General features: G+C 38.1%; 1 protein-coding gene across 1 annotated transcript; it reads right to left on the bottom strand.

The window, feature by feature from the left end:
- Nucleotides 1-73,548: 73,548 nt before the first annotated feature.
- LOC150090864 (proclotting enzyme-like) lies at nt 73,549-142,334 on the bottom strand. Its single transcript, XM_090373282.1, has 8 exons — nt 142,096-142,334; nt 128,525-128,618; nt 111,555-111,827; nt 103,504-103,580; nt 97,176-97,291; nt 91,553-91,830; nt 89,826-89,971; nt 73,549-74,264 (listed from the first exon to the last, which is right to left on the bottom strand). Exons 2-8 carry the CDS (start codon nt 128,604-128,606, stop codon nt 74,097-74,099), a joined length of 1,140 nt encoding a protein of 379 aa, XP_090229408.1. The 5' UTR covers nt 128,607-128,618; nt 142,096-142,334; the 3' UTR covers nt 73,549-74,096.
- Nucleotides 142,335-144,179: the final 1,845 nt, after the last annotated feature.

Below are 144,179 nucleotides of genomic sequence, written 5' to 3'. Positions count from 1 at the left end.
AATGCAGTGCTGATTGGACTACAGCTGTTTCTGGCAGAGCCTTGAAATGTGACTTGAATGGTGACAGCTCGGCAAAAAGCAAAACCCCCGAGAATTATATTATGACAAGGAGTGGTAGGTGGATTCATCGTGATGACAGAGATAGCTCTGTGGGCACTCCCACTTCGGTTAAGAGTAAACTCCTAATTTGAGAAGGAAAGAAAGACGGAGCAAAAAACACAAGAAAAATCTGACTAATGTATTAAATGAAATAGAGGCATTTAAGGATAATGATGAAGAAATGAGACAAGTCAACAAGTATATCAAAATGAACTTGAAACATTGAGAGTAAATAAACAAATCCAGTTGAGGATACTGACAATTTTAATAATTCTATCAACATTGGCAACAACAAACGTCAGTATGCCTCACATGCTTCTGGATATCCATCACAAGATTTAGTAGAAAATTAACTGGATTATGAACCAGATTTAATAGATTCACAGTTGTTTGACTGGAGATGGACTGAATAACCAAAATAAGCAGAAACAAGTGCCTAACTATTTCCATAACATACCAATCAATGCTGTCATTACATGTATGAAAAGAAAGTTAGAGGAATTTATTTGCTAAAGAACATGGAATCAATAATGATGCTATCTCTCAAATATTGGCTAGATGGGGATATCTGGAAAATTTGGCCTTGAAATTGGGAATAGATAATGGATGCTTAAAAGAGAGAAATAGATGTTTAGAGGAGTGACTAACTGAATACATAGCAATAAGTACAGGTCTGAGTTGTACTGGCAAGCTGTACAGTGTTGTTATGTTGTTATTTGATTTTTAGGAACATTAAGTGGCTCGAAGCCCAATCTAATCAAGACTGGGATTCGAGCTACGTGTGCTACACACTGCTGCTCCTGCCCACCTGGCTAAGGTGGCGTCACAGCTATACAGCGAGGTTGTTAAAAAGGAAAATTGCAAGGACAACAAAGCTAATTATGATAGCAGAATAATGCAGAATAATGGGCTTAGAAACAATGTTTGTTCTATTAATCTAGCAATAGTAGAAGTAATAGAGGCATTTGCAAGAAAGAAAGCTTATGTAGCATCAGCCAAAAAAAAAAAACATTTCACACATCCATTCCCCCTAAACCTTTGCCTTTAGCCAGCAGGTAGTTGGTTGGAGGAACAGACTTCCATCCCTTGTTGTGGAAGTTGATAGCCTAAATAAATTTAAGACTCAGCTGGACAGGTATTTCGAACGAACAGAGGGGTGAAGTGGAAGTTTTTTTTTTTTTTGGCTGATGCTGCATAAGCTTTCTTTCTTCCATCATATGCCTCTGCTAATGCTAAACATTTGTTCAGTTCCTCCTTGAATTTATTTAAGCTATCAACTTCCACGACAGATGGAAGTTTGTTCCAGCAATCAAGTACCTGCTGGTTAAAGGCAAATTTCCGCATATCTATTCTATAACTGTCTTTCCTCAATTTGAATTTATGCCCCCTCAGGTTCGTAATCTGAGCAAGAGGAAGAATCACATCAGAATTCAGTCTGCTCAATGCATTCAAGGCCTTACACACCTCAAACAGAACACCTCATAGGTGCCTAGTCTCTAGACTGCGATTTGCAGAAGTTAAGCCTTTCTTCGTAAGACAACCCTTTTGTTCCATTCAAAAATCTTATTGCCCTTCTCTGTACTTGCTCTGGCAACTCTACATCTTTCCTAAAATGAGGCCTCCAGACCTGTACACAGTACTTAAGGTTTGGCCTGACCATTGCCTTATACAAAGGAATAATCACTTCCTTTTCCCTACTAGCAAAATTCCTGTATATCATTGAATATACCCCACGACCTGCTCTGGCAGCCTGGCTGCACTCACTGCATAGAAAATTTCATAACTGACTGCACAATAACTCCCGGGTCTTTTTCATTTTCTATCACCCTAAGTGTAGTACCACACAGTTAGTACATTTCTCTGGAGTCTACTCATATGCAGTAACCCCAGAGAGTAGCGCACTGCCATTACTGTCATTAACAAACCTGCCAACTTTTGTATCATCTGCAAACGTTGACATTAAGCCTGATATACCTTCATTAATATCATTGATAAATATAAAAAAAAAAACACCTGACCAGACACCAAAACCAGGGGAACTCCACTAATAACATTAGTCCACGAACAGCAGCATCCATTGATTACCATCTGTTTTCTCCGACTCAACCATCCTTTTATCCATTATAGTAACTTACCCTTAATAACATACTGCTCCAATTTGTGCAGTAGTCTTCCAGGGCAAGTGTTAAAAGCTTTCCTGAAATATGATATCAAAATTGTTTTTTTGCATCTAGTTCCTTTGTAACCACATAGTATTCAATCAGATTTGTCAATATTAGCATTAGCAGGGGCACATGATGCAAGAATGCAAGCTTATATAGCATCAGACAAAGGGTAAAAAAAAAAATACCCCTTCTCATTTTACCCATTCACTCTCTCCAAATGTTTGTCAAGTTCTGCCTTGAATCTATTTAAGCTATCAACTTCTACAACGATAAATGGAAGTTTCTTCCAGCAATCAACCACCTGTGGCAAAAGGCAAACTTCTGCACATCTATCCAACAACTGTCTTTCCTCAATTTGAATTTATGCCCTGTGAGGCAATTATTCTGAGCAAGAGGAAGAATCTCATCAGCATTGAGAATGCTTAAACCATTCAAGGCTTTATACACCTCAATCAGATCATCTTGCAGGTGCCTCGTCTCCAGACACTACAAAGCTCTACATTCTTCTTAAAATGAGACCTGTATACAGTACTCAAGGTGAGACCTGACCATTGCCTTATACAAGGGGATAATCACCTCCTTATCCCTGCTAGAAAAATTCCTGTATATCATTGACAAGATACCATGAGCTACTCTTGCAGACCATCTGCACCCTGCTCATAAAACTTAATATCTGCCTGCACAATTACCCCCCCTGGTCCTTTTCGCTCTCTATCACTGTCAGTGTAGTACCACACAATTGATACGTTACTCTGGGGTTACTGCTACCTATATGCAGTATTTTACATTTGTCAATGTTAAACTTCAGTTGCCACCTCTCAGCCCATCTGCTCAACTTTTCTAGATTCTGTTGCAGCAGCATACTGTCATTAGTGTCATTAACAACCCTGCCAACCTTCGTATCATCTGTAAACTTGGACATTAAGCCTGATATACCATCATCAATATCATTAATCAATACAGAAAACAACAATGGACCTAACACTGAACCCTGAGGAGACTCCACTGCCAACCGGGCTAGCCAGGTGGGTAAAGTGCCTGCCTGGCAACCCAAAGATCGTGGGTTCGATTCTTGCCTCGGGCTTGGATCAAAGTACTACAAAAACCTTGGGAGGTGCATTATGGCCACAGAAGCCTATGCGCCAACTACCAAAAAAAAAAAAAAAAAAAAAAAAAGCAGTAACAAATAATTTTTTTTCTCCGGGGGCTCACATCTGGTGAGTATGGGCTTGGCAAACCCAGGGTCCTGAGCTGGATATCATCATTCTTCTCTTTCTTGGTGATGCCTTTCTACCTTTCTACTTCTCTCTCTCTCACACACACAGGGGGTAACTCGGGAATTTTTTTTTTTTTTTTTGGCTGGTGCAGCATAAGCTTCAGGCTTCCTTGTACCATATGGCTAATAATAATAATAACATTAGTCCACTATGTTGCTGTTGTTTGGTTTTTAGGAGTATTAGCAACTAAGGCCATATTGCTCAGGGGATATGCAGTGGTCATTCCCTGACCTTTCCACATCCTCCATATTTGATGGTCACAGGCTCAAACTCCGATCTAATCAAGAAGAGTGTGCTACGCACTGCTGCTCCTGCCCACCTGGCTATGGAGACGCCATTAGTCCACGAAGAGCAGTGTCTACTGATTACCACTCGACCAACCCTTTATTCATAGCAGCAATTTGCCTCCAATACCACACTGCTCCAATTTGTGCAGCAGTCTTCCATGTGCAACAGTATCAAAAGCCTTTCTAAGATCCAAATATATGATATCAACCCCGGGGGCTCACATCTGGTGAGTATGGGCTTGGCACACCCAGGGTCCTGAGCTGGATATCATCATTCTTCTCTTTCTTGGTGATTCCCTTCTAATTTTGACACTCTCACTCTCTCTCTCTCTCTCTCTCTCTCTCTCTCTCTCTCTCTCTCTCAGGGTTACTCAGGAACTGTTTTTTTTTTTTTTTTCCTGGTGCAGCATAAGCCTCAGGCTTCCTTGCATCATATGGATAATAATAATAATAATAATAATAATATCAAAATTATTCTTTGCATGCAGTTCCTATGTGACTGCATCATAGCATCCAATCAAACTGGTTGGACAAGACTTCCCCTTAACAAACCCATGATGTGTCTAAATTATTATTGCAGTCTTGTCTAGATGATCCTGCAATGCATCTTTAACTAGTGATGACATTATTTTCCCCAGAACAGAAGTTAAACTAACAGGTCTGTAATTACCCGTGTCACCCTTTGATTCCCTTTGTGAATTGAGGATACCTTTTCACATCTCCAGTCCGTGGGGACTTTCTCTGAGTCCAAGGATGCTTTCATAATTATGGCTAATGGTTTTCTTACCTTCCTTCCCGCCTCCTTTAATATAACTGGATAGATCCCATCCACACCAGATGCCTTTCTTATGTTTAACTTCAACAATTTCTCCTCCACTTTGCTCTCAATTATTACAAAATCATTAAGCACACTGTTACAGTTTGATAAATTTCTGGTATTTCCCTCCCTTAATAACTCTTCATGCGAGAATGTAGAAGCAAAATACTCATTCAGTTTGTTTGTTATTTGGTTTTTAGGAGCATTAGCAACTAAGGCCATATTGCTCCGGGAATATGCGGTGGTCATTCCTTGACCTTTCCGCATCCTCCGTATTTGGTGGTGACGGGCTCGAACCCCGGTCTAATCAAGAAGCGTGTGCTATGCACTGCTGCTCCTTCCCACCTGGCTACGGAGGTGCCCATATACTCATTCAGATTATCAACTATCTGAGCATGATCATCAACAGTTGAACCATCAATATCAAGTGGACTAATCTAATTTATCTCCTTCCTTCTAGAGTTTATATAACTAAATAAGTCCTTGGTGTTTTTTGTAGCATCCTTTGCCAAAGGGTTCACGCAATCTGCCCTTGCTTGCCTAACTTCCTTTGTGACTTGATTACAGACCAGCTTATAACTATCATAGGCTTGTGTGTCACCTGGTAATTTACATGCATCCCATGCATTTTTCTTCTCTGCCACAAGTCTCATTAGTTCATCTGACATCTGTTTAGGCCTAAACCTTGAACAGTATTCTTAATCGGTATGAAAAGCTTAGTAGCTTCCACGATTACTTATTAGAATGCTTCCCATTTAGAATTTGCTGCCAGTAACATCATCAGTTGGTCCCACTGCGCAGAACTTAAAAACTGTTACTTGTTACAAGCTGCAGCTCTGTTGAACAAGAAGTTTTTTTTTAACCATATTTAGCCGATTTATTAACCTATTATTACATCAAATTATTTTCTGTAAGTAGCTAGTCAGGATCCTTAGTTTATTCTGAATTGAGACAGCGAGAATTGGAAATTAATCGATACTTCAGTGTCCGTAGATTTACCGTTCGTAAATTGCCGCCATTGTTACGCGATACAAAATATCTCGATCTAGATAGCATAAGCTTAGTATACTATAGTACATAACATAATATTGTCAATTAATCAATAAATCTATTAATCTTGTTGAACTTCATTGTCGATTAAATTGTACTTTTAACTATATACATATAACAACTTAGATTACGTAACATAAATAATTAGCAAAAATAAATAATTAATACTTAACTTGATACGGAAGTTATATAAAGAGATTTCGTAGATAACACTCGATACTGAAACATAAATAGCGTTATAACTCTGTTGGGATACAAGTTTAGGGTTATAATTTTGTACTGAAATTGAAATTTTATTGAAATTAAATCGAAATCATGACTTAAACCAGAGCAGCAAAGCAAAAGGCTCACGCTAATGGAAGTGCTGTGGCTCAGGGGAGAACTGAAAAGGGCAGTAGTGAAGGGCCCATCAAGCTATCAGCTGCCCACACCAACGCCAGAGCTTGCACTTGGACATCGCACAACACAGCGGCAGCCCCCAAGGCAGAATGCGCTGGTCCCAAAGGAACTAGTAGATGTTGGTGACTCTATTGTCAGGAAAACGGGAAACATGCTTTGTGAAAAGGATAGGTGGAACAGAACCAGGGTATGTCTGCCAGGGGCAAAGGTTGATGACATTGTAGAGTGTATATCATCTTTTAAGAGCACAAAGGGTGATATTGTTGAACACACGGCACTAATGATATTAAGAGAAGGAGACCAGCAGAATTACTAAACAAGGACAAGACAATGCTGAAAAAAAGCCATTAGGACTGAATTTGAAAGTGTCTGCAATTCTGCCCAGAGGCGATAGGAGAGAGTATATGATGAGAGCCTTGTCGATCAATTCTGCCCTGGAGATACTGTGCAAGGCTCAAGGGGTGGAATTTTTCTCAGCCTGGTCTGTGCTTGTTAACAGTGGAGAGACTGCTTCTACAGGGATAGGATACACTTAAATAGAAAGGGTGCAAGAATATTTGCTGATGCTATCGAGGCAGAGTTAGGTGGGTCGGAAAACTGCTAACTTGGGGGGATACATGGACTAATAGATTAACAGTAGCTGCTGGCAGAGGTAAAAGTGATTCTTGCACTACTTCTATTGAAATGCAATTGAGCAGCAGTCTGGAAAGCAAGGCAATGGGAATTTCCAGGACTGCTGGGGGTCATAGAGGAACAAGTAAATACATGGGCTGTGTTAGCGTTACTAAGAGCAGAAACAGCTGCATGTATACTTGCATGTACACCAATGCTAGGAGTATAGTTAATAAATTCGATGAGCTTGAAGTGCTAGTCAAGACATCAAAGGCAGATATTGTTGGGATATCAGAGACATGGTGTCACACGGACATAAGCAGTACAGATCTGGAATTTGGGAAGTACAATGTGTACAGAAAAGATAGACAGAACAGAGAGGGAGCAGAGGTTATGCTGTTAGTTAAGAAACACATAAAATCTAAGGAAGTGCATCCAATTGATGTGGGTAAACAATGCAATGTTGAGTCTGTTTGATGTGACATAAGCACTGGGAAAGGAAAAATGAGAGTAGGCGTGTGTTATAGGCCTAATGAATCTGATGAGTATAATGAGCAATTATACAGAGAAATAGGGTGGGCCAGTAAATTAGAGTGTCTTATAATGGGGGATTTTAATTTCCCAGATATTGACTGGAATTTGTAGGTTGGTCATTTACACACTAGCAAGGCTTTTGTGGATTTATTGGATGATTGTTTTCTACAGCAGCATGATTGGGAGGCAACTAGATGGAGTAATACTCTTGATCTGATTATCAGTAGTGATTCTTCATTCATTAAGAACCTGCAGATAAAGTAACCACTAGGTGGCAGTGATCAGTGTGCTGAAGTGGGATTTACTCAAAGAGGTAACTACCATCAGGGGTAAATGAAAGAGTTTTTGTTTTCGTAAAGGCGAATACAGAGGTCTGAAACTGTATTTAAATTCTATACGATGGGACCAACTGATGATGTTACCAACAGCAAATTCAAAATGGGAAGCATTCAGAGAATTAATCTTGGAAGGTACTAGACGTTTCATACCAACTAAGAAATATCATTCAAGGTTTAGGCCTAAATGGATGTCAGATGAACCAATTAGACATGGAACAGAGAAGAAAATGCATGGGATACATATAAATTAACATGTGGCACAAAAGCCTATGATAGATATAAGCTGTTCTGTAACCAAGTTACAAAGGAGGTTAGGCAGGCAAAGGCAGATTATGAGAAATCTTTGGTAAAGGGTGCAAATAAAAACATCAAAGAGTTCTTTACTTATGTAAACTCTAGCAGGAAGAGTATGAATCAGATTGGTCCACTTGATATCGATGGTTCAACTGTTGATGATCCTGCTCAGGTAGCTAACAAACTAAATGAATATTTTGCATCGACATTCACATGTGAGGAGTTATTCAGGGAGGGGAATGCCAGAGGTGCATTAAACTCTGGCAATAAGCTAGATAATCTTGTAATAACTGAGATTAAAGTGGAAGAGAAATTGTTGAAGATAAACACAAGAAAGACCCCTGGGGTGGATGGAATCTATCCAGTTATATTAATGGAGGTGGCAAAGGAAGTGAGCAAATCCTTAGCCATAATTATGAGAGCTTCCCTGAACTCGGGAGAGGTACCCCATGGGCTGGAGATGTGCACAATGTGACCCCAATTCCGCAAAGGAGGATCAAAGGAGAGACACAGGTAATTACAGACCTGTTAGTTTTAAACTGCTGTTCCAGGGAAATTAATGGAGGGCACTGGTTAAAGAAGCATTGCAGGATCATCTAGACAAGACTTCTTCAGTTACAGCTCGGACACCACGGGCACGGGTTTGTTAAGGGGATGTCTTGTCTGACTAATTTGATTGGATTTTGATTGATGTTTGTCACAAAGGAACTGGAAGCAAAGAATAACTTTGATATCATATATTTGGAAAATCTATATATTATCATATAAAATCATATAAAATTTAATATCATATTAGATAGAAAAGCCTTTGATACTGTTGCACACAAATTGCAGCAGTCTGTCATTGGAGACAAATTGCTGCTATGAATAAAGGGATGGTTGAGTGGGAGAGAAGACAAAGAGAGTGGTAATCAACGGACACTGCGCTTCGTGGACTAATGTTATTAGTGGTGTTCCTCAGGGTTCAAGTGTTGGGTTCATTGTTGTTTTCTTTATTTTATAAATGATAGTGATGATGGTATATCAGGCTTAATGTCCAAGTTTGCAGACGATACGAAGGTTGGCAGGGATGTTAATGACACTAATGACAATACACTGCTGCAAGAAGATCTAGAAAAGTTGAGCAGATGGGTTGAGAAGTGGCAAATGAAGTTTTAACATTGACAAATGTAAAGTACTACATATGGGAAGGCAGTAATTCCAGAGTAACGTATCAACTCTGGTACCACACTGACAGTGGTAGAGAATGAAAAGGACCTGGGGGTAATTGTGCAGGCAGATATGAAGTTTTCTAAGCAGTGCAGACGGTCTGCAAGAGTAGCTCATGGTGTCCTGTCAAAGATATACAGGAATTTTTCTAGCAGGGATAGGGATGTGATTATTCCCTTGTATAAGGCATTGGTCAGGCCACACCTTGAATACTGTATACAGGTCTGGAGGCCTAATTTCAAGAAGGATGTAGAGCTGTTGGAACGAGTACAGAGAAGGGCAACAAGATTAGTGAATGGAACAAAGGGTTGCTCTTACAAAGAAAGGCTTAAGTTTGGAAATTACAGTGTCTGGAGACTAGGCACCTGCGAGGTGATCTGATTGAGGTATATAAAGCCTTGAATGGTTTGACCATGCTCAATGTGGATGGGATTCTCTCCTCTTGCTCAGAATAATCGCCTGAGAGGGTATAAATTCAAATTGAGGAAAAAACATTTGTAGGATAGATGCGTGGAAGTTTGCCTTTAGCCAGCGGGTGGTTGATTGGTGGAACAAACTTCTATCTCTCGTTGTAGAAGATAGAATAGAGGCACGGCAGAATTTGACAAACATTTGGAGTGAGTGGATGGGTGAAATAAGGGTTTTTTTTTTTTTTTTGGCTAATGCTATATAAGCTTGCTTTCTTGCATCATGTGCCTTTGCTAATGCTAAATGCTAATGCTAAAAGAAACCTGGTTTAAAAATAATTTTGTATGATGTAATCAAGGACATAAATAAAGATCTACTTAATGAATTATATGAAAGAAACCTAATACCTATAGGTCTATGCAGAGATGATGTCAGTGATGAGATGAAAATATGTTTTTCTAATGAAAACAAAAATGGAGTTAACCAGATCTTTGTAATATCCTGTAGAGTTAAAAAGTTTCTTGATAAACAAACAGGAATCTTTATTGAATTGATGTCCTACAGGTTTAGGAATTTCATTTGGTTAATATTTGTTATAATTGTCAGAGGTACGGGCAGACTTCTTAAACATGTAGAAATGATAGACTGGTTTGCAGTCATTGTGGTGTGATGGGTCATAATTTTAAATTCTGTAAAAATAAAAACAAACCTTAGTGTTGTTCCAATTATAGTGTGAAAAATAGGTCTGCTGCTACTCATCCGGTTAGAGATAAGAAGTGTTCCGAACATATATTTGCACTGAAAGTTACTAAGGAAAGAACATATTCTGCACTTTACGGTAATCAGCAATAGCACTGTTACCCATAGAAATAATATGTATTGTAAACTAAAGGTTCCTCAAATTAATGCGCAGCTTGCTAGATCTGTAGCAGATGAATTAAGATTAATTTGTGAATGTGAAAAGATTGGCATTGTTTGTGTTCAGGAACCCTGTGTTTATAGAGGTCAGCTAACTGGATATCCCAACTCTATTAGAATTGTCTCAAAGAACTGTGACAAACTAAGGGCTGCTATACTAATTTTCAGCTCTGATCTGGTTGTAATCATAACTGATTCTTTATGTACATCGCATGCAGTCTGTATTGGTATTGAACCTAGTTGGGGACAATTTTTCATTATATCTCTGTACTGTCAGCCTGATGAGGACTTTCTTTGCTCTCTTAGCTATTTGGAATAGGCATCATTCAGATTGAAAGGCAGCAAAGTGATTATTTGTCTGGATTCAAATGCTAAAAATGTTTTATGGCATTCTAGATCTACGGATGTGAGAGGCAGATTATTGGAAAAGCTAATATCCTCATCTAAACATGAGATCTTTAATAAGCCTGGTAAATGAACCGCCATTTTGGACTATTAATGGTGAGTCTAACATAGATGTAACGTTAGCCAACAGTACGACCTTCAATTTCATATCTAATTGGCAAGTTAAACCAAACTGGATTAACAAGAATTACAGAACAATTACTTGCAACTTAGGCTAGGCTAGAAGTAGATTTATTGAGCCTCATTCATTATGATTTCGAAGATTTGCAATTAAGCATGCTGACTGCGGTAAGTTTGACAGATTTATTAGGACAATTTTTGGTGAAATGTCATTAGCTGAGTTGGATAGGATTGGTGCATTTGATTTGGTTCAGTTATTACAACAGAAGTTATTAGATGCCTCGAGGAAGTCAATGAAATAAAATCAAAATAAATGGGTTCCGGCGCAATGGTGGTCCTCTGATCATATTGATCTCCAGAGGGAAGTCAGTCAACAGGGTGCATAAGATGTTTCAAAGTTAGCTGGAGACTAAGCACCTGCGAGGTGACCTGATCGAGGTGTATAAGGCCTTGAATGGGTTGAGAATGCTGAATTCTGATGGGATCCTTCTGCTTGCTCAGATTACAACCCTGAGGGGGCATAAACTCAAATTGAGGAAAGAGAGTTGTAGAAAGATGTGTGGAAATTTGCCAGTAGCCAGCGGGTGGTTAATGTTCCGGGGAAAATAATGGAATCACTGGTTAAAGAAGCATTTCAGGATCATCTAGACAAGACTGTAGTAATAGTTAAGACAGAGAATGGGTTTGTTAAAAAGAGGTCTTGTCTGACCAATTTGATTGGATACTATGATGTGGTCACAAAGGAACTGAATGCCAAAAATGATTTTGATATCATATACTTGGATTTCAGGAGAGCTTTTGATACTGTTGCACATGGAAGACGGCTGTACAAATTGGAGAGGTATGGCATTAAGGGTGAGCTGCTACAATGGATAAAGGGATGGTTGAGCAGGAGACGACAGAGTAGTAATCAATGGACACTGCTCTTCGTGGACAAATGTTATTAGTGGAGTTCCCCAGAGTTTGGTGTTGGGCCCATTGTTGTTTTGTATATTTATCAATGATATTGATGAAGGTATATCAGGTTTAATGTCCAAGTTTGTAGATGATACAAAGGTTGGCAGCGTTGGTTCATCCCACAGCGCCAGTTCTGCTTACCAAAAGTGGCCCACTGGGCACTCGCATCCTTTCGTCCGGGCTTCGAGTCAAGCAAGCCGGACAGAGGTACAAAGGTTCATCCCACAGCGCCAGTTCTGCTTACCAAAAGTGGCCCACTGGGCACTCACATCCTTTCGTCCGGGCTTCGAGTCAAGCAAGCCGGACTTCTCACCCATTTAAAGTTTGAGAATAGGTTGAGGTCGTTTCGGCCCCAAGGCCTCTAATCATTCGCTTTACCGGATGAGTTAACGACAGTAAAGACAGTATGCTACTCCAACTGGATCTAGATAATTGGGCAAATGGGCTGAGAAGTGGCAACTGAAGTTTAACATTGACAAATGCAAAGTACTGCATTGGGTAGCAATAACAGAAGAGAAAGGTAGCAACTGTGTGATACTACACTCGGGGAAGTGGAAAGTGAAAAAGACCTGGTGGTAATTGTGCAGTCAAATATGAAGCTTGCTGAGCAGTGCAGATGAGCTACCAGGGAAGGTCATGGAGTCATGTCAATAATATATAGGAATTTTGCTAGCAGGGACAGGGAGGTGATTATCCTGTTATACAAGGCAATGGTCAGGCCACACCTACAGTACTGTGTACAGGTCTGGAGGCCTCATTTTAGGAAGGATGTAGAATTGCCAGAACAAATACAAAGAAGGGCAACAAGATTGGTGAGGGGAACAAAGGGGGGTTGTTCTTCCCAAAAAAGGCTTAAGTTCTGCAAATTGCAGTGCCTGGAGAGTAGGCACCTGGAGGTGATCTAATTGAGGTATATATGGCCTTGAATGGGGTGAGCAAGCTGAATGCTGATGGGATTCTTCCTCTTTCTCAGACTAAGAACCTGAGGGAGCACAGTTTGAAATTGAGGAAAGATAGTTGTAGAATAGAGGTGCAGAAATTTGCCTTTAGCCAACCAGGTAATTGATTGGTGGAACAGGCTTCCATCTTTTGTTGTGGAAGCTAATAGCCTAAATAAATTTAAGCTAGACAGGAATTTGGAACGAATGGAGGGGTGAAATGGGAGGGTTTTTTCCCCCTGGCTGATGCTGCATAAGCTTGCTTCCTTGCATCATATGCCTCTACTAATGCTAATGCTAATTGTGGGATAATAAAGAATCTACTGCTAGGTTGAAAACAGTATCATTTGATCACAATAAAATACACCCGTTTAATAGCTAAAAGGAAATTTGATGCATGGAAAAACTTAGTACAAACAGTTGGTAATGAGGATCCATGGGGTATTGTTTATAAGTTATGTTTGCACAAATTACGGCCATCTGGGGATATAAACTGTAGATTGAAACTGTAGATTGGCTCGGCAGTATTAATGTTATACTTGATCACCTAGTCAATAGATCTCATCATCATATGGATGAGGTGGAGCATTCTGATAGTACTGATCAGTTAGATTGTGGTTGTGTTAGCAATACTCAAGAGGAACTTTTTTCAATGGAAGATCTTAATTTAGCATCATTAGGGATTGCTTATTAGCAATCCCTTATAACGGGTTTCAGGCACTCCTCCAAGATAGCAGGGTAGGTTCCTGCATTCACGTTCTGTTAATAAACTTAATTCGCCCCATCCTTTGCTTGTTATGCATTCCCAGACCATCTGGCCAGCGGGGAACTTTACAATCTTTGTTATGCAGTGAGGATGGTATGCCTCCGATTTTCGTCTTCTGACATATTGCTTCCCATCCGAGCAATGCAATTTGAATTTCGAGTTGTCAGAAAAGATGACGGTGTTCCATTGCTCTTTTGTCCATGAAACATGTGTTTTAGCCCAAGCAAGCCACTTCTTCCTCATTTGTTGGGTCAACAAAGGCTTTTTCTTGGGCTGATAGGCATGCAGACCGCATTCCGAAAGCTGTCTTTGGATAGTTTGTGCAGTTGTCTCCACACCAGAGGCCATCTCAAGGTCCAGTTTTATATCAGGAGCACTACCATGGTGATTACAAAGGCATAGCCATTTCAAATATCGATCTTGGGAAGGTGTAGTCACTCTCTTACGGCCTGATCCAGGTCCTCTCTTCACATCACCGGTTTCACACTTTAATTTCAGCACCCGGGATACTGTTGACTGGTGGCAGCTTATTTTATCGGTAATAGCATACGTAGTAAGCCCTTCCTGGGATAGAGCAACAGCTACACTTTTTTCTTGGTGTCAACTGGACATATGGGCCACACTTACACCTCTGCAAAACAGGATACTAATGAGCGTGTATACCCTTCCAATGCCATATTTATAGAAATGGCTGATGCAATACCTTTCAATTATTGTCTGATACAATACCTTTGCTTTGCAACAAACAAAATGACTGTAATCAAACAATATCTTATACATTTCACTACAAATGTTACTTTTTTTAAGGTGATGCAGTTTTTTTTTGTCTGCCACTGTACGTATATAGCGGATTTTCCAATTTCTGTCTGGGGGCTGCTTGTTAATAAAAATAAAAAAAACAAAAATGCACCTTGAGTGCTGTATACAGGTATGTATCAACATTTCACTTTAGGAAGGATGTAGATCTGTTGGAATGGGGGTAGAGAAGGGCAACGAGATTGGTGAAGAGAACAAAAGGTTGCTCTTACCTATTTTAGTAAGAAAGGCTTCAATTCTGCAAATTGCAGTGCTTTTTGACCAGGCACAGAGATCTGATCAAGGTGTTTAAAGCTGTGACTGGATTGGTTAAGCTGAATGTTAATCATATTCTTCCACTTGTTGAGACTACACATGAGAGAGCATAAATTCAAGTTGAGGAAGGATGGTTGTAGGACAGATGTGCAGAAATTTGTTAGGTACGGATGGGTGAACTGTTTTTTTTTTATTCATTTTTTTTTTGGCTGATGTTATAGAAACTTGCTTTCTTGCACCATTTGTCATTAGTACTACTAATAGTTAGTTAAATATTATTATTACTATTATTATTATTAGCCATATGGTGTAAGGAATGAGGTGGTGCAGCATAAGCCTGAGGCTTATGCTGCACCAGTCAAAAAAAATTTCTGAGTTAACCCTGAGAGGGAGAGAGGGGGAGAGAGAGAGAGAGAGAGAAATCACCAAGAAAGAGAAGGATGATATCCAGCTGAGGACCCTGGGTGTGTCAAGCCCCATACTCACCAGATGTGAGCCGCTGGGGTTATGATTAAAGAGCAGAGGAGGTGAATTTGAGAATTTTCCTGGACACTCGGAATTTGAGTAATAAAAACAAGGGTACTCAGTGGGACTATTGGAGAGTACACTATTATTCAATAATAGAAAAAGTGATTTAGAAGTATTAAGCTGTGTTGTTGTTATTTGGTTTTTAGGAGCATTAGCAACTAAGGCCATATTGCTCCAGGATATGCGGTGGTCATTCCCTGACCTTTCTGCATCTGGTGGTCACGGGCTCGAACCTCGGTCTAATCAAGAAGCATGTGCTACGCACTGCCGCTCCTGCCCACCTGGCTACAGAAGCACCTATTAAGCTGTATTAAGGTGAAACTCATAGTACTTATCTTCAATGAACTTTAAGGTAGCCAGGTCTGACTCCTCATTTTCTTTAAGTTTCTGCTAAGGAAATTATGAACTCTAGGTGTAAGTGTATTTTTTCTTGTAAACTATGCATATTTTAACTGCAGTTTGCTTACTGAGTTTCCAAAAGGAAAAAAATCATGGAATCCTGTCCAAAATCAACTAACTCGGCCACAGTATGGAAAAAAAAAATCAATAAAACTTCACGGTCTAGATGTAACTTGAACCCAGGCATTACCTCACATGATATGGTTATTATGATATCCAAAAATCTGAGAGTTCCATTTAACATTTCTATATGTAATCCTTTAAAAATATGTGCAAAAAACACAGTTTATATAAAAAAAATTACTGCAATGCATATAGGATTACATTAGGCCCTCGTGAGTAGCACAGTGAATATAATCACCATCCTTCTCACACCAAGTGAAAAGGCCTGTATTTGAATGCTGTCAATGATGTGAGGAATTTTTATAGGCTTCTTTTCTGAAAGTGCATGAGTTAGTCAGTCTTGGGAGAGAGTAGCCAGGTTTTTCTCCCAGAAACTTGGGTTTTTCGTCCAGCAAATAGCTAAGTCTACCATAGAATACCCACAATTTACAGACATTACACTGACCCCCTCATAGCCCTTACTTGCTTTTGTACTTAACACATATGCATTTGCAATACATTAAAAACACAAAATAATTACATGCGATAAGTGTGTTCTAATCTGTATAAATAATTGACTATACAACCTGGCAGAGGGAGCATGCGATGATGCAGTGTACCACACTGTCTTCAAAATAACTGGGAACGCTATATGCTGCTGCACTCGTTTGCACATGCCCTCACAGGTAGCACAGTGAATATAATCGCCATTCTCCTCATCCCGAATGGGAAAGACCAGAGTTCGAAGCCCATGAATAATGCAAGGAATTTTTATCGACTTTTTTCACAAAGTTGCTGAGTTAGTTGGTCTTGGATAAGGATTGAAAGGTTTCCCTTCTGGAAAGTAGGAGTTTTTGTCCAGGAAACAGACCACTGAATATGCTCAGTTTGCAGATGAAATATTCTGATACCTGATAACTTAGTTGATTTTTCACTTAACAAGTGCACATGCCTACACACACACAATATAATTTACAAGAATTATATTTGAGTACTTGTTGCTGTTATTGTTACTGTTGTTAATATTATTACTATTATTATGTTGTTATTATTATCAAATGGACTTCAAGAGAAACACTATTGTTGGAGCTTGTTTCCCTAAACTGTTCGAATGTGCCTGGATCCAGTACTGAGTGTACCACAGTATGGTGATCATAACTAACATGCTAATGTGAGAGCTGTTTCCTAGTTTTGCCTTATGCGATACATTAGTTTTATATAGCTCTGGCACATCACTGAATAAACTATATTAGCCAAACCAAACTAATTTTCCTATTTTTATCTTCCCTTTTCAAAGAGTAGTGATACAAATGGTTTAAAAGATAATTACCCTAATTAATTTGAAGACTTAAAGTTTTCAAAAAATTAGGAAAAATATGAAGAAATGTTTTGTCATTATCTTAATAGCTCAACTATTCATGGAAGATCTTAAACCTGGGTGTCTTCTTCACCACTTGGCTTTCTGTCAGGGGCAATGTCTGCCAGGGGCAAACGTTGATGACGTTGTAGAGCGGATATCATCTTTTAAGGGCACAAAAGGTGATATAGTTGTACACGTTGGCACCAATGATATTAAGAGTAGGAGACCGGCGGAATTACTTGACAAGTACAGGTCACTGATGAAAAAAAGCCGTGAATTAGGGTTGAAATTGAAAGTGTCTGCAATTCTGCCCAGACACGATAGGAGGGAGTATATGATGAGAGCCCTGTCAATCAATTCGGCCCTGGAAAGATTGTGCAGGGCTCAAGGGGTAGAATTTTTTTCAGCCTGGTCTGTACTTGTTAACAGGAGAGACTGCTTCTACAGGGATGGGATACACTTAAATAGAAAGGTTGCAAGAATGTTTGCTGATGCTATCGAGGCAGTGTTAGGTGGGTCGGAAAACTGCTAGATTGGGGGGATACAAGGACTAATAGATTAACAGTAGCCACTGGCAGAGGTGAAAGTGATTCTTGCACTGCTTCTATTGGAATGAGCCGCAGCCTGGAAAATAAGATGCAGGATATTTCAGAGACTGCTGGGAATCATTGGGGTACAAGTAAACACATGGGTTGTGTTAGGGTAGCTAAGAAAAAGAACAGGTGCATGTATACTTGTGTGTACACCAATGCTAGGAGTTTAGTAAATAAATTTGATGAATTTGAGGTATTGCTCAAAACATCAAAGGCAGATATTGTGGGGATTTCAGAGACGTGGTGTCACACAGATATAAGGAATGCAGAACTGGAATTTGGGGAGTACAATGTCTACAGAAAGGATAGACAGGATAGGAAGGGAGGAGGGGTTATGTTATTAGTTAAAAAACACATAAAATCCAAGGAAGTGAAGCCAGTCGAAATCGCTGGACAGTGCAGTGTCAAGTCAGTTTGGTGTGACATAAGCATTGGGAGATCAAAATTGAGAGTAGGAGTGTGCTATAGGCCTAATGACTCTGATGAGTATAATAAGAAACTGTTCGGAGAAATAGAGTGGGGCAGTAAATCAGAGAGTCTTATAATGGGGGATTTTAATTTCCAGGATATTGACTGGAATTTGGGGGCTAGTCACTCACACAGTAGCAAGGCTTTTGTGGATTTATTGGATGATTGTTTTCAACATCAGCATGTTCGGGAGGCAACTAGAGGGAGTAATACTCTTGATTTGATTATCAGTAGTGATTCTTCATGCATTAAGAATCTGCAGATAAATGAACCACTTGGTGGCAGTGACCACAGTGTGCTGAAGTGGGAGTTACTCAAAGAGGTAACTACCATTAGGGGTAAAGGGAAGGGGTATTGCTTTCGTAAAGGCGACTACAATGGACTGAGACAGTATTTAAATTCTATACAGTGGGATCAACTGATGATATTGCCAACAGCAAATTCAAAATGGGAAGCATTCAAAGAACTTATCTTGGAAGCTACTAGGCTTTACATACCAACTAAGAAATATTGTTCAAGGTTTCGGCCTAAATGGATGACAGATGAACTGATGAGGCATATGGCAGAAAAGAAAAATGCATGGGATACATACAAATTAACACGTGACACAGACGCCTATGATAGATACAAGTTGATCTGTAACCAAGTTACAAAGGAGGTTAGGCAGGCGAAGGCAGATTACGAGAGATCCTTGGCAAGGGATGCGAAGAAAAACAGCAAAGAGTTCTTTACTTATGTAAACTCTAGAAGGAAGGGGATGAATCAGATTGGTCCACTTGACATCGATGGGTCAACTGTTGATGATCCTGCTCAGGTAGCTAACAAACTAAATGAATATTTTGCATCAACATTCACACATGAGGAGTTATTCAGCGAGGGGAATGCCAGAGGTGTATTCAACTCTAGCAGTAAGCTAGAGAATCTTGTAATAACTGAGAGCAAAGTGGAAGAGAAATTGTTGAAGATAAACACAAGAAAGGCACCTGGGGTGGATGGGATCTATCCAGTTATATTAAAGGAGACAGCAAAGGAAGTAAGCAAACCCTTAGCCATAATTATGAGAGCTTCCTTGGACTCAGGGGAGGTACCCATGGACTGGAGATGTGCAAATGTGACCCCAATTCACAAAGGGGGATCAAAGGCTGACACAAGTAATTATAGACCTGTGAGTTTAACTTCTGTTCCTGGAAAATTAATGGAGGCACTGGTTAAAGAAGCACTGCAGGATCATCTAGACAAGACTTCAGTTATAGCTAGGACACAGCATGGTTTTGTTAAGGGTAAGTCTTGCCTGACCAATTTGATTGGATACTATGATGCAGTCACAAAAGAACTGGATGCAGGGAATAACTTTGATATTATATACTTGGATCTTAGAAAGGCTTTTGATACTGTTGCACATGGAAGACTGCTACACAAATTGGAGCAGTGTGGCATTGGAGGCAAATTGCTGCTATGGATAAAGGGGTGGTTGAGGGGGAGAAGACAGAGAGTGGTAATCAATGGACACTGCTCATCGGGGACTAATGTTATTAGTGGAGTCCCTCAGGGTTCAGTATTGGGTCCTTTATTGTTTTCTGTATTTATAAATGATATTGATGATGGTATATCAGGCTTAATGTCCAAGTTTGCAGACGATACGAAGGTTGGCAGGGTTGTCAAGGACACTACTGACACTATCCTGCTGCAACAGGATTTGGAAAGGTTGAGCAGATGGGCTTCGAGGTGGCAAATGAAGTTTAACATTGACAAATGTAAAGTACTACATATGGGAAACAGCAACCCCAGAGCAACGTATCAACTCTGTGGTACTACACTGACAGTGGTTTTTTTTTTTTTTTTTTTTTTTTGATTTGGTAGTTGTTGGCGCATCGGCTTCTGTGGCCATATTGCACCTCCAAAGGTTTTTGCAGTACAGTGATCCAAGCCCGAGGCGGGAATCGAACCCGCGACCTTTGGGTTGCCGGGCAGGTACTTTACCCACTCGGCTAGCCCGGTCGGCACTGACAGTGGTAGAGAATGAAAGGGACCTGGGGGTGGTTGTGCAGGCAGATATGAAGTTCTCTGAGCAGTGCAGACGGGCTGCAAGAGTAGCTCATGGTGTATTGTCAATGATATATAGGAATTTTTCTAGGAGGGATAAGGAGGTGATTATACCCTTGTATAAGTAGTAGTAGTGGCACTTGATGCAAGAAAGCAAGTGTAGGAGCTTATGCAGCATCAGCCAAAAAAAAAAAAAAAAAATCACACCATGCCCTCCAAATGCCTGTCCAGTTCCTCCTTAAATTTATTTAACCTATCAACTTCCACAACGACAGATGGAAGTTTGTTCCAGCAATTAACCACCCGCTGGCTAAAGGCAAATTTCCGCACATCTATTCTACATCTATCCTTTCTTAATTTGAACTTATGTCCCCGTAGGTTCGTATTCTGAACAAGTGGGAGGATCCCATCAGAATTCAGCGTGCTCAACCCATTCAAGGCCTTATAGACCTCAATCAGATCACCGCGCAGGTGCCTAGTCTCCAGCCACTGCAATTTGCAGAACTTAAGCCTCTCTTGGTAAGAGGATCCCTTCATTCCCCTCACCAATCGTGTTGCTCTTCTCTGTACACGCTCAAGCAAATCTACATCCTTCCTAAAATGAAGCCTCCAGACCTGTACGCAGTACTCAAGGCGTGGCCTGACCATTGCCTTATACAGAGGGACAATCACCTCCTTTTCCCTGCTAGCAAAATTCCTATATATCATTGACAAAACCCCATGACCTGCCCTAGCAGCCTGTCTGCATTGCTCAGAAAACTTCATATCTGACTGCACAATTATTCCCAGGTCTTTTTCATTTTCTACCACCTTAAGTGTAGTACCACACTGTTGGTACGTTTCTCTGGGGTTACTTCTACCCATATGCAGTACTTTGCATTTGTCAAGGTTAAACTTCAGTTGCCACTTCTTAGCCCATCTGCCCAAATTATCTAGATCCTGTTGCAGTAGCACACTGCCATGACTGTCATTAACAACCCTGCCAACCTTCGTGTCATCTGCAAACTTCGACATTAAGTCTGATATACCTTCATCAATATCATTGATAAATATACAAAACAGTGGACCCAACACCGAACCCTGTGGGACTCCACTAATAACATTAGTCCACGAAGAGCAGCACCCATTGATTACCACCCTCTGTCTTCTCCCACTTAACCATCCTTTTATCCATTGTAGCAACTTACCCTTAATACCATTCTGCTCCAATTTGTACAGTAGTCTTCCATGCGCAACAGTGTCAAAAGCTTTCCTGAAATCCAAGTATATGATATCAAAATTATTTTTTGCATCCAGTTCCTTTGTGACCACATCATAATAACCAATCAAATTTGTCAGACAAGACTTTCCCTTAACAAACCCATGCTGTGTCTGAATTATTGCTGCAGTCTTGTCTAGATGATCCTGCAATGCATCTTTAACCAGTGACTCCATTATTTTACCCGGAACAGAAGTTAAACTAACTGGTCTGTAACTACTCGTGTCACCCTTCGAACCTCCTTTGTGAATTGGGGATACATTTGCACATCTCCAGTCCGTGGGAACCTCCCCTGAATCCAAGGATGCTCTCATAATTATGGCTAAGGGTTTGCTTAGTTGCTTTGCCGCCTCCTTTAATATAACTGGATAGATCCCATCCACCCCAGGTGCCTTTCTTATGTTTAACTTCAACAATTTCTCCTCCACTTTGCTCTCAGTTATTACAAAATCATTAAGCACACTGCTACATTTGATAACCTTCTTCCATTTTCAAACTGTAATAATTCCTCACGTGTGAATGTAGATGCAAAATACTCATTCAGTTTGTTTGCTATCTGAGCAGGATCATCAACAGTCGAACCATCGATGTCAAGTGGACCAATCATATTCATCCCCTTCCTTTTAGAGTTTATATAAGTAAAGAAATCCTTGCTGTTTTTCTTAGCATCTTTTGCCAAAGATTTCTCGTAATCCGCCTTTGCCTGCCGAACCTCCTTTGTGACCTGATTACAGACTAGCTTATATCTGCCACAGGCTTCTGCGTCGCCTGATAATTTATATGCATCCCATGCATTTTTCTTCTCTGTCACGAGTCTCATTAGTTCATTTGATAACCATTTAGGCCTAAACCTTGAACAATATTTCTTCATCGGTATGAAAAGTCTAGTAGCTTCCATGATTAATTCCTTGAATGCTTCCCACTTAGAATTTACTGTTTGTAACATCGTCAGTTGATCCCACTGTACAGAATTTAAAAACTGTCTGAGACCACTGTACTCCCCTTTACGGAAGCAAAACCCTTTCCTTTACCCCTGACGGTAGTTACCTCTTTGAGTAAATCCCACTGCAGCACACTGTGATCACTGCCACCTAGTGGTTCCTTTATCTGCAAATTCTTAATACACGAATGATCACTGCTGATAACCAGATCAAGAGTATTACTTTCTCTGGTTGCCTCTCGAACATGCTGCTGCAGAAAACAATCATCCAATAAATCCACAAAAGTCTGACTAGTGTGTGAGTGACCAACCCACAAGTTCCAGTCAATATCTGGGAAGTTAAAATCCCCCATTATAAGACATTCTGATTTACTGGCCCACTCTATTTCTCTGTACAATTGTTCATTGTACTCATTCGAGTCATTAGGCCTATAACACACTCCTACTCTTATTTTTGCTTTTGCAGTGCTTATGTCACACCAAACTGACTCAACAGTGCACTGTCCATCTATATCAACTGGATGCACTTCTTTTGATTTTATGTTTTTCTTAATTAACAGCATAACACCTCCTCCCTTTCTGTCCTGTCTATCCTTTCTGTACACACTGTACTCCCCAAATTCCAGTTCTGCATTCCTTATACCTTTGTGACACCACGTCTCTGCTATCCCAACAATATCCGCCTTTGATGTCTTGACCAACACTTCAAATTCATCAAATTTATTTACTATACTTCTAGCATTGGTATACATGCAAGCATACATGCTCCTATGCCTATTCCTTGTTACCCTAACACATCCCATATACCCAACTATTCCAGGATGACTGCCATCCGTCCCTGAAACCCCCAACACCCCTCGCTCCAGGTCGCTTCTTATTCTAATAGAAGTTGTGCAAGAATCACCTTCACCTCTGCCTGCGGTTACTGTTAAACTATTAGTCTTTGTATCCCCCCAAGAAGGCAATGGTCAGGCCACACCTAGAGTACTGTATACAGGCCTGGAGGACTCATTTCAAGAAGGATGTAGAGCTGCTGGAACGAGTACAGAGAAGGGCAACTAGATTGGTGAATGGGACAAAGGGGTGCTCTTACGAAGAAAGGCTTAAGTTTTGCGAATTACAGTGTCTGGAAACTAGGCACCAGCGAGGTGATCTGATAGAGGTGTACAAAGCCTTGAATGGTTTGAGCATGCTCAATGCTGATGGGATTCTTCCTCTTGCTCAGAATAATCACCTGAGAGGGCATAAATTCAAATTGAGGAAAGACAGATGTAGGATAGATGTGCGGAAATTTGCCTTTAGCCAGCGGGTGGTTGGTAGGTGGAACAGACTTCCATCCCTTGTCGTGGAAGTTGATAGCCTAAATAAGTTTAAGGCTCAGCTGGACAGGTATTTTGAACGAACAGAGGGGTGAAGTGGAAGTGGTTATTTTTATTTATTTATGTTACTTTTTTTTTTTGGCTGATGCTGCATAAGCTTGCTTTCTTGCATCAAATGCCTCTACTAATGCTAATGCTTTCAAATTTTGAAAAATATTAATTAATCCTAACCTCTTCTTTAGTTTTTATTCTCCTTTTGTACCAATAAAGATAAATTTTCATTTGGAACGAAATGAATCTGAAAGTTGTAATGTGCAACTACATTATTAGAACCCCTCATTAGGACTAGTACCCAACCTTATCATGCTTTATGACTATATGTGCCCTCTTGAGTAGCACAATTGGTATAATCACCATTCTCCCCACACCATGCAGAAAAATCTGAGTTCAAATCCTGTCAATGATCAAGGGATTTTTAATAGTATTTTTCACAACATAGCTGAATTGGTTGGTCTCAGGCACAGTAACACAGTTTTTAATCCAGGAAGCTCATCTTTCATCAGGCAAACCAACCCCAGAACACAACGAATTGATAGACATACTATATACTGCACAATAGGCCTAAGTTGCTGATGATGTAACAGTTTGTCTGGTTCTGCCCTGAATTTATCTATATATATGTATGAAGTAGCTGTATATGCAATATATTTTTATAATGCACATTAAAAGTATATCAGAGGTATTTAATGCAACCTATAACTATAAGATAATAAAAGTTGTAATGATATTTTACCTGTAAAGAAAAAATCCAGAAAAAACACCTAAGTTCACTCATTATAAAAAAATGTTCTGCTACTGAGCAAGCTGCTATCACTGGAGATCAATTCATTGCACTTCCTGCAAATATATAAAACTCAGTTCACAAAAGAAGAAAATGTAAGGGGTATAAAAGAATATATCAATAAGTAAACTGCAATTAATGATGGTCAGTCACTTGTAACTCATATATAATGTGATTTTTCAGCAAGTTAATCACCTAGCAGGTGCATTCCTAAAAGTCATAGTCCCTTGTGCAACTGAGACCTGCATGATAACATGGAAATATTTGAAATAAAAGCAGTGGATATGACTGGTATACAAAATTGTTCTTCTTTTTTCCTAGCACTAGTTTTCGTAATAAGTTTTTCATAATAAAAAAAATGTCAATAAGACAGTTTCGTTACAAAACCCATGAGATTCTACAATTACATTTTTAACACTTTTATAGTTTAAACCTAATACACTTTATATGAATAGCTAAAATAATACAGTACACTATTGTAAAAAAGATATGTAAAATTTTAAAAAGTTGTGCAGATAATTTGCTTCAGTACACTTTGGACTTAACTTCATGAGGAGCCGATGAAGAGTTACCATTCAGGTAATTCTTCTTCAACTTTATTCAGGTAATTCTTCGGCATCCAGCAAATATGTTGGCAAACGTATGTTTGCCAACATACGTTTGTTCCAGAAATTTTTAGTGGTTCTTCACTAACTTAATGTTTCAATGGAGCCACATGCATGTGTATGGGGGGGGGCGATTCCATTGAAACCAATTCCTTATCATGAGGGATTTGTCTGATCGCTCAATCCAGGTTTGGATAAACAATCTTGTGCTTATTCTTTGCTGAGAATCAACTCACATTACAAAAGAATCACCTTCATGATCTTTTGGTGCCAGCCATATAATGGGAAAGAAATCGAATTGCAAGTGCAAGAAATGAAGTTTCAGTAACATAAGACATCTCATTTCTTTATGTGCATTGAGCAGTTTCCAAATTCCATCCTCATATGCAGGAAACCTGTGGTTACCCAAAAATCTCTACAAAGTCATTTGAAAGCCTGCTACGCTTTTAGTTCTAATATTAAAGCATTTTTTGATGCTTTTATCCTGTGGAAGCTCTCTGATTTGAAGCCCTACAAAGATTCCCTCTTTCACTTTCACAGCACTAATCTTTGGAATTTTCTCATTTAAGTAATGAAATTCTGTTGAATTCATTTTGCCATTACTTTCACAAAACCCTTCATTCAGATAAGTTTAATGTAGAGAGGTGCAGGGCCTATAATAGGGGGGAAATACTTTGGTTCGCTGCCCCCTTTTCAACAGGGGTTCAAAAGGGGGCCCAGGAGCCAAAGTATTCTCTGTAACCTATATTACATGTTATTGCAACAGTTCACAGCTTATCTATAGAATTTTTGTGGGCTAATGATGATAACTATGATCGCCAGCTTGGCTAAGCATATTCAAAAGATCAAGCATCACATATTGTACGTTCTGATAAGCCAGTGATTTTATGCCACAAAGAAATTAAGTAGGTATGCAATTTGTACGTGAATCATGAAAAAGTAAAGTGTATATTAATATACAATATTAAAATTGGAATCGCTTTTATCATTGGGTGGTAGATGTTGACATTGCTTGAACTTAGCTATAGTAACATGTTCTCTTAAATGAACATGTACATCACATAATTACTGCAGTACTAGTAATACTAATTTACTACCACTACTTCTACTACTAAATTATTAGTATATAATATTTCTGTCTTATTGTCTTTTTTTTTTCCTTTTTTCAGATATAAAAGTATAAATTATAAATCATCTCTCCAAAATGTATTCTCACAAATCAGGAGCCCAGAAAAGAAAAGACCAGAAAGAACGAAAGGAATATGAAAAGAGGTTAACAAACCCTCTTTCAATTTGGATTAAATGTGGCTTCAAACCATTTTTCATTGAACTCACCTATAGAATGGGAGAAAGAAGCAATCGTTGGAAACCTCATCCCCAAAACAAGGAGCAGTTGATTTGGGTAATCATGCACAAGATTTTGATAAAGGGGCAGATGCAGAAAATGAAAAACAGAAAGAAACAGACATACAGGCACATGTGGAAGTGAATTTGAAAAAGGAGAGGAGTAATCATAATGTAGGCCTTGACACTGGATGTATCACAACTGAGTTTCCACCTCAAAAGGAAATAGAAAAGTATGTTATGAATGGTCACATCCCTCTGCCTAAAACATTACCAAAACATACGCGCAATAAAGTTTTCCCAGAAAGCATACTGAAACTTCAAAGCACCACTGGAGAACTACATGTAAGAGACTGGCTTGTCTGGAGTCAACAGAAACAAGCTTTATATTGCTTTCCATGTCGATTATTTTGGCACAAGACAGTCAATAGTCTCAAGACTAGCACTTCTGCATCTAAATCTGAACTGGTATCTGCTGAAGGCTGGGATTCTAATGGGAAGTGGCAGAAACTTTCCTACAGGATCCTAAAATATTAAAAAGGCAATAGTCACAGAGAATGTTACCTGGCTTGGCGAGAACTAGAAAGGCGCCTGCTGTCTGGGACAGGAGTTGACACCTTCCTAGAAGCATCAATCAAAACTGAAGCTGTGAAATGGTACAATCTTTTAAAGCACATCATCGATGTTGTGCTCTTCTTGGGAGAATGTGGTCTGGCATTTGCTGGTTCATCCCCAGAGCAACGTATCAACTCTGTGGTACTACACTGACAGTGGTAGAGAATGAAAAGGACCTGCGGGTAATTGTGCAGGCAGATATGAAGTTCTCTGAGCAGTGCAGACGGGCTGCAAGAGTGGCTCATGGTATTTTGTCAATGATATACAGGAATTTTTCTAGCAGGGATAAGGAGGTGATTATTCCCTTGTATAAGGCAATGGTCAGGCCGCACCTTGAGTACTGTATACAGATCTGGAGGCCTCATTTCAAGAAGGATGTAGAGTTGCTGGAACGAGTACAGAGAATGGCAACAAGATTAGTGAATGGAACAAAGGGTTGCTCTTACGAAGAAAGGCTTAAGTTTTGCAAATTACAGTGTCTGGAGACTAGGCACCGGTGAGGTGATCTGACAGAGGCGTATAAAGCCTTGAATGGTTTGAGCATGCTCAATGCTGATGGGATTCTTCCTTTTGCTCAGAATAATCACCTGAGAGGACATAAATTCAAATTGAGGAAAGACAGATGTAAGATAGATGTGCAGAAGTTTGCCTTTAGTCAGCGGGTAGTTGGTTGGTGGAACAGACTTCCATCCCTTGTTGTGGAAGTTGATAGCCTAAATAAATTTAAGGCTCAGATGGACAGGTATTTCGAATGAACGGAGGGGTGAAGTGGAAGTTTTTTTTTTTTTTTTGGCTGATGCTGCATAAGCTTGCTTTCTTGCATTATATGCCTCTACTAATGCTAATGTTAAATCCCATCGAATCAGTGATTCAAACAATAGACACTCTTTAGGACTCACTGAACTGCTCTCCATGTTGGACCCCATCCTTCAGGAACATGTGCTAAGTAGAGGAGTCACAGAAAAGGAGTGAGCAGCTTCAAGTTCATTGTCTGCCCCCTGACTCACAAAATGAATTTGTTGCAGAATGCTTGAATCTTGTGAAACAACACATTTTGCTGGAGAGGAAATCTGCAAAGTACTTTGCAGTAATAGTAGATGCCACACCAGATAAATCCCATATTGAACAAACATTTCTTTTGAGATACGTACTTTTAAAATAAATGCAGTGTGTGATTCAATTTGCATTTCTGCAAATTGCAGTGGCTTGAGACTAGGCACCTGCGAGGTGATCTGATTGAGATGTATAAGGCCTTGAATGGGTTGAGCACGCTGAATTCTGATGGGATTCTTCCACTTGCTCAGATTACGAACCTAACGGGTCATAAATTCAAATTGAGAAAAGACAATTGTAGAACCGATATGCGGAAATTTGCCTTTAGCCAGCGGGTGGTTAATTGCTGGAACAAACTCCCATCTGTCGTTGTGGAGGTTGGTAGCTTAAATAAATTCAAGGAGGAACTGGACAAATATTTAGAGGGAATAGTTGTGTGAATTTTTATTTATTTTCTTTTGGCTGATCCTACATAAGCTCATATGCTTGCTTGCTTTCTTGCATCACATGCCTCTATACTATTACATCTCAGAATTCTGTTCAATGAATGTTTCAACTGGATTTAAAAATACTCCCATGGATGGGCACCAGCAGGATATTTTGCAAGCTGGTGCATAGGGGAATAAATTTTTTGTTTTGTTTACCAAATTTTCAAATACATGCAATATCTTAATTAAGTCAAAGTTTGACTGATTTACATGTACAGCCGAGCCAACATTTTGTGATCAGCAGGAGAAAGTACTGTGCATTCGGGCAGAGTGAGAAAGAAAAAAGCATGAAATTTCTTCATTGGCAATGAAGATTTTATAACCTAACTATATCAAAATTCATAGAGAAGCCAAGAAGATTGCAATTTTTATTTAAAGATAATGACGAAAATTAACTGGGTCTAATTTTGTTTTGCAAGAGTTATTTTGTTTTTGTTTTGATAAATTATTTGAATTAATATTTTTTGCAGTATTTGTATTGTTTTAATGTTTCAATAAATTAATGAAAATATTAAAAATTGTGTATTACTTCGAAATCCAAAAGTACTTGCACCATGCTCCCATACAAGATTACAGTGGCTCCTTAAATCTTCCAAAAATGATATGCCTCTAATTCAATTGCCATACGGATAAAAGGGAGAAATGCAGCATTACACAATGCCTAATCGTCATATGAAGCTAATTTCCATTTGTATGGATCCGTGAACAAGCAGAAAGTAAAGCAACTCCACCCCAAGCTTCATTCGAAAGGCAGCCACAGAGGGAAAGTGATCAGGTGAATAGCCCAGTAAAGTCATGGTTCAATTGGAGGACTTTTCTTCAACAAAAGTGTTAAATGACAGCAGTAACTGCATGTGGTTGAGTTGACATTTTACCACAGCTCATGGCAACTCAGCTTCCTGTGGATGGCAAGCAGTTTAGAAAAAAACAGCATTACACCACAGACAGATAATGCTGTGTTGGATTTTTTGCACTCTATTTTTAGTCACAACTGTGGATATTTTTGTCTACCACTGAGTCCAGACTTGAACCTATTAGCCTTATACTTTTAGGATTTCTTGAAATAGAAGTTGCTTCATATGAAACTTCTTAAACTTGTAGACCTGAGAGTTATGATGTCAAAGATGACCTTACTAGCAAATGAAATGTCACCTGAAAGTCAAATTCCATCTTTAACTCAAGGTAAAGATTTCATCCTCACACTGAAAAGCTACTAACAAAATTCTGCCCTTATATATGATGTTTCATTGAGCAGTCCTTTCCAAGAATTGGATTTAAATTAATATGCCAGTTTATTTTGCTACCTGAGAATAGTGAATATTACTGCTGGTTTTGGCATTTCCACTCTCGCAATGTACAATATTTAATTAAGTCAAGTTTGACTTAATTAAATATTACTGATTTACATGTACAGCTGAGCCGACGTTTTGTGATCAATGTGAAAGTACTACACATTTGGGCAGAATTGCAAGAGTGGACCAATGTGACCATCGTGGTTCATACATAAAAACCATGATGTAATGTATATGGTAATCATGCAGGCAGTCTCACCTGTGTACTCTTAAATGATTCTACTGCAGCTGCAGTGGCAACTTTGCTTGGTGATTGGCTGTTCTACCTGATGGGTGATAATTGTCACACACACACATCTAGTGAAGGAAACTAGCAATTTTGAGACTTTTTTTGGTAATCATCTTATTTCTAAAAATTTGTGATTCCCGAGATCCCCAGAATTAACATCAACGGATTATTATTTGTAGAGCTTGCCAAAAGGCAAAGTGTATAAAAATAATCCTCACATGCTGGAGGAACTGCAAGTTTACATACAGAATAAAATTATGAAAACTGTAATCAGATATTATAAGAGTCCAGGCATGCATTCAAGAAAAGGTGGACACTTTCAACATTTATTATAAATTTTTATAATTATTGATTGCATAATTGGATCATAAAAGAATTTATAAATTTTAATTACTGATATTTGAGTTGCAAGAATTTTGAATCACCTTGTAATGGCAGACATAGTATAGCTTTTATAATAATTGCTCTTTGAGCAATTATTATAAAAGATATACTGATGTTCATTTCTATAAGTGTACAAATTTTTAAAAAAACATTTATAAGTGCAAAAAAAAAATCATCTAAATAAGTCTGCATTTGAAAAAGTTATTTATGCATGGGTCGTAGTAGTAGTAGTGGCATATAATGGAAGATAGCATGCGTATGAGCTTATGCAGCATCAGCCAAAAAAAAAAAAAAAATTTACAAAACAATTCTCTCTAAATGTTTGTCCAGTTCCTCCTTAAATTTATTTAACCTATCAACTTCCACAATGACAGATGGAAGTTCATTCCAGCAATTAACCACCCGCTGGCTAAAGGCAAATTTCCGCACATCTATTCTACATGTCTTTCCTCAATTTGAATTTATGTCCCCTTAGGTTTGTAATCTGAACAAGTGGAAGAATCCCATCAGAATTCAGCATGCTCAACCCATTCAAGGCCTTATACAACTCAATCAGATCACCTCGCAGTAGCCTAGTCTACAGCTGCTGCAATTTGCAGAACTTAAGCCTCTCTTGGCAAGAGGATCCCTTCATTCCTCTCACCAATCTTGTTGCCCTTCTCCATACACGTTCAAGCAAATCTATATCCTTGCTAAAATGAGACCTCCAGACCTGTACATAGTACTCAAGGCATGGCCTGATCATTGCCTTATACAGAGAGACAATCACCTCCTTTTCCCTGCTAGCAAAATTCCTGTATATCATTGAAAAAACCCCATGACCTGATCAGGCAGCCGGTCTGCATTGCCCAGAAAACTTCATATCTGACTGCACAATTACTCCCAGGTCTTTTTCATTTTCTACCATATTAAGTGTAGTACTATACAGTTAGTAAGTTTCTCTGGGGTTACTTCTACCCATATGCAGTACTTTGCATTTGTCAATGTTAAACTTCAGTTGCCACTTCTCAGCCCATCTGCTCAAATTTTCTAGATCCTGTTGCGGTAGCACACTGTCATTAACAAACCTGCCAACCTTTGTATCATCTGCAAATGTCGAATGTAAGCCTGATATACCTTCATCAATATCATTGATAAATATACAAAACAGTGGACCCAACACTGAACCTTGTGGGGCTCCACTAAATTTGCCCCCAGGAGCTCACATCTGGTGAGTATGAGCTTGGCACTCCCAGAGTCCTGAGCTGGATATCATCATTCTTTCTTTCTCTCTCTCTCTCTCTCTCAGGGTAACTCATGGAATTTTCTAAAATTTTTTGGCTGGTGCAGCATAAGCCTCAGGGTTCCTTGCACCATGTAGCTAATAATATTAATAAATAATAATAATAACATTAGTCCACGAAGAGCAGCACCCATTGATTACCACCCTCTGTGTTCTCCCACTCAACCATCCTTTTATCCATTGTAGCAACTTACCCTTAATACCATTGTGCTCCAATTTGTTCAGTAGTCTTCCATGCACAACAGTGTCAAAAACTTTCCTAAAATCCAAGTATATGATATCAAAATTATTTCTTTTCATCCAGTTCCTTTGTGACCACATTATAGAACCAATCAAATTTGTCAGACAAGACTTACTCTTAACAAATCCATGCTGTTTCTGAATTACTGCTGCAGCTTTGTCTAGATGATCCTGCAATGCATCTTTAACCAGTGATTCCATTATTCTACCTGGAACAGAAGTTAAACTAACTGGTCTGTAATTACTCGTGTCACCCTTCGATCCCCCTTTGGGAATTGAGGATACATTTGCACATATCCAGTCTCCGTGGGGATTTCGCCTGAGTCCAAGGATGCACTTCCATCATTTCTAACATCCAGGTAAAATTGCTTGCATCATTTAATTATATCTCATATTAGCATTAGTAGAGGCATACGATGCAAGAAAGCAAGTTTATGCAGCATCTACCAAAAAAAACAAAGAAACCTCCTATTTCACCCCTCCATTTGTTCCAAATGCCTGTCCAGCTCAGCTTTAAATTTATTTAGGCTATTAGTTTCCACAACAAAAGATGGAGGCCTTTCCACCAATCAACTACCTGCAAGCTAAAGGCAAATTTCTGCACATCTATTCTACAACTATCTTTCCTCAATTTGAAACCGGGCTCCCTCAGCTTCTTAGTCTGAGCAAGAGGAAGAATCCCATCAGCATTCAGCTTGCTCAACCCATTCAAGGACTTATACACCTCAATCAGATCACCTTGCAGGTGCCTACTCTCCAGCCACTGCAATTTTCAGAGCTTAAGCTTTTCTTGGTAAGGGCACCCCTTTGTTCCCCTCACCAATATTGTTGCCCTTCTTCGTACTCGTTCTAGCAACTCTACATCCTTCCTAAAATGAGGCCTCCAGACCTGTACACAGTACTCTAGGCGTGTCCTGACCACTGCCTTGTATAACAGGATAATCGTCTCCCTGTCCCAGCTAGCAAAATTCCTATATATTATTGAAACGACTCCATGACCTGCTCTGGCACCCCATCTCCACTGCTCAGCAAACTTCACATTTCACTGCACAATTACCCCCAGGTCTTTTTCACTTTTCACTTCCTTGACTGTAGTACCACACAGTTGATACGTTTCTCCTCAGCTATTACTACCCATGTGTAGTACTTTGCATTTGTCGTTGTTGTTATTTGGTTTTTAGCAGCATTAGCAACTAAGGCCATATTGCTCCGGGATTATGCGGTGGTCATTCCCTGACCTTTCCGCATCCTCTGTATTTGGTGGTGACGGGCTCGAACCCCGGTCTAATCAAGAAGCGTGTGCTACGCACTGCTGCTCCTTCCCACCTGGCTACGGAGGCGCCTTTTGCATTTCTCAATGTTAAACTTCAGTTGCCACTTCTCAGCCCATTTACCCAACTTATCTAGATCCAGTTGGAGTAGCATACTGTCTTTACTGTTGTTAACAACCCTGCCAACCTTTGTATCATCTGCAAACTTGGACATTAAACCTAATATATCTTCATCAATATCATTGATAAATATACAAAACAACAATGGGCCCAACATCAAACCCTGGGGAACTCCACTAATAACATTTGTCCATGAAGAGCAGTGTCCATTGAATACCACTCTCTGTCGTCTCCCACTCAACCATCCCTTTATCCATTGTAGCAACTTACCCTTAATGCCATACCTCTTCAATTTGTAAAGCAGTCTTCCATGTGCAACAGTATCAAAAGCTTTCCTGAAATCCAAGTATATGATATAAAAATTATTTTTGGCATTCAGTTCCTTTGTGACCACATCATAGTATCCAATCAAACTGGTCAGACAAGACCTTCCTTTAACAAACCCATGCTGCATCTTAACTGTTACTGCAGTCTTGTCTAGATGATCCTGCAATGCTTCTTTAACCAGTGATTTCATTATTTTCCCTGGAACACAAGTTAAACTAACAGGTCTCTAGTTACTTGTGTCACCTTTTGAATCCCCTTTGTGAATTGGTGATACATTTGCACACCTCCAGTCTATGGGGACCTCCCCTGAGTCCAAGGAAGCTCTCATAATTATGGCTAAGGGTTTGCTTACTTCCTTTGCTGCCTCCTTTAATATAACTGGATAGATCCCATCCACCCCGGGTGCCTTTCTTGTGTTTATCTTCAACAGTTTCTCCTCCACTTTACTCCCAGTTATTTCAAGATTCTGTAGCTTACTGCTAGAGTTGAATACACCTCTGGCATTCCCCTTGCTGAATAACTCCTCATGTGTGAATGTCGATGCAAAATATTCATTTAGTTTGTTAGCTACCTGAGCAGGATCATCAACAGTTGACCCATCAATATCAAGTGGACCAATCTGATTCATCCCTTCCTTCTAGAGTTAACATAAGTAAAGAACTCTTTGCTGTTTTTCTTTGCATCCCTTGCCAAGGATTTCTCGTAATCTGCCTTTGCCTGCCTAACCTCCTTTGTAACTTGGTTGCATATCAACTTGTATCTATCATAGGCTTCTGTGTTAATTTGTAAGTATCCCATGCATTTTTCTTCTCTGCCATATGCCTCATTAGTTCATCTGACATCCATTTTGGCCTAAACCTTGAACAATATTTCTTAGTTGGTATGTAAAGCCTAGTAGCTTCCAAGATAAGTTCTTTGAATGCTTCCCATTTTGAATTTGCTGTTGGTAACATCATCAGTTGGTCCCACTGTATAGAATTTAAATACTGTCTCAGTCCATCGTAGTCGCCTTTACGGAAGCAATAACCCTTCCCTTTACCCCTAATGGTAGTTACCTCTTTGAGTAAATCCCACTTCAGCACACTGTGATCACTGCCACCTAGTGGTTCGTTTATGTGCAGATTCTTAATGCATGAAGAATCACTACTGATAATCAAATCAAGAGTATTACTCCCTCTAGTTGCCTCCCGAACATGCTGATGTAGAAAACAATCATCCAATAAATCCACAAAAGCCCTGCTAGTGTGTGAGTAACCAGCCCCCAAATTCCAGTCAATATCTGGGAAATTAAAATCTCCCATTATAAGACTCTCTGATTTACTGGCCCACTCTATTTCCCTGTACAGTTCCTTATTATACTCATCAGAGTCATTAGGCCTATAGCACACTCCTACTCTCAATTTTGATCTCCCAATGCTTATGTCACACCAAACTGACTCAACACTGCACTGTCCAGCGATGTCGACTGGCTTCACTTCCTTGGTTTTTATGTGTTTCTTAACTAATAGCATAACCCCTCCCCCTTCCTATCCTGTCTGTAGACGTTGTACTTCCCAAATTGCAGTTCTGCATCCCTTATATCTGTGTGACACCACGTCTCTGATATCCCAACAATATCTGCCTTTGATGTTTTGAGCAATACCTCAAATTCATCAAATTTATTTACTAAACTCCTAGCATTGGTGTACACGCAAGTATACCTGCACCTGTTTCTATTCTTAGCTACCCTAACACAACCCATGTGTTTACTTGTACCGCAATGGCTCCCAGCAGTCTCTGAAATACCATGCATCTTGTTTTCCAGGCTTCTGCTCATTCTAATAGAAGCAGTGCAAGAATCTCCTTCACCTCTGCTAGCGGCCACTGTCAATCTATCGGTCTTTGTCCCCCCCAAGCCAGCAGTTTTCCGACCCATCCAACACTGCCTCGACAGCATCAGCAAACACTCCTGCACCCCTTCTACCCAAGTGCATCCCATCCCTGTAGAAGCAATCTCTCCTGCTAACAAGCACAGTCCAGGCTGAAAAAAATTCTACCCCTTGAGCCTTGCACAATCCTTCCAGGGCCGAACCGATCGACAAGGCTCCCACCACACACTCCCTCCCATTGTGTCTGGGCAGAACCGCAGACACTCTCAAATTCAACCCCAATTCCCGGCCTCTGTTCAACAGCGACCTGCACTTGTCAAGCAATTCCGCCGGTCTCCCACTCTTAATATTACCAGTGCCAACGTGTACAACTATATCACCTTCTGAGCCCTTAAAAGATGATATTCGCTCTACAACGTCATCAACCTTTGCCCCTGGCAGACACACCCTGGTCCTGCTCCACCTATCCTTTTCACAAAGCATGTTCCCCATTTCCCCGACAACAGAGTCACCAACAACTACCAGCTCCTTTGGGACCAGCGCATTCTGCCTTGGGGGTTGTCTCTGTGTCACGTGATGCCCAAGTGCAAGCTCTGGCGTTGATGTGGGCAGCTGAGAGCTTGATGGGCCCCTCAATTTAGTTTCTTCGAGGGCATCCACCCTGTCCTTCAAGCTCTCATATAGGCCCACAAGAACGCCGAGTTGTTGCTTGATATCGATACACTCCTTGCATCGCGCACACACAAAGACATCCCCCTTGGCAGTATCATCTCCCATACCCGACCGCGCCGCAAACATCAAGCAAACAGTGCACTTTACAAGGCTGTGAGTCAGAGGAAACTGCCCCCCCTCAGCTCTGCTCTGAGCCACAGCACCTCCACCAGCTTGAGCCTTTTGCTTTGCCGCTCTGGTCTGAGTCATGATTCTATTAATTTATTAATTAATTATAATTATGTTATGTTATTAATTATGTTAAATATAATTAATAATATTATGTTTGCAATCTAAGTCGTTATATGTATTTATTTAAACGCACAATTTAACTGCTAACGAAGTTCAACTAACGCTATCTAGTACGGTATATAACTATCGTATCACAAAGGCGGGGAAATTACGAACAGTACCGGAGTTGAAACACGTGGAAACCTTTACCGATACTTTTATGCAATTACAACGCCGAGTAAAGAATAAATACACCAAATTAATCAGAAAATCACAAAATAATGTTATACTACTAAATTTAAATCAAAAGTTTTAGAAAAACAATAATTTCAAATCAATAAATAAGAAAAATCCACTTAGCGGCTTTGAACACGACCGTCTCTAGTTGCCTCGTCAGCAGACATCTTTAAGTGAATCCCAAATCAATACACTGTGAGCCCAAACACCTAGTGGTTATTTTATTTGCTGATTCTTAATACATAAATAATCACTGCTGATAATCAGACCAAGAGTATTATTCCCTCTTGTTTCTTCACTAACATGCTGCTATAGAATACAGTCATCCAATAAATCTACAAAAGTCCTCCTAGTCTGTGAGTGACCAACCCACAAGTTCCAGTCAATACTTGGAAAGTTAAAATACCCATTATAGGACATTCTGATTTATGCTCCACTCTTTATTTCTCAGTACAACTGTTCACTGGACTCATCCAAGTCATTAGGCCTACTCTCATTTTTGCTTTCTCAGTGCTTGTGACACACCAAACTGATTATATTGCACTGGCCACCCACGTCAACTGGATGGAATGCCTTAGATTTTATATGCTTCTTAACTAAGAGCATAACTTTCCCCCACCTACCCTGTCTGTGCTTTCTGTATATATCGTATTCCTCATATCCAAATTCTGCATCCCTTATATTTGAGTGACACCACATCTCTGAAATACCAACAATGTCTGCATTTGATGTCTTGACCAGCACTTCAAATTCATCAAATTTATTAACTGTACTCCTAGCATTAGTGTACAGGTAAGTATAAATGCAACTGTTCTTTCTCTTAGTTACTCTAACACTTGTTTGATGATGACTCTCAGTAGTCCTTGGAACCTCTAGCACCTTGCTTTTTAAGGCTGCTGCTCGTTCCAATAGAAGCAGTGCAAGAATCACTTTCACCTCTGCCTATGGCTATTGTTAATCTATTAGTCTGTGTATCTCCCCAAGCTAGCAGTTTTCTGACGCATCTAATGGTGCCTTGATAGTATCAACAAATATTCTTGCATTCTTTCTGTTTAAGTGTATCTCATCCTTGTAGGAGCAGTCTCTCCTGTTAACAAGCACAGAGTATGCTGAGAAAAATATTACTCCATGAGCCTTGCATTATCTCTCTGGTGCTGAATTGATTGGCAAGGTTTTCATCATATACTCTCTTCTATTGTGTCTGGGCAGAATTGCAGACACTTTCAAATTTTACCCTACCTCACAACATTTTTTCAACATTGCCCTGTATTTGTTAAGTAAGTCTGTAAATCTACTCTTAATATCATTATTGCTAACAAGGTACAACAATATCACCTTTCATGCCCTTAAAAGATGATATATACTCTAAGATGTTATAAAATTTTGCCCCTGGGAGAAATACCATGGCTCTATTCCATCTATCCTTTTTGCACAATATATTTCCCATTTCCCTGACAAAACATAACATTTAATGGATTTCTGTTGCACTTAGGGAAAGAATTTGTTTCCCAAATTTGAAACAAATTCTTTGCAAATTCACTTCTCAGTAAAATCACTTATTTTAAAATGTAACAAAATTCCTAAAATGTTTTATATTCAATGTGCATCAATTCAGTCTGGCTGCAGATAAATGGGCAATTTGTGTGCCACTATGTATTGTAAAATGCCCACATTTTTCTTATTAATTTACAGATATTTCTCATGCATTTCCCCCTTTGCTGTGCCCCTTCTTGCTAAAGAGTTATTTTGGCTGTTTCAGCAGAAAATATAAATACTAGTCTAGCATGACTAACCGCTATCAGTTTCCTGACAAATATAGGATGGTTAAATTCGCTAGTGAGACTCTTATCCGACCCAGTTGCTTCGACAGTTACAAATTCCCCTTGCCATTATTCTTCTTAACTCAAGATAACGGTCGCTACACGGTAAATTCACAAGTCCAGGAAAATACGAACTTTCGCTCTCTGACAAACACTGTTCAGCTTGTCCGATGTCAACCGCGTGAGTAAAGTGTCCCACCCTTGACCAAGCTCCGAGGAGGAGGAGGTGAAAGTTCACGCGATAAGGAGGATATACCCGGTGGACGACAGAGCGGAGAAAAAGACGAGAGTGGTTTTGTGGTGGTTTTGGTAGAAGCAGTCGGTTAGTTAGTCTGTATGAGAGAGAGTGAGAAAATACAGTAAGTTTTTTGGAAACGGGAATTACGTTACAGAATGACTGTACAGAGAGAAGCTTGAAGAACAGCGCAAGAAGATACAGAATGAGCGAGCGAAGATAGCAGAACCCGAAGGAAGACTGCGAAAGCACGGAATCCCCTCGCCGAGTTCCGCCCCCCGTAGAATGAGTCATCCTTATTTAGGTAAGTTATCCCAACAGCTATACATAAACCTTACTCCTCAGTAATATAATTAATTATGTCAGCATTGAGATGACAGGCATTCCATCTCTTCCAATTCTTTGTGTCTTAATCTAATGGATTTTAATTACACTCCTATCGTGTCTGCAATTCTGCCCAGACATGATAGGAGGGAGTATATGATGGGAGCCTTGTCGATCAATTCGGCCCTGGAAAGATTGTGCAAGGCTCAAGGGGTAGATAAATTGTAGAATACCCTAATTGCTGCTATCTTAAATAGCTTACTACATAGTATTTCAGTCTATCATAATTTACTATTGGTAACATGATGTATCACAGGGTAAAACCTATCTTATGTGTGCTATCCTAAATAGCGCGACATTTTAGTAATAACTCCCATTACTTCTTTTGACACTGAATGTAACCAGTATGATTTATTATGTTGGTATTGTTAAGTATAGAATATCCTAATGCTGCTATCTTAAATAGCACATCATTTAGATTGTCGTCTATCACAATTAACGATAGATAAAATAGTGTACAATAAGTTAAAACACATCTTATGCGCGATAGTTTAGTATTGACACCCATCACGTTTGTATAACTATTATGTCACATGCCAGTTCTTGCCTGAGATGAAGTGTCCACACGAAGAACACCTATGTGAAGAGCCCATTAATTTCCAAAACATCAATAATGCTAAGAACTCTTAAATACTCCCATAAAATCAGCTTGTATTTTTGTAACCAAATGATTTAGGATTTGCTTGTCACTGCCACTAGGGTGGTAGGTTTTATACATGTATCAATTCTATAGTGGAGTATATTAAACTATGTTTTGTTTTAAACATATGCCTCAGGCCTATCCTCCATTCACACGAATGAGTAAGTAAAGAATTATATATAGAACTTTTTATTGCGGTGCTCAAAATTCCTGACTAAAACTGGAAAGGGTTTGAGTATTAACACAGCGCCCTGGTCGAAGCTGCAGTTCCTATTCCCTTCAGCTGGGGAGGGTTACCGAGGGCCGAGACCATTGTCCTAATATAAAAAACCACTAGACAGTCACATGAGTATACTGGGGTTATGACAGAACAAATGATCAAGGAAGGAAAACGTCCCGTTATACAGATGTGTTGTCCAGAGAAGTCCGAACGATAATAGTAAAGTAAGAAAGATAAACACCTCAGTATAACAGTATAGATGAGTAATTGAACATGTTGCAACAGGTCACAACTTGTTATGATGCCACAATTTCAAGGTACTAATGTCCCCAAACCTTTTCATTGCACCTCATGTATGAATAAACATAAACAGACATATGAAGAGGCGCCTCTGTGGGCAGGAGCAGCAGAGCATAGCACGTGCTTCTTGATTAGACCGGGGTTTGAGCCTGTGACCACCAAATACGGAGAATGTGGAAAGGTCAGGGAATGACCACTGCATATCCCCGGAACAATATGGCCTTAGTTGCTAATGCTCCTAAAAACCAAAACAACAACATATGAAAAAAGATCTTTAAATAAATAAACATACACCTATTTCTCTATACGTAATTGTATGTGTCTAGTTATATATATATGTATATAATGCAAGTAAATATAATCGTAGAAAAAAATTAAAATTTCCCTTCCCTTTGGAGTTAAACTTGATATTATTGTACATTATTATACACCTTTTTAGAATGCATGTAACTTGCAAAATTATTTAATTCTTTTATTATGTACCAGAGTGTTTTAAACTATGGTGTTGATCAAGTTGTAAACTAGAAGTTAGAATTCTATGTAAGTAAACAGTTATTACAAAAAAAAATTATAGTGTTTATACATGAATAGCATTTAACAAATTAATTTTATAACTAAAGTAATCTAAAAAATGTGTATATTACACACAAAAAATTCAGGATTGCTTTTACTGTCCAAATCCAAATCATTTGGGTCAGACACATTAAAAATCTTATGTAGCATTTTTATCCTTTCCAAAAAAAAAAAAAGATTTCTGAAGGTCCTGAAAGCATTCATTTACAGCATATATATATATTATATAATACTACTTATTGGCCTCGTGGTCCTCTGTCAATATGGGGCATAATGGTCAGTCTATTATTTTGATTTTGTTATCTTTTTAGTAGTTCCACTAACCCTTTTTGGTGATATTTCACGTCTTTCGGAACTGGTACCTTTCTGGGGGGGGTACCGCTAAATTATTATGTAATTGCCATTATTTTTAAATTATAACGGTTTTATATAAGGGTTTTTTGGCTACTGATTGTGTCTTACCTTTACTTTCCCGTTCGTTCATTTTATTTTGGGTTATTTTTATGTTAATTTTCACTCTACAGTTTTTGCCATACTACTGGCTTATGTTTTGTTATTTTATTTTATTTTATTTTAAAATATTGGATATATCTTGGCTTCATATGGAGGATGTGCATTGTTGCTGCCTCTAATGAAAGCTCAATATTTATTTATTTTGTTATATTTTAACTTTTGTCATTATTTAAATATATATATATATATATATATATATATATATATATATATATACTACTACAGTCAGTCCTCGTATAGCACGATAGTTGTGTTCCTAGAAACTCTCGTGCAATGCAAAATTGTGCAATATAAACAACAGGCCCAAGGGAAAAATGGGGTTAGGCGCCGACCACCCAAGATTGAATACACATTTGTAACCAAAACATTACCAAACACAATAAATAATCGTAATAAAATACTTACGCATTTTATTATGACTATTACATAATAAAATATTGCTAATGCTTTTACTTCTATCGTAAGCAAACTTGTTTTTTGTTTGATTTTCTATCCAAACAGACGACAGGCATTCCATCTCTTCCAATTCTTTGTGTCTTAATCTAATGGATTTTAATTACACTCCTATCGTGTCTGCAATTCTGCCCAGACATGATAGGAGGGAGTATGATGGAGCCTTGTCGATCAATTCGGCTCTGGAAAGATTGTGCAAGGCTCAAGGGGTAGAATTTTTTTCAGCCTGGACTGTACTTGTTAACAGGAGAGCTTGCTTCTACAGGGATGGGATACACTTAAATAGAAAGGGCGCAAGAATATTTGCTGATGCTATCGAGGCAGTGTTAGGTGGGTCGGAAAACTGCTAGCTTGGGGGGAGACAAAGACTAATAGATTAACAGTAGCCACTGGCAGAGGTGAAAGAGATTCTTGCACTGCCTCTATTGGAATGAGCAGAAGCCTGAAAAACAAGATGCAGGATATTTCAGAGACTGCTGGGAGTCACTGCGGTACAAGTAAACACATGGGTTGTGTTAGGGTAGCTAAGAATAGAAACAGGTGCATGTATACTTGCGTGTACACCAATGCTAGGAGTTTAGTAAATCAATTTGATGAATTTGAGGTATTGCTCAAAACATCAAAGGCAGATATTGTTGGGATATCAGAGACGTGGTGTCACACAGGTATAAGGAATGCAGAACTGGAATTTGGGGAGTACAACGTCTACAGAAAAGATGGATAGGAAGGGAGGAGGGGTTATGCTATTAGTTAAGAAACACATAAAATCCAAGGAAGTGAAGCCAGTCGACATCGATGGACAGGGCAGTGTCGAGTCAGTTTGGTGTGACATAAGCATAGGTAAATCAAAATTGAGAGTAGGAGTGTGCTATAGGCCTAATGACTCTGATGAGTATAATAAGATACTGTACAGGGAAATAGAATGGGCCAGTAAATCAGAGAGTCTTATAATGGGGGATTTTAATTTCCCAGATATTGACTGGAATTTGTGGGTTGGTCACTCACGCACTAGCAAGACTTTTGCGGATTTATTGGATGATTGTTTTCTACACCAGCATGTTTGGGAGGCAACTAGAGGGAGTAATACTCTTAATCTGATTATCAGTAGTGATTCTTCATGCATTAAGAATTTGCAGATAAAGGAACCACGAGGTGACAGTCATCACAGTGTGCTGAAGTGGGATTTACTCAAGGAGGTAACTACCATCAGAGGTAAAGGGAAGGGTTTTTGCTTTCGTAAAGGCGACTATGATGGTCTGAGACAGTCTTTAAATTCTATACAGTGGGACCAACTGATGATGTTACCAACAGCAAATTCAAAATGGGAAGCATTCAAGGAACTAATCTTGGAAGCTACCAGGCATTACATACCAACCAAGAAATATTGTTCAAGGTTCAGGCCTAAATGGTTGTCAGATGAACTAATGAGACATATGGCAGAGAAGAAAAGTGCATGGGATACATACAAATTAATGAGTGACAAGGAAGCCTATGATAGATATAAGTTGGTCTGTAACCAAGTCACAAAAGCGATTAGGCAGGCAAAGGCAGATTATGAGAAATCCTTGGCAAAGGATGCAAAGAAAAACAGAAAAGAGTTCTTTAGCTATTTAAACTCAAGAAGGAAAGGGATGAATCAGATTGGTCCACTGGATATTGATGGTTCAACAGTTGAGGATCCTGCTCAGGTGGCTACCAATCTAAACAAGTATTTTGCATCTACATTCACACATGAGGAGTTATTCAGGAAGGGGAATGTCGTAGGTGAAGTAAACATTGGCAGTGAGCTAGATGATTTTGTAATAACTGAGAGGAAAGTGGAGGAGAAATTGTTGAGGATAAACATAAAAAAGGCACCCGGGGTGGATGGGATCTATCCAGTTATATTAAAGGAGGCAGCAAAGGAAGTAAGCAAACCCCTAGCCATAATTATGAGAGCTTCTTTGGACTCAGGGGAGTTACCCATAGACTGGAGATGTGCAAATGTAACCCCAATTCACAAAGGAGGATCAAAGGCTGACTCAAGTAATTATAGACCTGTTAGTTTAACTTCGGTTCCAGGAAAATTAATGGAGGCACTAGTTAAAGAAGCACTACAAGATCATCTAGACAAGAATTCAGTTACAGCTCAGACACAGCATGGTTTTGTCAAGGGCAAGTCTTGTCTGACCAATTTGATTGGATACTATGATGTAGTCACAAAAGAACTGGATGCAGGAAATAACTTTGATATTATATATTTGGATCTTAGAAAGGCTTTTGATACTGTTGCACATGGAAGACTGCTGCACAAATTGGAGCAGTGTGGCATTGGAGGCAAATTGCTGCTATGGATAAAGGGATGGTTGAGTGGCAGAAGACAGAGAGTGGTAATCAATGGACACTGCTCAACGTGGACTAATGTTATTAGTGGAGTTCCTCAGGGTTCAGTGTTGGGTCCTCCATTGTTATTTTCTGTATTTATAAATGATATTGATGATATTATATCAAGCTTAATATCAAATTTGCAGGCGATACAAAGGTTGGCAGGGTTGTTAAGGACACTACTGATGCTATGCTGCTGCAACAGGATCTGGAAAGGTTGAGCAGATGGGTTGAGAGGTGGCAAATGAAGTTTAACATTGAGAAATGTAAAGTACTACATATGGGAAACAGTAACTCCAGATCAACGTGTCAACTCTGTGGTACTACGCTGACAGTGGTAGAGAATGAAAAGTACCTGGGGGTAATTGTGCAGGCAGATATGAAGTTCTCTGAGCAGTGCAGACGGGCTGCAAGAGTAGCTCATGGTGTCTTGTCAATGATATACAGGAATTTTTCTAGTAGGGATAGGGATGTGATTATTCCCTTATATAAGGCATTGGTCAGGCCACACCTTGAATACTGTATACAGGTCTGGAGGCCGGCCTCATTTCAAGAAGGATGTAGAGCTGCTGGAACGAGTACAGAGAAGGGCAACAAGATTAGTGAATGGAACAAAGGGTTGCTCTTACGAAGAAAGGCTTAAGTTTTGCAAATTACAGAGTCTGGAGATTAGGCATCGGCGAGGTGATCTGATAGAGGTATATAAGGCTTTGAATGGCTTGAGCATGCTCAATGCCGATGGGATTCTTCCTCTTGCTCAGAATAATCACCTGAGAGGGCATAAATTCAAATTGAGGAAGGACGGATGTCAGATAGATGTGCGGAAATTTGCCTTTAGTCAGCGGGCAGTTGGTTTGTGGAATAGACTTCCATCACTTGTTGTTGAAGTTGATAGCCTAAACAAATTTAAGGCTCAGCTGGACAGGTATTTCAAACGAACGGAGGGGTGAAATGGGAGTAGTGGTTGTGTGTTTTTTTTTTTTTTTTTTTTTTGGCTGATGCTGAATAAGCTTGCTTTCTTGCATCATATGCCTATACTAATGCTACACTTTGAGTTGTTCCTGCTATGAAAGTTTTTTATTTTCTCTGCATTCTTTCTAATTCTTGGTGTTGCCTCATTTAGGTCTGTAGCACGTGCAATATCACATGGTCTTTCATTTCGCTCAAAGCGTTTCACAATTTCATATTTTTTCTTTATCGACACAGGCAGACTGGCCATAAGCCTTACAGGGGAAACCCTGGTGTGATTTTGGCCATAAACCATAGTATGAAGCCACTATAAATTTTCCCGGGTAACAATTTGTGATCCAGTCCACCTCTGTTTATTGATATTGCTTTTCTTTTTCTCTCTGAATCTTCAGTGTCTTGTGTCTTCACCAGGACGCTTCCTTTTTACACCTTTTAAGTATGTTACTCATTTTTAGGGAACAAAGCACAATTACAAAATGAGGAGGCACGCTTGATACACATAAACAAAACTGAGCGCGTGTAGCAACTGAATAAACAACACCGTAAAGGCTCAGATACACTATTTTAACACCTCACATTTTATTAAAGCACATTTCTAGGGGTTACTACCATAAAACAATTTCCAGTTGCGTTCCTGCTAGTGGAATGTTATAAACTGGTAGTAAACTCGATCTAATTGCATTTGCGATTATACCGATAGCTGGTATTGTGTTGGTTTTTATGTTATTATGGTGAAATTGTTTCCCCTTCACTGATATAAAAAACATAAAGACATTTTCAGAATCTTCTCTTCATTCTCATCGTGTTGCGTTCGGTTGGGGGTGATTCTGCGTTCGACTGCCATTTCTTGTAAACACAAAGGAGAATCGTGCATAAGCGAATTCGGTTCGTGTTATATAAGATATCGTTCTCCTATTTATAAATCGTGTATGATCGAATTCGTGTAGTGTAAACACGTGTTATACGAGGACTGACTGTACTATATATATATAGTAGTAGTAATATATGATGCAAGAAAGCAAGCTTATAGCATCAGCCAAAAAAAATAAAAATAACCTCCAACATCTGTCCATCCTCTCCAATAATTTATCTAGTTCTCCTTTGAATTTATTCAAATTGTCCACTTATTCAAACTGTCCACAACAGTTAGAAGTTTGTTCCAACAATTAACCACTCACTGACTGAAGGCAAACCTCTACACATCTATCCTGCAACCATCCTTCCTCAATTTGAATTTATGCCCTCTCATGTGCAGTCTGAGCAAGGGGAAGAATGCCATCAGCACTTAGCTCACTGAATCCATTCAAAGCCTCAAACACCTTGATCAGATCAATTTGCACTGAGAATTATGAAGGTGCATAATCCCCATATTTTTTTTTGTTCTTGTTGCAGTGGCATACCCTGATTACTGTCATTACCCACCTCGCCAACCTTTTCATCAATATCATTACTAATATTGAAAACAACAATGGGCCCAGCACTGAACTCCAGGAGACTCACAAATAACATTAGTCCAAGAAGAGTAGTGGCTGGAGGCTTCAGAAGTCACTGAAGTTCAGAAATCATTGAATACAATATTTTTCAATTTCCAAAAGGTTACAGGATATAGGAAAGCAAAGTATTTGTTTGAAATAGTTTCATGAGAAACTATTTCAAGTTTTTAATGAAAAAACAAAAAAAAAAATAAATAATATATATATATGCCATTGATTCCCAAAACAAAAGAATTCAGCAAGAAACCAGTCTGGTTATACACATCTCATTATCTAATATAATGATTGTATCTAACATTACTCTCCACATGGAATGGCAAATGCTTGCTGTGTATGTATGAAAAAGAAAACCAAATTACTACAAAATACAACAATCTCATATTGTTAAACATGTCACCACAAGTTCCTTCTGTATGGCACCTGCAGAAGTGCATGTCAAATAAAAATCATTAATCTGTAAGAAGTAGTGGTTTTTATTTCAAGTGCAGGTGCCACACAAAAGCAACTTGTAAGGTATAATTATCTGGGGTATTATCTTGGTGCTTAAACTACCTATACTATATTACACTGGTAAGGAGAAGCATGCTGATTTTATTTCAATTGCATGTCATTACCCAGAAAACAATTTTGGTACTTCAAGGATCCCCAGGGGCTCACATTTGGTGAGTATGGGCTTGGCAAACCCAGGGTCCTGACCTGGATATTGTCATTCTTCTCTTTCTTGCTTCATGGTGATTTCCTTTTACTTCTCTTTCTCTCTCTCAGGGTAACACAGGAATTTTTTTTTTTTTTTTGGCTGGTGCAGCATAAGCTGGTGCACCATATGGCTAATAATAATAATAATAATAAAAATAATAGTAACCAGTGCACACACACCATTGAAAAACCAAACCATCATGGATAATGTATCAGTTCTTTGGGAAAATATCTTTTCACCAGTATACTCAAATTTTATTTGCCTGTCATCTATAATTAATTTCTCTACAAGAGTGGTGTCCGACCTACAGCCCGCAGACCGGATACAGCCTGTGAATAATTTTTATATGGCCTGCTCGGCCATGAAAACGGCTTTTCTTTGGCTCAACGAACGTTTGCAAGGCAAATTTTTTCACACATGAAATCAAATAAATATTTAAAAAAGAAACAGAATAACAGATGAGCACCTTCATTCCGTATTGAGGATTGGTGTCACAAATTTTCAACCAAATTTTGAACAACTGTCTAAAAACATCCACCCTCAATCATCTCATTAAATGTTAAATTTAGTTCAGTAAATGTTATTATGTATTGTACCAAATAAAAGTTTCGAATATTTTCAATTTTATGTGTATAATTATATTTATTTATTCACCTTAATATTGAAAAGCAGCAATCCTTTGCAGGTTGTAAATTTTCTAAAGTGACCATTTAAAAGCAAAAGTAAATTATATTTTTAAAAAACAAAAGTAAGTCATATTTTTACAATTTTAATAAAATCTAAAAAATAAATCACTGACATAGATTTGTTGCACATAAGTGTTGGGAATCTGCATTTTTTATATATAGCCTGAAAATAAAAAACATTAACATGAAAATAGAAACTTCCTTTTACGTGTAACAAGATACGGAAAATGTAACACACTGTGCAGCCCACGAAACAAATCTAACTTTGAATATAGCCCATGTACGAGGAAAGGTTGGACACCACTGCTCTACACAAATGGTATTTACAAGTTTTTGTGATGAAGGAGGGCTGACAGACTGGTTAAACTTGAATGGCCCTTCCTTCAATTCACAAACCCATTTATGAAACATGCCATCAAAAAAAGTACAACATCATCAAACATTGTGATGAGTATGCAATGGAATTCACAGGCTCTTTAATTTTTTGATAACAAACTTAATCTTGAGTTTTTAATATGGAGTCGATGAGACTCCGGAAAATATTTAGCTATATGTGCTCTTCATCTACTCAGCCCACACAGCTGAATGCTTCAAAGAACTTTTTATTGATAGAATATTTAATAATGTGTCAGCCCACCTTTGGCCTTAATTACACACTGTATCCTTGTCAGTAGACTACAAACCAATTTTATACTAACACTAATACTACGGTAATATATTGGTCCTTCCTTCAACACAGCAGTCAATTCAGTGTTAGCTTGTACCAAAACTGATATTCCGGTACATCTTAAAGTTTGACAGTTTTTCAAGAAGGATTTACAAGATTTGACGTAATACTCTTCTGAGGTACCACCAATGTCTTTCCATCAATTTCTACAGTTTACTATATAATTTTTATTTACTAATTATGTCAGCCACTGTTGATCTAGGGAGTTGCAGTTTTGCTGCAATGAGACAAACAGATCGACTACTAATATACTGCTTAGTATCCTCTGATAACTCCTTATTGGAAGCTTCTATACTGAATGCCTCAGTCCAATTCCTATATTTTGTTGATCTGCTCACTTCTAGCATGAATGCAGGTGCTTTTTTTACATATTCTCTACATGTGGATGGTCATATGATAAATTTTTCCCAAATCCTAGGGGTATCCAGATACTTTTGAAAATATAGCATATTTATAAATAGATTTATATGCAACAAATGAAAATAGCAATATTTACAATAAATGAAATGCAGTCAAATGCTATAAAAGTTTTCAACTTACAATAATTATGTGTTAGTCCCTTGGTCCTTACAGCCTCGGAGCAACTGTGTCCCAGTAAATCCAGCTTTCAAAAGCAGAAGTTTAAAAGCTTACTTGAATACAATTAATGCCTCAAAATGATGATGGATGGCAAGAGTCTCTTTATCTAAGAAACAAGGCACCTGAAGAAGAAGAAGAAAGAAAAAAGAAAAGAAAATGGCAGTTATTTCTGGACTTCACCTCATTCAAAGAATGATGCTGATAAAGACAACATAACAGTCATCAAAAGCTTCATGTACAGTGCTTTTATGTTTTTATGAAACTTCTGTATACAGTCCTTTTTAGTGATTATAATTGTGCCATACATCTATATATTTAATGTAAATAATCTTTAATTTATTCGGTGATTTATTCTTTTTATAATGCATTTTATTTAGTCATGTATTAAAAGTTTTTAAAAAATCAAAATGTCTCATTTTCATTCTCATTATTTTATGATAGCTTGGTCTGTGTGATAAAGAAAAGTTCAAAAAAATAATGTTTTAAATAATAAAATTAAATATGACATTTTCCACATGAAAAATTTTAGTTTATTTCAGCAATAAAGCAAGAAATATTTTTATAGATTTCTAATTTCCTGTATAGTACCCCAAAAAACTATCAAGTTCTCTCTTTGGACCAAAAAGGAGATACCAACATAAATTTTAACTGAAGACTAAAATTACTATGCGTACTAAGTTGTCTTTGCAGGCAACACAGTGGTTATAATCACCAACTTACCCATATCAGGTAAAAAGGCCTAGGTTTGAATCCCATCAATGACACAAAATTTATATAAAGAATAGTGTCTCATCCAAAAGAGCAGAAACTGAAACGTTTAATAAATTAGGATACAAAAATATACAAATAGGAGCTTTCGGGGTGATGGGTCCCCTCATCAGCTAGACGTTATATATACAAATACGTTACATATGGATTATCAAATAATGGCAGGCGTGGTCACCTGTTAGACAAGTGAAATGTGCGCAAAAGGTTGGTGAATCGAAGGAACATCAAATGGGTTCAAGGACACAAATGGGCACATGGAATGTTTATGGGTGTTTTTCACTCTTCAGGCTAAGTTAGCTGAGCTTAGGCAAAGAAAAGATATAGTTTCATCCCCTCCTCCCAAAAAAAAACTCAGGTTTTCATACAGCAAAAGAGCCAAGATGACATTTATGGGTACACAATAAACACAAGAGGTAAGATATTTCTTTGGTATTTCTTTAGGTATTTGTTTTTTAGGTATTTCTCTAATTTTTTAGAGAAATACCTAAAAAATTATTATTTTTTTTTACACAGTAGTTCTCAAAACACAGTTATAGTCTTTGTAAAACATTCTTTTGAAATCCTAGTTTAGGATTAATTAACTAATTACTGTAATACAGTAATTAAATGCAATACTCACTAATTAATTAAATACAGTATCTTAATAATACAACACAAATTACAACACTCCTTTAATTTTATGTGTCATGTGATGCCCAAAGTGGCTATATGTACCAATTTGATCAGGGTTACCGATTTGTGTGAGCATGGTGTTCAGACCAGTAGCATAGCCAGGATTTTTTTTGTCAGCAGGTACATTCACAAAAAAAAAGGTGCCACTGCATAATGCTAAAAAGTGCCACAATACCAGATTTTGGGGTTGGGGGGAAAACAATGAACCTGCTAACCATACCCTGGCTATGCCGCTGGTTCAAATGCATATGTAAAAACATCAGATCTGTAATAACCCTGCCTCATGATGACACAAGAGCTCAAATCAATTCTTCAGTGGCTAAGTAGCAGAGGTGGACTGGGTCAAAAATTCTTACCAGGGAAAACTTGTACCGGCCTCATACTAGTGTTTATATGGCCAAAACCACACCGGTGTCCAGAACCACTGGGGTTTCCCCAGTAAGGACAGTCCACCTCTGCTAAGTAGTCAAGCACGAAGGTACAAAAGTACATGCACTAACTGTGCTTCAAGCCCACGAGACTACAAAATATGATGTGATGTTCTTGTATTCTTTCTACCTTGTTAATTCCTCTGACCTAAGGTGACCATTTTTTTCTTGGAGTTTCCTGCGATGCAGGACCTTTTTTTTTTTTTTTAAAGGCCCCATCCCCTACTCCTGGTAGAGGATGAGTCCTTTGGTGGGCTATATAAAAGCCCTCGGCAGGATCTCAGCCCATTATGCCATGGACCGGCACTGACTGCCATAGAAGGGTGACTCCTCCAACTACTGACCATGCTGGATGGTGCTTAACCCCAGCAATCAGAGAGGTGCACTCTAACATAAGCAGCCATCTTTTAATGTTTCAAAATAAGATTCCATTGTCATTTTGCCATCATCCACTAAATCTATTAATTGTTTCTTCAACATGTATGGAATAAAATTTCCATCTTGTTGTGTCTCCAGTTTTGACCATAGATTTTTTACAACTAATGCCGATTCCATAGCGCACTTATCATTGCCTTCAAGCATCTTGAGTGTATCATGAAAAAGAGAAGCTTGGGAATGAGCAAAGCTAATCCACAATTCTGTGTCACTTCTATCAAAAAGTTGCTTCAGCACTTTTGGACATTGGTTTTCTGACATAAAAAAGGACTTCGATGCCAGATAAAGTTTAAGTATCCTTTCTAAGGCTGGAAGTAATGACAACCACCTCACATTAGCATAACCCAATATTTGTTTGTATTCCTGTCTAACAAAATCACAAAAATCTTTTAACTGTTTTACGCGAACCATGTGTATATATATGGAAATACCGAAATATTTTCGTAACAAGTACTTCAATATCAATGGGCATTGAATCAAAAGCTGCCTTAGCACAATTATATACAATATTTGCATTACAGCCAAGACCAATTATGTGGTGCCTCCGTAGCCAGGTGGGCAGAAGCAGCAGTGCGTAGCACACGTTTCTTAATTAGACCAGTGTTCGAGCCCGTGACCACCAAATACGGAGGATGCGGAAGGGTCAGGAAATGACCACCGCATATCCCCGGAGCAATATGGCCTTAGTTGCTAATGCTCCTAAAAAACCAAATAACAAACACACCAATTATGTTTCTGTTTAATTGGATTTTAAATTTAGTTATAACATTTTCTTTGCCTCTTCTTAGTAAACCTCCAAAGTTTGTGTTCGTGTTATCGGCCAAAAGTCCGATTTCCTTGTTATCCAACTCATAAGAACAATTGTTTTCATGATTTCTGAAGAAATAACGTCCGCTGTTTCACCTGATAGCTCAACAAAAGTTAAGGCTTTATTATTGATCGGAGCATGCCTGTTGTATCCATCAAAATAATAGTAATTGGTAGTATCTTTAAGAGCTCTCTATGGTGTATCTACACCAATATTTAAGTATCTGTGATTTGAAGTAACGCAAGAAAAAGTGACAAAATCAGCATTTTTAAATTCATTTCTTCTGGCAACCAAGGGTAAAATACTTTTTTACAATTGCATCACACTATTCTTGAGGATGAAAACTTTTTGCCTGAAAATTTCTTTTGTAAACTCATTGTGCAGTCCATTCTTTGAAAACATTGATTGTGTCGAATGGTATGATAGGCATATGGTATGGAAGTACCTTCATGAATAGCTAAATCTTATTCGGATTTTGATGGCTCAAGTTTGCGATAATAGTTACTAATATTTCCAGACTGAGATTTTGCTTCCAGCGCAGTTTTCTTTTGTGTTTTCATGTGGTCTATTATGGAAGATTTTCCACCATTGGCTACAGAAAATGTCAAATTGCAAACAGTGCACTGTACTGAAGTGCTTTCATTGTTAACTGCATGAATAAATGAAAATTGGGCTTGTAATGATTCGCTGAAGTGAGCCTTTCACTTTTTTGAACTCATATTTCTAAAATAACAAGTAAGTAATTAATTTAAAATTTAAACATACAAAGCACAGGGGCTCACATCCGGTGAGTATGGGCTTGGCACACCCAGGGTCCTGAGCTGGATATCATCATTCTTCTCTTTCTTGGTGATTCCCTTCTTCTTTTGACTAGCTCTCTCTCAGGGTTACTCGGGAACTTTTTTTTTTTTACTGGTGCAGCATAAGCCTCAGGCTTCCTTGCATCATATGGATAATAATAATAATAATAATAATAATAAGCAACTTACAGTTTTAATCCTGTATAACTTTTTTATTTAATAACACACGTAGTAAATAGAAAGGCAAGTGTTCAACGATACGAAAATACTCCTACAAGAAACCTGTCATCAAACCACTTTGACGTCTCGTTCATCACTGAACACAACCCAGGGCCGAATGTTCGAGTTGAGACCAGTACGGTTACACTGTTGCCAGATTAGCAGAATTTTAATAGCAAAATCGTGGCTCCAGTCTCATATTCATTATTTTATAACTTTAAGGAAGAACTACAGAATCGAGAACAAAAATAAGCCGAGACACAAATCTTGTTTCGGGGACTGCCTCGAAAATCGGGGACGAATGGCCACCTTACTCTGACCATATGTGGTCATCCCAGAGTATAAACAGAAACTTTGGTTTCTGTTAATACTCCGCAGGACCACAGGTTGGCCGAGTTCAACAGGGCCAACTTGTGGAACTCGGCATCGGTACATAGTATAGTATTTGTACTTTTGTACTGTTTATTTGGATTTATAAAATCGTTACTACCTTATAATCACAGCTTTTTTGAAACCGGAAGGCCCATAATCGCGTTGTGGAAATTAAAAAGAATTAAAAATAAAAAAATCACATATTTAAAACAATAAAAATATTTATTTAAAAATAAAATTTATTTATTATTACTAATGTCGTTGACATATTGGAGAGTTAAGATAAAAGCTTTTCCATGCACGGCTTGACTTTGTAATCTTCATAAAAATATAAATATTTATATAAATAATACCTATTAAATTAATTTTGATCAACTTACAATACTTTTGTAATTTGAAATATCGAATTAGAGCTTATGAAGCCATAAATTAAAAGCACCACTGGGAAATGAGTACACATACTGTTTATTGTATTTGCTATGATATTATAGAAGTATCAACTAAAGGAAAAAATTGACGTTAAAAAGATGGAGTACAAAGCGAGCTGAAAAACTAACAAGCGGCCAAAATGATAAAATAATATTTTTCTTCAGATCTCGGGGGGGGGGGGGGGAATTCAAAGCTTACTATTTAACACTTTGTAAAAACAGCCTAAAATCGAAAATTTGGCGCTTTGATTTTCTAAAATATTTTTCCGGGGAGGTTCCCCCAGACCCTCTTTTTCCTAGGAGGACTTCTTCACCGTTGCGGAAGTTTATTTTACAAAAAAAAAAAAAAAAAAAAAAGCCCTGTCTACAAGTACAGTATAAAATAAAATAATATTTTACAATGAATAATTTAAACTGAAAGAAAGTAAACCTAAACAACGAATTTTATCTGCTACCTGATATCATGGAGTGCCTTCCCCCAATTTCTCATGCTCATAAAACTAAACTACAGTGGGGATTCAGTACGACTTGAGTGAGTCCTCATGGGTAGCCCAGTTGGTATAACCACCGTCTTCCCCAATATAACCACAGTCATTTAATATTTGGGAAAATAGGGACTAATGCCAAAGGCGTTAAGTCCCTGTTTTCGTTACCCATGAATATATGGTTACAACGTTGAGAGAGGAAGCCCCTTTCTGTTCCATACTTAAGAAGTGAGCAACAGAATTTAAACGAGAGAAGAAGAGCCTGGATGATGCGCGTTGGGGAAGACCTGCAATGTCCATCACTCCATAAACTGTTGGAAATGCACATGATCTGGTGATGACGATCGAGAAGTGGCAGATCGATAAATGTTACCCTATTCTACATTTGCCGCCGTAGACTAGTGGTCAGGCGGGCGGGTGCATAAGTACACGTGTCTTGAGTGACCGGGGTTCAAGCCCGTGACTGCTGAATACGGTGCTGTTTCTTGTATTCTGTCTATCTTGTGAACTCCTCTGACCGTTTGGTCGTCCCGGAGTATAAACAGATAGTTTATTTTATTTATTTTATATGAACATATGTAGCACATAATAACAGCGGTTTTTCGCTATGAAAAAGGTGTTAGCATGATGTTAGCAAGGGTTAAAAAGTTTTTAGCAGTTAAAAAAGAGCACAAGAGTTGTTAAATTCAGTAAATATTTGCGTAGTTTTCAAGCAGATCCAGCAAATTTCTTTCCAAGGTTTGTGACCATGAATGAAATGTGGGTCCATCACTTTTAGCCAGAGACAAAGGAGCAGTCAAAACAGTGGAAAGACAGCATTTCGTCCCTCCAAAGAAAGCCAAGTTAATGCCATCTGTTAACAAGGTGATGACAGTGGTTTGTTTTTTAGAGATGCTGATGGAGTGCTGCTAGTCGATTACCTTCAAAAAGGCTAGACGATCACAGTGGCATATTATGGATACCTTGTATGGCGTTTGTGTGAAGACATCAACGACAAATGCCGAGGAAAAAAAAAAAAAAAAAAAAGAGTCTTTTTTTCACCAGTACAAAGCGCCTGGTCATAAGTTTGCCATTTCCATCGCTACACTACATGAGTGTGGCTTTGAAACCTTGGACCATCTCTCATCCCATATTCAGCAGATCTACATAATCGGACTTTCACCTAGTTCCTAATTTGAAAAAAAAAAAAAAAAAGTCTGGCTGGCTGGCATCCTACTGATAGTGATGCCCTTCTGCAGTGGATGCAAATTCCTGGAGGCTCAAGAGAAAACTTCCTTCGCAGCTGGAACCAACTCATTGCAACTTCGGTGGCAACAGTGTATTGACTCCAAAAAGGATTGTGCTGGGAAGTAACATGTAATCAGACTCCTCATATAAACCCTTCATACTCCGGCCACGAACTTTTCAAATGCACCTCGTAGATCCCATAGAAAAGCATTCTGGATCAGCTCTTTCTAGACAGCTGGCTATGTTTCTTAACTTAGAGTGAGTGAGGTTATAATAAATTAAAGCGCCTTAAATTATGATAGTTTAAAGCTCCCAAAAAACAGTATCTACTTTATATTTATTGGATAGCCCCACATAATAGTGAGTTAGTCCACCTTTAGCCCTCAACAGGTTGAATTCGTTATGTCATGAATTCAATGAGATGTCCAAAACGTTCTACAGCAATGCTACCCTTTGTTAACTCAATTGCTACCCACAGTTGTAAATTGGATATTTGTGGGTCTATACTTTAAAAAGCATGTTCCACCTCATCGCACAGGTGTTCTGTTGGATTAAGATCTGCTGACTGGAAAGGCCACCAGAGTAGGCAGAATTGACCTTCATGTTCCTAAAACCAGTTCTCTACAATATTGGCCTTTTGACATGGCACATTATCCTTTTAGAAGAACCCGTTTACAATTCAAGGGATATGCTTGGACAGAAACAATTTCTGGATAACCCCTGGAATCCAAATGTTTCTTCACTGGTATCAAGGGGCCCAATGTGCTCCACGAAAATATTTCCCACACTATTACTTTACCACATCCAGCCTACACTCCTGGCACTTGAGTGGCACCCAGCACCAGGGTCCAAGGACTAATACTGTTTTCGCCATATTCTGGTCCTCTCATCAGCGTGAAATAGACAGGACCATGATTAGTCAGACTAGGCAACATTTTTCTACCTTTCACTGTCTGGCGTTGGCATTCTTGAGTCCACTGTGATCGTATCTTTTTGTTTTTTGCTTCCAGGAGTCTCATACTATTTAAGGTTTCATATTGACAGGGTATGACAGATTGTGCGTTATAAAATGCCTTTTTGATTACCACCAGTGGCGTAGCTACCGTGTAGGCAGGCAAGGCAATTGCTTCCAGGCCCGGCCCTTTAGGTGCCGGCGTCTTTCGCTGTCTCCTGTTTTTGCAATTTTCACTAATTAAATAGGGGCCCGAACATGTTCTTTGCCTCCGGGTCCAAAAAAGGGTAGCTACGCTACTGATTACCACTTTGTACTGGGTTGTGTTTTGACTGACTGTAGCCTTTTCAGTTACCTTGCACAAGTCTTATCCTCCGTTTACCTCTCACATCAATGAGTTGTTTCCGATCACAGGATCGCCTTCGGCTGGATGTTATTTCGTTCCATATTGGACCAATTTCAGACCAATCTCGATACATCCAAGACACAGTCGTACGTGAAAACCTCAGCAGAGGTGCAGTTTCCGAGATTCTCATACCGTCGCGTTCGGAAGGAGGACGCGCTGGTATGAGGGCATGTAGATCACTCGTGTACGGCATCCCTACTTCCTCCTGATTTATAGTGTATGATAAGCCCATGTGATTCTGTTACTGCAGGAGCATTTCATAATACCTGAGTGGTTACACTCAGTGTAAAGTAATATAAATATAATATAATCATTTAAATTAATTTATAATTTATTAATTTAAAATTTGTAAATTAATGTTTTGTTAATTATTTGTAGATTTATTTTTAATTATATTAATTTATCTATTCATATTCTTAACCTTACAGCACGGGGTTACGAAATGTGTAAAAGGTGTCACTGTTGTTAGACTGAATATGAAGTATGTTATGATTATAATTTGTAGTTTTGAGAATTGTATTTCTGTTTGGCTATTTAAAGTTCAATATTAAATGTTTTTAGTGTGGATTTATTTATATTTAGATGGTCTGCATTTTAAGAAGTTTCAAATAATATAAAAAAAATAAAAAAAAATGTTTTCCTTTAGCCCTAATTCTGTCTCGGATTTGTGTTCTCAATTCCTTCCAAAATAGAGGTACAGTTCTCTGTGAATGTAAACATTGTTAGTTTGACTGCTGGAGTGCACCAAAATATGAAGGCTTGTACTGAATTCGATACTCGGATAAAATAGACTTTTTCAACCTGGAACAGGTGAGTTGTTGATTGTTTAGTTTTATTTAATATTTAACATAAATTCCATTCTGAGAAGCGGTCATGGCCACATAAATAAGCAATTGTCTAACGATGTGATGATTAAACTTTTATAATGAAGGGCAGGGGTGTGTGCTGCCAATTTGTTAAATTAACAAGACTGGCTCAAGAAGAATTTAAGCTAAGGGCCATCCCCCGGTTAAAACACTCTGTGAAATTTCACAAATTTTATTTTATCAAATAGTGTTTTTTTTTTAATAAGGGGTTCGGGTAATTCTGAAGCTCGCGCGAGCCATCCCTCCCCCCTCAACTCCCCGAGTTCCCTACTGAATGGGCAACGTTCTTATTTTGCACTTCATTTTCGGGCTGCAAAACGCTTGCTCTCGAATGCTGCGTAATAGCAGAATTTTTATATCTGAAATTGATATAATGTTGTTTTACCTGAGCGTATAAATTAAATAAAACAAACACGAACTTCTCGTGTATGCTAATTGCTAACTCATGATTGAAATCAAATAAAGATTTTTATTAGTAAGTGTACTCAGATGTACTGATTTGTTAACCTTCATAATTGACTGATGCCTGTTCCTAGATGTACATACTTCCGAACAGACTCTCACATATTGCTGCCTTCTGGCACACATAGAAGTGGCAGGCACTTTTTAAATTTAGAACGCACTTATAAAAATTTAGCCAATTTCCGTTTGAATTTTGCTTTTAATTCATCAGTAGCTCAACAAATCCAGTTGAGGTATTTCTGCACACGTTACAGCTATTTGAGTACGTAGTTCACTCTTCCCTAGCCAACTATAGCATATGAATTGGTAGTACAGTATTAAATTCCTTAACTTTTGTCTCCTCCGGATTTTCTGTGTACGCGCGCATTTTATTTATTTATTTTATTTATTTATTTTTTTTTTTTTTTTTGTGGCTGGGGGGAAGTGGAACAGGATGGAGCTTACACCTATAAAAAATTACTCATTTTAATTTTTGCTTTGTGATCGAGTCTTTTGGGAGGATGATTGAATTCTGACATTACCCTTCTCCTGGGTATGTTTCTGCGTCCCTTTCGCCTGAGGCAAATACCTTGGTGCTCGATTACTCTGTTCATAAATTGGCTTTGATAGAACAGTTTTTCACTCATATATATATATATATATATATATATATATATATATTGTGTTCTTATTGAAGATTATGATAATCATATCTGGTCAAGTTTACAGTATTAGGAATTTGTCAGTTGTGCAACGTTAATGCTATTGTACATAGGGCAATTAGACATTATACGTGCATGAAATTATATTGGTCGATTTTATTTAATTAAATGTTATTAATCTGTAGGGAATTAGGTGTATATGGATCAGGCTATCAAGTTAGCTTTAGCCTGGGAGACCTATAAACGTAATATAAATGAGATGGTATTAAAAATAATATGATGCTAAATAATGAAAATAACAATAAAAATGCCAATAAACAACGTAAATTGCAAACAACATTCCCTCACTTGGCCATCAATCTGCTACTTCATCGGGGGCTTTGAACAAAACGATAGCCAGACTAAAGGAATGTCTCATACCTACCCGTTTCTGCTGCCCCATACCAGTTTTGCCAGTTATTAATTTTTAAGTGATAGTATTAAACTTAAATATATAGAAAAACAATGAAATTGGATGATATGTTTAGTTTAATTTACATAAATTTTTAAATTTTTTTAAAATTTAAAATTTGAAATTTTTGCCAACGTAGTGCTGTAACAGCAAACTGGGATAGGTGATATAAAGCCCAACGGGTATGTATCAGAATAAATGAGAAAAGTTCTCACCTCCTTCTTGTTCTGTGGTTGTCAGACTGAAAAGGGGGTCAATTCCCGCCTTCTGGTTGTTTTGTGTGTTGATAAGATTATACTGCGCAGTCGCGCCTTTTGTATATTATGGTGTGATGGTGAAATTGCTGTACAGCAATTTGTACAGCAATTTCACCATCACAGTTTAATACTATCATTTAAAAATTTATAACTCGCAAAGCTGGTATGGGGACAACAGAAACGGTTAGATATGAGACATTCCTTTAGTCTGGCTATCGTTCTATTCAAAGCCCCTGATGAAGTAGCATTGATGGCCAAGTGAGGGAATGTTGTTTGCAATTTAATACCATTTCATTTATATTACGTTTATAGGCCTCCCAGGCTAAAGCTAGTTTACATTTGCTAACTTGGTAGCCTGGTCCATATACACCTAATTCCCTACAGATTAATAACATTTAATTAAATAAAATCGGTCAATATATATATATATATATATATATATATATATATAACAATGGAAAGGAATGAAAAGAAGGGAAGGTAAGAAAAGTGTACCAGATCAGATTAATGCCATCGAATTAATGATTTAACGTTACATCAGTCTGTAAAATAATTACTACAAGAGCGTGTAAGTACTATAGAAGTATACAAAGTTAGCCTTATGGCCAAAAGAACAATAAGGCAAAGATAGCCTGAGTTGGTTTACTGCGTTATACTCTATAAATAAGCAAATAAGTAGTAATAAAATAATAAGATAGAAATTAAAATACAATAATAAAAATAAAATAATGACTGTGTGGCTTATTATTGATAATAGGATACATTGAATGGTACGTTGACGAGGGCGAGCACCATTCAAATATATCCAATCAATAATTAGCGAGGCTATCTGTTTCTGTTTGTTATCTGCCAGTTTAGGTCCAAATGATCAAAATTATGTATATATACGTGTGTGTGTGTGTGTATATATATATATATATATATGAATTAAAATGGTCTTGGGCAGGACACATAGCTCGAAGACATGACAGATGGACTAAGAAAATAACAGAATGGTACCCAAGAGGAGCTAGAAGAAAACCTGGAAGACGAAGGCGGAGATGGATAGATGAAATTCATGAGTTTGTGGATAGTAAATGGATGGCCAGTGCTCAAAACAGAAGTAACTGGAAAGTTGCTGGAGCGGCCTTCATCCCGCAGTGGATTGAAAATGGCTGATGATGATATATATATACACAGTAAGACACTCGTATTCGCGGGGGATACGTTCCAAGACCTTCCATGGATGGCTGAAACCGCGGATATAAGCGAACACCTGCTGACCCCATATATAACGTGATTTTCTTGTACATACATACGTGTATTACCTAATTACCTAAATCCATAAGAAATTATGCTTTGTGCATTTCATCTTCTGATACATACGTATAATAAAGTTTAATTGATAAATGAAACACACAGTAAGACATTACCAACATTAAATACGGTAATAAAGTACAGCAGACTCTCGATTTACCGTAATTGGATTAACTGGGACACTTCAAGAAAAAAAAAAAAAAAAAAAAAAAAGACCAACTGTTTAGTTTGATTTAGTGCGTTGCGTGGATTGTATTCCGTCGCACCGCAAAAGAAAAAATTGTTTCTTTATTTATGTCAGGGATGTTGGAGTTTTTTTTATAGTAACTTTTTTGTTTTTTTTATAAATCGCGAAAATGATAGGCAAATGCAAGAGTTGTGCTTTCAAATTAAACAAAAACTTGAAATTATTCAAAAGTTTTAAAACGGTGCATCCGTTAACTCTTTAAAGAACCATTATAATGTTGGTCACCAAACCATACGCAACATTGTAAAAAATAAAGGAAAGCCTCGTATCGGACACGCGAGTATACGTGTTAAGTGTTTTCGTTTTTTTTTTTTTTTTTTCCCATGGTGCTCGATTAACTGAATCGGCGGATACGGGGGTTCAACTGTATATATACACATTTGGCCCTTTTTGGTGCATCTTTCATATTAAATGTAAAATGAAATCAGCTTCAGTTGATGGATAATAAATAAGCAGGGTATGAGAGATACACCAAAAAGGGCCAAATGTGTATACACACAGTTGTATCCCCGTATCCGCCGATTCAGTTACCCGTGGTTAACAACGGGAAAAAAAAAAAAAAAAAAAAAAAACACGCCAATAACTTACGTTATTTGCATAATCGTAAGTTATTGCCACAGCGCCACTACTCAGCTGTACTGTACTGTATAAAAGTAAAGCAGGTCTCTTCAAAATCATACAGTAGATGGTTGCCTGCACTACACCAGCATTTCCAACAACGTTGCAGGAAAAGGCACGACTGTATTAGTGAAGCTGTACTATAGAACAGCAACAATGCACCTGCGGCTATCAGAGAATTCTGGTGTCCGAAGCGCATAAAGCGTGGACTTATGACTATTTATGCTGTCCGCAAAATGATTGTGAAATTTGAACAAATTTGAATAAATTTGTTCAAATTTATTCAAATTTTGAATAAATTTGAATTCAAAATTTGAATAAATCAGCACCTCTTTGTTTAGGTTAGGTTATGCTCATTCTCTACCTTTCCCCTCTCTCAATGCACACCAAAGCAACCCCTTCCACTCTGGCATGCTCATGTTCCAGCATGTGACTTGTCCCTTAGAAATTGGGGAAAGTCGGACACTCCACCATCTGTCTACCTGCAGCTTTATTCAGCACACCGAGCTGAACATTCTGACTTCGCGCCAGTTTACACAGACGGCTCGAAGTCGGAATCATGTGGGATCTGCTGCTGTCTTTACAAACCACTACATCGGAGCAGATTTTCTCTGAATGCAGCATATTTACTGCAGAGCTGCACGCTATAGAGTTAGCCTTGGATCACATTAGTAAATGCCAATACCAACGGTTCATTTTATTTTCCGACTCTCTCAGCGTGTTACAGGCTCTGTTATTATTATTATTATTTTAGGGTTGCCCGTATTTAAATACATTAACCCGTATTTGTGTCTGCAAATTGCGTATGTTCTATGGTCGATTTGCCTGTTTTGCTGGACGAAAAAACCCCAGTTACTTGGGAGAAAAACCTTGCTATCTACGCCTGAGACCGACTAACTCAGCCACGGAGTGAAAAAAGCACATTAAAATTCCTCGCATCATCGACGGGATTCGAACCTAGGCCTTTTCCACCCGGTGTGGGGAGGACGGTGACGATACTACTGTGCTACACGCGCAGATAGGCTCTAAGAACTGTGAGATCTAATCCTCATCCGGTTCTGTCTTGCATTCAGCAGAAGATTCACTTTCTCCATGAACGTGAATATGATATCCGCTTCTGCTGGATTCCCAACCACATTGGGATTAGGAGAAATGATTTGGCTGACACTGCAGCCAAATCAGCAATTCCCAGTAATAATCGCTGCCTGTCAGTCTCCTATACAGACTACAGGCAAATAATACACCAAAAGATACATTCCCAATGGCAGGATTCGTGGAATAGACAGACTACGAATATTATATCGTATAAAGCCTGTAATTGAACCGTGGCAATCTAGTCTGTGCAGGAATCGTAAGTAGAAAGTTGTTTTTGCCCGGACCCGCATAGGACATAGTCATTTGACACATTTTTATTTGCCGAGGGCTGATGATCCTCCTATGTGTGAGTCCTGTGGCACAATTTTATCAATCACACACATTTTAATTGACTGGCCAGTTTTCAGCAATATACGTCTTACCGCTTTTAACCATCTGACTGAGCCGTATACAGTCAGTCAGATTTTATCCGACAATGACCATGTGTCTGCTATTTTTAGCTTTTTGAAATCAGTAAACCTTTTTATTGATATTTAAAAAATTGTTACTTGTTTATTGATATTTAAAAAATTGTTACTTGTTTATTGATATTTGTCTTTTACAGTTTATACTTGTTTTTATATCTTGACTTAGTGACCTAATTCATTAGGACACTGAAAGTTTTACTTTTTTTATGACCAAGTTTTGGCGCATTGTAGCCTTAGTTGCTAATGCGCCAATAAAACACAACCAACCAACCATCTCTGAATGCTCTGAGACGAGCAGGCATACCAAATTGGAGCAGAATGGTATTAAGGGTAAGTTGCTACAATGGATAAAAGGATGGTTGAGTGGGAGAAGACAGGGGTGGTAATTAATGGGTGCTAATCTTCGTGGCCTAATGTTATTAGTGGAGTCCCACAGGGTTCGGTTTTGGTTCCACTGTTGTTTTGTATATTTATCAATGATATTGATGATATATATCAGGCTTAGTGTCGAAGTTTGCAGATGATGCAAAGGTTGGCAGGGTTGTTAATGGCAGTGTGTTACTGCAACAGGATCTAGATAATTTGAGCAGATGGGCTAAGTAACGAGAGGTTATCTGACGTCCACTTTTTGGGCCACCGCAAACATCCGGTTCGACAGATGGACGTGAGTCCGTCTTTGAACTGCTTATTCGCACACACTGGTATGGCTTAACATTTCGTCACCATAAACATTTTTTTTAAACATTTCATACGTTTCTGTTTCAGTTTTTCCTTTTAAAGCAAAACTTGATATGCGTTCGTTGTTCTATTGCAAAATCGTGACACTGAATGTTAAAGCTACTAATGTAACTGTTGTTACTTGCAATTCGTCAGTCTACTGGACAGTCTCTCTCTCTACCACCATCTGTTGGAGGAAGTTTGAACTGCAACATACCACTTCCATTTATTTTAAAACTCATCGAATGGCGCCAGTAACACCAGTCCGGGAATTTTATTGTCACACCTCGTATATTTTCATCAATGTCATTTAAGAAAATTAGACACAGAAACTGCCCAATCACTGACCTTTTAGGGGCCCCACTTCTAACCCTTCCCCTTTTTGAATAGTAACCGTGATCACAGCCCCTTGTATTCTATCATGTCGCCATCCTTTAATTCGGGTAAGGATTGTTAAAAACGAAAATTATAGTTCCTCAGAGCGAACGGTTTAATATACTTAGAACATACATACAAAGAACGGTTTAATTTTGTATATTAAACCGTTCTTTGTATGTATGTTCTAAGTATATTAAACCGTTCTTTGTATGTATGTTCTAAGTATATTAAACCGTTCGCTCTGAGGAACTATAATTTTCGTTTTTAACAATATGAATCCGGAACGCATAGGCCTCTTTCGCCATATCGGGTAAGGATCTTTCATACGTTCAGCATGTCTTAAGTTTATATATCAATTTGCCATGTTGGTCCAAGTACCTGGTAAAATGTTTTAAGTCCAAATAAACAATGTCAGTGTTATTTCTTGCACCAAACTCATGAGTGACAATTTAATAATAATTTTATTTATTTTAAATTTTTAATAAATATTACAATAAATAGCGTAAAATATATTTTTTGTTTGATTTTTCTTTTGTAATGACTAGGACCGCTCTGATCAATGTCCATGGTGGTAGTATCTTAAAAACGTTCACAGTATGCGTCACTAAAGTGTTAACGGTTATTTGGGAAAAAGTCTAAATAGTAGTAGTAGTAGCAGTAGTAGTAGTGGCACTTGATGCAAGAAAGCAAGTGTAGGAGCTTATGCAGCATCAGCCAAAAAAAAAAAAAAAAAAAAATCACACCATACCCTCCAAATGCCTGTCCAGTTCCTCCTTAAATTTATTTAACCTATCAACTTCCACAACGACAGATGGAAGTTTGTTCCAGCAATTAACCACCCGCTGGCTAAAGGCAAATTTCCGCACATCTATTCTACATCTATCCTTTCTTAATTTGAACTTATGTCCCCGTAGGTTCGTATTCTGAACAACTGGGAGGATCTCATCAGAATTCAGCGTGCTCAACCCATTCAAGGCCTTATAGACCTCAATCAGATCACCGCGCAGGTGCCTAGTCTCCAGCCACTGCAATTTGCAGAACTTAAGCCTCTCTTGGTAAGAGGATCCCTTCATTCCCCTCACCAATCGTGTTGCTCTTCTCTGTACACGCTCAAGCAAATCTACATCCTTCCTAAAATGAGGCCTCCAGACCTGTACGCAGTACTCAAGGCGTGGCCTGACCATTGCCTTATACAGAGGGACAATCACCTCCTTTTCCCTGCTAGCAAAATTCCTATATATCATTGACAAAACCCCATGATCTGCCCTAGCAGCCTGTCTGCATTGCTCAGAAAACTTCATATCTGCCTGCACAATTACTCCCAGGTCTTTTTCATTTTCTACCACCTTAAGTGTAGTACCACACAGTTGGTACGTTTCTCTGGGGTTACGTCTACCCATATGCAGTACTTTGCATTTGTCAAGGTTAAACTTCAGTTGCCACTTCTTAGCCCATCTGCCCAAATTATCTAGATCCTGTTGCAGTAGTACACTGCCATTACTGTCATTAACAACCCTGCCAACCTTCGTGTCATCTGCAAACTTCGACATTAAGCCCGATATACCTTCATCAATATCATTGATAAATATACAAAACAACAGTGGACCCAACACCGAACCCTGTGGGACTCCACTAATAACATTAGTCCACGAAGAGAAGCACCCATTGATTACCACCCTCTGGCTTCTCCCACTTAACCATCCTTTTATCCGTTGTAGCAACTTACCCTTAATACCATTCTGCTCCAATTTGTACAGTAGTCTTCCATGCGCAACAGTGTCAAAAGCTTTCCTAAAATCCAAGTATATGATATCAAAATTATTTTTTGCATCCAGTTCCTTTGTGACCACATCATAATAACCAATCAAATTTGTCAGACAAGATTTTCCCTTAACAAACCCATGCTGTGTCTGAATTATTGCTGCAGTCTTGTCTAGATGATCCTGCAATGCATCTTTAACCAGTGACTCCATTATTTTACCCGGAACAGAAGTTAAACTAACTGGTCTGTAATTACTTGTGTCACCCTTCGAACCTCATTTGTGAATTGGGGATACATTCGCACATCTCCAGTCCGTGGGGACCTCCCCTGAGTCCAAGGATGCTCTCATAATTATGGCTAAGGGTTTGCTTAGTTGCTTTGCCGCCTCCTTTAATATAACTGGATAGATCCCATCCACCCCAGGTGCCTTTCTTATGTTTAACTTCAACAATTTCTCCCCCACTTTGCTCTCAGTTATTACAAAATCATTAAGCACACTGCTACAATTTGATAACCTACTTCCATTTTCAAACTGTAATAATTCCTCACGTGTGAATGTAGATGCAAAATACTCATTCAGTTTGTTTGCTATCTGAGCAGGATCATCAACAGTCGAACCATCGATGTCAAGTGGACCAATCGTATTCATCCCCTTCCTTTTAGAGTTTATATAAGTAAAGAAATCCTTGCTGTTTTTCTTAGCATCTTTTGCCAAAGATTTCTCGTAATCCGCCTTTGCCTGCCGAACCTCCTTTGTGACCTGATTACAGACTAGCTTATATCTGCTACAGGCTTCTGCGTCGCCTGATAATTTATATGCATCCCATGCATTTTTCTTCTCTGTCACGAGTCTCATTAGTTCATTTGATAACCATTTAGGCCTAAACCTTGAACAATATTTCTTCATCGGTATGAAAAGTCTAGTAGCTTCCACGATTAATTCCTTGAATGCTTCCCACTTAGAATTTACTGTTTGTAACATCGTCAGTTGATCCCACTGTACAGAATTTAAAAACTGTCTGAGACCACTGTACTCCCCTTTACGGAAGCAAAAACCCTTTCCTTTACCCCTGACGGTAGTTACCTCTTTGAGTAAATCCCACTTCAGCACACTGTGATCACTGCCACCTAGTGGTTCCTTTATCTGCAAATTCTTAATACACGAATGATCACTGCTGATAACCAGATCAAGAGTATTACTTTCTCTGGTTGCCTCTCGAACATGCTGCTGCAGAAAACAATCATCCAATAAATCCACAAAAGTCTGACTAGTGTGTGAGTGACCAACCCACAAGTTCCAGTCAATATCTGGGAAGTTAAAATCCCCCATTATAAGACATTCTGATTTACTGGCCCACTCTATTTCTCTGTACAATTGTTCATTGTACTCATTCGAGTCATTAGGCCTATAACACACTCCTACTCTTATTTTCGCTTTTGCAGTGCTTATGTCACACCAAACTGACTCAACAGTGCACTGTCCATCTATATCAACTGGATGCACTTCTTTTGGTTTTATGTTTTTCTTAATTAACAGCATAACACCTCCTCCCTTTCTGTCCTGTCTATCCTTTCTGTACACATTGTACTCCCCAAACTCCAGTTCTACATTCCTTATATCTTTGTGACACCACGTCTCTGCTATCCCAACAATATCCGCCTTTGATGTCTTGATCAACACTTCAAATTCATCAAATTTATTTACTATACTTCTAGCATTGGTATACATGCAAGCATACATGTTCCTATGCCTATTCCTTGTTACCCTAACACATCCCATATACCCAACTATTCCAGGATGACTGCCATCCGTCCCTGAAACCCCCAACACCCCTCGCTCCAGGTCGCTTCTTATTCTAATAGAAGTTGTGCAAGAATCACCTTCACCTCTGCCTGCGGTTACTGTTAAACTATTAGTCTTTGTATCCCCCCAAGCTAGCAGTTTTCCGACCCACCTAACACTGCCTCAACAGCATCAGCAAATATTCTTGCACCCTTTCTATTTAAGTGTATCCCATCCCTGTAGAAGCAATCTCTCCTGTTAACAAGTACAGTCCAGGCTGAAAAAAATTCTACCCCTTGAGCCTTGCACAATCTTTCCAGGGCCGAATTGATCGACAAGGCTCTCATCATATACTCCCTCCTATCGTGTCTGGGCAGAAGTGCAGACACTTTCAAATTCAACCCTAATTCTCGGCTTTTTTTCAACAGTGACCTGTACTTGTTAAGTAATTCTGCCGGTCTCCTACTCTTAATATCATTAGTGCCAACGTGTACAACTATATCACCTTTTGTGCCCTTGAAAGATGATATCCGCTCTACAACGTCATCAACCTTTGCCCCTGGCAGACATACCATGGTCCTGTTCCACCTATCCTTTTTACATAGCATGTTCTCCGTTTCCCTGACAATAGAGTCACCAACAACTAATAGTTCCTGTGGGACCAGCGCATTCTGCCTTGGGGTTTGCCGCTGTGTTGCGCGATGACCAAGTGCAAGCTCTGGCGTTGATGTGGGCAGCTGAGAGCTTGATGGGCCCCTCAATTTATTTCCTTCGAGGGCATCCACCCTGTCCTTCAAACTCTCATATAGGCCCATAACAACGCTGAGTTGTCGCCTGATTTCCTTACACTCCTTACATCGCGCACACACAAAGACATCCCCCATGGCAATATCATGTTCCGTTCCAGAGAGTTCGGCAAACATTTCACAAGTTGTACATTTTTTTAGGCTGTGACGCGTTGGAGAATCGCCCCCCTCAGTTCTCCCCCGAGTCACAACACTCCTGCCACTTTGTGCCCGTTGCTTTGCTGCTCTAGTTCGGGGCATGGTAGTTTAAATTAATAAAATCAATAAATTAAATTTCAGTAGTATTTGAATAGAAACTATGAAATAGAAACAGTGAAGCGTATTACTATATAATTATGCGTTAGAGCTGCCTAGCTACCTCAATTAAAAAATTTGAATTCCCTACAAAAACTTTGAATTCCCTATATACAAAAACAATGGCTACAAAAATCGAACAAAATAACGGTTTTACCTATCGTAAGTAAAATCCACAAAAACTCTTTATCTAAATTAAAATAAAAAATAACCAGCGTAACTATATGACTACGTATTAAGTACGATATAAAACAACAATCATGTAAATAAAAGGCAAACACTTATCGTTTTTGCGGAGCCTGTAACTGACAGCTGTAACTTTTAAATAGAGTCAGCGCCCTCTCAAATGGGTATAGAGGAAGTATATTTTCAGAGACATATTGCAATCGAAATTTCAGTAGGCTTGTAATAAATGCTCTGTTGTTGCCCTAAAAATGTAAATAAAATTTCTTGAAGGATTTGCAAGCTTTCATTTCCAATAAGCTCCTCGTATATACTGTTCAATTAGTGCAGCATATTTGAGGAGCCCGCTTCTTGTCCTAATCACCTAATTTTCAGTCAAAATAAAGTTCATATGCTTTCTTTGATAAAGACGTTATAGAATGACCGTCTTTGAGATTTATTTATGTAATCACCGCACATATAACAATATCTATCTGGGGAATTAAGGCACCGACGTGATATCTTAAAGGCATGCTCAACTGCATTTGACACCCCAAACACTATAAAAAGAGGATGAGTTTACTTATACGTAACGACATTAACTCACTCACTTATAATTCTCGTTGATTGACCGGTCTGAGTAGTATGTCCGTCTGACATGAAGGCAGAAAGTGGGGATAGAATAGCTTAGAAACTGCGGAAACTGACCACTGCAGCAAGATCTAGAAAACTCCTTGTGTTAACTCCTCAGTCGGCAGTCCAACAGACAAACAAAACTCTAAGTACTCTATGTGAAAACTAAAATGTGACATTTCTTGCGAACTAAGGGTGTTAGGAAAAAAACGGGATACACTTTTAAATCAGTGTTAAAATATACACGAAGTTCATATTTCTATTGAAAACAATTCAATGTTCCTCAGCGTAATTTTTACTTTGAGTTTAACAAATTTTTCTTTTTAAAATCAAAACGATGGTGATCACTTTCTCGGATTTCAAGGAAAAATCATTCACAAGAAGTCTATTCTACAGGTGAGACAGTGAATAAGGAGTATTATGGACATGTTTTGTATCGTTCTAACCAAATGATCCAAAACTTGTCCATATGATGCTAACAACGATGGGCTTCATTCTGCGCTGATTTTAAAGGAGTCTTTGGAAAAGCGTGACCCATATTCCCCTGGTATATCCCCTGATCTTCTCCGGACTGTTTACCTCCATAATTAAATCCACGCTGAAAGGACGACGATGTAGTGGACATTGAAGAAGGAATTGATGACAGTCAAATCAAATGCATGTACAGTAAAATGTTTCCAACAGCTCTACATGCGACCTCACAAGTGTGTACCTTCTCAAGGCGACTACTTTTAAAAACTTTTTTTTTAATTCTAACATCTGGTTTTCTTTAAACTGACTCAGTCCTAGAACTTAATTGCCAGTCTTGTGTTTATTGACTTTTCAGTTTAGATGGAAGTGTGTTTAAACTAAATGTGATGAAAACGTGGAAGATTTTTTTTCCCAGAAATTGCCAAAAAGGATACAACAGCTTTTTTTTTTTTAATCATCGATTAATGATTGTCGTGTCTAAATTTTATTGTAAAATAGTTTGTCTTGTCGAACAGTGGTTAAAGTACATGTATTGCTTTATATAATCCATCAGGATACTGAGAGAGCAGTTTTTACAGATTTTTTTTTCAGGACTGAATATTGCTTTCTGTACATGTACAGTATTTCATGCATTCTCATATAATTCTTCCTACCAAGTGCTGATCAACTCGGATATTTACCGTAGTCAAATCTTACCAGAAACTTATTCACAGCTTCTTTATGAAATTTTTTGCTAGGGGCACCAAGGACCACTAATGAACTCTCTAGTTTATTACTAGTGCTTGATTTTATTATTAAGAATACTAATTTATTATTGATATACTGCTGTTCTTAGTAAACATAGTATGCTTCAACAAATTACCGGAAGCTGTTAAATAAATATTGTATAGGCAAGTCAAATTAGAGCACTTTTTTTCCCCCATGATCCTGTAATATCGCTTGGCGTTCAGTCATTTTTTTTGTGAAGAGAACATTGATGAAATGCGTTAAGTATAGTTTGTTACTACATGTACAAATCTATTTTAAATAGATTTCTGGATCTAAATTGATTTCATTTTGTTTTATCTGCACAGAATGCATGCACGTTAAAGTCGTTGGATGTTATGGTATTACTATATGCAGTACCCATTATTTCCCTTTTTTTTTGTGATATTCGCATGATATGTATATTCTTGTCACTTTTCCGAAATACAGGGTGTAAGTGTGTGTTGTTGTCTTACAGCACCAGGGGTTTCCCCCATCTCCGCGTTGCTTTCATTGTGGTGAACCAGTTCACTGGGAAATGCCAGAGATTTAAAAGTGTGTGGGAATTGTTCATGTGTTGTGTTCTGTACCGTTGTTCATCTGGTCATTTAGCCGCTGGACCCCTATTGAGGCCCAACGTTGTCCCACTTACGCCCCCGTGGAGGCAGACCAGGAACCCAGTAGCTGTAGATTCACTCTGGCAGGTCCTGCCGCTTAATTTCCTGGGATTTCGGCGGCTAGGACCTTAAAAAAATAATAATAAAATAAAAGAAAAAGAAAAAAAAAATAAATAAAATAAATGTGCCAGAAACCTATTTACATACAAAACCATTTAAATACTATTTAATACTGTATTTGTACTATTTAAGCAACCCTGAAGTTTAGTGCGCCAATTGAGGCAGAACTGGTATTTTTATTTGGTTGTTAGTGGAGTGCAGTCTGAACAATAAATGACTGCAGAATAAATTATACATGTATATCACAGTGACTCCCATTTGGTCACAGGGTCACTAATTGCAATGATGACATTTTTACCATTGCACAAAAGTGAAGGGGGGGGAATATACTAATAGATTATTTTTTCAGAACAAGCCGACACTTGAGGGACACTGGTTCCAAAAACTTCTATTCGAATTTTACTGTTCCGCGAGTTAAAAAATTTGAGAACCAAAGTGCGACTGTAACATGAGTAATTTCAGTGCATATTATACCTTATTGAATCCTTGAATTTTCGATCTACCATTCATATTCACAGCTCTTACCTCATGCTGTGTTTTTGAGATAAATTTTTAAGAAAAAAAATGTGCGAATTCTGGAAGATAAGTGTAGCAATATTTGTTATTTAAATGTGGTTAATCTTCTCAGAAAACGTCAGCATGAATTAAGATGAAAAGGTTTTATTCAGTTTGGTGTGAAGTTTCCTGAGATCATCATAGTCAGCCCTGGACTTTGCTTGGATAATATTATTTGAACCTGTTGATGAGCCACCGATTAATAAGTAAAATATTGTAAAACTAAATGTATTTGAAATGGAACATTTCATTTCGGAAGACTTGAAGCTGTTCTCCTTCGCACACTTCGAAGTCTGAATTAAAGTTAAAAATATAATTGCATGAAGTGGGTGATTATATTAAAGTAATAAAGAAGCAAGTTTTGATTTCGACACTTTTATTATATCACATCTCTAAAAATATTCGTTATGTTGTTTTAATCGATAAAAAGGTGTAAACTGAAACAAATACAAAACACTACATTTTGTTAACTTAAACATTTTAAACAAATGAGAAATAATGAAATCTAAATGTACATGAGTAGTTTAAATTTACGTTTAAATTTTCGAATGAGTTTAGTTCGAAAAACGATATTTTTAAACTTAGTTTAAGAGGTGATGAAAGAGCACCAATGATTTGTCAGCGCATTTTTTTTTTCAGCGAAATTACTTTTCAAAGCAACCCAAGTTCATGACGATTTGGACTGAATATTTCTTAATATTTCACCACACGATTATATATAGCTGTGGTGAAATACACAAGATTATATTAGCTGTATCGATATTTCCAGAACAACTTCTGGCGCTGAAATTTTACAGCACTATAAATAATATGAATATTCATTTAAATGAATAAAGCTGATGATCTATGATACGGTAATAAATATGACACGAAAAATAGTAAATACTTAAAACACTCGGAGATTCTTAACAGAAGTATTAAAATTTAAAAAAAAAATAATAATAAAGCAGTTATTTTGTTGCATGAAATGAACTGTATAAAATAATGCACACCACTGCGCTCGGAGACACACCATTACAGAACTTCTGTAGTTGATATTGTCAGTTTAAATGTAATCTCATCTGTTTCTCATATCACACAAGTTCTTTAAACCAGGCTGACTTCTTACTCAAATACCTTGAAGTAACTCTTAAGACAAGTTTCGGCCGATCCAGTCTAGAAATTCAGTTACCCTAGTGTACACTCCAGGATATCCAGGCTGACCACACTGTCTTCCAAAAGATGTAATTCCCACTTGATAATATCTATTCGTTCCAGTTCCGTTCCAGATTATTACGAGAGGTCCGCCGGAGTCTCCCTGAAATGAAATGAAATGAAATATATCATTAATTTTCTTCATCGAATTAAAAGCTAGAACAGAGTAATGAATCTTAAAGTTAAAGAACGGATATAAAGTGTAGAACACGCATAAAAGTAGTCAGAAATAACTTAGTGTAATTCGAGAGTTAAGAAGTACGCTGTCCTACCCAAATTCATGGGGATACCCCCCCCCCCGATTGCCGAAAAATCTGTAATTGCGAGTGAAATATGTCTTGCAACGGTGATTAATCGTTTGTCCGAATATCTTTCAAACGCGTACGGCGAATAATAAGTGCACAGAAATAGCTAACAGAAATTCAGAGGGAATGATAATTGGATGTCATGCGAAGGAAATTTCTGTATGCTAAGTGGTAAGCCTACAATTGGCACTTGCCAAAGAGATGGTTCTTGAAAGCATGGTTTGAAGAGAGGGGAGGGAGGTATAGTCGGAAATTAGTGGCTTTTCATAGAGCTCCGACTTCAACCCAACCGAATGTCTTTGGGATGATTTGGAATACAGAATTAAGAAAAGTCTTCTCTTCGTAAGAGAAGTTCGTGACTGCTGTGAAGGAGGAGTGGAGCATAATACCACCAGCTTTTAACCAGAAATTAGTAGGAAGTCTTCTAGGGTGCACTGGAAAAGTCATTACGTTCAAAGATGGCCAACACCTGATTTAATTTGTTTGAATGAATGTGTTTTGTTTATAACTACAAGCATCTCACCATTTTGGTGAGATGCTTACTATTTGGTCAGATTATTACTATTTCAGATAACCCAAGAGAGATAAATGCTTTCCTTAAATATAGAAAGCGAAATGTCATTATTCAGAACTTTTAAAAAATTTTGTGAATTTTTAATTAATTTCGTTTTTCGTCTCTAGTTAATGAATTGGCAAGTGTGGTAATTTAGGTTGCATAAAATATGTGGAACGCACAAAACGATATATTACACGTACAAATTATATTCTGTGTTTGATGTAACGTTAGACTTCATTTTTTATAATAGAGCACAGTTTTATTTTATTTAAGCAGCTAAATTTTATTTAGGTGTCTGTTAGCAAGAGGCCAAAAAATATGGTGTAGTGTTTAAGAAGACTCATACGCTAAGATTTTCCGAGTTTTATAAAATCTGGATAAGGTAACATGTATGCTCTGTGTATTGTATGTAGCTGTTGCACATGGAAGAGTGCTGTACAAATTGGAGCGGTGTGGTATGGCAAGGGCAAGTTACTGCAATGGATAAAGGGATGGTTGAATGGGAGACGGCAGAGAGTGGTAATAAATGGACAATGCTCTACGAGGACCAATGTTATTGGCGGAGTCCCCCAGGGTTCAGTGCTGGACGCATTGTTTTGTGTATTTATCAATGATATCGATGAAGGTATATCAGGCTTAATGTCCAAGTTTGCAGATAATACAAAGGTTGGCAGGATTGTTAATGACAGTATGCTATTGCAACAGAATCTAGAAAAGTTGAGTAGATGGGCTGAGAGGTGGCAACTGAAGTTTAACATTGACAAACGTAAAGTACCGCATATGGGAAGCAGTAACCCCAGAGTAACGTATCAACTGTGTAGTACTACACTGACAGTGGTAGAGAGTGAAAAGGACCTGGGGTAATTGTGCAGTCAGATATGAAGTTCTCTGAGCAGTGCAGACGTGTTGCCAGAGCAGGTCATGGAGTTTTGTCAATGATATATAGGAATTTTGCTAGCAGAGACAAGGAGGTGATTATCCCTTTGTATAAGGCAATGATCAGGCCACACTTTGAGTACTGTATACAGGCCTGGAAGCCTCATTTTAGGGAGGATATAGAGTTGCTAGAACGAGTACAGAGAAGGGCAACAAGATTGGTGAGAGGAACAAAGGGGATGCGCTTATGAAGAAAAGCTTTATTTTTTTAAGTTCTGCAAGTTGCAGCATCTGGAGACTAGGCACCTGCAAAGTGATCTGATCGAGGTGTATAAGGCCTTGAATGGCTTGAGCAGGCTCAATGCTAATGGATACTTCCGCTTGCTCAGATTAAGAACCTGAGGGGGCATAGGTTCAAATTGAGGAAAGACAATTGTAGGTAGATAGATGTGCGGAATTTTGCCTTTAGCCAACGGGTAGTTGGTTGTTGGAACAGACTTCCATCTGTTGTTGTGGAAGTTGATAGCTTAAATAAATTTAAGGCTGAACTAGACAAACGTTTGGAACGAATGGATCAGTGAAATGGGAAGGTGTTTTTTTTTTTTTTGGCTGATGCTGTATAAACTTGCTTTCTTGCATCATATATCTGAACTAATGCTAATGTAATTTTTCCGTTTCAAGTGACTGGAAAAGCAATATAATCAGATATTTTCAAATAGTGGAGTATTGGAACAATGTACTGTATAGTGTAGAAAGAAACGTTGAAATAAGAGTTTCAAAGTATAGATGATTGTGTCCAGAAGTAGACTCCACATGTCTTTCCTGATCACTCTTCATTTTATCTTGTCTTTCATACAGCAATTCGACCCGATACATGTTTTTTTTTTTTTATTCGCCCCTCCCCCTATTTGTGTTAGTCTGTTTCAATACCCCAGATTTGTACTGCCATAAATGAAAGTTGCTTCTTAGAGTATATTTTCCATTACTGTTTATCATTTGGTAGAACAAATAAAGATTTTTTGTTTTATTTTATTTTTTTAATATGCACATGTGCGATGATTCAGCCGAACAAGGAACCAGATTGATCGCAACTTTACAGAAATTTGAAATCATTCTTTCGATGGTACAGGTGTTAACAAAAGACATTAATACAATCACTCATTTTAAAAATTTGCTTATGTATAAATTTTATATTAATAACTCATCTAAATAACGATATTTTATTATTTGAACATTAAATCTCATCCGCTTCCCCACAAAAACTCTGAATTTCATATATACTGAATGCTTATTCGTTGTTAGCGTTATAATGGCTAAATGATGTAGGGAAGTGGACTTCTTCTGCATCTCACAAAAAAGGAAGAAAAAAAAAATTTCTACTACTTATGCTTTCCCCGTCACCAAAATAAAGTGGCTCTCCAGTTCCGCTTTAAACTTTGTCAACTCTCCGCCTCAACTGTGGCGAGCAGTTCATTACGTTGTTACAGCCCGCTGCCCGAAAGTAAACTTTGAGACACAGACTCCTGTTCTCCCCCCCCTCCCAAATTTTGTATTTTTCCCCTGGTTCTTTTTTTTTTTCCCTACCAGTAAAAATATAGCTCCCTTGTTCATTTTACTGATTCTCCTTATACGCCAATGTCAGGTCTTTCCCCCCCACAAAGATGTCTAGTTGCCAAGATTTGAGACTTTCTTTCTTCAAATGTGGCCTTCAGACCTAAACACAATATTCTAAATGTCATCTCACCATCGTCTTATATAAACGTACCGGGACATCGTTTTCCCTACTTGCAATGGTACTTCATATCATAGACCGGAACTCGTGTGCCTTTCTAACCACTTTTTTTTCCATCGCATGGAAAATTTCACGTCTGAATCACAATCCATAAATCATTTGCTTACTGAATCACTTTTAACTCGGCTCCCTCTAGCTTAAGTAATTCCTGTTCTCCAGGTGCAAAAATTTTTAAATTTTAATATAAATAAATTTCTGTTTATACCCCGAGACGACTACATACGGTCATGGGAGTTCATAGGATTGGGAGAATACAAGAACAGCGCCGTATTTGTCATTCATGCGGGTTTGAACCACAGTCACCCAAAATTAGTTCAGATCCGCGTTATTCAGCAATATGTTTCCCAATAGTGAAGTAATAAACAAAAAAAATGGATATGGGAGAACAAAAACAGTAGGCATTTGCTGGTGAAATTGGACAGAAGTAATTGATAGATTCGAAAAATGTGTCATTTTTAGTTGTTACAGGTAGCAGTAATCAAAGTGACTACAAGCTATGTCCTACTGTGGTGACCTTTCCTATAAAAAAAAATTTTAAATCGAAAGCAGCTTGCTCTCAGTATCAGTCTTGGAGGGTGACGCTACAGAGTGCAATACTGTACTCCTGACAGTGCCGGATTAAAGCAGCCCTGGGCTAGGAGACCTTGGGAGGCCCAAAATTAATAGCATCTGATCATGAGAAACAAAACCTTGTTCTATTCGTTATCTACTCAATGAAAGTAAAACATTGCAGAAATTTTAGCATTGATAAAAAGATTGTTTATATAATTATAACCTTTAATAAGTTTACAAAAGTATGGAATTAATGAAGACGTTCACACAGAACATTCATAGGGGAATCATAGCTATGTTATAACATTACACTATATACAAAGTCAGAACAGTTTCTTTCGAGCTTTTTTGGATGCAAACATAATTATCAATTATATCATTAAAATCAGTAAGTCGCAGTTTATCATTTTCTATGCAGAGAATGCTTAGATCAGACAACCGATCTTGGGACATTATTGACCGTAGATCATTCTTTATCCTTTTCAGTCTAGAAAATGATCTTTCGCCAGTACAGTTAGTAACCATTAAACACGGGAACAATCTGAATGTTTCCACATTTGGAAAAGCTGTCGGAATTTTCTCGTGGAATATTATTTGATACATATCTTGGTGGCTGAAATTTTCTTTTTCAGGGTGAGCTTGTTTGACGTACAGGTGGAAGTGCAAGAGTTCATCGACTAGACTAACGTCAACATCATTTGGATACTCTTGCATCAACATCTCGACGCCATTGTGAATCTATTCTTTGGTTGCTTGCAGGTTCACCAAAAATGAAAAATTGCCAGCTACATTCCTATACACCGTTGCACTTCTGTCTAGGTTGGCTTTAAGAGCATCCATGATAAGGATAAATGAATTTACCCTAAACTTGTCTCTTGGAGAAAGTCTGTCTAAGGCCTTGGGTGCTGTCCCATCATTGTTTTGTTTTTTTCGTACTCTCTGTCTTCTTTTGACAGTTTTGTACTCTATATCCGGTAGAGTAAATTTTGCTTCCTGTTCAATTTCATCAAAATTAGCCCGAGCGTTTGATACGAACTGCAATAGTGGGCTGTAAATATTTGCACATGTGCTCAATGAAATTTGCGAACTTTGGAATGCCTTGTTAACTTTATGAAACTGATCTAGCCGAGATGTCCAAAGGTGAAGCATGAAAATGAATTCAAATTCTTCCATTTTCTGCAAAAGATTTTCAGCCTGTCGTCTAGTATCTTCTTTTTTCAGTTTCATCACAGCAAATATGACTTGAGGGCTTCAACAATGTTAGCATCATTTTCTCTAATAACTGCAGTAGCTTTGGCGTGAGCCTCCCATCTTGTGTCTGATAAATGTTTAGGAACTTTTGACTCAGGAAGCAAGAAATTTTTTAGCACTGCCGATCTTTTTGTAGAAGCTGAGAAAAAAACAAAGCCCATTTATTGTGCCAAAAAAATTCACTACATCCAGGCACGAATCAACTGTGGTTCAACCAACTAGATTTAGGGAATGTCCAGTGCATGGAATAAACTTTGAAAACTTGTTCCTTTCCAGAATTTTTTGTTGAACGCCGTTATACTTTCCAGCCATATTGACTGCATTGTAATATGATTGTCCTCTACATTTACTGAAATCTATTTTAAGTTCACTGAAGTAGTTCAGTATCAGCTCAGCCATACTTTCACCGGTGTGATCTTTCAGTTCAAAAAAACTCAGAAAGCGTTCAACTGGTAATCCATCACTAGGAGAAACTAGTGATGGATTACTAGTCATTGCCTAGTAAAAAACCTTCTAACAATGATAGTAAGTTAATCAACATAGGAAACATCAGGGGTTGTATCGACTGATAAACTAAAATAACGTGCTTGTTTGATGTCGCTCGGTATTGATTCTGGAACTTTATTAGGCATCAACTGGATAACCTCTTCACATATGGTTTTGTATAAGTATGATGGCTGACCAGAGCCTTTACCTCCATACTGATTTATGTGAGCACAGGAAGGGATCAAATTTGGCAATTAATTCAAGCAATCCAAGAAAGTTACCATTGTTTGGTGAACCAAATGTTTCATCATCTTGTCACCTTCTCCAAAAGTTTCTGTACTTGTAGTGGTAGTTACTGACAACAGTTCTCCTTGAAGTTCTTGGAAGGCTGTGTTCTGTATATAAACTGGTTGTTCTTCAGACTGCTCATTTTAGTCTACTTGATTTTCTTCTGTTTGTAAACACGAATGTTTTGTATCTGAGCGATTATGTAGGACTGTTTCTGCCTGTTGTACAAAGACATATGACGTGATTGGCTTTAAACGCTTGAGTATTTCCTTCTGTTTTTTTTTTTTTTTTTTTTTTTTTGTCGCTTTCGTTTACTAGCACCACTTTCATATCGCTTACTCATTATTATTTTCACAAAAAGTCAAAATTAAATATTACTGTGATTCACAATGATATAAAAGAATCCTCACTTGTTCTCAAAATGCACGCTATAATGATAGACAGTGATCTGAACACTTGTATTGCTTCATAGCTGACTTTATCATTTGATTCTGAGTAGCTTTAAAGCCTCCACGAACTTTACTAAACAGTAAGTACGCACTTGTGTAACTGTTGTACGCACTTGTACAGTAATAGACTCATACGCCATGTGTTTAATTTTACTAAGCAACTGGGCCAGATAGTAAAATCAAGAATTCAAGGGCGAGTGCATTCGGCACTCCCATCATTGTGTTCCTGAATTTTGGATTTGTGCTTACACATTATTTTGGCCTAGGTACGCCCCTGATTTTTATCGTTACAAATGAAATAAAATTAACGGTTAATTTTTTTTTGGCAGGAGGCAGGGGCCCCCCCTCCCCCTAGATTATGAGGCCCTGGACTGCAACCCGCTCAGCCCATATGTAAATCCCGCGCTGACTCCTGACACAATTTAAAAGTATGTGGAGCTCTTTAGGAAACTGTTTGGCACTTACATTTAAATGATCCTGTTATGGCAGGCCTTAAAACTGGGTGCCAAAGGTATTAAAAGAGAAGATCGGGCACTTGATGGTAATAGGCTGTCCTTGCCATCTCATTAATCCATACCGATGAAGTGAAAAAGATTTTAAAGCAAGTGTATACATGTTGACTGTCTTAGGGTAATTTTTAGTTTGATTGGCAAACAGTGTCAACTTCTTACAAGTCTGTTTAAAGAAAAGGTCAGAAGTGGTATGAAAAGCTATACGAGCACTTTTAATAGTTACCAGATTGAAAAGCACAAGCAATCACTGTGAGTGACACTGAGCATGTCCAAATCCAGTTCATTAACCGTAAAAGGTTTTGAAAAAACCATTTAATGAACTCCTCAAGAAAAAGAACTCCCGAATCACAACCGTCTGGTACAGATGTTCCCAAACTACTGAGATTTACGGACCCCTCCAAAAATCAAAACATGTTTGAGGACCCCCTATATATATATATATATGGGGGTCCATAAATATGACATATGACAACGGGAACAACATATCTTCTGCCCGATCTTCTCTTTTAATACCTTTGGCACCCAGTTTTAAGGCCTGCCATAACAGGATCATTTAAATGTAAGTGCCAAACAGTTTCCTAAAGAGCTCCACATACTTTTAAATTGTGTCAGGAGTCAGCGCGGGATTTACATATGGGCTGAGCGGGTTGCAGTCCAGGGCCTCATAATCTAGGGGGAGGGGGGCCCTGCCTCCTGCCAAAAAAAAATTAACCGTTGTAGGCCGCCGTAGCCTAGTGGTCAGGCGCGCGGGTGCATAAGTACACGTGCCTCGAGTGACCGGGGTTCAAGCCGTGACTGCTGAATACGGTGCTGTTTCTTGTATTCTGTCTAACTTGTGAACTCCTCTGACCGTTTGGTCGTCCCGGAGTATAAACAGAAAATTTATTTATTTATTTATATGTCATATGTTGCAGGAACATGTGACAGTGTTCCTGCATGTTGAGCCTCATTTAACCTTCAAAACAGCCTGAATTCGTCTAGGCATGGATTGAACAAGATGCTGAAAACGTTGTGCAGGAACGGAGTACCATGCAGACATGAGTGTGTCACGCAGTTCCTTGAGATTCGACGGAGGTGTATTGTCGTTTGTTTGTTATATGGTTTTTAAGAGCATTAGCAACTAAGGCCATATTTCTCCGAGAATATGCGGTGGTCATTCCCTGACCTTTCCGCATCCTCCGTATTTGGTGGTGACGGGCTCGAACCCCGGTCTAATCAAGAAGCGTGTGTTACATACTGCTGCTCCTTCCCACCTGGCTGCGGAGGTGTAGGCCTGCAACGAACAGCCTTTTCCAGCTCATCCCAAAGATGTTCAATAGGATTGAGATTCGCGGACTGAGCGGGCCACTGCAGCAAAGAAAAGTCATTGTCATGTTCCTGGAACCATTCCATAGTGAATCTGGCCTTGTGCACTGGCGCATTATCCTGCTGGAAGTAACCATCTGCCTGAGGATAAACTGTCAACATGAACGGATGCACTTGGTCAGCAACGATGTTTATGTACGATGTGGCATTCAGACGTGAATCTAGGGTATCAATGGACCAAACGTGTGCCAAGAAAACATTCCCCACACCATAACATTGCCCCCTGCCACCTTGCACAGCAGTCGTCAGACATGACGGGTCCATGGATTCACGTTGTTTTCGCCAAATTCTGAGCCTTCCACCAACATGATGCACAAGGAACGTCGACTCGTCAGACCAAGCAACTGTTTTCCAATCCTCGATAGTCCAGTGCTGGTGTTGTTGTGCCCACAGGAGGCGTGCTCTCTTGCTCTTCATTGATAATAAAGGTACGCGATGTGGCCGTCGGCTGTTGTAGCCCATTCGCGACATAGTGCGGCTAGTGGTCCGTTGCGATATTTTGTTCTACGCACCAAAGTTGTATTCTGACGTGATGTGCGACATTGTGACTCCTCTGTTTGCTTGCAAAATTCTAGCCATCCTCTTCTGACCTCACTCATCAAAAAGCGATTTTCTTCCACAGGAGTGCCGTTGAGAGGATGTTTTCTGTTCGTTGCACCATTCTCGATATACCCTTGAAACTATTGTGCTTGAAAAGTTCAGGAGAACTGCCGTTTCAGAGATGCTTTGTCCAGCACGTCGTGCACCTACTACCATGCCACGTTCGAAGTCCGTTAGATCACTCCTTTTTCCCATTCTTGCTACGGTTTGTACGCTTATCTGATATTAGAAAAGTTGTTCTGCTGCGTTTATATCCACAAATAAATAAATTTTTCTGTTTATACTCCTGCACGACAACCAAGTCAGTAGAGTTTACAATAAATTGTCGATACAAATATTTATCGTATTTAGTTGTCACGGGCTCTTGAACCCTGGTCCACTCAAGGAACGCGTGCTATGCACTCTCGCTCCTGACCACTCGGCTACATCGTTAGTCATGTGACTTGCAACGCGGGACAAACCATTTGTGTGCACAGCAAGAGTGTATCTAATAAAGTGGCAGCACAGTGTGTGTGTGTGTGTGTGTATATATATATACACACACACACACACACACACACATATACGTGTGAGAGCACTGGGTTTTCTGAAAAGAAAATTCAAAGTTGTGTTGAACAACTCAACTTTATTCTTAATATTATACTGATATATAATAGTAACTTTATTTATCACCAATTTGCTATACATAGAACGAATAATTTGAAATATGTATACAATTATATATACTAATCGTATCGAAAAAGGTAATATTCTATAACGAAATTCGTTGTGATTCTATTAGTATATTTTTTCAGAAAATAAACACGTTACTTAATACCTTCTGAACGTTTCGTGGATGATCTGGAACTCTTCCGCGGACCCCAATTTGGGAAATGCTGTTCTAGTACAAGCAGTCGGAAACAATTCTCGTAAGCTGATAACTCTAGGTAGGTTATCCTCACTGCTGAAAATTTGTTCATCTCTCTCTCTCTCTCTCCCTCCCCTCTGGTTTCAATAAAGCATTTAGCTTGCTCTTTTTAAATTTTACGCCAACGTTTGGCACGTCTAGCATAACTCATCAATAAAACTCTTCACACATCCATATACTGAAGCCATTACTTCTTGATATATTGAAGAATGCATTGTGTTAATTCATTAGCCCAATAGTTAACTCTTCCACTTCGGAAGGTGATCACAGTAGCAGACTAAATTACATAATTCTTACTAGGCAATTCTGCTCCACTGCCTATGTCCTGGAGAGTCTAAAACAAGAGGAGGAGATTTTGTTCTTTTATTCATTGAGTGAGAATTTTAGTGCTGCATGAGACTACAATGGTGCACAAGTTCCATTTAAAAATGTTCTTATAAATGCCATGGTAGCACAAATGGTGTAACAGTAGATGTTTGTAGTGTTGGTTCTGTTGGTTTCATTATTAATACCTATCAGAAACTAATGTGAAAGGAGAAAGAATTGATGTGCAATGGTTCTTGGTTGGGGAATTTGCATGTGCAGAGGGAGAGTTCAAAAATAACAAATTACCTCAAGTCATTCCTGAAATTTTAAAAATTCCTCATTAACATTTCTAAATATGATGAAATATTCGACTAGGTGGAAAAAAAAATCAGTTCAGATCTCTTTCTGGCGAAACTTTGGAATTGCTCTTTCCAGCAGAGCCATTTTTATTTAAAAAAAAAAAAAAAACACTTTGGCTCAGCATTTATTAAAAAGGTAAAGTGTACAACAATAACTTCTTTCAAGAAATCTTAATCAGTTGGTAGTTACTAACAAACAATTCAAACAGAAATCCATAGACAGAATAATCCTGAATGCACTAATGTTTGAAATACTGTACTGAGTAAAAAAAAAAAAAAAAACTGATGTGGCTGCATCTCAATGTAAAATATGTATGCTGTCAGTGAAACTTAAAAGTTCAAAAGGCAGTCTGGGTTTTAAAAAAGTCTTTCCACCTGCTTTGAAAGGTTGCAGTTACGTAACCGCTGCATTTCAAATTTAAAAAAAAAAAATCATATTTAAAACTTTGGTAATCAACGTATTCAAGCCCGTATTTAATTAAGAACGTCTGACAGAATATGCCTTGTAAAACGCAACTGCCCTGTAAAACAAGTCTGCGAAAATTTGATCTTTTGTATTACGAGCTCCAATTGTAGTTCCTACCTAGGGGGCTGGTACTACTTTTGAATGCTGCTAAATAGATTTTTTTTTTTTATTCCGTAAAAATTATTAATTTTTTAACCCTTTTGGTTCAGATTATTAGTGAAGTTATTATTTGTGTTTATGTGATAAAGTAAGTGAAAATATTTATTTGTTTTGGAAATTGTTTAAAAAATGAGTGCGTCAAGTAGTGGGACCAACTGACGATGTTACCAACAGCAAACTCAAAATGGGAAGCATTCAAGGAACTAATCTTGGAGGCTACCAGGCTTTACATACCAACTAAGAAATATTGTTCAAGGTTTAGGCCTAAATGGTTGTCAGATGAACTAATGAGACATGTGGCAGAGAAGAAAGATGCATGGGATACATACAAATTAATGGGTGACATGGAAGCCTATGATAGATATAAGTTGGTCTGTAACCAAGTCACAAAGGAGATTAGGCAGGCAAAGGCAGACTACGAAAAATCCTTGGCAAAGGATGCAAAGAAAAACAGAAAAGAGTTCTTTACATATTTAAACTCAAGAAGGAAAGGGATGAATCAGATTGGTCCACTGGATATTGATGGTTCAACAGTTGAGGATCCTGCTCAGGTGGCTAACAATCTAAACGAGTATTTTGCATCTACATTCACGCATGAGGAGTTATTCAGGAAGGAGAATGATCTAGGTAAAGTAAACATTGGCAGGGAGCTGGATGATTTTGTAATAACTGAGAGGAAAGTGGAGGAGAGATTGTTGAGGATAAACATAAAAAAGGCACCTGGGGTGGATGGGATCTATCCAGTTATATTAAAGGAGGCAGCAAAGGAATTAAGCAAACCCCTAGCCATAATTATGAGAGCTTCTTTGGACTCAGGGGAGGTACCCATAGACTGGAGATGTGCAAATGTAACCCCAATTCACAAAGGAGGATCAAAGGCTGACACAAGTAATTATAGACCTGTTAGTTTAACTTCTGTTCCGGGTAAATTAATGGAGGCACTGGTTAAAGAAGCACTGCAGGATCATCTAGACAAGAATTCAGTTATAGCTCAGACGCAGCATGGTTTTGTTAAGGGCAGGTCTTGCCTGACCAATTTGATTGGATACTATGATGTAGTCACAAAAGAACTGGATGCAGGGAATAACTTTGATATTATATATTTGGATCTTAGAAAGGCTTTTGATACTGTTGCACATGGAAGACTGCTGCACAAATTGGAGCAGTGTGGCATTGGAGGCAAATTGCTGCTATGGATAAGGGGATGGTTGAGTGGCAGAAGACAGAGAGTGGTAATCAATGGACACTGCTCAACGTGGACTAATGTTATTAGTGGAGTCCCTCAGGGTTCAGTGTTGGGTCCGTTGTTGTTTTCGGTGTTTATGAATGATATTGATGATGGGATATCAAGTTTAATGTCCAAGTTTGCAGATGATACAAAGGTTGGCAGGGTTGTTAAGGACACTACTGACGCTATGCTGCTGCAACAGGATCTGGAAAGGTTGAACAGATGGGCTGAGAGGTGGCAAATGAAGTTTAACATTGACAAATGTAAAGTACTACATATGGGAAACAGTAACCCCAGAGCAACGTATCAACTCTGCGGTACTATACTGACAGTGGTGGAGAATGAAAAGGACCTGGGGGTAATTGTGCAGGCAGATATGAAGTTCTCTGAGCAGTGCAGACGAGCTGCAAGAGTAGCTCATGGTGTCTTGTCAATGATATACAGGAATTTTTCTAGCAGGGATAAGGAGGTGATTATTCCCTTGTATAAGGCAATGGTTAGGCCACATCTTGAGTACTGTATACAGGTCTGGAGGCCTCATTTCAAGAAGGATGTAGAGCTGCTGGAACGGGTACAGAGAAGGGCAACAAGATTAGTGAATGGAACAAAGGGTTACTCTTACGAAGAAAGGCTTAAGTTTTGCAAATTACAGAGTCTGGAGACTAGGCACCGGCGAGGTGATCTGATAGAGGTGTATAAGGCTTTGAATGGGTTGAGCATGCTCAATGCCAATGGGATTCTTCATCTTGCTGAGAATAATCACCTCAGAGGGCATAAATTCAAATTGAGGAAGGACGGATGTCGGATAGATGTGCGGAAATTTGCCTTTGGCCAGCGGGTGGTTGGTTGGTGGAACCGACTTCCATCACTTGTTGTTGAAGTTGATAGCCTAAACAAATTTAAAGCTCAACTGGACAGGTATTTCGAACGAACGGAGGGGTGAAATGGGAGTGGTGTGTGTTTTTTTTTTTTTTTTTTTTTTTTTGGCTGATGCTGAATAAGCTTGCTTTCTTGCATCATATGCCTCTACTAATGCTAAATGCTAATGCTAAAGTTAATAGGTAATTCTGCCACCATTGTTCATTGAATTGGTATAAGAATGATATAAATGCTATTTGCTATTCTTTTGCTTAATTCCTAGTAGTATAATTAACATTAGAAGTGTTTTTATTAAGTTTGTAAACTATAAATTTGCAATAATACAAACATGATTTTATAATGTAAATGTATCACATAGTAAATAATGTACAGAGGTTTCAAAATGGCACGGAACAAATGTATAGCTAAAAATAAGAAAGAAAAAAGCTCTTGTAAACATGTTTCATACGGCTCCATTTCTGTGATATTAATCATAAATTATAAAACATAAAAAGAAACCCGTAACCTCAAAAAGGAAAACATCTAATATAAGCAGTTCAAATCGACTTTGTTCAATGCAGTATTCAGCGCGATAAATCCACGATTCGCTGGCATGTCTTATCGTTTCGGGACTATTGTTAATGGTTTCGCCAGCTTCCAGAAGGCGGTTTTTCTTGCGTCTCTGCGCTGGTAGCACAGTGGTTAAAATCTCTGTCATCCCCAGACCGGCTGGTAAAGGCCCGCTTTCGTGGCCTTTACCGAATGGGCTCTTTTCCCACCGCCTGGTTGAGTTGGTCTGTCTCAGGCGTGGGCAACAAGGTTTCCCGGCAGAAACTTTTTTGTCTAGCAGTTGAATAGAGAACACGCGCAATTTGTGGACATACTACACATGAGCAGATGAGAGCGTTCTAGGGTGGCTTTAATTAAAAAAAAAATAATAATAATAAGTTCGTCTTGCTTGGTAATACGCGTAGAATAAGTCATGTGATTCCACACGCTGCACATGCCCTAAAGGTTTGAGGTTGGATAACCCGTTGGCCATTTCGACCAACCACCGTTTATTGTATCCAATATTTAAAAGGACAAAATCATCGCGGGAAACGTGGACTGATGCACCTTCGGGAATAAACTATATCCTCTGCCGATTTTCGAGGTGTCTTCCTAATATCAGTTATCTTCCACAGGAAATGTAAGTATCCCATTTCTGAAAGTCTTCCTGGTAAAAAAATAAAACGATATTCTTAAGAAATTAAGTACTTCAACCTGCGTAGAGTGTAACTGTCTTTAATTTCTTAAATAACTACAGATTATTCTCTACATTTCGTGGTACTGCACTTCCTGTACCACTTCTTTAGTTACTCTAGAAGAAGAACAGGTAAATGTTAGTAAATAAATGCTAGTGAATAAATCTTGTTTACATATAAACTTTCCTACTTAATATATCCATAGGTAATAGACATGAATAGTGCCATAGATTAATAGATAATTTTTATAGCTCTACGAAGGTTGAAGAGCTTCATTTCTCACTATTCTTCAGTTCGAGTTACCTGCGCACCATGCCACTAAAACAACCAATAAGAAAACATGAGAGACCCAATAAGAGTGTCCCCAAGCGTACCACGCGAAAACATTAAAGGAATTAGTCTGTTGACAATGAATGCTGACAATAGTGTGTGAATTTTCTTCGGCTCAGGTATGAGTTTCGAGAAGTAAAAATTCATATTTCTTGTAAAATATGATTCATATGAAACCAGAACATGGGGGAAACTGAGATTCGTGTATAAATTGCAAAATGAACCACTGGTAAAAGTTTCTGCGTGTATTCATATCTTGTAGCAAACAATTCGTGAAATGAATTCGATTGCTGTTCATGTGATATCATCTATATGCTTTCAGATGAAATAGTTACGCGACCTGACAACCTTCTATTCATTTATGGTACTCGAAGTATTTACTCTTCAACATTCGCAGTTCGTCTGAATCTCCCTCTTCAGCGATCTTGGAAATGACTTTTGAGACTTAATGTTCATCGGAATTTCTTTTCTTATTTTTAGCTGTAGAATATGCTCCTACTTTTATCCTGTGTAATTTGAAACATTCTGTATAAGAGAATTAGCATATGCTTTTATCGTTTTATTAGACTTATCTCCGTTTTTAACCTTACGGTTAAAAAAGGAGACAAGCCTAAAAGTAAAAGGAGGCAACTTGATATGGTAGCATATTTATAATAGTTTTTAAGTGCTAAAAATTGGTTAAGCAAATTTCTACTTAAGTTTCTCTTCGTTTTGTTTTACGGAGCATATACTTATCTCTAAGGAAAAATATTGGTAGTGTAAAACTTTCTTATACCTGACAAGAATCTCTGCTTCCGTCATCCACTCCAGCACACATATACACTTCTGTAATTGGCACTACACTTTGGTAAGCTCTTGTGCAATCTTCTTGTTCCCAGATTCTTATCTGTGCTTCCATTAATATCTGGCTAGATGGTCCATCTAAAAAAGAAATATCGGAAATATCGTAAGAGTTCAAACATAGTGATAAATAAGTTGAACGTATTTTGTGTATGCGAGAAAAAGAAAATTAAAATGTGGGAAGATTTGACTATTAAAATTATTTAAGAACTGTAAGGTGTTAGTTAAAAGATTAACTATTTATCATTTTTTGAAGAATTCTCGTGGAAAGAACGATTTGTTATATAAGCAGAGGCAATACAGTCTTGGGAGAATAGTGTGAACATAATCAAAATTTTTATTTGAAATGGGATGGGATTAAATTTATATACTGTAATTCCATTGGATGAAAACGCTATGCTGAGTTACTGCATTACCTACTAAGTGATTATAGCATGTATTGCAGTGAATTGTCTGTAGCTTATTTGTAAGAGCATCTTAATTAATCAATAATCTTTTCTATTAATTGATAATTTGTTTGTTATTTTTCTATTATTGTTCATGAAACATGGCTATAACACCGCAGAAAAGGGCAAATGTTATTGCACTGTATGAGCATACTAGCATGACTCACTGGGAGTTCAGGAGTTGTAAATAAACTGATCAAACTAAAAGAAGCCGCAGATAAACTGAACAGAAAGAGGGTCCTTTCACCCACAAGGAAAGACAAATGTGGTTGGAAACGAAAGACGACCAAAAGAGTTGATTGTAGTTTTGATACCTAAAAGAAAATCAGTCCTAAGAAAAATGTTCTCCAAAAATAAATTTCAGATATAAATATCAATATTGATCCCTAATTAAAACGTCGTAGGCTCTCTGAGACTCGTCTAAAAGTAGTACGGCTACTAAAAAAGCAGCTGTTAACCAGAGAAAGGAAAATAAAGACTAACTTGGACTAAGATATATAGTATAAGGATTAGACTAAGAACGAGAGGGAAAAAGGTGAAATTATTGGTTTGTTTATTGGTGAAAGTCACTTTGAGGTCCTAGGATAAAAAATGCCAATGTGGTCCTAGAAACATCGTCAATGCATTTCCAACGAACAGTAAAATATTCAGAGTAATGTTTTGGAGTTATTTTCGTATTATGGGCGAGACCCGCTTATTCCATTAGAAGGCATGTTGAATAGTGAGAAATAGTGTTATTTTACGATATAAAATATTTCCTGAACTGGAAAATCCCAGTCCAGCCGGCACTAGCATGTTTCAGCAAGAACGTGCCGTACTCTCAAATTAGTAAATAAATTCATGGAAGAAAACAATATTGTCGCTCTTGTGATTAGCCTTGGAATTCTTCTGATATAAACTCATCGAAAATTTGTGACCAGGTTTTAAGGCAATGCTGTGAAAACTAGACTGTACAAGAAGTGACGATGTGTTCCATTATCAGAATATGTTTCACGACAATGAATTCAAAAACATCATTTAAACATTTAATTATTTTAACGTCAAAACACGTTATTGGTATGCAAAAGAGCGGCCACAGTTTGTAATGTTCTGTAAATGAATATTATTATATCCACAGTTCGTGTAATATTCCCAATTTTTGCACACGGCGGTAAATTTAAATATAAATTGATTAGTAAGTAAACTGAATTAAATTTACCCTTAGTTTGTGACTTACTAAATGCTGTTGTTCCCCATCCTGCAATGAACGCTGAAAGACCTGCCAACCCTCCTCCTCTCACGTTTCCGTAGGGCAAACAAACTGGACTGATCGTGCCGGTAAACTGAACTTCTCTGTTTAACCGCAAAATAGCAATATCATTTCTGTAAGTTCTTGATTCAAAATTTTCATGCATGGTTACTAACTCCACACCAATATCGATTGGTTGAGCCCCATCATCATCCCTGTTCAAGTCATGTTCGCCGAGACGAATGGTTAGTGATGTACTTTGCAACCTAAATAAAAAAATAATAATAATAAAAAGTAATATTTTAGTTATGTAACTTAACGTTGCTAGAAATTAGTTTCATTGCACTGGCTGTCCAAGAATAAACATTTTCGCTAGTAAATTAAATCATTAATTATTGACATATACCTAAGATTATTAGGACTCTTACAGAAAAGATAACGATTTCTCGATGAAATATTAGTACAGTATATGGCCTTTAATAAGTAATACATCACTTGATCCTTTCACAGGCAATACAATAGTAGTAATAGTTGAGGCATGTGATGCATGGAAGCAAGCTTATGTAGCATCAGCCAAAAAAAAAAACACAACCTTTTCACACATCCATTTCCTCTAAATGTTTGTCCCAGTTCCTCCTTGAATTTATTTAAGCTATCAACTTCCACAACAGATGGAAGTTTGTTCCATCAATCAACTACCCGCTGGCTAAGGGCAAATTTACACACATCTATTCAATAACTGTCTTTCCTCAATTTGAATTTATGCCCCCTCAGGTTCGTAATCGGAGCAAGAGAAAGAATACTATCAGAATTGAGCCTGCTCAACCCATTCAAGGCCTTATACACCTCAATCTGATTAGGCACCTAGTCTACAGACGCTCCAATTTGCAGAACTGAAGCCTTTCTTGGTAAGACTATTCCTTCGTTTCCATCACCAATCTTGTTGCCCTTCTCTGTACTCGCTCAAGCAACTCTACATCCTTCCTAAAATGAGGCCTTCAGACCTGTACGCAGTACTCAAGGCGTGGCCTGACCGTTCATTGCCTTATACAAAGGAATAATCACCTCCTTTTCCCTACTATTCTGTAGCAAAATTCCTGTATATCATTGACAATATCTCATGACCTGCTCTGGCAGTCTATCTGCACTGCTCTGAAAATTTGATCTCTGACTGCACAACTACTCCCAGGTCTTTTTCATTTTCTACCACCCTACGTGTAGTACCACACAGTTGGTACGTTTCTCTGGGGTTACTTCTACACATATGCAGTACTTTGCATTTGTCAAGGTTAAACTTCAGTTCTCAGCCCATCTGCCCAAATTTTGTAGATCCTGTTGCAGTAGCGCACTGCCATTACTGTCATTAACAACCCTGCCCACCTTTGTATCGTCTGCAAACTTCGACATTAAGCCTGATGATATACCTTCATCAATATCATTGATAAATATACAAAACAACTGTGGGCCCAACACCGAACCCTGGTGGACTACACTAATAACATTAGTCCACGAAGGGCAGCGTCCATTGATTACAACTATGTCTTCTCCCACTTAACCACCCTTTTAGCCATTGTAGCAGCTTTTCTTAATACCATAGTGCCCCAATTTGTACAGTAGTCTTTCAAGTGCAACAGTGTCAAAAACTTTCCTGAAATCCAAGTATATGATATCAAAATTATTTTTTGCATGCAGTTCCTTTGCAACCACATCATAATATCCAATACCAATTTGTCAGACAAGACTTTCGCTTAACAAACCAATGCTGTATCTGAATTATACTGCAGCCTTGTCTAGATGATCCTGCAATGCATCTTTAACCAATGATTACGATCGCTATTTTTCTACACGACGTGTAAAAGTTAGAATCCATTAAGACGGCAATTTTTTATGATCTTTCTTTCAGACTGTGTACGAGTTGGTTTCGGGTTGCTTTTCTCCTTCGAAACTCTGGTTTTTCTTCTACCAAAACAGGCATATCAGCCATTGAATACACGCTGCTTGCAGAAACAGTACACGAACGTGTCACAGAAAGATAGAAAGAAAAAACAGTATCTAGTGTTTGTGGAACATTTATGATACATGTTGGCCTTTATGAATTATTTTCAGGTAATTTCAGTTTATCTCATAGAGTTCTGTTGGACTGTCGTCTGAGCTCTACTTGATAACTCCACGAATGTTACATTATTCTCCCCAAAGTAGGCCTACACTCATCGAGCTTTGTGAAAATGGCATTGTCCCTTTTGAAAAACGTTCCTGCGCCATAAAATCGCCTCAGCGTTGGACGAATGGTGTTATTTATCAGAGACTTAGCGGTATCTTCCTTCTGCGTTGTCGCACACCATTGCATAGCAGAAGCAAGCATCGGCCAACCTGATGTAGTCTTTTTAACGTTTTTCGGGATTACGCTACACGAAGTATTTCCATCTAATGCGAATAGTGTAATCGAGATTCATATCTTCAGAGAACTCTTTTCCACTGCTCCAGATGCCAGATATTCTGAGCATGACACATTTGGGATGGAACCGGCTTGGAGATAAGTTGAATATTTCGTAAAATTGTTTTTCGTACGAGAGCAATCACAGCTAGGTAATATGTGAAAGAGCATAATCGTGTCTGAAAACAGGACAGTTAAGCATGCCAAATTCCTAGATCTCTTTATTGATGATTTTCCATAACAAAATAAGGTAATGGGTACCCCTGTTGCTGCATGTTTATATCGCTTGGCTAGACAAGGCTTCAAAAAAAAAAAAAAAAAAAAAAAAAATCAATGATAAAGGATCAATTATATTTAATTTCCGTCATCCATGGAGATATGCATATTTCCGTACACGAAATCTCAAATTATGGGTATTGAGTTCTCTGACCAGACAGATGTACACTTCGTTTTCCCTAAAAAAATATGCAATAAAACCACATTGTTCCATATTGGCTTTTCGTACATATTATGTACATTTCAGACACCTCTAGCAAGCACTAGTGTGCAACTGATAACATACCTGGGAGTAATTGTGCAGTCAGATATGAAGTTTTCTGAGCAATGTAGACAGGCTGCTAGGGCAGGTCATGGGGTTTTGTCAATGATATATAGGAATTTTGCTAGCAGGGAAAAGGAGGTGATTGTCCCTCTGTATAAGGCAATGGTCAGGCCACGCCTTGAGTACTGCGTACAGGTCTGGAGGCCTCATTTTAGGAAGGATGTAGATTTGCTTGAGCGTGTACAGAGAAGAGCAACACGATTGGTGAGGGGAATGAAGGGATCCTCTTACCAAGAGAGGCTTAAGTTCTGCAAATTGCAGTGGCTGGAGACTAGGCACCTGCGCGGTGATCTGATTGAGGTCTATAAGGCCTTGAATGGGTTGAGCACGCTGAATTCTGATGGGATCCTCCCACTTGTTCAGAATACGAACCTACGGGGACATAAGTTCAAATTAAGAAAGGATAGATGTAGAATAGATGTGCGGAAATTTGCCTTTAGCCAGCGGGTGGTTAATTGCTGGAACAAACTTCCATCTGTCGTTGTGGAAGTTGATAGGTTAAATAAATTTAAGGAGGAACTGGACAGGCAATTGGAGGGTATGGTGTGATTTTTTTTTTTTTTTTTTTTTTTTTGGCTGATGCTGCATAAGCTCCTACACTGCTTTCTTGCATCAAGTGCCACTACTACTACTACTACTATACTCCAATTTACAGATAAGAAAGGGTTGAAATCTCTAATTATAGAGATACACTATAATTAGAGAACAATGAAATCAGGGATTCATGACGCTTGACCAGTATTTCTTCTGCATATTGCCTCACAAATTTATTGACGGCTGTCCATGAACCTTAAAATCATACTGCCGAATAATATTGGACATACATTTTTAAATGAATATATACACTGGTGATCAAAAATTAAGGAATAAACAGCGAATAAATTTTTAAATATAAAGAGAAGTAAAACCAAATATACATAATTTATGAAACACAACATTCTGTGTGATCCTGTAAACAAAATTTGCACTACCCTAAAACTGGGATGTCTGATTCAAAATTATTCGCGGATCATGCTATTGAGCATACGACACACCGATGTAGCGTAATTGAATGAAATATGTTATACAGTTTCACGTATATTTCATTAGTATGCGCCTCCGTAGCCGAGTGGTCATCAGGAGTGGGAGTGCAGTAGTACACCCTCTTTGAGTATCCCGGGGTTCAAGCCCCTGACTGCTGAATACGGTCGATCTGCCAACCCGCACTGCGCCAGCGTAGCAAATTATGGTCCATTTCCCTCAGCATGAATTGTTGAGGAGGCTTCCATCCTGCAGTGGGTTGATAATGGCTGCACCACTTTACCTTTTTTTTTTTTTTCATTAGTATCACCATTTATCATTATAATTCAGCTATTAAACGAAATAAATCGTATTACAAAAAATAGGAACTATATATATATATATATATATATATATATATATATATATATATATATATATATAATAATATTAAGAATAATAGAAAATTATTATTAGAAAAAGTGAATCAATCCAATAATAATACCATCAGGGACCTAAGGAAACGCAAAAAAAAAAAAAATATAAAAAAAATATATTATCGCTTTTTACCGTCAATTTAGATGACTTCAGCTGGGGCCAACCACCCAGACTGAGGGCAAAAAACGATAAGAGGTTCTCTGTTTAATATATGCTAAGTAATTTAAATCTAAACCAAATATAAACCAGTATAGGCCAAATATAAATATAAATCGAATGTAAATAAAAAGTTAAGAAATTTTAGAATTATTAGAATCAAATGTAAGAAATATAAAAGTAAGCATATATTAATCATCGTTGACCCGACAGAGAACGTAATTTAATGATTAAAATAAGATTAAATATATAATACATACCACATATTCACCGTATCTAGGACATAATGCAATAGTCGTCAAAATAATATGTGGTGCACCCTATGTGATGGATACGGTAAAAATAAATATAAATAAATAATTAAATTTAACGCAAAGAGAAACATGCAGATAGTAAGAAGAAAAAGATAGTAAGAAGATAGTAATCATCACAGAAACAGAGAACCTCTTATCGTTTTTTTCCCTCAGTCTGGGTGGTTGGCTCCAGTTGTGAAGTCATCTAAATTGACGGTAAAAAGCGATAATTTTTTTTTTTTTTTTTTTGCGTTTTCTTAGGTCCCTGATGGTATTATTATTGGATTGATTCACTTTTTCTAATAATAATTTTCTATTATCCTTAATATTTTAATATTTTATAGACATTATGGGTGTATTGCATGATTGCTTGCAACTGCATTAACCCATAAATATTAGTTACAGTTAGTCATTTTAACTTTTTTATCACTATTACAAATATATATATATATATATATATATATATTACTGCTTTTTCTTGAATACCTACTCTGTGCATTAATAGTGCTTTTGTAGTAAATAGGAGTTTCTCTTGATATTAGCATATTCTTACACAATTCCCCAAAAGAATAGAATTGAATAACCTCGGAAATTAATTTAATTTAGTTATTTATTCATTCGATCGAATCTAGCCAGAGAGTGAAATCGTAACCGAGATATAAACTTATAATGAAATATCAAGATACTTACAATTGGCCTCTGTCTCCCACTACGCAATGAGCTGCAGTTATAACATGCCGGTTTGTTATTAAAGTTGCCCCACAATCTGGGACATTTCGTCTGCCTCTTCTAACGTAAAGTACAGCCTAGAAACAAAAAGGAAAATACTTGAGAGATAGAGAGACTGTAGTTCTTGATGGTTCACTATAAAATTGGATATGATAGTTCCGAATATGAACTTAATTTTTGTTTAACATCAGTAGTTTTCCAAAAATAAAATAAAAGTAAATATCTAATAATACTGTGAAGTCATCAAGTTTATTTATAATGTATATATCTTGTATACAGAATAGAGCATTAATTGCTACAAGTGAAGAAGCTCAGGTTAATCAAAAAAAAAAAAAAAAATCGCTAAAATGTATATTTGAATGTCCTCGTCTTTTTTTGCTTTATATTCATTCCGAAACAAGAACCAGATATAGTCGCCCATCAATGGCCTCATCCCTCCTTCCTTGACACCTCTTCTCCATTGACTATATATCCTGGTGGAAACTTTCTTTTCAATGAGAGCCCAGATGATCTGGTCTAAAAAATTCCAGGTAAGAGTGCAAGTGATGGAGCTTAATTGACGTTCTGCATCCCATTTTTCGTAATGTTCTGTAAAATTGTCAACTAGTTCTATCAGTCATTGCAGTCGTAATATTACCAGTAAAGCCCTTCAGTATAAGGCGAAACGACTGCCAGGGATTTTTCAGTATCTGTCATTTTGTCTTCCAGTTCTCGTGCAGCCAATGTCTGCTTAACTTGTAGACCTATAAATAGGCCACCTTTCACTTTTTCATCAGATCATTTTGGAAATATTAATTGCATAAGCATGAAGCTGCCACTCTGATCCAGTACTGTAACAAATTGTTTGACCAGTCCATGCTTGGTGTGGAACAATGGAATCAAGACTGTTTTGTATTTTGGAACCAAAGTGTTGTTTACTATATTGTATGCACCAGGCTGCAACTCAATTCTCGTGGACTATTTTCTTCTCCTGTATTACTTATCTTATCTTCTGTCCTCTTCCAGAGGCAGAAAAATCAAAAAACCCAGAAGGAACCATAGCATCTTAAATTTCCCCCCCCCACACACACACCCCTTTTATACTGGTTATGCTTGATCTATAACACATGCTTCACATTTCCGTAGCCCTTCTTAAATATGAACAGGGCGTACAACATCATTCCTTGGGTGCATTCCTATTTTAGTGAATTCCCATTTTGAAGCAACGCAGCCTTCAAATTTTTATTTGAACTGGCTCTGAAAAGACTCCACTTATGTCACTTAATTGTACTGTAAAAACGTACATAAGTGATGTCTTTCAGTTAGGATCCAATAGATTTCATTCTTTTAAACCAGATACCAGGAGTTTTATATTGGATTTAGATAGTCCTAAGTTCCTCACTAAGTCATTTAATTCTGCTGACCAAACATAATAGAACGAGTCTGGCGAAAACACACATACCTTCGTTTGCCAGCTATAGCAAACTGCAGAAAAAAAAATTATTATACGAATACTACAAGCTCGTATACTGAATATCACAGTATTTGTATGCACTTATGTATAAGTATAGTGTCGCAAGGACAAAACCTTCACTTGCTGCCCTGCCAAAATATTTACACTAAAGGAAACGTCAATGACACAAGAAATGGTTCAAGATCGAGTGACTGCTAAATGCGTTGATATTCTTGTATCCTTTCTGTCTTATAAACTCCTGTGATTATGTGGTCGTGCCGGAATATAAACAAATGTATTTATTAATTAAAATATAAACGAACTTTTGTTTTGTTACATATTGGTATCATTCGTTTTGGACTGTCATTTGTAAACAACGCGGATAAGAAATGGATTGTTGTAGCTAAGGTTAAACTGCAAAATATCCTCTGTTGGTGATTAAAAAGAAGATATACACTGTGCTGCCACTTTATTAGGGACACCCCTGCTGTGCACACAAATCGTTTGTCCCAAAACGTTGCAAGTCACATGACCACAGTTGTGGATATAAATGCAGCAGAACAACCTTTCTAGTATCAGTTAAGCGTACAAACCGTAGCAATAATGGGGAAAAGGAGTGATCTAACGGACTTCGAACGTCGCATGGTAGTAGGTACAAAACGTGCTGGACAAAGCATAGGCGCCTCCGTAGCCAGGTGGGAAGGAGCACCAGTGCGTAGCACACGCTTCTTGATTAGACCGGGGTTCGAGCCCGTCACCACCAAATACGGAGCATGCGGAAAGGTCAGGGAATGACCACCGCACCGGAGCAATATGGCCTTAGTTGCTAATGCTCCTAAAAACCAAATAACAACAACAGCTGGACAAAGCATCTCTGAAACGGCAGTTCTCCTGAACTTTTCACGCACCACAGTTTCAAGAGTGTATCGAGAATGGTGCAACGAGCAGAAAACATCCTCTCAACGGCACTACTGTGGAAGAAAACCGCTTGTTGATGAGAGGGAGATCAGAAGAGGATGGCTAGAATTGTGCAAGCGAACAGAAAGGCCACAATGTCACACATCACGTCAGAATACAACCTTGGTGCGCAGCACAAAATATCGCAACGGGGCACTAGTCGCACTTCGTCGCGAATGTGCTACAACAGCCGACGGCCACATCGCGTACCTTTGTTATCACTGAAGAACAAGAGAACACGCCTCCTATGGGCACAGCAACACCAGTACTGGACTATCGAGGATTGGAAAACAGTTGCTTGGTCTGACGAGTCGACGTTCCTTGTGCATCATGTTGATGGAAGGCTCAGAATTTGGCGAAAACAACGTGAATCCATGGACCCGCCATGTCTGACGACTACTGTGCAAGGTGGTGGGGGCAGTGTTATGGTGTGGGGAATGTTTTTTTGGCACACGTTGGGTCCATTGATACCCATAGATTCACGTCTGAATGCTACATCGTACCTAAACATCGTTGCTGACCAAGTGCATCCGTTCATGTTGACAATTTATCCTCAGTCAGATGGTTACTTCCAGCGCTGGTGCACAAAGCCCGAATCACTATGAGATGGTTCCAGTGGCCCGCTCAGTCCACGGATCTCAATCCTGTGGAACATCTTTGGGATGAGCTGGAAAGGGCTGTTCGCTGCAGGCCTACACCTCCGTCGAATCTCAAGGAACTGCGTGACACACACATGTCTGCATGGTACTCCATTCCTGCACAGCGTTTTCAGCATCTTGTTCAATCCATGCCTAGACGAATTCAGGCTCTTTTGAAGGCTAAAGGAGGCTCAACACGCTACTAGGTTAGTGTACCTAATAAAGTGGCAGCACAGTGTATATACAGGGTGTCTCAAAAATATTGGTACAAACGTTTAGGGGAGGTAGGTAACATCTAAAGGAATGTGAATCGCATAGGAACCCATAACCGGAAACGGCACCGTAAGTCGGTACACGGCGCTGTTCATCAGTTCGCGAGAGGGAAAATTTCTGGCTTACTCATTCAAGCAGTAGTCGCCGCACGAAGAGCATGCATCGATATACGAACTGTGAGCTGGCAGACATGCACCTAGTGTATGGATTAGCAGAGGGCAATGGACGAGCCGCTCAACGAATTTATGGAGAACGCTTCCCAGACAGACATGTACTGGACCACCGTTTGTTTGCGCGTGTGCTCAAAATGTGTGCGATTATGGGTCATTTAGAGGTAACAGGAGTAGTGCGGGCAGACCACGTTCGACGCGAACTCCCGCCATGGAAGAAAGTGTGCTGAATAGCCGTCCAGAATAATCCTAATACTTATTTCCAGCACACGTCCCGTTGCCTCTGCCTTAGGAGTTCGTTGCAGTGTACAGCGTGTCTGGCACGACGATTCCTTACACCTCTTTCATCTCCAAAGGGTTCCGTTACTGCTCCCCCCAAGATCATCCCGCACGTGTGGCTTTTGCGCAGTGGTTTCTCAAAGAAAGTGTTCAACAAGACTTGAATTTTTTAGCCTATGTTTTGTTCACGGATGAGGCTTATTCAATCAGCACAATGCTGATGTGTGGGGTCAGACAACCCACACGGTGTGTATCCCCATGCGGCACAACATCGCTTCGCAATATATGTGTGGGCAGGTATGGTCGGTGACTGCTTAGTTGGCCCATACCTGTTACCATCCCGCAGGAACTCCGCTAAATATATGATCTTTCTTGAACAAGTTCTACCAGGGTTACTTGACGATGTTCCAGCAAATGTGAGACGCAACATTTGGTTTCAACATGACGGGGCGCCTGCCCAATATGGAAGGTGTGTTCGTGACCATTTGAACAGGCGTTTTGGGCGTCGATGGATTGGCCGTGGTGGACCCGTTGCCTGGCCCCCACGCTCACCTGATTTATCGAGCCTTGATTTCTTTCTGTGGGGGGGGCCTCAAATCTATCGAGTATGAATCGCCTGTGGAGACGGAAATGGATATCGTGGCGAGACTCGTCTGCGCTGCTGCTACTGTCAAAGAAACTCCAGGTGTGTTCGACCGTGTCCGCCACCAATCCATGCTGCGTCGGTGTCACGCATGCATCGCGTCTCATGGTGGAACCTTCGAGTATCTGTTGTAACATCATGAAATGCATCCATCTCGTACTCCATTGTTAATATTATGTCAAATAAATGTTTGCCACTAATTAACGTCTTGTGTCATTTCTGCTTCGTGTGCCTCTGCTACTACTTTCCCCTGACGTTTCCGGTTATGGGTTCCTATGCGATTCGCATTCCTTTAGATGTTACCTACCTCCCCTAAACGTTTGTACCAATATTTTTGAGACACCCTGTATATATAGCAGCAGCGATACAAGAAAAACCAACTTGGAATTGTTTTTTGTATAAACTTTTGTCGAATTTTATTATCGGAGGGTGGGAGAACTGTTTTTTTTTTCATCAAACCTTTGTTTTTGATAAAAGTATAGTACGAAGAGAGCTTAATTTGAAGAAAAAGACATTGCTTTCTTCCCAACCATATGTAGTTGAACACCTTTTAATAAGCGGAATTAATGATCTGAGAATCAAGCAAATTGCTTATGGTGTTTGCCGTTCTCCTCCAATTTCCCTGTTCCATTTTAACTTAAGACTACTGTGTATTTTTGAATTTACTTTTGTTTTACTTCCATTCGTAGAGAATTTTAGCTCTTGGTTGTCACTCTTTATCTGAAATTATGTCGTATTATAGCTTTCACAGGAAGTTTCTTCTCAATGTATATCCTACCTTTCCAAATTATGTTTCACTTTTCTTCAGGGAAAAATGCTATAACTAATCATCTTCATTATATTCTGTTCCGGCTGTAGTAATATTTCAAGAAGACAGGAGCATGTAACTTCAGGACAAGTGAAGGAGACCCACCGGCAACAACATCGAAAGACGATCGACCAACGGATCAGAAAATTGTCTTTTCCCCAACTGGCATTGGTGCGCTCATCGGTCGCAGGTCATATTGTATCTGGATATACGGTGTCTCGCAAACTTAAGAAAAAAGTTGGCCTGTGTTTTGAAATCTGTGATTTGCGTTCGTGTAACCCAATCCCTCAAACGAGCCTGTCTATCGTGAAATACGGAGTCAAGTTCCTTTCTCGGATAAGTAGAAATACAGCCTGAATAGTGATTTTCGATGGTATTACATCTGAAGAGAACATGGTGCCAATATTAGTTCTCCAACATGGAAAAATGGCAGTTTTTGTGGTGGGATAATGGTGTGGAGCGGTATCTCCATTAATGGTCCAAGGTCCCTCCATGTTTTCGAGTGCTGAACCATGTCTACTCTTCAATATATAGATGAGGTGAGGAACAGCTTGGTCCTCAGTTCCATATTATGGGCGATACGCACTTCTCCATTAGGGTTTAGTTGATTGACGAATTTATGAAAAGGGAAAATGTCAAGAGAATGGAATGGTCTGCCAGATCCCTAGACCCAAACCGTATTGAAATTGGTCAAGATGCTTTGGAGGGGGGTGACTTGTTAGTCGTTACTACACTTTCACAAACGAATCTGCTCTCAGTGAGGAATGGAATTTAACGCCTATTGACTTTTTGAATGCCATGTTAGTATAAGAGATTCGAGTGAGAGTTTAAAATAAGTTTGAGAAAGGGGTAAGGATGGAACTTTATTAATCCTTTACTTATGAAATTTGTATCGTTTCATTATTTGATGATACCATTTCGTGACATGAGTTAATTCATTGGTTTCTGATTAGATGCGGCTTCCGCTTAAACTACATGAATGTTATTGGCACATTCACCTTCCAAAATTCAACACAGTTGTGAAGATTTTTCTTTTCTGAAAATTAATGAAGTGTATTTTTAATATAGAAGATCTTGCCAGTCACTTACCATCCATGGCCAGCCGTTTAAGGGTGCTTCTACCCCTCCTATAATTCGAGTATGAGTAGCATTGGAGAGTCCACAGTCTGGAACAGAATACACTATATTAAATGAAAATATATATTAAGTGAATACGAATATTTTTAAGTAAAAGAAACGCTTCATGTGCAAAGTTTCATATATAATTTGTGTGTCACGAATATAAATACACTATCCTCCAATATGTATTGGGTCACCTCGCCACCGGGAAATAATAGTTAATTCCAGATCTCAAGTGAAAGACAAATGGCAGTGCCAGTTAAAAAAAGGATATTAAAGGGATGCACATTCAGATGAGAGATTGGGAGGAGTAAGTAACCTAGGTTGCTTCACAAGATGGGAAAGCAGACTTTCCCCCTCTCTTCAGATCCTTTTTCATAACCACAGACGAAGAAGAAATATCATACAATCTAAGAAATGAAGCCAACCTGAAGATTCCGCTTTTCAGAAAAGCCATAGGTCAGAAAGGTATAAAATACAGAGGTGCTAAAACCTGGAACAAACTTCCTACAAAAATCAAAAATGTCACTTCGCTAAATCAATTCAAGAAACTATTAATCGAACACATCACCAGGGAATGTATGATTCAAATTACCTTCCACTCAACTCCTGGATTTTAAAAACACCAACATGGAAATAATGTACGAATGTTAAAGGAAGCAGTTAGCAAATAGTTTGTAAATTTCTGTGCATGTACTCATCATTTTTCTTTTCTCTCCTCATTTAATTGTAAAAACGTTCACAATTATATATTATAAGTAGTGATGCTTTTCGAAGTCTTCTGTAAAGAAATGTACAAAACACTCCAATTTATTTATGTCTTTCCTGTTGAACATTACCTGTACAATTTCAATACTGTACATTTTTCAATTGTATATTTATATATTCATCATTTTTTAAGGCAACGCCCCATAAAAAGCCATTGGCTTATGTGTTCTCCCTCCCTTTTTGCTGTTATCTCCCACAAAAGTGTAACATAAAATAGGGATAAATAAATTATTATTATTATTATTATTATTATTATTATTATTAATGAAAGTTAGACGAGCAAGTCTAGAGTCAATATTAATTGAGGAAATTGCAAAGGCATTTTTAATGAGCTCTCTCGAGAGACAGTTGAACAGATAGATTAAGTGTATGACCAGATTCAAATTATTATTTTAGCAGCACCAGGCCTTGTCGTTTGTATACGTTTTCGTGTATTTGTCTGTAGAAATGTTTTCATGGAACGATCTGCATTCTGTGCTGCCGGAATTAGTCACGGGGGAATCCTACTCCGTGCACCTGAAATCAACCCAGATTGATGAGCAGTTCGGAGATTCCTCTAGTCATCAACTGGAATCGAACTACTGTACAGCTTTTCTGGAACGAGGCGATGTATCTTGCCTACTAGTCTGATTGTAAAACTAACAATCAGGAAAAACACTTCATAAATTAGTTTTCATAGTCGTGCAGCTGCTCTTAAGCCGAAGTCGTCTCCAGCAGTGCCTGTCACCGCATATCCCTGTGCAGAAAACGAAAGCATTGGACATTTCGGCAGAACGTCATGTCCAAGCAACGGTTTCACACAGATTGTATTGCACCAACAATGAAGTTCGGTGGTGGTAGGCTTTGGTATGGTTTCGATTTGTTTTCCTGATTGCAATCGATGAAACAGTGAATACAGCTGCTTATGACATTCTGGAAAATTGTGCCTTGCCTGCATTGTGGAAATTCTTTTCAGAAAAGCATTTGTATCAGCATGAGAATCTTTGATGTCGCTTAGCACGGTCAGTACAACAGTGATTTGAGGATAATGTCGTTAACCTGCGATTTCATCTTAGATCTAAATCCAGTTGAACACCTTTTGAGATGTTTTGAAACAATCGGTCCAAATTCAAGAAGAAAACTAGTCGTAGCCTTTCGAGAGGAAAGGGGAAGATTCCAGTCTTAACACACCAAAAAAGTTGTATAATGTGTCCCCCCAGAATATTACTGATGTGATTAAAAATGGAGATTATACTCGATACAGTATTAAAATTTTCTTCTTTCTTTTTTTTTTTTCTAACCAGATTTTTTTTTTTTTTTTCATTACTAGGTTCCCAATACATGTTGTCGGTAGAGTATTTATTATTAATTCAGAATATGTTTCGACAGTGTGAATGTAAAGCCGAATTGAGAATTATGAAATACTTCACGTAGACTTTAAAGTAAAACGCCAGATAAGACAATATGGCGATTAATACCATTCTGTAGGATCATATTGGCAAGGGCACGGTGATAGGAAGTACGAAGTGCTGCTGTGCGCAAATGTATTATTAAAATCAGTTTATTATTAATGACAACCCTGTATATGAGAGCGACGTTGGGGAGGGTGGGAACAAAATTACCTTTTGGATTCAAATTTCTGCCGGAAATAGTGAAGGGGCAGCATTTATCTTTTCCTCTGGCTCTGTGGCACCCACGCAACTCCATTGCACACCAAAAGTGTGGTGTGTGTGTGGGATATTTCGGCGAGTTCCGTCTTAAAAATTTTCAAGAAAAAGTGAATTCTGTTGAGTGGCAGAGAAGCGGCGGCGAACGGAATACCATCACGATACTGCATAATGCAGTTAAGTTGAACGAAAAGTACTTAAAAGCATCTCTTCGGCTTGGGATTGGAAATGTAGTGTTTGATTGATTGATTGATTGATTGGTTGAGTTTTATTGGCGCATCAGCAACTAAGGCTATAATGCGCCAAAACCTTGTCATAAAAAGGTAAAACTTTCAGTGACCTAATGAATTAGGTCACTAAAATGTAGTGTAATTCAGCACTGTTCTCCCTTTTCTTCTGTACATTGGCATGTACCTAATAATCATTTTACGAATGTTGTTTTTTTTAAAACTCTGACATAGCCGAATGGTCAACGTGGGAATGCAGCAGTACACGCATTTGGTTGACCGTAGTTCAGGTCCATATGATATTTTGTCAAAATGATGAGTTGTAAACTACTGTACTGCACGACATCACAGTAGTCGTGCCGAAATATAAACATAATATTTGTTTAACGCTTTTTATGTACAGTAATACTATAATTCTTGTATGCCTGAAGTTTTTGCTCTAAATTTACCTAGTTTTTGTTCTGATTTATTCTTTAAACAATCCCAAGTTCTTTTTTAAAACTACTATGAAAAAATTTTGAGAGCAGCCTACTTAATCTGATATTATAATGAAATATATTCGTAGTAGTTTTCAGCAGTTTTTCGAGGTAGTTTCGGAAATACTTTTAATTTGTGTTCTGTTGTTTTCTTATTGATATTTAGTCTTCCTTGAATGGCTTTCTTTTACTATATTACAGTTATTTCTTACTGTGTTATTTATTTTTGATTAAAAACAATGTTCCATTCATTTTTCCTAACTTACCCAGTTGCCACGACTTAGTTCCCATTGGACAGTATAAATTGGACACTATTCTGCCTTTTCTTCTGTACATTGGCATATACCTTAATCATATTATGAATATTGTTGGTTTTTTTTTTACCAACTCTGACATAGCCGTACAGGCAGCGAATGTACAGAGTGTGCAGTTTCATTATGTGAAATTCACTCTACTACTACGGTAAATAGAATAGCCTATTTTATTCTGTAAGCAATTACAGAACCAATCGGATTTTAAGACCTTTCCGGTCTGTTGAGTACATCATGTAATGGGAAACATCTGATACAAACGGTTTTTTTTTCAGAGCATGGTATTACTCCAATAGCATGGCCAAGAAATCCATATGACCCTTCTGTCCAGTCGAAGATTCCTGGAAGCCTTGAAATGACCGTTTATTCTACAGGGTGTCTATAAACTATTCATCTGATTATGAAGCTCGATTAAAATTTTATTATAATAGGTATTGTAAGTGCCTCCACAGTGGTGGATGTGATGATATTCTTAATATTAAAAATGTTCTTCCAGAAACAATAAAAAGGGTAAATGAAGAGAAGCGGCAAAAATACGCCAACACGTTTTAAAAATATGGGGGATAGATTGTAAACGTAAATAATGGAAGTACAAAGGGTACTAGGAAAGTTTTGCAATATGACGCAACAATGAATCACAGGAAGCTGCTTGTTGCTGCATGTTGAGACATGTTCATACGTGCATAGTAGCCGCCGCGCCAAGTCGATGGGCTCAGTTATTCATTAGTAGTGAGAGTGTAAAGTGCTTGCGATGGCATCGTGGTCATGAAATGAGATAAGGACAGTTTTGCGGTATAATTTCGTGCGTGGTTTAACCATAGACCAGTGCTTAGAAGAAATGACTCTTGCACTAGATGATGATTGTCCACATCGTACAACGATATTCAGGTGGTACAGAGAATTCCAAAGGGGAAATTTCACTCTGGAGGATTCTGAGAGGCCGGGAAGGCCACGAACGTCAGTTACGGAGGAAAACGTTACTGCTGTTGAGGAAAATGCTTGACGAAAACAGGCGAGTGACCTACCAACAGATAGAGGATACTTTGGGCCTAAATGCACCAGCAATTCGTTCGATTCTGCAAGATCATTTGCACGTGAAGAAACTTTGTTCTCTCTGGGTGCCGCATCAACTGACTGAAGAGCAGATGACACAACGTGTGACTTGGTGCCGGGAGATGTTAAAAAGTTTGATAAGGGACAATCTCGGTATGTGAACAGCATCGTGACAGGTGACGAGACTTGGCTGTACTATTACGATCTGCCGACCAAGGCTCAAAACAAAGTTTGGGTCTTTGATGATGACGACACACCCGTAATTGTCAGAAAATCCCGATCTGTAAAGAAGAAAATGATAGCTGTATTTTTCAAATCGAGTGGAATTGTGGAACGTGTCGTTTTGGACACGCAGAAGACAGTCACAGCTAAGTGGTATACTGAACAATGCCTGCCTAAAGTCATTGGATCTATGAAGAACCTGCGGCCAAAGTCAAGAATGGACACCTGGTACCTCCATCACGATAATGCTAAAGCTCACCGCGCCAAAGCCTGCACCGAATATTTGACCACGACAGGACTGAAACTTCTCGAGCACCCTCCCTACATCCAGACCTTGCTCCCTGCGACTTTGCACTGTTCCCGCATGTGAAAATGAAGCTAAAAGGGAGGTGGTTTTCCAGTGATGAGGACCTTCTACGGGCTTGGGACAACGAGTGTGCTTTACTCCCTAGTGAAACTTGGCAGAACTGGTTTAAAGATTGGTTTCGGAGGATGGAGAGGTGTATTGAATGTAGAGGAAATTACTTTGAAAAAATTAAATAAACAAAGCTGTATTGCAAAACTCTCCTAGTACCCTTTGTAGTGTTGTTCTAAATCCATCGACTAAAATTTTTACCTTTGACTCGGCGAGGTTATCTCTGCCGCTTGTTAACCCCTGGCATGATGCCGTGAAGGGTATTGTAGAGTCGTGGTACCTGCGTGTACCGGTGAACCTAACAATAAAGATCTTAATTATTTATGTCTTAATTGTAATTGTCTTTTAAAAATATAGGCTGATAAAATTAAAATTTGTTTACAGTTTTTGTACTTTAACTTGGAAGTCTACATCCTTCCGCATTCGTGAACTCGAACCACGTAATTTTCAAGTGTTCTCACTTTAGTTTATAGCACATTTTCTTTACAGTAAACGGCAGTAATTAATTCTGTCGCATATTGCTTGCTCAATTTTTTTTTCTTTTTATAATTCTCACCTCTTCCCTCTCTTTCTACCTTCCCCGCCTTCTGTGCATTATTTGTATGCCTCTCGGAAAACAACTAAGAGAGCATATTTCTTGCAAATACACTTTACAGCTTACACACACCCCACTGCTTTCCGGGTGGTGTGCTTGCCCTGACATAAACTTTCTGGCAAACGCATGTTTTCCAGAAAGAATACTTTATCCTTTCTTTAGTTGCCAACTATGGCTACTTTAATAATTCTGTTCGTGTGTTGGCTCCGGCGGTTTCGGACTGACTTAAAAAGTCTGCCTTTCGGAGGGCAGGCCTTCTGGCGAACTGTAGCATCCGTTGTCACCTTAAGAGGTGAAATTCTTACTGTAACCAAAATTCCACGGGATGATTCAGCTTATGAGTCTTGGCAACCGCATAATTCCAGTAGCCTGACCTTGTGGTTTGAAGTGTGATCATGCTGCGACATGTAGAATCCATTTCCATATATAATTGCCACATTGTAAGTAATAAACAATTGTTATACTGCCAGTGGGGAGACATTAGCGTGGGTATTTTAATCACTACGTTCACTGTAGATTAACGGCACCACTGCACAACATGATCAGCAGCACCTCAGTGAACATCTCCAGAATTTTGACGCAGTTACTCATGAGCTGAATTTAGGGAATAATTTCGGCGTAGTTTATTTGGAGTTTAGCAAAGAATTTGACTCTGTTCCTCATGAGAGGTTACTGTATAATCTTGAACAGGTTGGGATTACTGGTAAGATTCTAAGATGTAAAGATTGACTCTGCCAAACGTAACTCTGCCAATCATAAAGATTGGCAGAGTCAATGATCAGTGACGAGCAGCGCTCTTTCAGGATGACTTGAACATGTTTCAAAGATGGTCAGAGAAGTGGCAGCTATGTTTTAATGCTGCTAAATGCAAGGTCTTGGGGAATAGCATCCCCCCAAATAAATTATACACTTAGTGTTGGGGTTTAATTAAAAACAGTGGAGGAAGAAAGGGATCTGAGAATGACAATACGGGCAGATGTTTTATAAACAGTGTAAACAGGCAACCAGGAAAACTCACGGTGTCCTATCGATTATTTATGTCCTGTAGAGATAGGGAGGTAGTAATCCCACTGTATAAGGCAATTGTAAGACCACATTTAGAATACTGTGTTCAAGTATGGAGACCTCATCTGAAAAAAGAACATTGAGCCTCTTGAAAGGGTCCAAAGACGGGAACTTGAATGGTGAGATGGCAGAAGGACGACTGTATGAGGAAAGACTCCGATTATGTGGGCTACAGAGCTTGTCAACCAGGCATCTCAGAGGTGACCTGATTGAGGTTTTTAAGGCTCTGAGAGGGATTAGTAAAATTCATTTTTTGAAGGTGGAATTCTCACTGTTCTAAAGAATTCCAGAACTAAGGATCAAAAATTCAAATTACAGGGGTTGAGGTTTAGATTAGATTGTGGGAAGTTTTCTTTTAGCCAGCGAGTCGTTGATAGCTGGAACAAGTTGCCCTCGCAGGTAGTTGAGGCTGATAGTTTGAATAAATTCAAAGGTAAACTGGATACTTACTTGTGTGAGGAGGGAAGCATATAATTGTGTTTTCTTATCTACTTTATTGTTGTTGTTGTTGTTTTCTCTCTTTTTTCCAGTGCAGCAAAAGCCTGTAGCTTCCTTGCACTGTATGGCGAATGCTATTACTATGGGTGTATGGGTATTTTAATCACTATATTCACTGTAGATTAAAGTTACCACTACACAACATGATGAACAGCACCTCATTGAACATTTCCAGAATTCATTGTTAGAGAATAAACTTTATTAAATTGCATCCTGAGAGCATTCTCCAAACCCCGCACTCAATTGACACAACTCGTCCATATAAACCAAAGCTGTGCAACTACTTATAGATGTGAAAACATTTATGGCCACTTCTGTTAATGTCTCTACTTCTTACTTTGCTGTCGACAGACTTCTATCAGAATAACATAAGTATCCTCTTCGGAAATAGTCGACGATTAGTAAATATCCGTAGCCTTCACGATTGGCTTTTAACTGTTATAACATCCGGTATTTCACAACGTCGTCTATATTTGACTTTTGAAAGTTTAAATAGATTGCAGTGGTATCACTCATATCACATCTCAGAATAATCTCTTTAGCAATTCCAGTGCGATTCGCAGGTGAGTTCTGCTGGTCCTATTATTGTCATCCTTTTAATGGATTTTTGATTGGTCGTATTTTGCATGTAACATATGTTGGAGAGTGGTGCTCAATATTTTTGAGAGTATAATGCAAATCAAATCGTTTACAGTCTAAAAAAACAGTAGAGCTATAAGTAAAAATTCATTAATTGTGATTATACCTGCTGGAAGAATATCCGGCCTCTGTCTTGTATCTGGTGTTACTGGAACAGGTTCAGTTGGAGTTGGTGGGCGTGTTGGAGTTGGTGGGCGTGTTGGAGTAACAGGCCGAGGACCTGAACAACAAACTCTGGGAACGTCGTCGTCAAAGCCACAGATGTAATTTCTTAATTCGTTAAAATTCATCTCTTGCAGTACTGTACAGCTGCTGAAAGGAACACACCTTCCACTCTGACCTCGAGGAGTGGTACAGGCGTCATCGTCAGTAAATGTAACTAAAATAAACAAAAAAAAATTAATTAAATAAATTTTTGAAATCAAATTGTACACACTGAGGAAGTTCATAATAAGAAAAGCCAAACAACCAAAATATAACATACAGAATGCCTTAGGTCTGCAGACAGGATTATAAGAAATTTTGGCACTGCTACATTCATTTTTATGCTGTATGCTGAAATTGTTCTCCATTTATTTCTGAACACGTCGAATGACTCTGCTAAGCATTTTGCAGTGTTTCGGTTGAAATACACATAAATTCCAGTGTTATATAAAACTTCAAAATTGATATCGTTAAAATTAATTCAACTCTCACGTTAACACACATCCTGATCCATTTTCATTACCTATCTGGAACAAATAAACAAAGCGGCACAAGTACACATTCTGGGATATTGAGATACGGTACTCCACAATATATATTCAACAACCTCAGGGTAGCATAGTGGATATAATTACGGTTCTCCCTACGCCGGGTGTTTTGGTTCGTGTTCGAATCCCGTCAGCGACGCGAAAAATTTTTGTGGACTTTGTTCACACCATTGCAGAGTTAGTTTGCCCCAGGCAAGGGTTGCATAGTTTTATCTCCGGATTTTCGTCCAGCAAATAGACCATAGAATACACATAGTTTACAGGCATAAAACTGACGCCACATAGTCTTAGTTGGTTTGGCAATTTACACTCACACGTTTAATAACCATGTCTTTAACAGTTATACTAGGGCTTACAATACCGAGATCCCGGTAATTTTTTCTGGTATTGATACAAAAAATACCGGTTTTTCGATACTAATTTTTAAAAAAAATAACTGTTTATAATTTAATCACATAAAGGTTATAAAATCACCTTTATGTGATTATGACGTCGTTATCTCTACTAGCAAATGTTCGATAAATCATCGATAGGGCATCATGCAACAGTGCAACCTGTCCACAATTCTCGAACAACTTCATGTCTGGCCGTATCGTAAATCCAAGTCCCGTTACTCCACTGCTGACTTTAGTTCAACTCAACCAAATGTATAAGTTATTTTGGGGTTGCTGTACCCCAGGAGTAAGACCTTGCGTTTTGCTGAATTAAAGTATAGCTGACACTTTTCTGACCACCCCGTCACTTTGAAGCTCTGCTTGGCGGCGATCATTAATTACTCTACTGATCTTTACATCATCTGCAAGTTTAGACCTCACACCCTCCATCCTTTCATAGATGTCATTTAAGATAATCAAAAACAACAGTGGTCCCAATACTGATCCTTGGGGAACCCCACTTCTTACATTAATCCAATCTGAGGAACAACCATTTATAACAACCCTCTGCCTGGTGCCCTTAAGACATCGTGCTATCCAGCTAAGGATTTTCCCTATGATTCCAGCCTGCTCCAACTTATAAAGTAACCACTCATGTGGAACTGAGTCAAATGCTTTGCTGAAATCCAAATAAACAATGTCGAAATTATTTCCTAAATCCAGCTCACGAGTGGCCTGTCAAAATGCCTAACCAGATTTGTTAAACATGATTTTCCCTTTACAAAACCATGCTATGTATCCTACAGAATTCCATTTCCATCTAAATGATCCTGAATTGCACCCTTGATCATTGCCTCCATGATTTTCCCTACTACTGAAGTTAGACTGGCCATTCGGTAAAATCCCGTTACACTCCTAGAACCGCCTTTATGTTCCAATTTACATCAATCCAACGGAATCTCTCCTGAGGCCAATGATGCTCTCGTAACTAGCCTTAATGGTTCAATGCACTCACTTGCCGTCTCCTTTAAGATTATAGGGTATATGCCATCATCCACAGGAGCCTTACTCGCCTGTAGGTGCGAAAGTTTTCTCATTATTCCCTAAATCCAGCTCACGAGTGGCCTGTCAAAATGCCTACCCAGATTTGTTAAACATGATTATCCCTTTACAAAACCATGCTATCATTTGAAATTTCAACGTCATTAATTACATTTTTTCAACTTCACTTCCATAACATCTCATTGACACAAGGGTTTTTTTTATGTAAATATCGATGCAAAGTAACTGTTGAGTTCATCTGCAACTTCAGCTATGGTATCTAATACTATCCCACGTCCATTACATAAGGGTCCAATCTGATTTGTTTTTCTGTTCTTTGCATTTATATATGTGAAGAATTCCTTAACTGCACTCTTTGCTCTCTTCTTTATTCTTTATCCCTCACTCTTTGCTCTCTCCCAGACTCAGTAAAGATACTATAGTGAAAATTATACTTCAAAACGTCTTTCTCCTTCAGAAAATGATGAAAATAATTCAACCACGGAAGACCAACATGGAACAGAACATCAGTGTTCCGCAAATTCTTTCCAAAATAAGAAATTGCCTGACTCCAATGCGATTTTAAAAGATGAACTTGAGTCGGAAATTAATGAAATACTTTTAACTATTTTTGCTAAAAAAGTACAAAGCCTAGAAAATATGGACTGAGATCGTCTACGATTATCTCAGTACAATAGTACCAGAATAGAATCCGAAAGGGCGTTTTCTGCCGCTAATCAAATACTGTATGTACCAAAATTAAATGATGCTTAAACATAACTAAACTTTGCAGTAACAACATGTATTTCTTTGTTTTTAGAATAACTGTATTTTAATGATTTTTTTTCAGAATATTTATTATTGCAGTAAAAGTTTATTTAAAACATGAATTCAAGTAATTACAGTACTGTACTTGTTTTTTCCTTGCTTTATTGCACCTAATTGTCATCAAAATTTATTGAGAAAAACGTTTGTTTTTGGAATACTGGTATTAAGATTTTGATCGGTATTGTAAGCGCTAAGTTATACCAACCGTTAGACATCTGTGGCGGCACCTAGAACTCGCATTCAAATCCGGCTCGTTTGTTATGCGATTATAGAGAACGCTGTAAAATAGGCCACTTGGTTACGCAATGCAGCAACCACAAGGACGGCTGCTTCCAGGTACTCGTCCGTCCCACAGGAAGGTGGGCCAGAAAAAAAAATACTTTTGAGACATATCTTTTAATAATTCATGTCATTTAAATTTATCTGAACTTAATTATCAGACCATACTTGTTATAGTTCCACTGATTATTTAAAAAAAAAAATTATAAAACTTGTTTATGTCTTAATGACTGTTAATGATGATTGAATACTATTTAATCTGCAAGTAAACATCAAACCATACTTGTAGTTTCACTAATTAAAAAAAAAAAAAAATTTAACTGTGCAACAGAACTGTGTGTAACCTAGAAGTAAGTTACGTATGAACTGAACGTCAGTCCTGTATATTGCCATTGCTGTAGTAAAGCCTTCTCTTAAACTTCGATAGCATAATCTTGAAAAGACTGAAATACATGTACATTATTAACTTATAAGAGAGCATCTTCTTGACCTTGGAAACGCAATCTTATTTCATTCCTAAGTTTTCTCCTAAGACCATTGTCATTGGTTAGTAAATTTAATTAATTAGCAAATTTAAATATCTTTCTTTCTTGTTTTCCTTCTGTCTGTAAACTTATATTCATTTCAAGGATTATAGTAGGAATCTGCCTTTTTATTCTAAAACAAAGAGCCCGATATATCAATGAAATCTGGTAAAGCTCCTAACAAAACTTGTAGAGCAATTGAAACTGTTCTGCATACTCGATTTATAGTTAAGAGCATAGATCTTTGAAGGGAATATAGCTTTGCTTTGAGTCCTGACATTTACCGCTCGCTGAAACCAGATACTTGCTTCGTAAGAGACCATAAGAAGCAACACTGCCTCATAATATAATCTTAGTTTTACGGACATGTCCAGTTATACTCTTGATATCCTAACAATAGATCCTGTAAACCTTTTTGACTTTGTCAGTAAGACACATTAAATAATTGAAAAATGTTAACTTGGAATCTATGGTTATTCTTAAATACTTATTCTCAAATACCATTGGTAGTTGTACTCCATTAATTTTTATTGCTGGCGGACAATTAATATCTAATTTGTTTTTAAAAATCATCATCTTGGACTTAGCCGGATTTATTTTTAACTTATTATTTTCAGTCCAATAGAATAAATCTGTTATTCTCAAGAGTAGCCCTTGACCTGCCACTAAGAATAATGGTTAGATCATCTGCGAAGCTGTCACCTTACAGTTTTCGAAATCTTTGTCGATTCGATTCATTCTTGTATTACCATATTCCATATCAGGGGCACCAATACTGATCCTTGGAGACGCTCTGTGGACATTGATTTTATACTAGAGTAAAACTTAGATTTCGTCTTCCTGTCAAATAACTTTTATATAATTAGAACAATTTCATGGGACACCTTGAACGCCGCAATCTATATAAGGCAAACTCCCATTGATAAATATTGCTAATTCGTATTTAAAGTTAGAATTTTCTATATGATATGACAGTCAGCAAGGGCATCCTCACATGATCTGCCTGCATTGAATCCGTACTGTTTAGATGAAATCAACATCCTCTCCAGTAGTATTTGTGTCGTACGTAATGACATAAGTCTTTCCAAAATCTTTCCTAAATTGGCCAAGAGCGCTATTGGATGATGCGACTTAGGATCAGACACTGGTTTTTGCGTTTTTTTTCTCTTTTTTTTATTATTAATTTAAGTACTGCAACTTTCCAGATATTAGGGAAATAACCTACTAACTAACATCTGTTATACAGTAATAATGAAATATGAAGCAGTGTCGTGAAGAACCATAATATAAATATTTTCTATCATCTCCTTATCTGGAAATTTTTGACATTGACCTTCTTAAGCACTATCTTTAGTTCCTCCATTGTAAATGGTTCTAAATTTTCTTGTTGTCATAATACCGATTCTTATTGCGCACGTCTGTATGGTATTCTAAATCCTCTTCTGAATTATCTGCCGGAAATAATCTGTCCAGAATAGCCTCCACTGAATCATGCCATCCAATAGCTTCAGTAACGGATGGCAAGATGGTTCCAAATATTTCAGATGTTTCCAATTTATCCTTTGAGCTCCTATACAGTAGACCACATGAATCTGAATTACCGTATGAGTTAACAAAATCCGTGCACGACTCTCGCTTCCCTATCGCTAATTGCTTTAGTATATATATATATATATATATATTTTTTTTTTTTTTTATTATTATTTTTTTTTATGTATATATTCTCTGTGATATTGCTTCGCCTCAGTTATTGACTAAAGTCGTAATCCTTGATATCTACGCCTTTCCTGATACACCAACTTCCTCATACTGGTGAGTTTACCACCCCACCAAGTGTGGAATGCGCTGTTATACGTTATCAGCAAGATTTCCAGCTGCAACCTGTTGTAAAGAACCCAATTCAAAAGCAGGAAAATTAGACAAAGTGGAACTTTCAAACACGGACCAATCTGTAGTTTTAGTTGAAAATCTTGTTTATACTCTGGCACGAGCATCAGGTTAGAGGAGTTCACAATAAATCATGAATACAATCGTTAATCCTATTCACAGTTGGCTTAAACGACCGTCTACTCAAAGAGCGTGTGCTGCTGCTGCACACTCTCTCGGTCGTGACCACGCGGCTACGTCTACCAATATCAGGCATAATATCATTTTGATTTTCTAGGTAAATATCTATTTACAGTACTGAATGTTATGACACGATGATCACTGCTAGTCGAATTTGGTCTTAATTGCCAATTCAAGACATGTTACGTAATCCGCTACTGGATATCGTAATGTCAGTATTGGATTCTCCCGTACTATTGTTGTACTGTATTTGGTATGTTGAGGGTCTAGCGGCTCCTGGGATTTCTCCCATTTCCGCGGTGTTCTCTGTATCGAGTGACAATACTCTGTCAAGCCAGAGATTTAAAGTGTGTAGTCTGTTGTGCCCATTGTTCATCTGGCTTATTGGCCATCGGGCCCCTGAATGGACCCAACGTTGCCCATACCGCGCCACGAGGAGGCTAGCCAAGTGTTACCAGTAAGGAATCAGTACTCTAGCAGGTCCTGCCACCTACTTTCCTCAGATTTCAGTGGCTAGGACCTAAAAAAAAAAAAAAAAATTGCTTTAATCGCTGTTGATGCTTTTGTTTGATCATACAATCTCTTCTCGCTTTAAGAGCGAGAAGAGATTGTACGCTGGATGAGTTTTATTTTAGGCCGAAAAGGGTCGGGAAAGCAATTTTGGTGTAGTTACAGTTTTGACATGTGGGGCTATGCGCTGTGAAGGTAGACATATTTGGGTGGGGAGAAGGAAGGCTGAAGAAAAGAAGAAGAAAGGGACCGATAGAGAAGGTGGCCCCAAAATGTTCAGTGGGCATCCCCATGCCACACCAGAGGGAAAATGGGTTTGACAAGGAGATTAGAGGACAGGGTTGTCCACCCCCGCCGGGAAAAAGAGATAAAGCAGGCCCGGCAAGGTGTCGGACCTGGGTCGCCATTTGGCTAGTTGGCAGCAAGGCTGCAATCTAAGTCGTTCACTTTGACCCTCCTGGAGGTGGATTTAGTCTCGGCAGAGGCCAGGATGCATCACCTGCACTTGACAGGCCAGCTACATCTAGGACTCAGTTGTCTCTCAGTTGCTGTAGGTTGTCACGCCTCTTGTGTTCAAGTCCTGTAGTCACTCAGCTGGTCGTCAATGGCCAGTTGTGTTCTTTGCGTGTATTTGGTGGTCCAATGTCTGAAATTTGTTTCAGGGTGGTGGAAGCGCTCTTTGCCTGACGAAGAGATTTTGAGCGAAAAGCGTGAAAGCCTTAGTTTTCTTCTTCCTGCAGCACTATGGCCTCCGGATTTCTAAGGATGGAGCGTAGTTTGGTAAGCAGCAGGCCACGGAGGTCTTCATAGATATTACATTCGTAGAGCAGGTGTTCCCAAGTTTCTTGTCCGCATCTACAGTGCGCTATGTCCGAGATTCCAAAATCATGTAGCTTCTTCCTGAAGGAGCCATGCCCTGTTACCAGGTAAGTTGTATAAAGTCCAGGAGAGTACCAGGTCCGGGAAACAGGGTAAACAAGAGAAAGGGACCGATAGAGAAGGTGGCCCCTAAATGTTCAGTGGGCATACCCATACCACACCAGAGGAAAAATGGGTTTGGCAGGGAGATGAGAGGACAGGTGTGTCCACCCCCTCCGGGAAAAGGAGATAAAGCAGGCCCGGCAAGGTGTCGGACCTGGGTCGCCATTTGGCTAGTTGGCAGCAAGGCTGCAATCTAAGTCGTTCACTTTGACTTTCCAGGTGGTGGACGTAGTCTCGGCAGAGGCCAGGATGCGTCACCTGCACGTGACAGGCCAGCTACATCTAGGACTCTATTATTATCTACTATTATTATTATTATTATTATTATAATGTCTGGTATGAAGCTTCTAGTTATGCGGCCTTTAGTGGAGTCATTCCACCGATTCTGCCACACTGTTCTCATGTGGTCTGTAAGACGTCTTTTTTCCTTTGGTCTGGTCATATTTGGGTCCGTAGTGTATCCCAAATGTGTGATTACCCTTTCTTTGGAATGATGTATATTTATTTGGTTTATTATGGATAAACAGACCTTGACTTATAACAAAATCTTCTAGTAGTCCTCTAGCCATCAGTAATGGTACCACGCCAAAACCTTGATTTAGCATTAACGTCAGATGTTCCCAACACATGCACTGTGTGATCTAAATAATTTAATGTACCATTAAAGTCAAAAGATGGGGATAAAGATATTAAATAAAATGTTAATGAAAAATATGTAATCATCACACAAGTTGTATATTTAGTACATAACCTATATACCACAAACTGCAGCCATTATCAACCCACAGGATGGAAACCTCCTCAACTCATGTTGAGGGAAATAGACCATAATCTGCCACGTCAAGTGCGGGTTGGCAAATCGACCGTATTTAGCAGTCAGGGGCTTGAACCCCGTCTACTCAAAGAGCGTGTGCTACTGCCCTCCCGCTCTGACCACTCGGCTACATAGTAGAATAATGAATAATCTTGAGTGTATAGAAAATCCTGCCACTTTGTGAATATTGCCCGTTTGCACTTTAATAGTATAAAGTCACGTATGTATAGAAATGACATCAATAGAATATTGTTCTGCTGATATCCTTATTTCATATGACACTACTATGGCACGTTGACTATTCATTTGCATAATTTTAACATTACATGATTGCTGCAAACTATGACTAAATCATTGTTTATATAATGAATGGCCGAAATTTATGAGAGAATTCCACATCAAAATATCCTGCCCATTTTAGATATTTTATAAATAATTGGAGCTAAGCTCATTCACTCAGTGAACACAGGAAGTAGATTTAGACTTAGTAGAGATGTAGAATAGCTGTATTCTCACCTAGTGCTTACCTTAAAAGGCTATTAATTATCCGAGTCACCTCATACTTTTGGCCACTACTGTACTTGTAGTGAGAAATTCGATCCCGTGACTATCAGTCTTCAGCTTACTTGGTGAAGGACAAGAAATGTAACACTATCCGATTATTGTTAAGTGGGCCACATCATAGTGAGCTAATGTAATTCTAGCAACTGTTGGTCAAGTTTTCTCCAGAAAGGAATGATTAATGTATTTCCAGAATAGACTTCAAGGTTAAATATGAATCTCATAGCTGCTAGTTGATTGCATTTAGCAGCTCTTATGCAGGAAATCAGGCTTCCGAGTCCAGCGGACACCTGCTGAGATATTTGGTACTTTTACCTCCCCTGGATGTGAGATTCGTTTTTCTCATCGATAAGTTTCGTTTTGGATGTTCCTTGTTCCCGGATACCAGCCCCTGGAAATTTGTCCCCCAATTAATGAGCTCCCTAGCCAACGAGAACATGGTATTGGAAAGAAGGGGGGGACCTATATATTCATGTGAGTGACAAAGGACAGGGTTGTTGTTGTTCTTCCCGTCCTTGTGCAGGATCTTGTTCTTGTTGTTGTTCCTGCCGTTCTTTTCTTGGGACTTGAGTAGAACCCGAGAGGTACAACCAGACAATTCTTTACTGGTAAGTTCTATTTGTTTATACTCTTAATTTACTACATAAGCATCATCCCTCCTCAGTAAAACATTATCTGATGTAATGTTACTTGTCATAGTACTAGCCAATTAGAGTATAAAGAGTAATGAGTCAACTGTTATCCATAGAAGCATTACCACACTTGTAACACCTACACACTTGTATTAAAACAGGCGAATTGGATCATTGAGTAAAATAAAATAATTTTCTGTTTATACTCCGGCACGACAACCAAGTCAGTAGAGTTTACAATAAATCGTCAATACAAATATTTATCCTATTTAGTAGTCACGGACTTGAACCCCGGTCCACTCAAGGAACGCGTGCTATGCACTCTCGCTCCTGACCACTCAGCTACGTCAGGCCTCACATGTAGCCCGAGTCATGAAGAACACAAACATGTTGGATACATGTACCCTTAATGTTATACACTAATGAATGATGTATGTAGCAAATTATTCCTGTTATCCCAGGTGTATGTTTTATGTAGTGTTGTTGGTTTACCAATAAACATTGTTTGTTTTGTTTAGCACTTATGCCTCTTATCAACGTTAGCCTTAGCACAAGATTTATAGTGAAGGAACCATATTTTTGCGGCATTCTGAGGTCTAACTTATAACAGGATTTCAGAATGAATAACAACGCCATCGGATTGGCGTTGTTATTCATTCTGAATGTTCTATTCTCCATGTTGCTGAATAGGTCTTTAGGGCACGAGATTGTTTTCCTATTATATAAATCACTAGTCAATCACATAAGTTCACAGGCGTTTTCTGGAATATCAATGATTAAACTTGCCCGGAAATATTGTTATATACATTGCATCTTGAGTAATAATAAGAGTTACGTCTTAACCTCCATTGGAAGAATGATGGGCAGAAAAACCCCTGTGGACATAGAATCTAAATACAGAACTTTGTTTGTATTTAGATTTTTGTCATCCAGTGTAAATCCTTAACCTTCTAAAATTTTTATACTATAGATCTTCAATAATATCTTCCTTCTCCTAATATTTTTTAGAAACAGATGCTAAAATAACTGCAGTATCTAAAGTGTCCGATGTAGAAAGTAAAACCAGATCAGCCCTCGAATCCATTTCTAATACTACCCCCCCCCCTTTTTTGCTATTCTTAATGATCTAACCTTAGCGTTTTTGAACTCTAAAAGTATTATGTTTTTTAACTCGCTATTCTCAGCTGCGCTAAATATTAATATAGTATCCCTAGCTTGAACAGTTTTATTTTGCGATATAACCTCTTATATATAACAACTGCATATAATAATGTACTTCCCTTTGCGTAATTGACTCTGCCCTTACATCATTATACAATACCTCAGGTTCAACTTCTTGAGTACGCTCCGTGCTAACCGAAATTATTGCAATTATGTCTGGACCACCACTCTGTCCAATAAATTGGCTCTTATTTTGATTTCTGCGTTAACAGCTTTTAACGTTTCATTCTAAGTAATCAATGCAGTAGCAACAGTTTCAACGTTGGACCATTTGTCCATTATGATATTTCCTGACTTAATAATTTTATTAGTATCTGTGGAAAGAAAACTTCTCATTTCCGAAATAACTTCATATAATGAGAAATAATCATCTTCAGTATTATCACTATGTTTCTTATATTCCTCACTCTCAGTAACTTGAGTTATTCCTAAATTTGGATTAGGTAATAATATCCCAGTAGAGACTGCTTTTTTCCAATGATGACTGGATAGGCATAGTCCACTTCAAATAATAATGCGACCTTTTCAGCCACTTTTCTGATGTTAGTAAAACGATGAAGCAAAAACAAAGTTCTGTGGAATCCTGCGAAAACCGCTAAATTTCTTTTGGAATTCTTAATACATTTGTGAATTATTCATAAACATGTGTTTTTAACGTTACAACTCAACTCATTCTTAAATTTTAAAGATAGTTGCGATCTCTTTTGCAAATTTGAGGTATACACAATTTTAATTTTATTTAAAAAAAATTATCTTTTTCACCCACTTTCAACTCTAGATTCATCTTATTAAATTTCATTGTTGTGCCAGTTTTTTATAGCTCTTTCTTGTTTTGAAGAAATATTGCATTATCTAACAAGATTGAGGCCCTTTGCTCAACCACCGCACTTCATTACGAAGGCGAAAGTCTCTATAATGTGCATCAGTTGCATCTAAAAGAGATTTTAATAATTTGTTTTGCAGTGCTGTTATAGCTCTAATGGAATTTACTTTTGTAGCTTTTTATTGCTGCTGTCATAACATAATCTAAATTTGAGATTTCTTCATATAATGCTTGTTGATGATGTAGTGATATACAATAAAATTTGTAACTTCTTTTGTCTTTTCTACAAAATCGTGATGAAACTTTCAAAAAACATTATGGATATCCTTTGATTCTTTCGTTCATGGAATAATTTTGTGTAGTTCTTCCTTTACAGTGGAATTGTAGAAAACCTAAATGCACAAATAAGTATACAGTATTAATTGTGCCACATCATAAGCCCAGCAGCTTGAGGGGCCGAACAGGAATATAGAGGTCCTGCGACAAGAAAGGTCCGTCTGTTCAGAGGTGAAACTATTAATTCTGAGTTCCCCACGAGATTACTATGCGGCCCCCAACGTGATTTTTAAGAACTATACAAACCAGTCCCCTTCCCCTACTCACAATGATGGACTGGCGGTATGATAGTTTCGCCAGCCGTACTGTTCCAGGTGTATTGCACGATTGGTTTAATTGTTCTTAGACGAAGTAGAAAAAGTCCGCCTATGAGTAGGTTATTAAACTTGTTTCGGAATAGCAATAGGTATTCCGGAAAAAGATTTCAAACTCGCTCGTGTTCTAAAATAATTATTGTGACTGCAAAGTGTTTGGAACGGTAGAGAGATAACTTTTTATAGCTCTAAGGTTAAAACTTTATCCGCGCATCGCACACTGGAGATTAAAAAACTGTGTTGATAACTATAGACCTGGCATCATTTGATGCATAGATGCGAATACTACGAGGATCTACGATGCCTCCTAATTACCAAGATTAGACATACACTGCAGGACTAGGAGCTATATCTCCTAGACACGGAGGAGAAATACAGGGCACTTTTGCGATTTACCCAAGACTTGTTCTCCAGAAGAAGAACACTACTTGCAATTCACGGAGCAGACTAATTAAAACAAGATAATGAACACCTCATAACTTGGGTGCTAGGCTGACTTCATCCTTAGACCTCCCACGACTTGACTAAGACCACAGCTCTGCTGCCACCACCAAAGAACTAAGAACATCATCTCCAGTACACAGAAGATGAGCATACACTATTCAGCTGATATGCACAAAATGCCTACATCTGAAGAAGAACTGAACTTGCCTTCTACAACGACGGACAAACCAGGACATTGACTTTACCTGACCAAAAAATGAAAGGAACAGGAGAAAACCAAAATTGATGAGGAAAACATACCCACTTAAATGAACCAAGAACGAGCGAGAGTGAACGGAGGATGTCCCCAAATGATGCTGGACGGAGTGCAAACTCCAACCCTCCGATTGCACCCTGGTACATAGGGTTCGACTCGGGCTCATATCTAGAACTGAGATAACCAGACTTGATCCTGAAACTGACTGAAATGACCTTTGAGAAAACGAAGCGGACTGGAAACCCAAACATCACAACTGAACTGAACTGAACAGCAGTAATTGCTGCCACATGCCCTATTGGCGACCTGTGTTGAGCTCTAGCCCAACACACTTTCATTCCCTTTCCTGGCGGGGAGGAGGCGACAGTGTTCCTGTTGCCCTCCTCTCCTCGCCACCCCCTAATTCTTCTCCTGGTGGGGCACTGGCATGCCCCACTATTCTACCACCTAAAGTATCTAGCCAACAAAATTCAAAGGTACAGTGCTATGATAAGGCGGGTCAGCAGGGCAGACTGGGGGCTGAAGCACAAAGCTCTTACTCTCATATACCAAGCGGCATACGTGCCAATTGTGTGTTATGGTGCCTCCATCTGGTACCGAAGAGCCATCCTAGCAAGAAATAAACGTAAGCTGGATTCAATCCAGAGATTCATGCTCCTTTCAATTTGCAGGGCCTGCCGCACCGTCAGCACCCCTGCTCTGCAAGTAATAACTGGATGTCAGCCACTATACTTAGAAGTGGTTAAAAGAGGGCTTTTTTATCACTTAAGGAAGGGAGTTCCAACCCAACTGCTAAATTTTCAACTTGACACCACAAACGGCACTAGGCAGGAAAGACAACGGATAACCCAACATCTACAAGAGATATGGCAACATGACTGGGACACCACAACAAAAGGGGCCATCACAAAACGATTCCTTCCATCCATAAGTTCAACTCACCCAGAACCTCCACCCTGGTTTTTGCCTGGCCTCCATGTGACCTTTATCATCACCGGCCATGGATCCTTCCAACAAAAACTGACCGCCATGGGAATTGAGAATGATCCACGTTGCCACTGCGGCGAAGAGGAGTCCTGGGGGCACCTCATGTATGAGTGCCCCAGCTACGACAACATTAGGCTTAAATTCCTCACCACAATACAGAGAAACCCTCGCAATCAAGAATCCACTCTGCTACTCGAGGAAGATACCTATAAGGCATTAACCACCTACGCGCAAGAAACATTTGCACTTAGGCGAGCTAAGATTGCAGAACTCAGAGCCCAAGAACTAAACCGGACCGGCGTGGGATAACTCTCCATTCCCCCGGAAAAAAGCAGACATAATCATGCAAACCCAAATAGGGTAGGATCTATTGCAGGCACCATCCAAGGTGCGGGATGCTGGCACTCCTCGGAGTGCGGGATTTAAGTCATCGCAAACCCGAAATGGGTAGGATATACTGCTGGCACCGATCTAGGTGCGGGATTGCTGGCACTGACCTCAGTGCGGGATTTGTTGGCACTATGCCATTGGCAATTACACAAGGGCGCCTGTCCCCTGTGACTTTTAAACCCACACTCTTTCCTATTCTTCGCCTAAATTAGGGTGGATTTATTCTCCCCTGTCAACCCACCCAAATTCATTCCCCCTCTAATCCTCTCTTCTTCTCTGCTCCTCTCTCTCTTTTTTTTTATTTTATTTTATTATTTTATTTATTTTATTTTATTATTTTATTTATTTTATTTTATTTTATTATTATTTTTTATTTTTTTAATCTGTTACTTTATTTTTATTTTTTATTTTATTTTATTTATTTTATTTATTTTTTTTTATTTTATTTTATTATTTTATTTTTTTTTTTGGTCTCCGTCAGGAAGCTTAGGCAACCCTGGCGGAGGCCAGCCAGAGTATAATGGGCAGCCTGGCTCACCTCCCAGTGGTGGTGGCGGGCAACGTGGGGTTCCCTTAGGGGCCTTGCGGCTAAGCAGCCAGAGACAGAACAACAGACCACAGCACAACTCTGTCACAAACCAGACACTACACTTTTTCTGGCTTTTACAGAGATTCTGTAAATTCTTCACAAAGTACCATGGTGCAGATGTGGGAAACCACCGGTGGCGCCTTCCACAAAACACTATGTTCTGCCTTGGGGTCGCTTTCTCTATCGTCCCCACACTTCTGTCTTCCCCCCAGTCTTCAGTCTCTCTCCCTACTCTGCCTATATCGCCAGCGAGCGCCCCACACAATAAAAAATTTTTAAAAGTGTCCAAATTCTCACCGCATGCATGAACCCCTTTCGGCCTAACTACATTCTAGCGTCCATCACCCCCTATTTTTTTCAGCCACTGAAATATACAATATCAACGCTTATACAATATCCATCCACATTTAAATCTATGTGGCCTTCCCAGTGAACTGGTACACCTATAATGAAAGCAACGCGGAGATGGGGGAAACCCTTGGTACCACTTGACACTAAATACACTTTATATTGATTTCTACTAGTTTACATTGCAAATGTATGGCCGAGTAGTCAAGGACAAGGGTGTATAAGTACATGTGCTTTGAGGTGACCATGGTCAAAGCTGTGTGACTGCTAAATACGATGTTTTTTTTTCTTGTATTCTGTCTTGTGAACTCCTCTGACCGGAATATAAACAGAAAATTTGTATAATTTTTTATTTAGCCAGGGCCCATTTATAAGGTGGACTAGGGGAGCCGCAACTCCGGGCCCCAACTTTGATGGGGCGCAGAACTTATATTCAAATTTACTTAATATTTTCGGGCAGTCTGGGGAGGGGATAACAGTGCTCTGAGCTTCGGGCCTCCAGAATGCTTAAATGAACTCTGATTTTGTATACATTGTGGATTAAATTTTATTTTGGGGATACTCTGAGAAACTAAGCGCTATATAATATTGTTTCCTCTGATAAATGAGTTCAGCTTAACGAACGACGAGCTTCTGAGACATAATCCATTCGTAATTTGTACTCTGTCAAATGTAATAAAATATGATATCTGAGCTAAAATAAAATTTCTCAAAAATTCTTGAATAAAGAGTATTTTCCTAGTAATTTAACAACGAATTACTGGATACGCAGAATTAATTTAACGGCGAATTACTGTGCTTTTTCTATGAGATTCGGTATAAATTTATTTGAAGGGAAAAAGAAACTTAAATGAGTACAGGTAGAAAGTACAAGTTGATTTTGGCATGCAGAACTCTTAATAATGATTTAATCACTTGAATATCACTGAATATTTTGGTCTTGTTATAACTGTTAACCTCAGTATGGTTAGATAATAATAATTTCAGCATAATGATTTTTTTAATTTATTTTATTTTATTATTTATTATTATTATTATTATTATTATTATGTGTATATATATATATATTTTTTTTTTTTTTTTTTTTTTTGAATTCTCACTCTTGCACTTTGGTCAGCTTCGGGGAACTCTCCCTGTGAGGTACGGTTCCTGGGAAATTTCAGAGCTATTTCGTCCTAGTTCCGTCCCTAAATGGTTGGGGGGAATGTCACGATTTCAACTCTTCGGTCTCTTCTTTTGATAACTGCAAATCCTCTAGAGTATAGATACAAGCTTCAGTGAAACATTAATTCAGTCCGTTCTCCCTGATAAAATCAAGCCACCTGTGCATTATGTGTTCACTGCTAGATAATTTTACTAAGTTTCTCAAAGTTTGAAGAAATGGCATAATCAAAGAAATTTTATATTTTTAAAGGTCATATTCATAGACTTCCTTTGATTAATTTCTAATCAGATGGAACAATGATATATTGTACCTCTTTTTGAAATAACATTATCCCCTCTCCTGGCTAAACAGCCTGTAAAGGACCTGGAGGTAAATAAACAGATTTGATGGTTAATGATAATAATCACTATGGCAGTGAGCATCCGAGATCAGTGCATCGTTGCCCGATGAACTTGCCCTGCGAACTGGTCCGCCGATACTCAAATATCGCCGATAAAGGTGGCAACCATAGCTGTTTTGTGAGCTTGAAATAAAATGAATGGTAATAATATAGCAACTTCCCTTCTTTTTCTTTTTTTCAGCTGACATAGAGAATTTCTTTCTCATTTTATTTTGTAACTATTTGAATATTTAAAAAAATATATGAAGACATTTATATCCATTTTGATTATAATATTTACAAAAAGCGTTTCTGTAACTTTTAAATTCCAAAACTGGAAGCTTTAGGTATTAATTAAGGATATAGGTCGTTTTTTCCACTCCTTAGCGTGTTGCAATATTTTCAGGTTCGTTAAATTTAACAAATACCTAAGATTTTGAAATAAAAATAGAATGACTTACTTTGTCTCCTTACCCGTAATAACGAGCTACCTTGAATAACTGTTAACAGCAGAAGGAAAACCAAGTTTTTTATAAATGACATAGCTGCGAGTTACTGAAATGTAAACAAAAAAGAAAATAACTTATAAGGATAAAAAATATATATATATTTTTAATTTATACAAAGCAGGTAATTTTTTTATTCACTCTCAGTAATTGAATCGCAGTAATTTTTAATCTGCCTATTTATATACAACGACAGACTAAAATAACTTAAGGAAACTTGTCAGTCAAGAGAACTCCACTTTGAATTCCTGTTATACATTATCGAAAGTACCGGCCAACTGCAATTTCATCATTTAATAGTTTTTCGTTAAAAAAAATAAAAAAATCAAGCGTGCAGTCTTTCCTTTCGTAATACTTTTATAGTTACAAAGTAGTTTAATTTAGAATACTAAATATTACACGGGCATTTAGTGTATTATTTAGTAGTAATATCTAGGAAATCCAAAATGTAATCCTTGGTTGAAGATATGACATGAAAAAGGTTTATGGCGATACATTGATAACTATACAGGATGTTTCAAAAGTGACGGTCAATAATTTAAAGGTGAACTGTACAGACTACAATATGCAAAAAAAGCCTAGTAAACATGGGTCTTTAGTGAATCGTTTTCGAAATCTTGCACATTTCTAGTTGGGATCCACCACTGACAAGGTGAACTGTACAGAGTTGGGATCCACCATTGACTTGTTTGTTTAAGTTAGGTTATGCTCATTCTCTCCCTTTCCCCTCTACCAATGCTCTGAGACGTAGCAGGCATACTAGTACTGTACTTGTCAAAGGATATTCAAAATGGAAAGAGATTACAGCAACGAAGAGTAGTTAAATCCTATGGATTTTTGTATCTGGGGTCATGAAAAAAGCTTCTTGTACACTTCTGACATTAGCACAGCTGAGGAATTGCAGCGGCGAGTTGAAGGAGCCTTTCAGCAAATCAGAAATGACCCAGGAATGCCTGAGAGGATTCGTAACTCAATGCAGAGAATACTACAAAGACTACTGATGCAAGGACAGCATTTTGAACACCTTTTGTAAAATCCTGTGGTGCTTAAACTAAAAATTAAAAATGTATCATCTTATGTTTAATAAAACCACCCTTAGCAAAGGATTCACAACTTTTTGCTAAACTAGTGCTCCGATAGTCAGTGGCGGATCTTAACAGAAAATGTGCATTATTTCGAAAACTGTTCATTTGCGGCCCGATGTTCACTGGGACTTTTTTTTTGCTTATTTTAGTTTATACTTTTCACCTTTAAATTATTGACCATCATTTTTGAAACAACCTGTATAGTCGGATACATTGATAACTATATAGTTGTCAGCTTTATGAGTATGCTCTTTGAGTGGACCGAGGTTCAAGCCCGTGACTGTTAAATACGATTAACATTTGTATTGATTGATTTATTGTAAACTCCACTGATCTGATAGTCGTGCCGGAGAGTATATAAACAGGAACATTTTCTCTTTAATTCATTTCATTATTCCCATTTTTATTTCAAGGGGCGTATAGCATAGCGTAATGCGCCTGTTGTTCTTCACCATATCAGCTCTATAGGATAGACGCTATGAAAAAAATAGGGTTTCCAATAGCAGTAATTATTTCAGTTTTCCTCATACATATCACATAGGCTATCTGAATGCCATGTATTATAGTTGAAGTCCTCGATATTATGTTTGTTGCCGTGCGCTTATTGGAGGAATGAATTGGCAATATGGCGGATGAACAGAAAGAAAACTTATTTGCTGCATCTTAATAAAAGATATTAGTATGTAGTATTCAAAACCACTGTTTTAGATAGTTAATGAGTTTCTTTCCTTTCTAAACAGTACGTTCTTTCTGTTATTCTGATTTCTAGTAGTAATGTCTAACGTCTAAATTTTGTACAAGTGACTGCTTTGTATTGATTCTTGGTAATGCTCAGTTTTCTTACCATTATATAGGGCCTGAGTGCCCTGCGGGTGAGAAGTTTGTAAATAAATAAATAAATAAGCGTTTACGTTGTTATTTTAAATATCATTAGCTTCTTGTCTAACTGCCACATTTTAAAGTTTTCCGAAAGTTCTCTGTATACTGGAATACTTTGGGCTGGTAGAGAAGCAGCACGGGCGGCATTTCTCGATATTGCCTGTTGTATCGTGATAACGACCTTCCCATCCGTTAAGCGTTAACTTCATAAGAAGATTCCATATATATATATATATATATTTTTTTTTTTTTAGGTTATCATTTCTAAAGGTCATTGTCTTTTCTATTCGTGGAATCCACATAACACCTTATTTTTAATATTTGCGACTACACAAGAAGTGAAAGAAAACAATAAAATTAAAAAGGAAAATGACTAGAATAATAATAATAATAAATAAATAAAAAAAATCAATTCTTAAACCTTTTCAATTATTGCCTTCATTCATAATTTTTACCCATCAGCTTTCAAGGAGACGTATTTATTGCCCATAGATAAGAGGTTTCATAACGTGTGACATGCTTTCAGAATCGATTCAGGACCAGAAAACAACGGAAGAAGTTCATATAAACTTGTATTTCCATACCGAACGACTATGGCTATTTGAATTTTTTGAGGAATGGCTATAGTTTCTAGTGGTAATAAATAAGCATGTACGTAGTATGGATAAACGTTTTACTACATATTTTACTGCCATTTTTATTATTTTTTTACCATAGAAAACTCCATAGCCATTTTAAAAAAAACTAAGCAGTAGCTCCATAACCAATCAGAATTACTCATTTCACGGAAGAAAGGTGAAATACGTGTTATACTTCGATTGGTACTAAAATTCAGGGGGAAATAAGTGAAGTACATTGCAAAAATGTTGACCATGATCCATCATCTGAAGTACGTGTTACCGTTTGTTTATTTTATTAATTCACAGACGATCCTTGAAATTCCTGTTGCATATCAATATTTGTTAAAAATCTGTGAGAAAATAAGTGAATTATGACAAAAATTTGAACAAATGTTACTTTGTTAATTAGGTATATGCAGTGAATTGGAAAAATTAATTAGTAACAAGATTACTTATTTACTTCATTTCTGTAAATCACAGAAAATATTTAATTTAAGAAATAAAAATCGAACGCCCTCGAAATTTGAAGCACTACGTACATTACATGGCTATTGTGATAACACATTGTGTTCCCTCAACAAGAGTATTTCCATTTTTGTTGATCTGAAAGCGTTGTTACACGTAGATTTGGAAGAAGTTACTGGCCGTGGGTAATATGAATTTATAGCTTTTCACTAGTCCATCACCATGTAATATTGAGCAGTTGGGGATGTACACAAAAGTGCGGATAGTTTTTCGGCTGTAGTTTCCAAAGCAGTGGGAATGAAAATTTGTGGCTAAGAAACTGATAAGGAAAGTAAACTCATTAATTTTGATTTTGCGACAAGACCACTAAGGCATAAGACGTTAGTATATTGTATCCCTAAACTGCGTGTGTTCTATGTGTGTTTTCCTGGCTATAAAATGAAATATCCGAGTTTCCAGTAGTTAAAAAAAAAAACACATGCAACCGTCTCCCGTTGCTGACTAACTCGGTCATGGTATGTATTAATGGACATTAATAAAGGAGTAATTGTTAGTGTCAGTGATGACATAAAGAGTGAAATGAATCGGGTACACTAAGAAAATTAGTCAATTGATCTGGGAGGTGTGTTTAACATGTAGGTAGCAAGCAACAAGGGTAATTCGCTTTTCCGTAATAAAAAACTTATTGAAATTGCATAGAATTATAACCAGCATTAAAATAGTGAAAATGTTGTTATTTTTAATAATAGTAAAAGTAAGCATATTTATAATTTACGATTATATTTGAATACTTTAAATCACCAGTAATTTGCAATGTAATTTAAACGAAACGTGTTTTCTTTATAAAAATTCCTTAAACGTTATAATTTAAACGATGCCACCTTTGCAAAAAATTGCTAATTCAGAGTTTGGCTGTGTACTAATATGATGCGTTTGCACTATCTTGTACGTAGAAAAATTCCTTTACTTAATGCAAAAAAAAAAAAAGAAATCAATTTTGAAATTATCATAACCTAGTGGTCAGGCGCGCGGGTGCATAAGTACACGTGCCTTGAGTGACCGGGGTTCAAGCCCGTGACTGCTGAATACGGTGCTGTTTCTTGTATTCTGTCTATCTTGTTAACTCCTCTGACTGTTTGGTCGTCCCGGAGTATAAACAGAAAAATTTATTTATTTATTTAATTTAGGGATGGTAATATATTAGAATAGAAATCCTATTTCTATTCTGATATTACGAGATCAATATGCAGGCCTATGTGATGCAAAGTGTTGATAGTATTAATAGCCGTAATTTCTAATTGAACTTGCAGAAGTTTCAATTTCAAAACCTTCCAACTGTTTTTTTTGCTCAAACCGGAGCCAACTTAATAATGTTAATGTGTTTTACATAATGATTCATTAAACCGTTCCTTATTTTTCATAACAGTTTAATTATTTTTACTATAAAATTTAGTGCAGTTTATGCGGTTCTCAACGACTTTTGTCATGGACCCACCCCAATGGCTCTGATCTGGTATCTTTCCCCCCTCTCCTACTGCGAAATTAATAACTTAATTTGTAACATGCTTTCCTTCACCATGCCAAAATTTTAAATTCGTTTTACGTTTTATCTTCTGATAAGCATCAATTGCCCTAGAACGAGCTCGTATTTTCCCCTCTCCCATCTTCCCTGTTGCACCAAGTTTGGGAGCTGACACATGCAAGAATAATGAGTTGGTAACATGGAGGTCACCATCAAGGCCGGATTTACCGAGACGCATTTGATTAGGGCCTCAAGATCAAGGTGAGGGCAGAACAGTGCAATTACCGTAGTTCTGGTTTAGTAACCCCGCAACCTAATTTTTAGGACTTCAGACTACCTAAATCCAGCATTTACCGCCATTAAACTTATTTATTATTATTTTTTTAACGAGTATGAAAAAAGTGTGTGGTGGATGCTAACGATATTTGGCATGCTTTAAAGCAAAGCTGTGTAATTGAATTTTGTATGAAGCTGAGGAAAAATTCATCACTGGAGGACGGAGTTGATCCAGCAAGATTATAGATTGGATGTATCAAGTAGGCACCGGTATTGAGAAAGTGAAAGCATTTTCAAGATTACGATCAATGATAAATTTAGTATTGTTACTTCTGCAAGAAAGGTTATGCAGATCCTCCTTTTTGAACACTAACAGCATCGTATCGTTTTGCAACACTGGGAACTTCGTAACCAAACAAGAACTAGCGATTATTATTCGTATACGCTAAGATATCATTTGAAGGATGATTTCAGGGAAAAAAAAAAAAGCCAGATACATTGAATAAGCGGAGGTTTGTGTTGTAGGATAATATTAGACTGCTTATTTCACGTGTGGCGGTTGAGGCTCTGAGGATTATTCGAGGTGCATCACTTGAACACTTACTCTACTTTTCGGATCTCGCCCATGCAATTTCGTGGTTTTCCCTACCTTAAAACATGAGATCAGAGAACACAAATTAGGTAACTATATAGAAGTGAAAAAGCCACGCCTAACACTGAGGTGCATGTCGAAAAATGTCCTTTTACACGAGTTTCAAAAGTGGAAAGAATGTTGCCTGAAGGCCGCTACTTCGAAAAAGTATTCAGGACCATGCCGATTCCGAATAACAGGTAGTTTAAAACTTTTTGAACACCTCTCTTAGTTTTATGTTCTGCATTGGTAATCTGAATCAAAACACACATGGATTTTCTAAATAACAATTTGATTTATTTCAGTGGATTTAAATAATAGCGAAACTACGGATTTTGAGCCTGCTTCGCCCCTCTCGAGATTTAGTACTGGCCTCCCTCTGCTCTTTCACAGTCCATCAGAACCAACTGTCCTGCCCCTTTACCTTCGCTCCAACCTCCTAGTTTCGTCACTGGGTTTAAAATAAGTTTTATATCTTGAGTTGTCGCGAACTGACAGGAAATTAATGAGACCAGTGTTGTATGAGGCCGTAGTGAATGTCAGGTAAAAGTAATACTGTGTAACTGACAGCAACCTTGACATAAAATAAATGGAAATTTTGAGAATGAGGTTTATGCTAGTTTATACATTTATAATTTGGAATCCCTGATTTTAAAATAAATAAAATTAAACCTTTTAATTTTAAATTACATTTACTTGTCTCTTTCTCTCTGTTCCAAAGAAAGCACGCCAAATTATCTTGTTACCGTCTGCTTCTCCCACATCCCTTTCCTTCGTACAGTTTTCTGTTCCAAGAGAATTCAAATCATGGACACACACTTGATTGTGTCTTTGCAAATTCAGTCATCTTTTTCATAGCTCATTAATAGATACTGTAAGATTCTCAAAATCCTTAGACTTCCATATTTTTAGTGCTGCAAGGTTATTTAATCACCAAACTGTTGGCAACAGTTTCATTCTTTCATAAGCTGGTGTTTGGCATTAAGAACTTAAAAATTATTCCTTAAACTAGATGCATTCAACAGAAATGGTTGCATTCAACCTGAACCATATATTATTTGCCGTCTGGATCAAATGTCATCTGGCTATGGCTATCACCTTTCAGAATTTTTTTTTTTTTTATTAATGTACATTTGCGTTTTCCTAAGACTTACTGATTTGTCATGTTCCGTCGCGGGATACTAATTCCTTTGTGTGTCGAACATGGCCGTAGGTGGGAATCCACTTGTCTACGTTATTCTTTTGTTCTATACTGAAACCAGTTAACATGACTAATAAATAAGTACCAGTTCTCAGTCAAATACTGCAGATCTAGCTGCCACTGTTTTGACATGCATTGTACAGCACTGATGTGCCTGTGTCTGGCTTCTACCTTCTGATAGAATGTAACACTTGAAACTGCTGTAAGGATTGGCACAACAGGAATAAAGAACAATATACTCGTATTCATTAGAAAAATTTTGTTCCTAATGCAGCCAGGGACAACTTGTGGCGATTGTGCAGCATATTAGAAATTGGTATGTTTACTAGAACCTTTTTTGTTTTTGGTACGAAAACGCCAGTTTTTATTAGTCTATTTCAAAACGAAGGTGGCAAGCTCTTTTATATTGTAATTAATACTGTATACATGCTTTTTATATTTAAAAAGCAAAAAATAAAATTTAATTTAATAGGAAAACTAATTTCTTTTATCCGATGGTCCTAACCAAATTAATTATCCTGTTATGAATCATTTTTATTTGATATTCGTTATTTATTTTTGCATAATATTTGCACGTATTATTTAATATATTACCTGTAATTGTTTATGGTAATAATAATAAATTAAAGTTAAATAGCATCATACAAGAAGAATTATTGTCAGAAAATAATGGAATAACTGTAATAAAAAAAAAATGTTCCTAATTGAATCGTGAACTTTTCTACTTAAAGTGAATAACATAGTTATCTGATGTATTAATAGATTTTTTTTAGTTGTAAATAAGATTTTTGTTTCATTATTTATTTCGTTTATTTTCCCTCCGCTTTTCATTTCATGTTAAATTATTCTTCTAATTTTAATTAAATAGAAGGTTCAATGATAGCAGAGCTAGTTGAATTTTAGCAGTAACTAATTAAACTAAATGAGCAGTTTGATTATTTATATTGTCCATTCGGTTTACTTTGAATACAATATACTTATTAAATACGAAGACGATTTAATAAAAGTTTAATAATACTAAGAGGCTTCGCCCCCTGCTCGCTCACCCGCTTTTCTACGTAAAATGTATACAGAGTAAGTGAAATCTTTTTTACGTAAAAGACACACCTGTCGAAACGCACTGGTCGATATCTAATCAGGAAATTACCTGCGCATTTGTAGTGCACAGCATTCTCAAGGTCGAATAAATCCGTTCCGATATTCCCTATCAGAGACTTGATAATTTGGAATCCCCTCTTTTCGATAGTCTCTGGCTTAAAATTTCTCTACTTCATTCTTTCAAATTCATCGATTGTCTCTACCGTTCTCCCAACTCCACTAATCACTTGAAGCTCTTTGACTTCCTCTCTTTGCAACTTGACTTTCTCCAGTCCAGCTTTCCTAACAATGAGGTAATTTTCCTTGTTGATTTTAATGTTTACAACTCCAGCTGGCTTCCATTTTCTAGTCACACCGACCCAGCTGGTCGAGATGCCAAGGCTTTTGCGATTACTGATGACCTCGCACAGATTGTCCATTTACCTACCAGAATACTGACCGGGTTAGCCGGGTGGGTAAAGTGCCTGCCTGGCAACCCACAGTAAAGTGTAAAGTGTGTTTACGGTCAAACGGCACCAGGGGTTTCCCCCATCTCCGCGTAGTTTACATTGAGGTGTGATACAGTTCACTGTAAAGGCCAGAGATTTAAAAGTATATGGATCTTGAGGTGTGTGATGTTGTGTACCGTTGTTCTTCTGGCCATTTAGCCGCCAGACCCCAGCTGAGGCCCGACGTTGCCCACACTTCGCCCCGTGGAGGCAGACCAGGTACACTAGTATTACAGTTATTTACTCTGACAGGCCCTGCCACCTAGTTTCCTGAGATTTCAGTGGCAAGGACCTTAAAAAAAAAAAAAAAAAAAAAAAACGTTTGCGTGGGTTGATCGCTAGATTGAAAGACCGAAATGTGAGCGAACTTAATTTGGAGCTATTCCAAAGGTCGCGGGTTCGAATCCCGCCTCGGGCTTGGATCAAAGTACTGCAAAAACCTTGGGAGGTGCATTATGGCCACAGAAGCCGATGCGCCAACCAAAAAAAAAAAAAAAAAAACCTACCAGAGTACTGGACAATCCTAACCATACGGCCAGCGCACTTGATCTTTTTCTCACAAACAACCTTTCTAAGTATACGATCGAAGTGAGTGGTCCTTTAGGCACCTCAGATCACAGCTGTCTCTTCTTCAATGGAACCTTTATCTCATGGCTGTTCCCAACCTCGTGTAGTTTGGCATCACAATAATGCAAATGGGATGACCTACGAGATTTCTTTTCCTTGGTCGGATTACTGTTTCAAATTTTCTGATGTCAACGTTTTCTCAGATCGTGTCAGTGAAACAATTCTTGTAGGAATGGAATCCTTTATTCCACACTCCACTTTAAAATCTCGTCCTTTATCTAAACCTTGGTTTTCCAATAAATGTGCTAAGGCTGTTCAAGAGAACACTTGTTGCATGTCGTAATTGGCTTGTTTCCAATTTTTCAGTTTCATTTTCTGCCTACACCAAAGCTCGCAACGATTGTAAAGCAGTTATTAATCAGTCCAAACAAACTAGATTTTGAACAGGTTAAGAGTAGAAAACTTGCTTCTTGCCATAATGGTAGCCTAGTGTTCTGGTCTCTTGCCAAAGCTATTCGCCGCAACTTTTACCCATCTCTGCTCCCACCTCTGTCAGAGCCAGATGGTTCTGTTGTCATCTCGCCCAAGGATAAAACTGACCTACTAGCATCCCATTTTTCTTCCAGTTCATCTTGTGTAAAAAGCCTCCCACCATTCCCAACACGCTCCAGTCAATGCCTCCTGTGGTCTTCCATCAAAAACATTTTGGCGAAACTTGATGCTCAGAAAGCTCCAAGTCCTGATGGTATTTCTCCACTTGTTCTCAAAACCTGTGCTCCTGAACTTACTCCATTTCTTTTCCTCTTTTTTCACTTTCTTATTCCAAAGGTGTTTTTCTTCTGCTTGGAAATTTGCTCATATCCAGCCAGTTCCCAAATAGGGTGAAAAATTCCTCTCATCCAATTATCGTCCCATTTAAATTAATTCTACTCTTTCTAAAACAATGGAGAAATCAATTAACTGCCAACTCTTAAACTACCTAGAAATTTTCCGTCTGATCAACGATTGCCAGAATGGATTCCGTCAGTGTCGATCCACGGGTGATATTGAGGCTTATGTTACCCATTTATGGACAAATTCAGTGGAAATGTTCGGTGAAACAAGAAGTTGCTCTTGACACCTCAAAGGCTTTCGATGGTGTTTGACATAAGGTCTTCTAAACAAGCTTCCAACTTATGGTTTGACAACTGTTTTTTGTAATTGGTTATCCAGTTCTCTCTCTGATCGCGCACTGAGGGTGGATGATAGGTGGCTCCCCGTCTTCTAACTTCTTCACTAATGCTGGTGTCCCCCAAGGTTCAGTTCTTTCCCCCACTCTTTTCCCCTTTATATATTAATGATCTTCTTCCATTGACTGAAAATCCTATCCATAGTTTTGCCGACGATAGCACATTGAATTCCAGTTTGAGAAATGCTCAATCAGCTCTTGCCCTGCTCAATCAGCTTCAGCTTCTCGAATATCCACTACCAATTCCCTAAATACCAATCTCCAGTGGGGCAAAGACAACTTAGTTGATTTCAATCCTTCTAAAACTCAGTCTTGTCTTATATCTCGCAAGAAGGATTCTTCTGCTCCTATGCTTATCTTTGTTGACACTGATTTCTAGGCAAGATGATATATCTCTTTTGGGGATTACCCTGACTTCTAATCTCTCTTGGCACAAGCACATTACAAATATTGCTTCCTCTGTATCTAAAAAACTTTTTTCTCTTTCGCTCTCGGCGTTACTTTTCTTCCAAACAGCTGTTCACTCTCTACAAATCGAAATCCGCCCTACCATGGAATATTGTTCCCACATCTGGGGCAGTTCCCCCGAAACCTCTCTCATGCTTCTAGATTCCATTCAAAAGAGGGCAGTTAGGTTAACGACTCCTCTCTAACAGAGTATTTCTACTCGCTGTCTCATAGACGTACTGTTTCTGCTGCATGCCTTTTCTACAGATACTTCCATGGGCACTGTTCTTCTGAATCGGCGTCTATAATTCCCGCTCTCTCTTTCAAAACGAACACGTGCCGCCAACATCCATTTACTGTCCAACTTCAAATTCACAGAACCAACTTTTCATCTTCCTCGTTTATTCATTCAACTGCCGTTTTCTTGAACAACCTTCCTTTATAAGTATTTCCTGAAAATTAGTCTACAGAAGTTCGTCTAATGACAACAAATATCTTCTTTCGTCTTCTCAACCTCCAACCCAAGTACGATACTAATTACTATAGGTTCTAATACCTCTGGTGTTTGGGGTCTTCATAAAAAAAAAAAAAAAAAAAAAATATATATATATATATATATATATAATTAGATTTAAATAATGTTAAAAAAGGAATATTACATAAGAAATTTTATTTCATGAAATTTTATTACATAAGCATTATTTTATTTCATTATATAACTTTATTCTAATTTATATGATTATATATATATATATATATATCTCATTGTAAAAGTCCAGAACAGTGTACACCCTCCAACATAGCGGCAAGCAAAACAGTGGGAAAGCAGTGATTGACAAGTTGACTTCCATATTTCGACAAATGGACCGGAACAACGCAGTGATTGGCAGATGTCACTGCTTTGTTCCTGATTTTAAATCTGGAACTCGTTTACCCATTTTAAAACAGCGGGATGGATTGTCAAACACCCTAAGCTAAGTCCCCCCCCTCCTCGACAACGCAAAACAATCAGAAAAGGTAGGTGCCTTCACCTGTCAGTTATCGCCGTCTTCCTCACTTTCATCGAAGTTCCTGCCGGTGTATTACTATATTGGACTTCAATCAATATCACTATGTAATTATTTACCTGTGTTTACGTAGATCAATTTAGGAAAAGACTTTTTTGCTTTTGGTTCCATAATACACGAGGAATATTGTTGCATTCAAATATTTAATTGAAATATTTACAAAATTCTAAACTACAGTATTTACAAATATACAACATTCTAAACTACAGTATTTACAAATATACAAAATTCTAAACTACAGTATTTACAAATATACAAAATTCATTGATATATAAAAAACGTTGCAATGGAACATCAAATGTTAGACAGTGAATCACGTGAACGTTATGGAAGCTGTTGTCAATAATTAATTGCATTTGTAGTGACGTAATTGCCTAGCCCTTTTAAACTCCCATTGACTCGAGGAAAACGTTTTTTGATATATAGATAGATATCAAATACAGTAGATGGAAAATTAACTAGTGCTTTGCCTATGTGATAGGATTCGTGCTGTGTTTTCATTATTTTAACAAGAGACTTGACATTTTCCATATTCTCTTGAAAATTTATGATCTCTTAGGTTAATTCTGAAATTTGTCACACAGAATTGCCAGCTGCATAATGTTGCCATAATCTTTTTCTTCGTTTCAGTTTACCAAATTCTTTTACGGTCAGGTTTCATGTCCAATCTGCTTACTAAACAAGAAACAAAAACTTACTATTTGTCCTTATTATTACACATTTAAACATTCTTATTTTCCTTACTCCTGAAAAATATATTTTTTCTAATTATAAAGAATTTATAAAAAAACAAAACGCATTGTTTAACTCGGTTAGTTTAAATCACACACTTTTCAAAATTGTATTTTGAACTAAGATTTAAATTTATATACAGGAGCAACTTTACTATCTCGAACTGTTCCATGAACTGTCGTGATGATTAGAATGAGCGGATTTCCTTCTTGCGGCCGACCAGAGATAAACAGTAGAATGTCCCTAGTGGATCCATCCTGTGTATATCTTTAATTTTAACTCTTTACTTTTTTTGAAAGTCTTGAGCTCACGACTATTGTTGGAAATCGGCAAATCAAACTTATACGTAGAAGTTTTAAATTCCGAGGATATGATTATAAATTCAGTACTACGGGTTTTTTTTTTTAATATGGCTAAAATTACAGCAGTACACTTACCGCTCTTTAATACAAGCAGTTGTTTTCATAATGCAATTCAACGTAAAACAACTAAACGATTACGAATTAATTTCCACGTGGTCAACGGCCGTGACCTGCATATGCCGTTGTAAAATAATTGAGAATGATTTTTTTTTTGTTGTGATATGTTAAATAGTTCTGCTTCAAAACTTAAGTAAAAAATAAAACTTGAACTCGCCTTTGATTTAATTATATAAATCGAATAAGTAATCAATGCTAATAAAAACTGTTGCTGTCCGACGTAACTCTAAAGAAAAATTCCCCACATATTACTTCACATACATATACATATAGTGCTATTATGGCACTAGACTCATAATGCACAAACTTCTTCATATATTTTATCATCTGTTGTCAGCAGTAGAAACAGCAGATGATAAACGTAGCTCTAAAGAAAAATTCCTCACATGTTACTTCACATACAAATACATATAAGGCTTTTAGGGCACTAGACTCAAATGAACAGACTTCTTTATATAGGTCATTTGTTGTCAGCAGTAGAAACACCAGATGATAAACATTTTTCTTTATCGCTAATTCATTATTTTATTGTTATGACAAGTGTCAGTAATGTCATAACAAAGCTTTGATATTAGATCTTTCCCCCCTCTCTCTCTGAGAGAGAGAGAGAGAGAGAGAGAGAGAGAGAGAGAGAGAGAAAGAAAGAAAAAGGAAACAATCTGAAACACTGATTCGCTATTTGACCTTTTGTAACTAACCTAAATTCTAAAATTCTAATGTCATTTTTGATATTGCGCTTACCGATATCTGTAGCTTCTCTTGATTCTGTCGGATTCACTTTTACTGCCGGAAAGGTTAGGTCTTACTATAAATGTAAGTGATCAGCCAATCAGGGAAAGGTTACTTTTGAATCACCTTCTCAATAAACTGGACGCTCTTACATTACGCCTAAAGCGCTATGACGACTTACCCGGCGCTAGGCAAAACTAAAAAAATCCAAACTTCCGTACCTAGAAATGTTCGAAGAAACACGTGTCTTTGCGCGTTTGTTCGCAAAGGGAAAATTTGGAAAAAAATATGAAGCAGCCAAATATCAGATCATAAAATATTTGCACAATGGGCGTAAAATTCTGTTCATTGAATGGAAGAAACTGTTAAACAGCGATACTCCCTTCGGTATCAAATGGGGAACGTAGAGGACTACTTCAGTCTGCTGCATGATAAAAACTAGTACTACCGTCACTTTCCTGAGGATGCTGAAGGTCGTTGAGAAGGGGCATTTCCCCAGCTAGAAACCTGACTTAATAGCCAGAAGGAAATAACATTAAACAAAAAAAAAAAAAAAAAATGTCTTTCATGATGTCATTCCGAAATGACGAAACAGGTAGCGTTTAATTTTCAGCTACATGCATAAAAGGAGTGGAGGCCAGCTGTGACAGTTTAGTAGTTGCCCATTTGTCTGCAATTTAATTTAACAATTCAACTCACATTTTATTACTTTTCTTCTAACTTTCTGCGTAAAAGAGCGTGTAGAGTGGCAAATATGATCATTTAATGATCACTTACGTGCCATAAACTTATATTAGCAATAAGGGAAAAAACAATTTCCTTTTTAGCTAACAAAAAACAATTTCCTTTTTAACTTTTATTCCTGAGAACTCTGATGGCTCACAAAATTCCATAAACCGCAACTAGACATTAAATGTGCATATTTTAAATTATCTTCTAAGATTTTAATTAGCAAAACTTCTACAGAACAGTCAACCTGGAATCCCACTTTCGAAATCTTGAAAGTAGATTGGATAAAGTTGAAGACAGCATTATGCTTCACAAATTTTATATTTGGAATCGGTCTTTTACCTCATGAAATGACAGACTGCTACTTAAAATTACACATCCAAATACTCCTAATTTAAAAAAAAAAAAAAAAAAAAGTCTTTGAACTGGTCAAGTATTAATCGGCCAGCTTTTCTATTTTTCTTTATCACCAGAATCTGCTGCAACCAAAAATGCATAGAAATTGTGTATGACAACTATCTCAAAACACGAGGAGAGTGTGTAACACAAAAAACGAGCCTTGTGACACTTATAGCTGGAAGTATAAAGTTAAAAGCCTATTTGAATGCTCCTTAAATGCCTTTTTTGTTGTTTGAATGATCTTTTAAATTACATGAACCAGTAATATCAAAAGAAGTTGAAGAAATTGGGATAAGAAAATTATGTTTAGTAATTTTCTTTATTTGTTTATATGTAAAGGTAAATTTTGTGCTGTTACATTTGGAATAAGAAATTAATACGCAAATATGTTTTATAAAATATTATAATTTATTGTTATTAAAAAAATGTAAATTGCTCAAATTTTAATATTTTTGAATAATTTACATAGAGTCGCATGTAATTCATCAATAATTGCAGATAAATTACCCAACAGTTTACAGTTTGAATAGGGTTCATGTCATCATTCTTCACATTTGCTCAGATATTGAATCTTCATATATCGCAGAACAAACAAAAACATTTTAGCATTTCCTTTTCAAAAATTTATTTTATTTTTTCAGCAGGTTTATATTTTAAACTTCGGCCATTCTTTTTCAACTTTTGTTCTTTTCGCTTTCCAGTCTCTCTTCCTCCTCAGGGACAGGGAGGTGATTATCCCGTTATACGAGGCAATGGTCAGGTCAGGCCACACCTAGAATACTGTGTACAGGTCTGGAGGCCTCATTTTAGGAAGGATGTAAAGTTGCTAGAAGGAGTACAAAGAAGGACAAGATTGGTTAGGGGAACAAAGGGGTGCTCTTACCAAGAAAGGCTTAAGTTCTGCAAATTGCAGCACCTGGAGAGTAGGCACCTGCGAGGTGATCTGATTGAGGTGTATAAGGCCTTGA

This window comes from Mastigoproctus giganteus, chromosome 1 (assembly GCF_048544385.1).
Source record: "Mastigoproctus giganteus isolate SK-2022 chromosome 1, ASM4854438v1, whole genome shotgun sequence".
Taxonomy (NCBI): Eukaryota; Metazoa; Arthropoda; class Arachnida; order Uropygi; family Thelyphonidae; genus Mastigoproctus; species Mastigoproctus giganteus.
The sequence above is the reverse complement of the archived record's forward strand: the minus strand, read 5'-3'. Positions and strand labels throughout refer to the sequence as shown.

What these genes read in the sequence shown, in the direction of transcription:
- LOC150090864 (XM_090373282.1), bottom strand. Translation starts at nt 128,606, where the DNA reads ATGTCATTTATAAAAAACTTGGTTTTCCTTCTGCTGTTAACAGTTATT. An exon ending in GCCGGATATTCTTCCAGCAG is followed by an intron (nt 103,581 to 111,554) that starts GTATAATCACAA and finishes ATTCTGTTCCAG; the next exon opens with ACTGTGGACTCTCCAATGCT. An exon ending in TAAACGGCTGGCCATGGATG is followed by an intron (nt 97,292 to 103,503) that starts GTAAGTGACTGG and finishes TTTTGTTTCTAG; the next exon opens with GCTGTACTTTACGTTAGAAG.